We start from the raw sequence: 142,910 nt of genomic DNA, 5'->3' as shown, positions 1-142,910 counted from the left end.
AAATATCTATCAAAAATGCCATAATATGTCACTTTTCAGATAGTTTTTGTCAAAAATTAAAGCCGCCTCCGTGTTCAACCTCAACCTTTAAATAAGTTATGTATAGCACCAAAATACAACTTGCATTTAAATATTAAGAATGAACACGAATGCGGCCATTTTTATTTAAGACGAACACCGTCTAGAATTTAATGCAAATGCTAAGATTGTGAAGATGTCAGTAATTTAGCATGACTTAATGATGCTAGTACCTAATATATGTGCATTTTATTGTAATAACAGCCCATCTAATATATGTAGCAGAAGTATTATACTTTCCAATAAATGGCTTAAAGTTTACATTATAGCAATTTAAAAAAAAACTGATATATTTTGGGGCCAAAAAGAGGTCTAACTGGACCTACTTCTTTAAGGTTTTCTCCTATTAATTAGATCCTTAAAGCTGAAAGCGATTTATCAAATAACCATATCACCTGGCATTTTGTAAGATCTATAATTGGGATAGCTGAAGATGAAACTCATAGTTGATTTGAAAAAGTTATAGAAACTTTTAAACGATGAATATCTGAATTTAGTGAGAACTGAAAATTCTATTTTTTTTTTACCATTTTCCTAAATCCTTAAATTTGACAGCAGTTAACCGAAAAATCACATAACCCGACATTTTGTAAGATCAGTACGAATTGAGATAGCTGTAGAGTTTTATGAAATTCCAAGTTGATTATAGAAACTTTTAAAGGTGATTATCTGATTTTATTGAGAACGGACAATTCAAGTTTTTTTACTTATTTATAATTCCTTTCGTTTGTCAACAATAGACCAAACTACCTAACAACATGGCATTTTGTAAGATCAATATATATATATTTGAGATAGTTGTATAGTTTTATGAAAATCCAAAATAACATGAATTTAATGTGATTTCTGACTTGTCGAATTGAAAATTATTTGACCTATTATTATAAATCCTTAAATTTGACGCCAATATATAAACAAATCACCCTTGCATTGAACAATTTTTAGTATTAGAATACATTGTTTTCTTTGTTGCCCTTTTTGTTTTATTGGTATCAGGGATATAGCACAATGTTGATTGCTGAACCCCTATTGACATTTAACAAATTATGTTTGTTTGTTTTCATTTTGTTCATACATTGTTGTAAATATAATTGAATTGCAATTAGTTAAATAAAAGCTTCATAGATATGTATAAAAAAGACAAAATCTTCAGATCAATATGATGCTTGCAGTGGTAAAAAAATCATGAATTTTAAGTTTGAATAAAAGGTGTAAAAGATAACGTTAACACTATACATAACGATAATACCAAACAATATAAGGCCCTGTTTAAAGATGAAGTGCACTGTTGTCACTGTTTCCTCGATTTCACTGAATAAGAAAACTAAGCCAAAGCCAACTCTTATCAGTACCAAAGCATATTTTAAATCATACATTTTGACTTTGCATAAGATTAAACCTACACTAAATTAGCTTTCTACGAATCAATACAGATTTTCGTGATGCCATTTGACCAATAGCAATAATACATCAACTCGTAAACTTGTATTTATTTTGAACTTTAAATATACTTTATTTATTCATAATAATATAATACATAATGTGTAAATACAAAAACTATCGTGAATGTGCATTAGTTACTTTATTTTTTCTATTGAATTAATAAAGCGCAGTATCATTCCTAGACTAATCGTTTACATGTTTTTCGATAAAGAATAGATGATAGAAATCGTCACGTATGCTTTGCGTGTACGTTTCTCGCTGTCAAATCAACCTATATGTTCGTATCTCAAGACGGACGCGTGCTCCCCTTATAAAGACAAATTCAGATATACAAGAAACATGTTTTTGATAAATCTCACTCTAGTTCTTAAAAAATCTTGACCTCTCTTTATCACTTGGCATGTGCCGACTGAAGAAATCATATTGTTATTGCAAGGGATGTTTGTTCACATGTATTGTCAGTTTATAGAAATTTAAACGTCCACTTATATGACATTTGTCGCTTTCAAGCAACCATTAGTTGTTTTTTTGTAAAGGTCTTTTACAGACTTTAAAAATATGTATAGATAAAAAAGTGAACTACGGAATAAATGCACTTATTGGATCCGCATCCCATTGGTTAAAAATCCGTTTATTGTTGAATAATCATTATATCAAAGAAGTAGTTTTATATATTGCTTATCTCAATCTGTACAATTTTTGTCCTAACGGATTTAAAATTATCAAATCTACTACTGCTTACATTGTTATATCATATAGTTCCTTTCTGTGTGTGTTACATTTTAATGTTGTGTTTCTGTTGTGACGTAGTTCTCTTATATTTGATGCGTTTCCCTCAGTTTTAGTTTCGTATTTGTTTTTTTTCTCTATAGATTTATGAATTTCGAACAGCGATATACTACTGTTGCCTTCACAGATTGGTTTCCAGACATATTCTAACATATTTATTAAAATGTGATTGATAGTATAGCAATACTAACGATATTTCCCATTTTGACACTAACTGCTTTAAACGAGAGTATTGTAGTGCAAAAAACTCACTAAAAGGCCAGGCTTATAATTTTGCAGATCAGACGAGTTTTATTAAAACAAAAATATCATTCATTCTCACAATTCCAAACAGCAAATATGTTCTGCAACGCCCATAACACGAACAACTAAATACAACAAGTTGTTATCAAACATCGAAATGATGCATGACAACAAGAAATATATACGCAAATATGTAAAAAGTTAATTTCCTTAATAAAAGCACTAAGATCATCATAATTTTATAAAAAAGATATACAAGCATGAAATGTCGTAAACAAGTGCAAAATCGTCATAGTTTGTGACTAACAATTGCTTCCTAATTTTGTCATAAAAAATTGTCATAGGTTGAGTAAGACCATATTCCCTAGTTTGTATCTGTTTATATTGTTTTCCATCAGGTGAAATCACTAGGATACTTTTAGACAAAAAATCAACGACAAAAACATTTCCTTTATCGTCTACAGTAATTCCTCCTGAGGACTTTAACATCTTTTCATTAATGAATTCCCAAACTACTTTTCCAGTTTTTAAACAATATACTACTACCTTATGTGTTTCGGGTACGGAGCAAAAAATATTGCCATCATGGGTAGTAATGTACGAGTTGGGAGGCATGCACGTGCTCGGAATATTGGTACAGCTAAAGTCTGTACAAGATATTATATGGATACAATTTCTGTTAGAACGGCAAATTAATGATTTTCCATCAAAAGTAATGCCATAGGGTGAATCAGATAATTCAATAAACCTTTTTATTTTTCTGGTCGTCAAATCAATAATCAAAATACCAGTATTTCGAAATAAATATCCAGTGGTAACAGCTACTGTGTTGTCGTCTATACATGTTAAATCGTATGCACCATGATGATGATTAAGTTTGAGGATATATTCAGTCTCACCATATAAGTCTTGTGCTACAAGTTTCTGTCCATATTCATTGTCGTCAGTTAAAAGATATCTATCTTTTGTAGTAGAACATCCATTGGTCGAAACACAAGAAGTTTGTAGTTCCCGCTTAAAATTGAATTGTATATTGTAAACAGATTCTGGTTCCTGAGTTTGTTGGTCTTTCCTGCTCACTAACTTTATGCTATCAAATGGACAGCTTTGCACTTTAATGGAACCGAACTTTCCATCATTAGTCATAAAATCCACTTTGTTAAGTTCGGTCATGACATTGTCTAGCAACCTATCGAGTTACCCTGATATTGATTCCTTAAATCGACTTACAACTTCGAAGATTTGTGTCTTTTTCACCTTGATAATTTTCAAATTGGACTCCCTGTTACTTCGGATTCGGCTGATATTAACCATTAAATCGTTTACACTTTGTTCCATTTCTCGGAACACTTCGGATGATTTCATGTTTCGTGCAAGATCCTCTAGAAGTGTCAATCCACCGCAGTTGCCATGTTCTTTAATACATTTGTAACAAATAGGAACTTCGTGCTTTACACAGTATTGTGTGTATTTCTCATTATGATAAGTACAAAATAGGTCGATTTTTGCGATGAACGGAGGTAAACTATTGTATTTTGATATAGGGATGACGTGGTGACCCCGTGACGCTTTCGACAAAATGTGATGTTCTTTACAGTCAACGCAAAGTGCTTCCTCATATTCTGGACACCAGTGCGTAGACGATGTGGTAAGATGTCGGAGATCACATATCGCACATAATGATGTATTTGAAGCCATTGGTCCCTGTAAAAAAATGAAAAAAATAATATGCTTATTTTTTGTTATTTGTTTCCTGTTATTATTCGAAAGTCTTAAATATCAAGCGATGATTTTTCGGCTAACATATACATAAAAAGGCTTTAAAATGATTTGCTGACCACACAGAAATTTGATAAGGCGAAAATTTCATTCGGTGTTTGAAATATTAAAATATTTTATTATTATTTTTCTTAAACATTGTATGCATATAAATTGTATTTGATATAATTGATTAATATGAAAATGAACATTGCAAATAACCTATTTATCAACACATTGTTTTTTTCGTTCTTGATATCAGATTGTTCGATTTCAACTCCTTCAGGCAAAGTATAGTTTGATAGATTGACAATTATTTTAAGGTCGATTTTGGCTATATAGCTTTTCACAAATACGGTTCTTATACATATGATCCGCTTTGAGCGTTGCTGATGACATTAAGTCAAGGAAACGCTTCGGACGCATGATATATATAAAGTGTCATGTTTATTTTATAGACGAATATTTGCTAGCATGTAACTTAAACGAGACCTGAATTAACCATAAAAATGTTGATTGAGACAAAAAACAACAATACGTTAAGCAAGAGACATAACGAGTATTCTGTTTCATAAAAATAAACAGACAAAACAATAATTAGGATTGATACAAACTATGGGAAACATATACAATTTATCAAAGAATGACCATTGTTGAAGATTCACATTCATCCAGTTGAGCAACATATGCCTCTAACTTTCTATTGCAATTGATCATGATTGTGTACTGTTTATAGAGTGTAATGTCCCAAAGTTGCAAAAGCACATTACTGCCTTTTGTTCTGCATGTTCTGTGTGCATTTCAAGTGGCATATAATTGTGTTTGGTTTGGTTTGTTGACGTTAATGTCTTTAAAATAGGGGACACTATTCTAAATTAGAGGCTCCTAGAAATCTCAGTTTTTCGAAATATTTTGCCAAAAAAATGCCAAAACAATTTGTCAATTAATCATTTTATAACAGTAAAACTACTTAATGTATCATCTGATTGCTTCTGTAGTAATAACATTTTTCTAGCTATTAATTGTGCTGTTTACACTTACTATATATCTATTAGACCATTGGGTTACTAGTACAAATGTACCAAAAATCGTCATTGATAAGTAAAAAATTATTTAAGGTGTCACTTGAAAGTAGGAAGATCTTGCCATTCCGAGAATTTTTTGCCACAAAATCTTTTCTCTGTCTATTATGAATCCAATCGGTTTAAACTGTAGATCAAATCTTGGTCACGTGATCTGTATTCAAATTAGATTGTTATGGTTTTCATTGCACCTAACCTCTCGTTTTTTTGCTTGCTTTTTTTTATAGAAAATCATACTTTATTGATATTTGTGACACTTGTTAGTGGATACATCAAATTCCGGTACTTGTTAGTTTATTTTATATGTAATATATACATTTAGAAAATATAATATACCCAAATTATACATAATCAATGGAGGACAAATAAAAATAAGATGTGTTTTTTTATACTGAAAACGATAAAAGCATAAAATTTGCAGTATAAATCATCAGCTGAAAGTGTAATACTGCATAATACCTTACCAAATGTTTTGCAAATAATTTGAAGCAGGTGATTGTTCTTGACATTTCATACTTCAGCCTTTCTATTATAGTGTTTTGGTTTGCAAAATAGTTCAATTAATTTTGCTCTTCAGATTACAAAGAAATGTGGTAGGGATAGTGACACATGTACAATTCTTGTTTTTGTCATTCATTTTGTGTGTCTAGAATAGCCTATACCAAGTCTTGAAACCTTACAATAAATGTGTGGTTAGCTTCTGTCGACTGATAACTACGCAATTGTGATGTTTTCTACTGTACTGTCCAACTTGGTAAGTCCTTTTATCCTTCTTCGGTATTACTTTTCATAATGTATCTGTATGATTGACTTCTGTTTCCTTAACATTCATTGACAAACATTCCATGCCGATTCAGGACATTTGACAATGTAAAGTAAATCTATAAATAAATGACAAAGTACTCAAATACTGACAACACACAGAAAACAATAGTATATCGTATCAAAAAAAGTACCATCAGTGACAGAAAGTTATCCCAAAGCAGAAAACTGTGAGACTGCTGACATTTTGCATGACACGTGATATTTATATTTCTTATATGGAAAAAAGGGTAATTAAGTTAGAAATCAGAAATACAAGGATTTGACTTTGTGTTTTATGACCTATTTGAACTTGGTCTGATTGAAAACACCAATAATAATCAAAAAGTTTGTTTCATTAATCTCATAAAAGATGTGAAATGTAAATAAAAAAGAAACAAACCTCCTACATGCAACACGGAAGTATGTTGTTATTGAAGCGTTGTTTACATAATGATGTCCGAAAATCAAATTGATTTATCGCTCTTTTTCTGTGCTATTTTGATTGGTAGTATTCTTTTTTTTTATAGAAGTAGTTTATTTTAGCTAAAGTTTATCTAACTGAGACATTATTCAGATTTGACATAATTCTTTTGTATTTATAGTTTCAATGGTTTTTTTTTCCATTTGAAAATTTGATTTAACATATAACCCTGATTTAATTATACAAGATGATCACACCCTGATTTAATTATACAAGATGAAATAGATTTTCTTCCTTTATACAATTCATATCCTTTGGATAAAAATATTATGTTGCGTAAAAACAGAGACAAAAAGCTTGATTGTAGAGGGAAAGATTTATGTGAATTTTGTATTTTTCATCAGCTCAGAATTTTAAATGGGCGTACACTTGGTGATTTAAAAGGTAATTATACCTGTTATACTTCCAATGGAGCAAGTGTTGTAGACTATTCTATTGTGTTGGAGAGTGCCCTTGATTGTATTTTGTATTTTAGAGTTGCTGAATTTGTACCTACATTATCTGATTGTCATTGTAAAATTGAATGGGAAATGTCAGCCCAATTTAGTGCTAATTTAAGAGATGATTGTGTTGATCATGATTTGCATACTATGCCTTCTCGATACATGTGGTCAGAGAACTCAGCTACAGTGTTTCGGGAGGCTTTAACTTCTCCATCTGTAATTGCAAAAATATCAGATTTCATGCTTAAGGGCATACGATACAGTTTTGATCCCGTATTTACAAGTTGATGAAAATTTGCATATAGGCTATTTTTTACCTGATTAAATCAAATATGTAATAAAAAACATACCTTCATGTGCTACTTTTTGAGTTAAATGAGGTCGAAATTTTGTATATTTGCTCAAAATTCGGATTTGTGGCCGTATTTTCCCTTTCGAAAGAAAACCATAACTTTTATGTTTTAAAAGATAAACACAAATTAGTTTTTGTTAAATAATTTGTAATTTCTGTATTTTATAAGAATTCTAAAAATTTATGCATTTTTGTTCAGAAATAACTCATATATTAGCAAATGGTCATGAATTGAGAAAAAAAAACGTCATTTTTTACTGTATATTAAACAAAATTAAAAAAAAATGCACTATTTACAGTTTTATAAAATTTGGTCCATATAATCTCCCTGCAAAATGAAACAAAATGTCGTTTTTAAAAATGGGGGTCCATGCACTCATTTTCAAATTAAATCAGTTTGAATGATAAAAATCAGTCGAAAAATGCATCTTTTCCCGATATGTCACAGTTTGACGTCTCGAAAATAACATTTTACGTTAGCAACGTCATTACCTCCCCTGTAACTGTATCGTATGCCCTTAAGGGGCATTTTACTTCCAAAATAGACATAAATGAAGCCTCAGTTAAACTAACTAACATTTTCATTGAGGCTGCTGAACAATCTTTGAAAAAAAACCTAAATATAAGAAAAAGAAAAAGAAACACAAAATTTTCTTTGACTCTGATTTGCACTCAATGAGAAAGAATCTTATAAATTATGGAAAAATTTACTCTTCTAACCCAAAAGATCCAATGGTTATAAATCATTATTACAAATTATATAGGGAATATAACAAATGCAGAAAAACCAAAAAGAAAGTTTTTAAGGCAGATATTTTAGAACAACTAGAAACTCTTCATGAGGACAATCCCAAACTAAACTGGGGGTTGATTAATAAGTTACAGGACAAAAATCATGATTCCTCAGTTAACAATATATCACCATCTGACTGGCTTCATCACTTTTAAGATTTAAATAAGGTTAATGATAATTTTTTAGATAGGGTTAAACATCTTGAGGAGAGTTTAGAATCTGAGGAGATATCCCCGAAATGTTTTAATGAATTAGATTTTATAATAACTGATAATGAAATTATCACTGCCATCTCAAAATTAAAGTGGAATAAATCCCCTGGGTTGGACAATATTACAAATAATATAATTAAATGCAGCCAAAGTATTTTAGTTGGTTGCTTCAAAAAAATATTCAACTCTTGTTTTAGTAATGGCATTTATCCTGAAAAATGGGCAGAAGGATATATTGCACCCTTACATTAGGCTAATGATATTCTTGATCCTAATAACTATCGTGGTTTGACCATAACTAGTTCAATAGGAAAATTGTTTAATTATATTTTAAATTCCCGACTTGACAAATTTCTAGTCGAACACAAAATAATTGATGGCTGCCAAATTGGCTTCACAAAGAAAGCTAGGACCTCTGACCACATGTTTGTAATCAAGACAATTATTGATAAATATTGTAATAACCCTGGTGGTAGACTATATGCCTGCTTTGTTGACTTTAAAAAGGCCTTTGATACTGTTATTCACACTGGAATCAAATTGAAACTACTAGATATTGGGGTGGGATCTTCTTTTTACACCATCATCATTAAAAGCATGTATGAAATAAGTATATCATGTGTAAAAGTAAATGAAAACTTAACAAATTCCTTTTCAACGCAACTGGGGGTGAAACAAGGAGACAATCTTAGTCCAAACCTCTTCAAGACCTTTATTAATAATTTGACAAACTATTTAAAACACTCTGAAGACCCAGTTTCAATAAATGATCAAGATTTACACTGCCTTATGTATGCTGACGATATTGTTTTACCGTCAACATCTCCGAATGGTTTGCAAAAAAAATTGGACATTTTGCAAAATAACTGCAATGACTGGTGCTTAAGTGTGAATACAAACAAAACAAAGGTTCTTATATTCAACAAGGCAGGTAGATTGATTAACAAATATGATTTTATGCTAAATGGTATAAAGCTAGAGTGTGTTAATTCATATAAATATTTGGGTATACATTTTTGTGAATCTGGCTCCTTTACAGTAGCCCAGGATGAATTATATAAAAAGGCACTAAAAGCCTATTTTAAGTAATCTAAAGATTTTTTATCCTTGCATCCTTCAGTCAAAACAAGCATATATGTTTTTGACCATACCATCAAACCCATCCTATTATACAGCTGTGAGGTATGGGGTGCCTTTAATCCAATGTCATCTAAATATAGAAATGGAATTTTTTCATTTGACCATATTTACTCTAAATTACCTGCTGAAAAACTTCATACTAAATTCTGTAAATTTATTCTTGGAGCTCCAAAAAAATAGCACCAATTTTGCAGTATTAACTGAGTTGGGAAGACTACCAATATATTTTAACATGATTAAAGCAATGACTAAATACTATTACAGACTAGAAAAATCAGACACTAACCTTCCATTGTTATATAATGCATTTATAGAATCAAAAAAATTGTATGAGTCAAAGAAACCGTCGTGGTATATGTCATCTGAAAAACTTCTTTCACTGATTAATAATTATCAAATATCTTCAGACACGGCTCAACCAATTGACAACAGAAAACTAAGAAATGCCATGTTGAAAGATTGGGGAAAAAAATCTCAAAACTCACTCAGAAGGAAAACTATGCACATATGTTACCTTTAAATCAAATTTTGGTTGTGAAAAATATCTTAATATTGTTAAAAAATTTGAAGATAGACGGAGTCTAACCAGATTTCGCATATCTGCTCACCATTTACTTATAGAGAGAGATAGATATAGTAATACTCCCCGACACAATAGAATATGTAAGAGATGTTGTAGTAATGAGGTCGAAGATGAAACACATTTTCTTTTCAACTGTGATAGTTTATCGGACCAAAGGAAAGACATGATAACAATGATAAATAATTGCTGCAAGAATTTTAAAAATCTTGACCCTAACCAAAAACTGATATGGTTAATGAATAATGAAGATGAGAATTTATTATCAGATTTATGCATGTTCATTAAGAAATATGAAAAGTTTTAATGGGATTTATCTCCCTCTACTACTTGTAATTTGAAATTTATATTTTCTTTATATTGAGTTCTAGAGCACCGTTCCTTGATAGAATCACTATTGGAGTAATCTCATGTATCTGTAGCTAGTTCTGAAGGATCTCCCCTTGATGACCTTTGCATTGTTGTGATGTAAAAGTCCCTCACTGCTGTGCACTGGTCATGAGGAGAACTACTGCAGAATGTGATACTATATTCCTGGTTCTATTTTTACTTTTTGTTTCCGTATTAATAAACTTTATATCATATTCTTTTAATATTAAATCGACCTCATTGCACTCAATGCCTCTTACCTTAATTATATCCTACATTGCTCATATTATCAATTTATTATTTGTGTATTACTTATAATATTGTGTATTTCACTAATGTTTATATAATCATTGTATGATGTTTTTGTATCTTGCCCGACAAGGGCCCATGATTGGTTTAATAAAAAAAAAATAGAACCTAGACATTTCATAGTTCCGTAGCGACTTTATAAACCTTTTTTATATTTAAATATTCATATCTAAAAAAATAATCCGTATACTATGGTTCAAAGTTCAAAGAATGTTTGAAACAAAATCTCTAACATAAGATTCCTGTTTAAAAAGGTTATTTGTTTTGTACAAATATCATATGAAATAAATTAAGATCATCTCAACTGCAGTCAATGTTAATTAAACCAAGTTTAATCCACCGTTTTCTACATAAGACAATGTCTGTACAACAGTTGTTATCCATTTGTTTGATGTGTACAGCTTTTGATTTTGCCATCACACTAGGGACTTTCGTTTTTGAATTTTCCTCGGAGTTCAGTATTTTTGTGATTTAACTTTTGACTATCAAGAATTTTAATTCTAATCCTTATATCTAGCAGTATATGTTAATCAATTAAAGATAAAGTATTACAAGGAGTTTAGATATTCTTGTTACCAATAATGGCGTCTAATTAGTAATAGCCTTGCATATTTATGACAAGTGCGAATAAAAATTCATGTTGTGTTTCCTTAACAATTTTAGGAAATTGACAATTAAGGAAAAATTAAATAGTGTTGTCAAACTATACCACGTATATATTTACAAATTTGACTATGTGGAAATATATGGAGGATATAATAATATAAGATATTTTCCTCCAAAATTAACATTACGATACTGTCGTACTATAACGCGAGTCTAACGTTTCAATTTTAAGTGTTTGCTTTATTTTCGTGTGTTTAGTTTTGATATTTTTATTGGGGACGGCTAATTAACCAAAATAAAACTACAACCAAAATAACCCAATGTATTGTCTGCCCTACCAAAGCATGCAATTAGTCCATTATTTCTCGCTGTTTATCTCTTAAAAAAATCCACCTTTTTACAGCTTATGGTTAAGCAACTGCTTCCCTGCAATAAAACCTTGAACACATATTTGGAAATCATAGACAACTAAATGAGAAGTTTAACTGAAACTGTACTTACAATAATGATCCACGTTTGTCTAGGCTATGGTCTAGTTTGGTGTTGGCACTGCAATAATGTTTGTTGTTCACTTCACTTCCGGTAATTACAATTCAAATTTTAATGTATGTTGTTCACTTCACTTTACTTGTAGATCATGTTTATGAAAATTAATCATATCACTTATTTGATATCATTGTTGACGCATTTAAACCAGTCAGTTGTTTCTATTGAACATACCCTTCTGACTTTCAAACATAAAGTATATTGGCCAGTATCCCAAATGCGCCTCAAATTAAAGATATCGAAAAACAGTACGTAAACAGACAATATCCATCAAGTGATATTGGACATGCATCAATATATAACAAATGACTGGGCTTAACTATTTGTGCTGACTAACAGGGATGTGGACCATAGAATAAAAGTGTAAAAACTATGGAGTTATTTAAAGAATACAAAAGATTAAATTTTCAAGGAATTTAACGTGTGAAAAATAGGATTTGTATACCTCGCAAATCAATGCCATAAAAACCTTTTAGGGGTATGTATGCTTTATTTAGAAAATAAATCTAACTTCATACTACAAAACTTAAGCGGCACATGATGTGAAAATGTCTCAGCTTCTATACGAGCAATCCATTTTTACGATATTGGTAGTGGAATTGAGGAGAAAATAACAAATACCGCCAGTCTTAATGAATTGCGCATCCATACATATCCATATGTTCAACACATTTTCAATAAATCTTTTCACTGAGATGAAATTGTACAAATGTCAAATCACACCGTTCTTCTGATCTCCTCATTTTCTTGTTAATCGAATTTTAAGTTTTCAAATTTACTCATCTGTGAAAGCTTACCAATCTGCTTAAAATCCTATATATATATTAAACGTAAGTTAGCAAATATTGTAAACAAACCAGAATACTATTCGAGAAAGATATCGTTTCCGAATCGTAGCTTCGACTAAAATCGAATGAAATCGATTGTCTAATTTATTGAGTGATGATTTGATAAATGAATAATAACACTGATAAAAGTAGAGAGGTCTCATACATTGATATATACTGTACCAAATCACAGATTTAGTGATACATGTAAAAGTACATACTAAATAAGGAATATATGATGAAAATGTAAAGATGTTTTAATTGAATCAACATTTAACCCATATAAAAATATAAAGGCCAATCATGCCCATGGATCAGGCAATTGTTCTCAGTGGTGTTAAAACATGATTTTCCCAACACTTTTTCTTCATACTAAATCAGTTCATGATGTTGCTTAGACTTTAGAGGGGTATCAAAAATCGATGGTCTATAATAGAAATGATGCAATTGTTAAATAAACATACGTAATTCCTTTGGAGTATCTTATAGTCATTTGCTTTTTCGGAACACTAGTCATATGAAACTAAACTTAACTATATAAAATGTCATAAAGATAAGCAAAATTGTTTCTGTTTGCGACTAACATTTGCTTCTTTATTTTGTCGTAAAATATTGCAGTCGGGTTGGTGAGATCATAGTCATTGATTTGTATCTGTTTATATTGATTTCCATCGGGAGAAATCACAACAACATTTTTGGACTCTATCCCGACAACGAAAACATTCCCTATATCGTCTACTGTTATTCCTCCTGGTTTCCTTAAAACACTCTTATTCGTGAACTCCCAAACTAATTCTCTATTATGTAAACATAATATCTGATCTTTCTCGGGCACAGTATAGACAACATTGGCACCTTGAGTTGTAACGTACGAAAATGACGACGTTAACGTACTCGGAAGAATAGTCCAGCTAAAGTCTGTACATGATACCAAATGCATGCCTAATCCGTTACAACAGCAAATCAATGATCCCCCAATAAAAGTTATGCCAAAAGGAGGACTTGGTAATTCAATGAGCCTTTTTACTTGTCGGGTTGGCAAATCAATAATCATAATACCAGTGGTTCCACAGGAATATCCAGTACTAACAGCTACTGTGTTGTCGTCTATAGATACTAAATCGAAGGCACTATATGACCCTGCAAGCTTGATAGCATATTCCGTTTCACCATATGAGTTCAATCCTACCAGTTTCTCTTGATGGTTATCGTAATCCGTAAAAAGATATCCAGATGTTTCTGTCACACAACACCCCCTCGTTTCAACACACGAAGTTTCTAGTTTCTGCTTAAAATTTAATTTTATATTGTTGACAGATAGTGTTTCGTCTGTTACCAATATTTGAGCTTGTCTGTCTTTCTTTCTGACTAATTTGATGGTTTCAGACGAGCATCTTTCAACTGTAATTGAACCGAATTTCTTGACATTAGTTATAAAATCCTGTATCTTTGCATCAATAGAACAATTCAGAACGACTTCTTCTACATTTTTATTTTGAACCATGGATTGAATACATTGCTCGTTTTCGATAATATTCTTCTGGGTCTCTCTGATACCAAGGAATGCTTGTATATCGGAAGCAAACGTCTTCATGTTTTCAATATCTACGTTAAAGTGAACTATCTGTTTGTCTTGGTCGTTGAGAGAGGACACGATTAATTTCATCTTTTCACAGCATTCCGCTTCTACTTTATCAAGTTCTTTCATGAAATCCTCTTGCATCTTATCAAGGTGTAGGTTTATCTCCTTTTTTAATCGACGAACATCTTCTATGATTTGCTTCTTTGTTTCCTTAACAGTTTTAATATTCGACTCCCTGTTCTCTCGGATTCGACTGATATTTACCATTATATCCTTTAAGGTTTGCTCCATATCTCGGAACGCCTCAGATGATTTAACATCGCTAGCCAGATCCTCTAGAAGCGTCAGTCCTCCGCAGTTGCCGTGTTCTTTTATACACTTATAACAAATAGGAACCTCATGCTTTACACAGTATTGCAGGAATTTCTCATTATGATACGTGCAAAATAATTCAATATTGGCGATAAACGGAGGTAAATCATTGTAGTCTGATATAGGGATGATGTGGTGACCCCGGGAAGCTTTCGACAGAATGTGATGTTCTTTACAGTCAACGCAAAGTGCTTCTTCACATTCTGGACACCAGTGGTAAGACGATGCGGTGAGATGTCGTAGATCACATATCGAACACAGTGATGTTTTTGTAGCCATTGCAATTGGTCACTGGTTAAAATAAAAAAAAAATATTATGTTTTAATTTTTGCTGTCTGATTTTCTGTTTTAATTCGAAAGTATTAAACATAAAGAGACCATTTTCAGGCTTACATATACTTACAATTGTCTTTCAAGCGTATCGCTAATCACACAGAATTTCTGTTACTTTTCAAAAGCGGATTTTTTTTTTGCCTTCACGTTTGAAGTATTTTCAGTATTTCTTTCTATTTTGTGCGTATGTATAGGACAAAGTTGCTTCATATATATTTGGTTACCTTAGATACTTTATTCTGTTCATACAATTTCGGTTCTTATACATCACTGAGTCATCGTTGGCTTTCAAATTATCGGTATTGAACGTTCTTGATAAAACAATCTTCGAATTGAGTAATTATCGGTATTGAACGTTCTTGATAAAACAATCTTCGAATTGAGTACAGTTCGGTCCTGTCGATTTTTGTTTATTTTGTAATATAATAATTTGAAGAATCATCAATTTCGTCCTGTAAATGCCATATCCTTATTACTATAACTGTAAACGTAAAACAGGTAGCGCTGCGCACGCATGAGATGCAGCAGGTTTTATTTTCATTTTTTTTAGCATGTGACTTCATCTAGACCTACAGTCATAGCAAAAAGCAGGACTTTCATCCAGAGTTACACCGAGTTCTCAATAAATTTCGGTTTAACGGAAGTAAAACAACAGAAAATACATAAGCAATAAAATAGCTTGGTTGATACATAAAATGAGTAACGAAAGAAATAAACGAGTGTGACCTTTATGGAAGATGATGCACAAAGATCCAGTTGAGCGACATTGACGCCTCTGTGGAGACTCTAACTTATTGTGTACAGCTTAAAAGTGGTTTTTTTTCTGCGTGCATTTAAAGTGGCTGGACATTTTTTACGGCTTACTCTAATAAAGTAAATGAACACTTTAAAAAACTAGAAGCTCCTAGTTACCTGAAATAATAGCTCAGTTTTTCGAATTAGTTTTCAACTGAAAAAGCCAAAATATTATTTTTCAAAAAATGTCATTATATGACCATAACTCCTTACACATTTTTTTTTCTCTCGGTCATTTTATCATGTTTGTATCTGGTAACTTTTCTTTTTACAATTACTACCTATCTTAAAGTGTGTATTTTATTATTGTCGAGTTTTATTATGCTTGTTTTGACTATGTATTAGCAATGACCAAAATTGTTTTTGTTTGTTTCGCAAATAAAGATTATTATAATTTCTGGTGATTAATATTATTAACTCCTGTTAATTAAAAAAAAGTAAGGAAAACTTGAAACTGATTCCTAGCATTGTTCGGTGTGGTAAATGTCCCTCTTACAACATGATCCGTAGTAGTGCTTTCAGTGGCGGATCCAGAAATTGTCATAAGTGGGTACCCGCTCCGGTCATGCTTCAGTGATTCCCTTTATAAGGGACTTATCATTATTTATCTGGGAAGGGGGGGGGCTGGTCAAAATACAGGGGGGGTCAAGTTTTTTTCTGTGTGTGGAAAAGGGGGTTCAAATTTTCTTATAAATTTAAAGTGGGGGATAAACATCCTTACATATGGAAATAAGTATTTCATATACTTTAAGAATCAACATGTCAAGAATAACATTGGAACAATCAAATCGAAACATATTTTTAGAACCAATCATAGACAATAAAGTAAGATAAGACATCACAAGAATTTGGTGATTTAGGAAACTGCATAGGTGCTTCATAATCCAAATAATTCAGTCTTTATACATAAAATTGAGAAAGGAAATGGTGAATATGTCAAAGCGACAACCACCCGACCATAGAGCAAACAACAGCCGAAGGCAACCAATGGGTCTTCAATGTAGCGAGAATTCCCGCACCCGTAGGTGTCCTTCAGCTGGCCCCTAAAATATGCATAATAGTACAGTGATAATGGACGTCATACTAAACTCCGAATTATACACAAGAAACTAAAAATTAAAATCATACAAGACTAACAAAGGCCAGAGGCTCCTGACTTGGGACAGGCGCAAAATTGCGGCGGGGTTAAACATGTTTATGAGATCTCAACCCTCCCCCTATACCTCTAGCCAATGTAGAAAAGTAAAAGAATAACAATACGCACATTAAAATTCAGTTCAAGAGAAGTCCGAGTCTGATGTCAAAAGATGTAACAAAAGAAAATAAATAAAATGACAATAATACATAAATAACAACAGACTACTAGCAGTTAACTGACATGCCAGCTCCAGACCTCAATTAAACTGATTGAAAGATTATGTCTTCATCATATGAATATCAGGTACAATCCCTCCCGTTAGGGGTTTAGTATCATACTATCATAAAATATATGAGAAGAACATAACCCGTGTCATGCCAACAACTGTTTTTTTAGAAATAAATGTGTTTAGTTCCGATGCAAAGACCCTATCAGTGAATCAATGTTAAAGCCAAAATATGCAATCTTTAATGACCTGACAACAGTATCGTAACTATATCCCCTTTTAATAAGTCTATTTAAAGGTTTTGTTAGTTTCTGAGGAGAATACTGACATTTTTGTGCTTTATAAAGAATATTTCCATAAAATTTTGGATGTGAAATACCTGAACGTATAAGATGTCTGCATGTTGAGTTATATTTACGAATTATTTCCTTATACCGGTGATAAAATTTAGTAAATGTTTTGACCAGTTTGTGATATCGAAAACCCTGGTGTAATAATTTTTCAGTAATACATAAATTTCTCTCGCTAAAATCTAATACATTGTTACATACACGAGCGAATCGTACAAGTTGAGATATATAAACACCATAAGATGGTGACAAGGGAACGTCACCATCTAAAAATGGATAATTAACAATAGGAAATGAAAAATCATCTCTTTTATCATAAATTTTTGTATTAAGCTTCCCGTTTATGATATAGATATCAAGATCGAGGAAAGGGCAGTGGTCATTGTTATCATTAGCTTTATTTAAAGTAAGTTCTACAGGATAAATTTCTTTAGTATACATACTGAAGTCGTCATTATTTAGAGCCAATATATCATCCAAATATCTAAAAGTATTGTTAAATTTTTGTATCAAATGTTGTTTTGATGGGTCTTTGCTAATTTTAGTCATAAATTGTAACTCATAACAATACAAAAACAGGTCCGCAATAAGTGGTGCACAGTTAGTCGTCCCCATTGGAATTCCAATAACTTGACGATATACGGAATCTCCAAAGCGAACAAAAATGTTATCAAGTAAAAATTCAAGTGCATAAATAGTATCAAAGCATGTCCAATTGACATAGTTCTTTTGTTTATTGCTACTAAAAAATGATCTAAAAGAGTTTGAACATATGTATTTCACTCACTTTGATCACAAAAATAACAAGTATTACAAGTTTTTTTTTCATCGGCTTAATAGTTTGAGAGAAATCAAGTATAAATTAAAGCGAAATTTGTGCAATTTTTTTTCCCAAAATACAAAGTATGCTGCATCATGAAAGAATATAGTGTAGAGTAATAAATTCTCCAATAAATGATTAAATTAATCTTAGAATCTGCATGCAAACAGTTGAATATTGAATACAAATTGATTCAGAGATGATGAACACAACTAATATACGTAGCTTTTTGTTTTCATTACAAGATCCCTTCGGGTTTATTTATACCTCTTACTCCTGCAAAATTTGTACTTTTAGGCTAATAAATCAAAATTTTGAGGCTAGTATCACACATGAAATGTGCTAATAAATGATTAACTTAATTATTCAAGCTGAAAGCATGAATATGAAAGTTTAGCGACTCGATTGACATTTCAATAAGGCTTTAAGTAACACTTAAGTTTAAGCAGTGTTCAAGAGAAGGACATATAATAGATCCCTGTTTGTAAATTATGTCTTGTTACTGTTAAAAAAAAGTTATTTTTGAGAGTTACTATGGAACAAGTTTTCTTTAATAGCACAATACAGGAAATTAAAAAAAAGTCAGAAAAAAAAATTTACTCAAAGCACTGGCTTGTGCTACATACTTATATTCATGGAAGAGCCCTATTTTAAGACAATTATCCCTCAAATATGTTTTTTGACTCAATCCACTGAGAATATTTCATTTTCAATATTTCGTGAAAATAAGTGTTTTGCATATTTTCTAAAATTTTGGCATTTTTAATAGAGGGGGGATCATTTTTTTTAAATGTTTTTACTAGGGGGATCAAATAAAAATAGTGAAATATTATAGGGTGATCAAGAAATTTTGTATGTTTGATTTCAAAATGACCAGCCCCCTCTCCCAGGTAAAAAATGACAAGTCCCTAAGCAACCATTATTTACCCAGAAAAGGGGGCCATCTGCCCCCTCCCCTAAATCCGCCTCCTCTGGCTTTCATTTAAACGGTACAAAACATACTATATCACATATATATCCAAAGGCACTATTAAGGTTCATCATAACCTTTTGGCTAAAATGGCCGAATTTACACAACAAATTTTACTCTAAGCATAGACAAACCTATTCACCTGCAAACGTTTTAAGGGATGGCAGGAACTAGATATATAAATTGTAACTGCATTTGATGTTTTAGAAAATTATAAACTTTACTAGATATATAAATTGTAACTGCATTTGATGTTTTAGAAAATTATAAACTTTACTAGATTTTGCTTTCTAGTTTTTTTCGTTCCTGCAGAAGGTGCAAAAATGAACTAAGTCGGATAAGAGGTTTGAGAATCTCCCCTTATATAACACATGTTGTGAGTAGTATTGATTTAAATGGACAATAGATGGACAATTGACATCTGCATACACCAGGTGATTTAAACTGTGTAAATGAGTGGACCGTATCAAACGAAACTCGGGTGTTTGTTTATTTTGCTATCTTCTGCAGACTGGAAAAAAACTGGACATCAAAATCAAGGTAAATTTTTAATTTTCTGAAACCTATACTTGATATAACTTGTATGTATCTAGTTCCTGCCATGCATTAAAACTTTCCTAGATGTACCAGTTTCTCTGTACTCGTAGTAAATTTTGATGGGTAAACACGGCCATATTTTTAAATTCCTTATGATGAACCATAAAACTACTGACATCTTGCACGATCATGACACGTGATATTTATGTGATAGATCAGAGGTAAATACGGGGTCGTTTTACTGTATTTCTATGACCTACATGGCATTTTCATGATTGAAATCACCAATAATTATCAAAGGTCTATATATTTATGTCATTAAAAGGTATAAAGGTCAAATAAACAAGAAAACAAACCTTACATGCAACAAGGAAGTACGCTGTGGTGACAGCCGCAGTTGCACGGCAAACCATTTAATGGCTTCTAAGTTCAAGACATTGGTCACGTGATAAAAGGTAAGAGTTTATGATTTTTTGGTAAACGTGCATATGCATGCCTCGTGGTTTTGGACTCTTATCGTCTTATTTGTACACGTACATTAATAAAAACCAAAGTGTTCAATTCTAGATTGAATAAGCTTTCTTATTTTATATAATTATAATAAAAAAGTATTGTTAAAATGTTATAAATTCACGAGTGAAGTGAAACTTTTTTTTTGAAAATTTGCGTAGGTCCACGGAAAATCCTTTATAAATCCTTAAATAGGTTTGGTAATGTGTTGAGGGGTATAAAATATGAAGTAAAACCATTCTTTGCTCCTTATATTACAATATCAGATCACAAAAATCCCGGATACGTAATTGTGTCAGTTTATTCGTGGCGAAGCGGAGATCAAAGGGAGATAACTCGGTACGCGCATCGTAGGATATTGCAAGTTCACAACAGTAAATTTGAGTAAAATTAATGATTACAGATCTTTGAATACCTTTCAATATTCCATGTTCCTCTACTACGTTGTTTACTTTATAGATAAACAATTTGAGTTATCGCTCTTCTCCTTTGCTAAATCCGGAAAAATATGAAATTGATTTAAAACTTCTCTTTCCGACCCGTCTGCCTCCATATTATAAAGATAGATTTTTCTTTAATTCACGATTGGTTTTTTTTTATACTGTCATTTCCTTTTTACAATTTCCGTTGTATCTTTACGTCTTGTTCTTTCCAAATACCAGGCTCCAGTCTTCTGGTAAAATTTGGTATTTCAAAGAGTACAGAAAACTCTAAAATGTAAGCTTTGCATTAGTTAGCAATGGTTGGGTTGGTATGTTAACAGAATAATAAAACAAGCCTGCGTTTAGTAAGCTCTACATGAGTAGTGATTTTAGCCTGCATTATTGGGGCTTCTGCACTGTCAAAAAATAAATAACATTTTTGTAATGTATATTGTTATAAGAATCCAAATCTTATATAAATGGTAAAGACAGAAAATTTGTTTTAGTTTAACATTGGCGTTTTTTTTATGTTATCTTTTCATTGTTACAACTTCCAATGATTTCCCAATATATCTTTAAATCTTATCCTTTCCAGAAACAGGTCTTCTGGTAAAATATGGTTATAAATAGGGTACGGAAAACATTCTAGCATGTTTATGGCATTAATTCAGCAATCGTTTGGATGGTATGTTAACTGAATAGTAAAACAATATAAAAAAGAAGATGTAGTATGATTGCCAATGAGACAACTATCCACAAAAGAAATGACACAAACATTAACAACTATAGGTCACCGTACGGCCTTCAACAATGAGCAAAGCCCATACCGCATAGTCAGCTATAAAAGGCCCCGATAGGACAATGTAAAACAATTCAAACGAGAAAACTAACGAAAAATAAATATTTAACACATAAACAAACGACAACCATGCACTGAATTACAGGCTCAAGTCTGCTTTCTGTTGACTGTAAGTTATACATGCGTAGTGAGTTTAGTCTCCATTTGGGGGCTTGTTTGCTGTCTAAAAAATAAACAACGTTTCTTGAGATGAAAGTTTTATTTTAATCTTTTTTAAACAGAATAATTACAACATAAAATATTGCAACATACGATATGATAAAAGCATGAGATTCTTGTGTTTTAAAAGATAGGGACATCACATATATATTTGATAAAAAAAAAATATGAAAATGTAAATCCCAGTTTTTACTAGCTGGAGGCAACACTAAAACACCTCTGACTGTCAGACTTGAGTATTAAACGTTTACTTCGAGAGAGAAAGATTCTGTCCTTGATCATTGTGTTGACGTTTCCATGCAAATAACATGCTATCATAAAGTTCTTTAATCAGTTTCTAAGTTTCCTTCGAACCCATGCTGGACAACCTGAAAAAATTAAAGATATAAAATTAATTTATGAGGAAAGGGTACTATTAATTAGGACTGCCAAACTAGAGGACAGAAAAATTCCTAGCATATTTATAAGTTGATATGTGTTGATACCACAGGCACTTGTCTCAGAATGTTTTCTCCCTATATACCTGTATATAACACATAGAAATAAAAATTCTGAGAAAAGTGCCTGTTGTTGGTACCTTTCACTTGTACTTTGACCGATAATGGTTAAATTTTATAAATTGTGACTTGGATGGAGAGTTGTCTCATTGGCACTAGTACCACATCTTATATCTTTACAGTGCTTTCCGTCCTTTAATCAAATTCCCAAATATTGTCCTCGTCTTAAATAAGTACTACTGTAATATTAGCTACTGCATTTTAAACAACAAACAATAACACATATTTCGTCTTACAATGATAAAAACTGGTTTTAGTAAAAATTATGTCCCTTCATTGATGATGGCGGTCAAAAAATAAATAAAAAACGGATACCCCACTCGCACTATCATATCAGTGGACCGTGAAATTGGGGTCATAACTCTAATTTGGCATTAATATTAGAAACATCATATCAAAGGGAACGTGTGTACTAAGTTCAAGTTGATTGGACTAAAACTTGGTCAAAAACTACCTTGACCTGACCAAAAGGTTTCAACCTGAGGCAGGACAGACGGACGCACAGACCAGAAAAACATAATGCCCCTCTACTATTGTACACATAATACACAACTCTGAAGAGCAGACATAACGGGAAATGTTCAGGCGTATTAGCAAAACTAAGACAAGGAATCAGGGATATGCATGAGGGAGACATATTCCTAAAGTGTCAATATTTGTAACAGTCAGGCAATTTAAAAATTATATTAAAAACATTACACTTTCATCACTCTCACCACGTAAAACCCTTTACTTAAAAGCTTCACTGTTAGTAGCAACCCTTTATCAAGACAATCATCATAGGAAACATATTTGTAAGCTCTAGAAAATCATAACAAATGGAAGATATCTGCTCTATATGTTGGCACTGCTGGGAAATCACACATAAGAATGGAAATTTCAAAATTCTAAAGCAGATATCATCCTTTTTTCGTATATTTTTATTCAAAATTTAAACCGATCCTGATAAGGACAAGGAGCATTTTTTTTAAATTGTCATAAAAAACGATTCTGATAGTCTGATTATTACTGTTTACCTTTTGCTTCTCTAAATGACTTGATTCCTTTATTTTGATCTTCTTCATCTTTTTCTAAATGAAAAAAAATATTCGTAAACATTACATTTCTTATGTTCCTTGTGAGAGGATGCGAATGGGTTTTTTTTCAGAATCGAGAATAATGGGATAAAAATATAGTGAATAGATTGAGAAAAATACATAATAAAAATATGAGAAGGAGAATAATGAGGTTTTAAAAGAAAAAAAGAATAATGACCAATAGCATAAAGAATATAGAAAAATGGCCTGATATATATACTATTGTTTTTTAGAAAACAGAAATGAAGGGTCGACCCCCAATCTAGACCCTCGTGTCATAAGTTTTTTTTCACAATTGGTCATTTCCAGGCACATGGGTTGGACTTCAGTCAATGATTGATTTATGGTGGTTTCCGCCCTGCAGCACAAACAGGCTATATCATCACGATAGAAAAACATACCACGTGGATCAAAATATATCAGTGCGATATACATACTTTACTATACTAAACAACCTAAATAACGCACCACATCTTACCATATATCACCGTATATCATCAGTATACAGCGGATATAGGTACTAACCAAGCCGGCGGGATTGATATTGACCTCACACGGTAACGAAAATCTTTGCTTTGTTGAAATCAAATCAATGCGTACCTCAATCTAAATATAACTGTTGTTTAAAGAAATTATTTGGTCGTAAATTGGTGATTAGAGATGATTCATTATTTTCCCAAAACAAGAACGATTACCAAAAACATGTTCAAGTACTTGTCAAAGAAGTTGGCACTCGTCTCATCCGATATAATTCTATAGTCATTGCTCCTTTTTTCTGATAGAATGCCACTGTGCGTGTGTAATAAGTATAGTTGTATCAATAATTGGCATTGACATCTTTCGTGCATATGTACATGTTTTTTCAATATTTTATTCCGAAAAGACGCGTTGTGTATACGGTGTTTAGCTGACCACATAAATCTTTCTGTACGGTGCATATAGTTAAGTTGCAGTACACCGTACACAAAAACAAAATTTTCAAACTCGTTTATTATCCCAAAAAGTTTCAAGGAATGAGTAATTACAGGTACTAGGTTTATGATTGGTAACTATTACTTTTGCCCTGTATTAGCTTTCTTTCAGGTAAAATATGTAAATGTCACAATTGTATCGGCATTCAAAGTCGGTGTTGACATTCACAACTATTAGCGCATTCAAAATTCAAGTGTTCTTATTAGAATATAAAATATGTCTTATAAATAGGAAAAAATCGATGCGAAAAATATTTTGGAGCAGGAATTTCAGATGTTGAGAAATGTACACTGAATGTTTATCAGACAAAACACAGATTTTCGTTACCGTGTCAGTTCAAAATCGATCATGCCCGCTTGCAATTGGTTAGTACCTATAACCGCTGTACGATGATACACGGGTGTATATGGTTGTTTTACCATTTCCCGTTTTTCTATTTGATTTTGGAATTATAGTACGTTTTCAATGTTTGTATAACCTTGAAATCAATGTTCACAGAGAAATATATATAATATGAGGGTGGTAAAGGGGGGTATTGAACACGGGAACACGTGAAATAAAAATCGCAAAAACGTTGCACGAAAAAAAAAAAATTGGGGAAAACGAAGCACGAGAAATAAAGTGGTAAATATTAAGGGAAAAGTTATTACTCAGCCGTTCTTGGAGATCATACCGTGGCAGCCTTATTAATGAACATGGAGACTTTGCAGTCAACTTTTAGCGTCCGCTACTTGCATCTTATTTGAAAAAAAACCCCATTATTCACAGTAATTTGATTGACTTAAATGATACCATACATATTGCAAAAGTAGAATAGTAACAACATACATCAATTACTATTACATTTCACAAATTTCAGAAGGTATGCAGTATAACAAATTGACTTTTTAATCAAATGCGGGACATGCACGAGAAATAAAGAGCACAGACACGAAACACGGAAAATAAACAAGGTGAAACACGAAGCACGCAAATCGAGCCAAACACGAGAAAACGAGAAATAAAATGTCAAAACACGAAAATACGGGAAATAAAAAGGCTGAAAACGTTGCACGAAAATAACTCTTTACCACCCTCTAATATGTTCCTGATTAAACATATTAGTATAATCTTAAGTATGTTGTTATTTGCTCTCTTATTTTATTTGTATCGTACGCAAATAGACAAGACAAGACAAATACTTTATCAAAGATACTTTTTCTTTTTGAAATCACCCAAACTTTAAAGTTATATGATGGAATCTTCTAGAATTGACAATACTACACTAACAGGTTAACAGAAGACTTGGGAGTATTTTAAATTAATTTTGTTTTATTTAAACATATCTCATTGTTCAAAACAAATTTTAATTTTAAATTGCATTTAAATTTAAAAAAAAATGACAAACACACACATTAAAGACAAGCCCATTCAGACTTAACGGGACTAACCTGTACGGACCATCTTCGCTAGCCAAGGGTTACGATCCACTCCCGCTCTCTTCACCCTTGGCGGATTAAGCCAACATTTGTGATTTCAATGTTGCGCCATCTACCGGAAGATTAAAGTCACGTCCATTCCGAATACATTATTCTTGACCAATGGTAGTTCTTGAACTCTTCAAGTTGGAGGTAAAAACACGGTAGCGTCTAGATTCTACACACTTGGAAAAGCCGGAAACGAAAATATACATCAACATTCATGCATTTGTGCAAGAAATATACAAAGGAACTTCTATAAGTCGATTAAGAATATTAAAATTTTCACTGAATGTGGTCGTATGTTTAGGGATGTAAAGATTTGTTGCACAATAAACACGTGGCAATTGTTTACAAACGCTTTCTACATTTACACGTGATCATGTTATAGGCGCTTTTTGATTGGATGGATGCAGCGATTTTCGACTGCAACCAATAACAAACTGTACCTTGTGTCTCCGAAATGTTAACTTAATCCGCCAAGGGTGAAGAGAGCGGGAGTGGATCGTAACCCTTAGCTAGCGAAGATGGTACGGACTAGCTTGTTGTCATGATTTATATTGTATTTTAGTAGTTCTATTTCAATCATTTCGTCATGCACATGTATTCTTTCAATAACATATTATACAAGTATCGATCTTGTTGTGTAATTGCCCTGTAGTTCTAGGGGGTTTCCTCTGTCTGGTGTGATCTACTGGTAAAGAGCAGAAAGACCCGAATGGTGACGTGCATGGCCTGGTAGAAGACTGGAGAGCCCCGAATGGAGACATGACACAAGGGTCACGCTTGACCGGATACAGCCTCTTCCTGACCTTGATGATCACGATAAACCTATCTACGAGGATCCTAGATTAATCCCTGTAGGAAACCAAGCCTGAAGGTAAATATCTACACATATTTACACCTGTTATACACATAATCCTAGGGGTATACGTAGAGCCCAGCTAGACAGGCCAAGTAACACTTTACTGGTAGTTGGGGATGGTTAAAATTTTGGTCCTGCAGAGGATTTGGTCGCCATCTTGACATCTCCAAAATTTGGAGTGCAGACAGTCAACCCTGAGAATTGTAGTTTTATCTTGGGGGGTATTGTTAGGTCCTATATTTAACTTTTTGGGATAAAGGCTAGATAGTTACATCGTTTTTGAGTACTTTCTGGGCCGAGAAAAACTTTTTGAAAAGAAGTTTCTAAGTTCATAGCGAGGTCACGCGAGGTGTTTTGCCGCGAGATTTGGACGCCATCTTGTACCAAACGGATGTAAACAAACGGATGTAAACAAACGGAAGAGCGAGTGATTTTACATTGTTCCGTTGTGTATTCCATTGCTGACTTGACTTTTTATTGAATAAAAACTATTATTGTTTTGAATATATATATTTGTTGCTGATTGATATTGAAATAAAATCAAATAAATTTATTAAACTGTGTAAATAACCATAAGTCATTATGCAGAGTCGTAAGGGGTATATGATCAACATTAACACCTGTCCTAGAGTTATACTTACCTGCATACCTGGCATAGGGGAGGCTATAGCAACAAGAATTATGGATAATAGGGAAAAGGGTATACATATAGATCAAGATGTTTTGTCCCAAATTCCATACATGAAAGTAACAGAGGGTACCCTAGGCCTTATTGATTTCTCACCGAGACCACAGCCAGAAGTTAGCGAGTTACATGGTGACAGACCAGGATCTGTGAGTATGTCCACTCAAAAGTCTGACCACGTTATTATTGATATGGACAGAGAAGAGTGTCAAGGTACAGATTTACAGGGTACAAATATTTCATGCATCCTACAGGATGAGGCACCACCTTATCGTCCTGCCCCTAGAGATACACGGACAGAAAACCAAAAACAGATAGCACATCTGCAAGATTTCAACGCTAACGTACAGCAATGGTTGGAAGAATGCGATACACAAGATGAAGATACATCATACTGTTCAGAGGAAGTAACCTGCCGTAGCATTGAACAATGTCAGTTACAACAACAATTACACCTTTCGACATATTCCACCTTGTCCGAGCAGTCGCTTTGTGAACCACCACAAGAAAGCTTATCTTCGGAAAGTTTAAACTCGGACAGAAATGTTTGTCGAAGCGAGTATCGTACTCCATCACCTAGAACCAACATGGTTGTTCGCCCTCAACCAGATAGTCAACATGACCGTGATGCTCAAAAACAACAAGATGGCAGAGTGTTCTCACCGCTAACCTTTGACGGGAATATTCCACACCCTGTAGTTGAGGATTGCAACCATCAACAAGAGGTGCAAGAGATGCCGCCGAGATATAGTCCTGAACCACTTATTAATTACAACCAACCACCAAGGTTTTTACATACGCCTACACCTGAACAGGTTCACTTTTCATCAAGTGTTCAACAGGAGCGCCACCTTCAACAAGATCACCGGGTAGCCAGCATTCTTCAACAGGCTTCACCGGAATATCAGAGGTTGTCAACTGGTGAGAATATGATACATTATAGAAATATATACAGACCTGACACACCAACAGTTGAACGTTCCCAACCGTTTCAACCACCGGTTCAACAGAATACCATTAACCGTCAACAAGACTTCAACAGTCCTCTTGACCAATCATTCTTTGTTGACCGTCAACCAACAACATCACCACAATTTGCACAACTTCATCAACCGATATTTGACCACAGTCAACAAGACGTTAACCAATATCAACATGGCTACAACAGTCCACACCGACTAGAAGTCAACCAAGGTCAACAACCAGGCATTAAAAATCCAGATGATGTCTATGATCATCATACGTTAACATTTTTTCAGCAGCATGGGAGTTGTCCTACCAACCAACATCAAGGTGTCAACAGAGTACAACAATCTTTGTCACATGGTCAACATAGTGTGCAAATTCAACACCAAATGCAAGGCCTACAACAAAGGTTAGGTCACCTTCAACTTGGGGTACATAATTCTGTTCAACCTGAAAAACAACAACATTGTGCTGCAGCGCCGGTTTCTTTACCTCAACAGAAGCATCAACAACATCAGGTTAGTGCAATTGTCCATCAACAACAAAATTATGCAGAATCCAGGTTCCAAAAACCAAGTTCGGCACCGATCATTCAACAACCTAAGATGATTGGTCACCCAACATCAATGTTTCAACCTCCTAGACCTGGACCACCCCCACAGGTACCATCAAATTTTACGCCTTACAACCAACAATACAAACCTGGTGCTACCTATTCTGGTATAGGTCAGTCTAACCTTACAGGCTTTCAGCAACAACCATTACAGGCGCCTTACCAACAATTATCTATTCCTGGCGTGCAACAGCAACCCTTACGATCAGGAGAGCCTCAACCATATTACAACCAACCTTCGGCAAGACCTAAGGAGTATAACAGTGACTTTTATGGCAGACAACGAAGAAGTGATCCTGGGTATAGGTATACCGGTGATTCTGACACGTCAGATGTGTCAGCCTTCCGCCAGACCAGAAATAAGCGGAGGTCAGAGCCTGAGTATAACAGAGAAGATTTTTCACCTATAAGGAGTATAAGGAGTTCTCCTTTACACCGGACTCGTGCGAGTCCTAGACGGTTTACTGAGTCACCATCAGACTCAGACACAGATGGGCGACGTTCTAGATACAGCCGCAGTAGTAGGAAGAAGAAAGATAAAATAGAGAAAAGACAATTTTTGTCTTCGATCCCTAGAACATTACGGTACAACGGGAAAGGTAAGTGGAAAGCCTTTTATACAAAGTTTTCTGGCTATGCTAAAGTTGCAGAGTGGACAGATGATCAAAAACGTGAACAGCTCTGCTGGTGCTTAGAAGATGCGGCTAGTGAGTACTACACCTTACTTCTAGAAAATAACAAAACAGCCAGTTTTTCCGACATCATTTCGAACATGAACAAAAGATTTGGTCATCAAGAGCTGCCAGAAACCTCACAAGTCCAATTTCAGACCAGTGCTCAAGGTGAAAAAGAGACCTTGGAGGAGTGGGCAGAAAGAGTCCTGTCTCTCGCAACAAGAGCCTATAGCAGGTATAGTGAACAATTAATGACAGAACAGGCAATAATGAGATTCTGCCAGGGGTGTAATGATACTGTTGCAGGAACTGAAGCCTGCATTTCAAAACCAAAATCTATGGATGCAGCCTTGGACATGATACGATGGTGTCAACATATATATATATACAAGAAAGGCAGTCAGTGCAATTCAGAAGCCTGGTAAGCCTGAGTTTACTTCAGAAAAATCAAGTATTTCACCAGTAGTCCTTGGTGTAGGAAGAACTAAGTCCAGTATGGATAATCGTCTCTCTCGTATGGAAGAATATATGGAGAAAATGATGTCGACAGTAACAAGCTTGGTACAGGAAAAATCTGCCAGGCAAGAACTTAGTCCAACTTCTAGGTCACCAAACCAAGACAGATCTTCCGATTATTCACCTAGACGTAATTATGGCCGAGGACGTGGGCGTGGAAATAACTCCAAGGACAGACGACAAAATAGAAGGGGCTATGCTACTGGGGAATGCTTTTACTGCCATAAGCAAGGCCATTACAAAAGGAATTGTCCAGAGCTTAGGCGGAATAACAATTGTCAACAGACAAAACAATTGACACCTAATAAGAACATTCAAGATGAAAGGAGAGTCGAGTTTGATGACGACAACCTAGTGCATGATGAGCAGGAAAAGACATCGACTGGAGGTACATCTGTAGGTACTTTAGGTTCTGCACACTTGTTCCGATGTGTAGTTAGAATTCAATACAAGGAAGTTAATGCCTTGATTGATACTGGATCAGAAGTAACCATCTTAAAGGACAGTGTTTTCGACGCCTTGACCCAGAAACCTTATATTATAAGAGAAACAACCATGCATGGTGCAGGAAGAGACATGCGGATGACATGTAGAATAACTAACCCTACTGAATTTTCAATTGAACTCCTATCATTCAAAGAAACATTACACGTAGCACCGATAGATTGTGACATGCTGATAGGAGCAGATTTCTTAATCAAACATGGAGCTATTCTGGATGTACCTGCTAAAAAGATGAATTTAAGAAATACACAAGTTCAATTAAAATTAGGAGGAGAAACCACTACAACTAATTCTCCAATAGTAAACAGAGTTACAGTTCAACATACTGTCATAATACCACCAAATACAGCTCTTCGTATTGACCTAGAGTCAGCCGACATGGCCACAGATTACCTTATTGAACCTAAAGGCAATACAACTCTACTGGTTCCTAGAACAGTATGTGCAAAGGGTCAAAAACCAAGTTTATGTTTCCTCAACATTACAGATAACCCTGTTAGAATTCCAAAGGGTGATGAGGTAGGATATACACAAGAGGTCAGTGTCATAAAATCAATGGACGAGGATCCTGTGCCAAGTGTTGGTACTTGCACTACCCCTAGTACCGTGGAAAAAGGCAGTCCGAAGTCTGGAATACCAAGTCATCTAAAAGATTTGTACGAAGACTCTTGTTCGATATTGTCAACTTCACAAAAAACACAACTTAGACAATTGCTTATAAAATATAAGGATGTTTTCGCCAAAGAAGATTTTGATCTTGGGAGCTTCAGCGCCATTGAACATACCATTGATACAGGGGAGGCTAAGCCTATTCAACATCGAATGAGGAGAACCCCTGCTTGTTTCGTGGATGAGGAAGAAGCTCATTTACAAAAAATGTTAGATGCTGGAGTCATACAACCTTCCATGTCGGAATGGGCCTCAGCTCCAGTGTTAATAAGGAAGAAGGACGGGGGAGTGCGCTGGTGCATAGACTATAGGAAATTAAACTCAGTTACGTCTCGTGATTTATTTCCTTTGCCTCTTATTGATGAGTGCCTGGACACCTTGTCTGGAAACATTTGGTACTCTAAACTGGACGCAAACAGCGCGTATTGGCAAATCAACATCAAGCCAGAAGACAGGAAGAAAACAGCCTTTGTTACGAAGTATGGCTTGTTTGAATGTGTTAAAATGGCGTTTGGCTTATGTAATGCACCAGGGACCTATGCCCGAGTGATGAACCTAGTCCTTAGGGGACTAACATGGAAAACAGTCCTTGCCTTTTTGGATGACATCTTAGTCTTAGTAGCTTCCTTTGCAGAACATCTTCAAAACCTAGAAGACGTATTTAAAAGATTCAGGGACTATGGCCTGAAACTTAAACCAAAGAAATGTGCCTTGTTTAAAACCTCCGTTGAATTTTTGGGACGGAGTGTCAGTACCAAAGGACTTAAAATAGGACAGCAACATTTACAACCCGTTAGCGGCTGGGCTGTGCCTACCTGTACTAAAGATGTTGAACGGTTCCTTGGATTTGTGAATTATCACCGTTCGTTTATCAAGGACTATGCAAAGATTTCAGCACCCTTGTATGAAGTTACAGGCAAAAAAACATTTTTTTTTACTCATCAGAGACAATTAGCTTTTGACACCTTAAAGCATAAATTAACTGTAGCCCCGGTGTTGGCTTTACCCAACAACACAGATAGATTCATTTTGGATACAGATGCCTCCCAGAATGCTATAGGAGCTGAGTTAATACAAGTCCAAAATGGAAGGGAGAGAACCATAGCCTATGGTAGTTTTATCATGACTCCTGAGCAGAAAAATTACTGCACTACACGAAAGGAATTACTGGCTGTAATAAGATTCACCCGTCAGTTTCGACACTATTTGTTAGGCAAAGAATTTACCGTGAGAACTGACCACAGCAGTCTCACATGGCTTATAAATTTCAAAGAGCCACAAGGACAATTGGCCAGATGGCTAGAAGAACTGAGTCAATATGATATGATTATAAAACATAGACCAGGGCGTTTCCATGAAAACGCGGATGCTCTGTCTCGACCATCAGACACCTTAAAGGAGTGTTTACATTACAAACCAAATGTCAGCCTTAAGCAATTACCTTGTGGAGGGTGTGAGTATTGTCAACGTGCTCATAGGAAATGGGCCAGATTCTTGACCGATGTAGACGAAGTCTAACCATTGGTAAAACCCAGAAATAGACAGAAACAGTTCAAAAATGTGTCTAGTGCCATGTTACAATTGTTTGGAACAACAAGTGAGACCTTGGCTATACCACAAGCTATTGAAACAACTGAATCTCCGACAGTCCTTGATTCTCCTAATGTGGACTGCAACCTCGACCTTACGGTCTCAGCACCTATTCCTGATCAACGGAAAGAAGACGATACATGGTTCTCGACTCATATTGATTTAATATGTCTACCAACAGCTGCACATATCGTTATCTATGATGATACAGCTTGCCATGTGGCATCCATATCACAATCTGAGGGGATAAGTTTTAAAGGTTTCACAAACGAAGAAATTAAGACTAAACAGTCAGAAGATCCTGATCTGCTAGTGTTACTAAATTGGCTAAAAGATCAAGTAGAGCCAAGTCAGAACACCTTGTTTTCAGCCTCACCAGCAGTCAAGAGCTATTGGATAAATAAAGAGAAATTCTTTTTGGACGATACTGGCATCCTAAAGAGTTATCCAAAAGATGAAGGAGCAAGCGTCCATATAGTAAATCCGTCCAGCCTCAAGGACACTGTGATGGAGCTCTGTCATGAGCTACCTAGCGCAGGGCATCAAGGTATGATTAGGACAATGGCTAAGGTTAAAACAAGATACCAATGGTATAAAATGACATCTGATATCAAAGCCTTTGTCGCAACATGTTCAGTTTGTAACAAGAACAAGAAACCCAACAGGTATGGGAGATGTCCTATGATCAATTATCATGCTGGTTCACCCATGGAGAGAGTACATTTAGATTTTATGGGTCCACTACCTAAGACCAAAAATGGACATGAGAATATACTAATGTTAGTTGACCAATTTACAAAATGGACAGAGTGCATTCCTTTGCATTCGCATACAGCTGAAGTTACAGCACAGGCGGCTATCAACGAGTTTTTCTCGAGATTTGGATACCCGTTTGAAATTTTTTCAGATCAAGGTCGGAATTTTGAGAGTTCCCTGTTTAAGGCAGTCTGTGACCTCCTACAGATACATAAAGCCAGGACTACACCATACAGACCTTCAGCTAATGGCCAGGTAGAACGCCAGAACAGAAGTTTAATGGATGCTGTAAGATGCTTTGTGGACCAACAGCAAGATACCTGGGATGAACACTTAGCTCAGTTAGCAGGGGCTTTAAGGGCTAGTGTAAACAGGAGTACTGGATACACTCCTAACAAATTAATGCTAGGGAGGGAGACTAATCAGCCTGCTGAATTAATGTTTGGTACTACTGAAGATCGCAAGTACACTGGGACTGAAGAGTACATAATAGGCCTTGAAAAGGCTATGAAGACATCACATGAAATAGCTAGGAAAACATTAAAGACTACTCAGGCTAGGATGAAGAAAGATTATGACCTTCGCGTGTTAGAACGGCAATACGCGCCCGGTGACCTCGTGTATGTTTTAGATACTGCCCAAATTAAGGGGAAAAGTAAAAAATTAAGCTCACCTTGGAAGGGGCCCGGCCTAATTATTGGTAAAATTACTCCCTTTGTATACAAGGTAAAACTACAGAGGGTGGTCTTCAACACAAATCATGACCGGTTGAAGCTCTGCAAAGACAGAAATAATCCTGCTTGGCTAAAAACCTGCCAAGAACAGTTCAATCTAGGCATAGATGTTCTTGCCCCAAAAACAAAGACAAACATTAAGCAGTATTGTATATGTAGGGGCCCTGACACGGGTGAAACCATGATCCAATGTGACCAATGTAAGGAATGGTTCCATCTCACCTGCGTAGGCATTTCCGTCAGTGAAGTGGAAGAGATAAACATTTACACTTGCCCGAACTGTTCTTTAATTAATAGACAGTTACCCCCTGTAACAACAGGGACGTAACTTATTATATGTGAATGCTAATGTTTTTTATCTTTGTCTTTCCAGAATGTCGTACAAGGGAAGCAAAGTAAAGGAAGATCCCAAGTTGGGAGGTACGTCTGACACTAATAACAATTTAACCATAGCCACTAAACCCAGAGGCAGAGGAACCACCATGGAGGGTATTGGTGGTACCTATGAACTAGTGTCTGGTGTTGGCCTAGTGCTAGTGGAGGAGGCCTTCCGCTAACAGTAGTCTTAGAGTTCAGGGAGAACAGGCAACCTTGCCTCCACTGGAACAGGCAGTCTTGCCTCCACCACAACAGGCAACCTTGCCTCCAGCCAAAGAGACAGCCTTGTCAACGTCAAGAGAGGATTTTTATGATTACAAGTGCCCTAGAAGCGGCAAGATGGAAAGATCATACCTGATCAGTCAACGGGACCAGAGATGCCCGGTGCGTGGGTGTCCAGTGATGACCAGGAGTGTCAAGAGCCATGTCTTGGGGGAGCACCTTTCCTTTATGTTTGCCCCCACTCAGGAGTTTCACTATATGAGGGATCCTTCCTTTCACCGTTACAGGGGTCACATGGTCATGGTCTTGGCCCAGTGGCTAACTGGTATCAACTCTGCCACTTATGATGACTTGGTGCAGTTCATCAGAAGAAACGCTAGAGTCCCGATTGATTATCCCCAGGCGGGAGAAGAAATGCCTGTGTTCCGCACAGTTTGCCGGGAGATGGGGTGGCCTACCCAGGCCTGGTTTAAGATAGCACCTGTGTGCAAGATTAGCAGCCCTGTGTGCATCCTCCACTATCGAGTCATGTCTAGTGTGTTGCATTTCCTAACTCCAACACATCAAGACATGATGTTCACGGAGAGGTATATCCAGAGGGAGAACAACCTCAGCCTTGAGGTGTTGCAGCAAATGAACAAGCTGTTCATGGCCTCACCTGTTGTGAGTGATTTGGTTCCTGCTGGAGCTGAGTCCAGTAGCCCTGCACCTGTGGACAAGACAAACACCATCCCAGATGTCCCTGAGGTTGGACAGCTCTGTGCTGCTGTGGCAGTAGCCACTATTCAAGAAGCCAAGGAGGTAGAGAAATTACCTCAGGATAAATCACTGGAGGCAGATAATATACCTCAGGATAAAGCCATAGAGGCCGCCATATCCTCTAAGGTAGAGACATCAGATGTCCAGGTATCGCCTAAGGAAAGTGAGCAGAATCCTGAGGACAGGTGTATTGTGTTCTTGGTATGGGAACAGATCAGGAGAATGGTGCCAGTCCACTCACTTGACAATCTGCGGACTCTAGCAGAGGTACGGTTTCCAGGGAATGGGGCTGCAACCCTGTTCTTCCAGGACACGTTAATTGACCCCTTGATCACCCTGAGAGACATCATGGAGATGGAGTCGCCTAGACCGTCCATAGAGGTCCGCTTCCTAGACTCTACAAAATTGTAAAGTCCAATCTAGGACAGCTCAACAGCTCAACAGCTGGCCCTTGATGGGCGTTACTATGTGTAACAGCTACGGGATGTGAGGTAGAATTAACCTAATGCATTATAGGACCATAACAAAAATGAGGAACATTTCTGTGTTAGTATCGGACATTTATTTTATATGCGACATTATTTTTATATATCTTCATGTGAAGGAACAGTTAATTATGTATATGGAAGTATGGATTTATAGAAGATAACACCTTGATTGAACCGTGTGTAATATTTGGACAATTATATTCAGTGAAGAGACTGTTGGACATATAGTTATAATATTGGAAATTTTAAATGTTCGCCTCACATCCCATGTACAGTGTACAATTCGTTGGAAGTTGATCAACCGACAGGACTTGGTATTACCAGCATGACCAATGTAAATATTAGTATAAGTAGTGTAGGAGTTAATTTGGTGATGGTAGGATTTGGACCATAGGTCAACTTTTAATGGTCATGTGTTGTTATCCCAATTTGGGAGTTTTTGCCTTCTTTGTACATTTTGTCTTTCCTTGTCGGGTTGATGTCTTTATAAGGGAAATAATCTATGTAGTAGTAGTTAATTGGAAATTTAGGGCGGTATTAATGAATTTGTCTTGAGGACAGTAGTTGATTAAACAATTTTGTGTTTTTTAAACTGGTAGTATTTAGTATTTATTTTGGCTAAGTAAGTCAGAGTAGGATAATTTTTTTTCATTTAAGCTGTTAAGCTGTAGGTTTACCCATTGTTCCCATATTGTGGAAAGGTTACTAATCTATTAAGTTTTGCTGTCTAGTTCCTTCATTTTTAGGGATTTAAATGATTTTTGAATCCATATCCTAGATTCAGGGGGTGGTTATTTTTTAAAAGATATCTTGTGTCATGCTTGAGTTAGTAAAAGACGTTGCCAGTCTTGTCCAGGGGAGTTAAAAGTTCTCTAGTGTCCCTTGTCGGAACTAAAGTTCCTCCTTTTTAAGATGGAGGGGGGTGTTGTGTAATTGCCCTGTAGTTCTAGGGGGTTTCCTCTGTCTGGTGTGATCTACTGGTAAAGAGCAGAGAGACCCGAATGGTGACGTGCATGGCCTGGTAGAAGACTGGAGAGCCCCGAATGGAGACATGACACAAGGGTCACGCTTGACCGGATACAGCCTCTTCCTGACCTTGATGATCACGATAAACCTATCTACGAGAATCCTAGATTAATCCCTGTAGGAAACCAAGCCTGAAGGTAAATATCTACACATATTTACACCTGTTATACACATAATCCTAGGGGTATACGTAGAGCCCAGCTAGACAGGCCAAGTAACACTTTAATCTTTTACGTTAAAAAATGAAGGCTACCACAATCTAGAAATAGCGAACAAAATTGATAAAACATTACCTTTGTGTGGCACGTGAAATAGTGGATTATCGATATATACTCTTTCGTGTGTCTTTGGATTGTATCGAGGATAGAACACATGTTCTTTATCAATCAATAGGATCTTTCCTGTCGTTGGTTCTTCGGCCGACCATGGATGTTCTTCGTATGTCTTCATACTGCACGTACTCTTAGGTTCAATATCAGCGTATTTTATTTTTTCTCCCTCAAAATTATGCCAGTAAATACTCGCTACACACGTTGATCTGTTCTCAAACAAAGTATAGGAAACTTTGCCGCCTTGTACAGATTTGACAATTGGCCGGTCTGCCACTTTTTTTTCCATATTTTTACACAGTTATTGATGGAAACATATTTTACCAATGGCGGATACCTACGATCGACTGCAACCTATTTAATCACCCGTCATTTATTTGTACTATTGATTGATTTAAATCTCCATCGCTAATTAGTAATTTATACAAATACTGTGTATTTTAATATTTGTGAATGAATGATCTTTATTCTCATAAACCAAATACATAGTTACAGAGAAGATATGTATAATATATATTACATATATAAGATATAGCATGTGTGAAATACAAATTAACATGATATTTACACAAATAAACACATAGTTGTATTAACCAGGAGGATAGACTTTCACAGAAATAGATTTAATAAATCTACAAAGTTTCTCAAGTTCAACAATATTTTGGGTTGAACATACTTGTTTGAATTTGATAACATTTATATTTTTATTACAATAATGAGGTAAGTATTTGCATCTTTCATCTTTGAAATAATTACATGACATGATATAATGGTATTCATCACCAATATCGGCTGAGGCGCAAAGGTGACACAATCTTTCAAATCTTGGGATGTTGCGCCACCTTCCCGTCTCAATGGGCAAACGGTTATTCCCACATCTAAATTTACATAAGGTTATTAATAAATTAAATGGTAGTACTGATAAATAGTGTTCAAATTTAAAAACATTTTTGTACAATCTATAACACAACCCCTTGGGCGAATTGTTCATTTCTGTTGACCATTCTTGAATGAACTGATCTCTTAATCTTTGCTGAACACTCAATACAACCCAACGTTTCTCAAATAAGTTGTGACTTTGCCATATATTTGACATTCCACAGTCATCAAAAATGTTCTTTGTATATAATATCCATTTACTATCATAACCATAGTTATTGAGATTTACAAATAACAGCTTATATAATAAACATGATAGTTTGCTCTCTTTCCCTTCTTGTAAACGACACCAGAAATTAATCATACGTGACTTGACGGTAACTGAAATCGGGTATCTTCCCAATTCCCAATAGACCATAAAATTGGGGGTTGAATTTTTTAACCTCAATATATGTTTTCAAAAACGCAAATGAACTCTCTCAAGAATATCTAAATTTTCAAATCCCCATATCTCACACCCATAAGTTAGTATAGGAACAATAGCCTTATCAAACGGCATATCGAGTTGGCACTTGATCGACAAGTTATTTTATCTGGATTTTTTTATTACAGCATACATTGCTTTAAACGCCTGGTCACGTAGATATTTTCTGGTGGAAAGAAATGAGCCACTTCTAGAAAAAATAATACCAAGATATTTATAGCTACTGACTATCTCAATTTATTTCAATCTATATTAAAAAACAAATTTCTAGGTATTCTACCTTTTGAAAATATCATAATTTTCGTTTTATTCATATTTATTTTCAATTTCCATTGTTTACAATATTCTGAAAATTTGTCCAACATACATTGTAAATCATGGCTAGATTCAGCAAGTAGTATTGTATCATCAGCATTCAATAACAGAAAAAAATTAAAATATACAAAAAGTTCATTTTCAATGTCTTTTGTTACAGACTGAATTCCTTCAATATTAGAATTTTCTAAAAATTCTTGTAAATCATTTAGATACAAGGAGAAAAGTAAAGGGGAAAGGCAAAGACATCAGAAACTTCTGAATTATGAACAATTCTAGATTTGACATCATCATACATATTTTTAATAATTCTTAGAAATTTTCCGTTCACATGGTTTAGTATCTGTTTGAAAAATAATGAGTTTCGATGAATAAAATCAAAAGCTTTTTCGAAGTCGACAAATACACAAAATAGTTTCTTCTTTTTCACCCGTAATAATTCAAATAAAGTATATAACCTTGCCGGTTTTCATTTAACATGTTATAATTTTCAACAAAATCCCCAAGTCTGTCGTTAAGAATTGACGTGAAATCTTTCCCTAGACATGACAAAAGTGTAATCGGCCTATAATTTTTTGCGTCTAATTTACTCCCCTTGTTTTTGAAAATAGGTATTACATTTCCAATAATTAAGCCAAGCCTCAGGCAGGATTCCCGTATCAAATACAATATTAAATAAATGTACATGAATATCAACCATACAATCAAGAGAAGAAGCAATATATTCATTAATAACTTGGTCTTCACCCGGAGATTTATTATTTTTTAGGTTTTTTTTGTTGATGTACAGGTAGTTAATTTTTACCTTATAGCGGATAAATATAATTTAAAGAGAAATTGGTTAACATGTGATTAGAGGACAACCATTTGATATTCTGGTGGTAGTGGTAGTGGTAGTGGGTGGTACAGGATCGAGGATTTGTTTTTGATCGGTTATTTATTTTTGAAAACAAGGAGGACTGATTATTTATTTTCTGCACTGTTGAAGCAAGATTTTTTATTTTCATTCTAGAACAAGGGACTTTCTATTTTCACAAACATATTTAAAGTATTTTCAAATTCATTTTTTTATTCTTAAATAAAATAAAATAAAATAATATAAAAAAGAAGATTGGGTATTATTGCCAATGAGACAACCACAAAAGACCAAAATGACAAACATTAACAACTATAGGTCACCGTACGGCATTCAACAATGAGCAAAGCCCATACCGCTTAGTCAGCTATAAAAGGCTCCGATAAGACAATGTAAAACAATTACATGTATAGGCAATCCATTCTGTACCATTTAATCAGAATTAAAATTGAGAAAGGTCTATATTATTTATGATTTATGTCATTAAAATGTATAAAAAGCAAAAAAATAACAAGAAAACAAACCTTACATGCAACGAGGAAGTACGTTGTGATGACAGCCGTTGTTTACTTTACAGATAAACAATTTGAGTTATCGCTCTTTTCCTTTGCTAAATCCGGTAAAATATGGATTTGATTAAAAAGTATATTTTTTAAGACTTCTCTTTCCGGTTTCAAGAGCGCAATTATTCGTAATGCATTTTCCATAGGGTACCACTAGTGTTCCGTATTTTTTTTTCTCGAAGACTACACAAACTAGGGGAAAACTGGTGGCAGTTCCTGTTACAAGAAATGCTAGTGTTGCATTACAACTAAAAAAGAATATAGGGTCATGCGGCTCAAATTGACTTAAACATGTTAAAATGCAGTTGAAAAAAATCGTCTACTTTTTTCGCTTAATGAAAAAGGCATACTTTTAATAGCTCCGACGTGCAGAAATTGAAGATATTTTCTATACTTCGTAAAATGTGAATATGATTTTCGGCAATTTTAAAACCTAATTGGATAAGCTTTCGATTCAAATGTAATTCCAATCATGTATCAACCAATCAGAAGCCGTATAGGATTCTAATCTGAGTAGGGGTAAAATGAAAACAAATAATTGCGCTCTTGTAACATATAGACCTCTGCCTCCATATTTTAAAGATATATTTTTTCTTTAATTCACGATTGGTGTTTTTTTATACTGTCGTTTCTGAATTCCTTTTTACAATGGGCCATTCCAGTTGATTTCTGACAGGTGGGGATGGATGGGGAGAATTTTGTTTATACGTATCAGAAAAAAACATCATGAAAAACTACCCATCAGATCTAAAAATTAAGACCTATCAGAAGTAGAGTTTCTGTTCATATTGGGTGGATGGCCTTTCATGGGAAAAAATGACCTATCAGAATTTTTTACTGCAAGGATTGTACCCATCAGAATTTTAAATACAATACCAGATAATGCATGATACGTAACTGTCTACATTCAAAAGCACCCCTAAGATCTGACATAGGAATTTTTGTAACCCCTAAGATGTAATTATTTTAAATTATTTACTGCTGCAAGACACTCAGAAGTTTTTTGCGTATAAGTGTACGTGTCAGATGAAAAAAACAAAATTTTCACCCCTAAGATGTATAAATTTTACACCCCTCAGAGAGGACCATCCAACCCCCTTTAGCAGATTTTAACTGGAATGGCCCAATTTCCGTTGTATCTTTACATCTTGTTCTTTTCAAATACCAGGCTCCAGTCTTCTGGTGAAATTTGGTATTTAAAAGAGTACAGAAAACTCTAAAATGTAAGCTTTGCATTTATTTAGTTAGCAATGGTTGGGGTGGTATGTTAACAGAATAATAAAACAAGCCTGCGTTCAGTAAGCTCTACATGAGTAGTGATTTTAGCCTGCATTATTGGGGCTTCTACACTGTCAAAAAATCATGAAATAACATTTTTGTAATGTATATTGATATAATAATCCAAATCTTCTATAAATGGTAAAGACAGAAAATTTGTGGCGGTTTTTTGTGTTATCCTTTCATTGTTACAACTTCCAATGATTTCTCAATATAAAAATTATCTTCAAATCTTATCCTTTCCAGAAACAGGTCTTCTGGTAAAATATATGGTTATAAATAGGGTACAGATAAGCGAACACATTCTAACATGTTTATAGCATTAATTCAGCAATCGTTGGGATGGTTTGTTAGGCTGAATAGTAAAACAAGTCTGCTTTCCGTTGACTGTAAGTTGTACATGCGTAGTGATTTTAGTTTCCATTTGGGGGCTTTTTTACTGTCTAAAAATAAACAACGTTTCATGAGATGAAAGTTTTATTGTAATTTTTTTTAAAACAGAATAATAACAACATAAAATATTGCAACATACGATATGATAAAAGCATGAGATTCTTGTGTTTTAAAAGATAGGGACATCACATATATATTTGATAAAAAAAAATATGAAAATGCTAATCTCAGTTTTCACTAGCTGGAGGCAACACTAAAACACCTCTGACTGTCAGACTTGAGTATTAAACGTTTACTTCGAGCGAGAGAAAGATTCTGTCCTTGACCATTGTGTTGACGTTTCCATGCAAATAACATGCTAGCATCAAGTTCTTTAATCAGTTTCTAAGTTTCCTTCGAACCCATGCTGGACAACCTGAAAAAAATAAAGATATTAAATTAATTTATGCGGAAAGGGCACTATTAATTAGGAATGCCAAACTAGAGAAAAGGAAAATGCCCAGCATATTTATAAGTTGATATGTGTTGGTACCACAGGCACTTGTCTCAGAAAAAAATTCCTTTATACATATAGGATTTTATTTTCTGAGACGAGTGCCGGTGGTTGGTACCTATCACTTGTACTTTGACCGATAATGGTTACATTTTATAAATTGTGACTTAGATGGAGAGTTGTCTCATTGGCACTAGTACCACATCTTATATCTTTACAGTGCTTTCCATCCTTTAATCAAATTCCCAAATATTGTACTCGTCTTTAATAAGTATGACTGTTAAATTAGCTACTGCATTTTAAACAACAAACAATAACACATATTTTCCGTTACAATGATAAAAACTGTTTTTTGTCAAACTTATGTCCCTTCATTGATGATGGCGGTCAAAAAATAAATAAAACATGGATACTCCACTCGCACTATCATATCAGTGGACCATGAAATTGGGGTCATAACTCTAATTTAGCATTAAAATTAGAAACATCATATCAAAGGGAACATGTGTACTAAGTTCAAGTTGATTAGACTAAAACTTGATAAAAAACTACCTTGACCTGACCAAAAACTTTCAACCTGAGGCAGGACAGACGGACGGACGAACGAACGAACGGACTAAAGAACGGACGCACAGACCAGAAAACATAATGTCCCTCTACTATCGTACACATAATACACAACTCTGAAGAGCAGACATAACGGGAAATGGTCATGCGTATTGCCAAAACTAAGACAAGGAATCAGGGCTATGCATGAGGGAGACATATCCCTAAAGTTTCAATATTTATAAGAATCAGGCAATTTAAAAATTAAAAAAAAAACATGGTGACTTTGACTTTCATCACTCTCACCACGTAAAACACTTTGCTTAAAAGCTTTATTGTTAGAAGCAACCCTTATCAAGACAATTATCATAGGAAACATATAACTAAGCTCTAAAAAATCATAACAAAGGGGAGATGTATGTTCTATATGTATAGGCGCTGCTGGGAAGTTGCTCAGAGAAATGGAAAGTTCACAATTCTAAAGCAGATATCATCCTTTTTTCGTATATTTTATTCAAAATTTAAACCGATCCTGATAAGGATAAGGAGCATATCAAAAAATTGTCATAAAAACGATTCTGATATTCTGATTATTACTTTTTACCTTTTGCTTCTCCAAAAGACTCGATTCCTTTATTGTGATCTTCTGTATCGTCTATATCTTTTTCTAAATGAAAATAAAATATTCGTAGACATTACATTTCTTATGTTTCTTGTGAGAGGGTGTGAATATGGTTTTACACAATCGAGAATAATGGGATAAAAATATAATGAATAGATTGAGAAAAATGCATAATGAAAATATGAAAAGGAGAAAAATGAGGTGTTAAAAGAAAATAAAGAATAATGACCAATAGCATAAAGAATAGAGAAAAATGGCCTATATATTATATATATGTAGAACTCGGAACCACGATGGTCACGCTGTAGTTCGATAGTCCACACTGAAGTGCGTTGGTTCACACGCTGAAGTGCGATGGTGACATTGTGACGCTATCGTGTTGATAACTACGCTGAAGTGCGATGGTCTGTCTGCCTATGACATAGAGTAAAAGGCAAAATTATTTGCATGAGCAGTTTAAATAAAATAAAATCATTAAGATTTGACAAAAGTAGCTGCTATCCTCGCATTTGTAAGATCTTTTAATTTCTGTTGAAAACAAACCAAAGACTAAATAAAATTTTGATTTTTTTCATTGTAATTTTTAATTTGCCAATTCTCCGATTAGCACGTAGTAGTGTAAAGTCAGAATATAGGGTGTTCAAGAGGCGAAATAAATAAAAAAGATTTAGCGTGTATGTCCATATAATAGTACTAATCAGGTTATATCTCACTTTATAAGAAATTGTTTACAACAAATATTCATCCATGTATACATACCTAGCCTGGTGGTTATATAACTTTACGATTACGATTATCATACTCAGCATTTAACCAATAAAAGTGCTGGATTATGTGTTTTTATTTGCATAAATCTTGTACTCAGAGTTCTGAATATTTTTTTATAACCAACGGCCCCAGTGGCGGATCCAGGGGGAGGGTTCCGGGGATTGAAACCCCCCTTTTATTGGACGATCAATGCATTTGAATGGGGACATATAGTTGGAACACCCCCCTTTTTGTCCTGGGTTGGGAACCGGTCCCCCTTTTTAAAATGGCTGGATCCGCCCCTGGCCTGATGACGGAACAGTGTCCACGAAGTAAAAAAATGGAAATTACAGTTATGCTTGACTAATAGCGAGCCTTGTAAATTATTCCTCGAAAAAACCTGATGGTGATAAATTGGGAAATACACATAGGGACCAGTCAGATTAATTCCGGACTAAAATGTTGCAAACAATTAACACTGTAACCGCAAGCGAATAGGACTAGAGCGACGGTGTTCTTACAAAACAGGATTTGATTTCTCTCTGGGAAAAAAAACTGGATATAGCAAAAGCACTGCTAATACTAGTAATTATTTTTTCCTCATTACAATCACGTGACGCTTACTTAAAGATAAATCACAACTGATATTTAGATCAGTACACTTTATTCATCATGGAAAAAGTTGGCGGCATAATTTCAAACACTGGATAGCACACTTGCTAACCAAGTTCATCTTCCAGCCGCGTGGATCCCCCTAATTTACTGCCTGACATGGTTGAAAAAAGAATATATAACTTCCATATGTAATGCTCAAAACTGTTCGGGTTTCTTTCTTTTCTCCTTCATTTCCTTTGTGAGCACGAAAATTTCATCTACAAAACCTTATCCTCCTGCTTGCAAATCGATGTTGTATTTAAATGGCGTTATATTTGAAAACGTCACAATATTCAAACGTCATGTCAATCCATCGCACTTCAGCGTGCAGGGCCGTAACTACCTATGAGGCAGGAGAGGCAGCTGCCTCCCCTGAATTTTCTACACCAAAATTTGTTTTTGAAGTAATAAAATGATATATTGACAATATGTACACGAAGAACTTGAATTTATATTATATACAACAAAAGTTTACAGTTTTACCATAGTTTTAACAGTGATATCATGATATGTGATATATGTCATTTTCCGGACTTTTGATCGACAGTGAAACGTTTCAGTATTATTATTTTTTTTCGTGTGGCCGTCCGTCATGTTATTCGTTATTCGTATGAGAACACATATGAAACTTTACTTTAGACAATTTTGAATAAAACTTAACTGTTCACATTTATTTAGGAGCTAAATTAAGCAGAGGAAGTAAGTTCCCTTTGTATTGTGAATCTTTTATGATATCGAAATTCGTTACCGGCTGAATTTAACGTCTCCCGATCGTACGAGAACAACAATGACATTATGGTCAATGCCTTAGTAGTTTAACACTCCCATTCGTTGTAGCAGGGACTTTCTATACTAAGTATATACTAGTATAGAAATATTATCTGGTTGTAGTTATATACATGTCTGTTCAGCTTTCAACAATATTAAAATTTAAGGTCCTCGATAAAAAGAATATCTTGCGTTCTATGATCTTGCTTTATATATTTTTTTAACTTACCAGTTTGATTTCTAACAAAATAATCTTTAAATACAGATAATAATTGTTTGCATAAAAATTGCTTCCAGGATCCAGCAATACTGATGGAAATCGAAGGAAAACAGGTCATTTTTAGCCACTGATTTTATTGAGAGAAAACCAAAAAAATCCGCGGTCACGATGTATTTAATGTTAATAATTATAGGCCAAAGTACGGCCTTCAGGACGGAGCCTTCGCTCACCCCGAACAGCAACCTCAGCTTGTTTTTGCATAAACATTGCTTCAAGTTGTAAACAATACTGATGTTTCCTAAAGTAATGAAAAAAGGTCATTTTTAGCCATTTTACTGAGAGAGAAAAATCGGTGGGGGGCTGCGCCCCCAACCCCCTAATCTTAAGGGCCTCAATCGGCGGCCTCCAAACCCCTGCCTCCCATGAATTCAAACCCTAGTTACGGCCCTGGCGTGACCATCGCACTTCCGCTCCCCCATCGCACCTCCGAGTCCTACATATATATATATATAAGTACGTCTGAGTCAGTGATAACTCTACAACAGATGTATCCATCGGATCACCAGCAATGATGGTGATACATGGCTGTGTACATAATGTATATACAACTCGTCTAAACATCAACCCAACAATGTTAGATCTGTAGATTTGCTTTCGCAAATTTTTTGTTCTTCCCTCGCGGGATTCGAACCCATGCTACTGAGATATCGTGACACCAAATCGCCTGCACTGCAGCGTTTAGACGAGTTGTATATACATGATGTACACAGCCATGTATCACCATCATTGCTGGTGATCCGATGAATACATCTGTTGTAGAGTTGTCACTGACTCAGACGTACTTATAAATATAATTATTTTCTGTGACTGTATCTTGCATTAATTTGTAGGATCCTTTACTATAGATAATTGAGCTGATCTGTAACAATATCATCTCCATGCCTTATATCTCATGTACTGTAGTACGCCGCTAGATTAAAACTGACGAGGAAAGGTAACACACGGCCAGCGAAAGCTCTTTTTTGAGAGCCCAGGTGGTCGTGTGGTCTAGCGGGACGGCTGCAGTGCAGGCGATTTGGTGTCACGATATCACAGTAGCATGGGTTCGAATCCCGGCGAGGGAAGAACCAAAAATTTGCGAAAGCAAATTTACAGATCTAACATTGTTGGGTTGATGTTTAGACGAGTTATATATAAGTATGTCTGAGTCAGTGACAACCCTACAACAGATGTATCCATCGGATCGCCATCAATGATGGTGATACATGGCTGTGTACATAATGTATATACAACTCGTCTAAACATCAACCCAACAATGTTAGATCTGTAAATTTGCTTTCGCAAATTTTTGGTTCTTCCCTCGCCGGGATTCGAACCCATGCTACTGTGATATCGTGACACCAAATCGCCTGCACTGCAGCCGTCCCGCTAGACCACACGACCACCTGGGCTCTCAAAAAAGAAGCTTTCGCTGGCCATGTGTTACCTTTCCACGTCAGTTTTAATCTAGCGGCGTACTACAGTACATGATATATAAGGCATGAAGATGTTATTGTTACAGATCAGCTAAATTATCTATAGTAAAGGATCCTACAAATTAATGTAAGATACAGTCACAGAAAATAATTATATTCATAAGTACGTCTGAGTCAGTGACAACCCTACAACAGATGTATCCATCGGATCGCCATCAATGATGGTGATACATTGCTGTGTACATAATGTATATACAACTCGTCTAAACATCAACCCAACAATGTTAGATCTGTAAATTTGCTTTCGCAAATTTTTGGTTCTTCCCTCGCCGGGATTCGAACCCATGCTACTGTGATATCGTGACACCAAATCGCCTGCACTGCAGCCGTCCCGCTAGACCACACGACCACCTGGGCTCTAAAAAAAAGAAGCTTTCGCTGGCCATGTGTTACCTTTCCACGTCAGTTTTAATCTAGCGGCGTACTACAGTACATGATATATAAGGCATGAAGATGTTATTGTTACAGATCAGCTAAATTATCTATAGTAAATATAGTATATATATATATTTTTTTTTTAGAAAACAGAAATGAAGGACACCCAATTTAGACCCTCGTGTCATATGTTTTTTTCTCATTTAGTCACATGGGTTGGCCTTCAGTCAATGATTGATTGATAGTGGTTTCCGCCCAGCAGCACAGAAAGGCTTTGATCAACGAGATTGAGAAAACATTTCACATTGATCAAAATATACTAGCGCGATACATACTTTACTATACTAAACAACCTAAATAACCCAACACATCTTACCATATATGGTAGTTTTACAATTTCCCCGTCTTTCTACCAATTTGATTTTGGAAATATAGTACGTTTTTAATGTTTGTAGAACCTTGAAATCAATGCAGACGTCACAGAGAAATTTTGGTTTTATTGGCGACAATGGAGATTTAAACCAAAAGTAAAAAAAATATCAGAAGTCAGCGATAAGGCAATTTCAAATTGATCATTATACGAATTTAATTAAGAAAATAGAATGTTTTGCTAAGCGTTAAAAATGTGTTGTTTTTTTTAGATAACAATAATTAAATTTTAATAAGAAATCTAATGTTCACAGAATTTAGTGTCTATGACATCAAAAACATAGTGCATTCAACATAATCATTTTATTTGATTTAAAGTTATTTGCAAAATATTTTATTCTCAAAAGAAATAGACTTAGTAGAGATCGTGCGTTTCTTTTGTTTATCTATATTATAATATGTTTTATTATAAGTATGCGTGATTTTTCGACAGCTTTGCTTTGTCTTACGATCCGTCTGATTTAATTCTCATTTCTAAATTACAAAAAGAAGCATTCAATTCTGAAGGGCTAACTTCTAAATAGTCATAGTACATGTGTATATATAGCATATATCATTTTCTTTTCTTTGTTTACTATTAAAAGATTATACCTGGGAACAGTATATCTATGTCAATATATATAATATGTTCCTGATTAAACATATTAGTATAATCTTAAGTACTATGATGGAAATTGCTCTCTTATTTTAATTGTATCGTACGCAATACTTTTTCTCTTTGAAAACACCCAAACTTTAAAGTTATATGATCGGATCTTCTAGAATTGACGATACTACTCAAACAGGTTAACAAAAGCTAGAGTATTTATTGTTTAATTACATTTAAATTTAAAAAAAAAAAATGACGAACACGCACATTAAAGACAAGCCCATTCAAACTTAAGGGACTAACCTGTACGGACTACCTGTTGACATGACTTATATTGAATTTTGGTAGTTCTATTTCAATCATTTCGTCATGTATCTGTATTCCTTCAATAGCATATTATACATGTATCGATCTTTTACGCTAAAAAAAATGACGGCTACCACAGTCTAGAAATTGCGAACAAAATTGATAAAACTTTACCTTTGTCAGTTATGTTTGTCACGTCTGTTGGATTATCGATATATACTCTTTCGTGTGTCGTTGGATTGTGTCGAGGATAGAACACTGGATTTTTATCAATCGGAAGAATCTTTCCTGTCGTTGGGTCTTGGGCCGACCATGGATGTTCTTCGTATGTCTTCATACTGTGCGTTCCGTTCGGTTCAATATCAGCGTATTTTATTTTTTGTCCTTCAAAATTATGCCAGTAAATACTCGCTACACACGTTGATCTGTTTTCAAATAAGGTATAGGAAACTTTGCCTCCTTGTAGAGATTTGACAATTGGCCGGTCTGCGTCTATTTTTTCCATTTTGTTTTATACAGTTATTGATGTAAACATATTTTACCACAATGGCGTATACCTACGGTCGACTACAAACTAGTGATTGATTTTTTTAAATCTCCATCGCTAATAAGTAATTATACAAATACATGTACTGTGTATTTTAATATGTGTTGATGTACAGGTAGTTTAAATGTTTACCTTATAGCGGATAAATTAAAGAGAAATTGGTTAATAGGTGATTATAAGGGACGACCATTTTGATATTCGGGGGGGGGGGGGGGGGGGGGGGGGGATTACAGGATGATTTGTTTTTAATCGGGTATTTGGTTATTTATTTTTGAAAGCTAAGAGGACTGATTATTTATTTATTTTTTGCACTGTTGAAGCAAGATTTTTCATTTTCATTCTAGAACAAGGGACTGACTTTCTATTTTCACAATCATATTTATAGCATTTTTAAATTCATTTTTTTTTTCTTAAATTAAATAAAATAATACATGTATAGGCAATCCATTATGTACCATTTAATCAGAAATAATCATCCTCCTCTGCGGAAATGAATCTTCTTAATTCCAAATTGCATATACCATGAGTATGTATACATCAGTGGCGGATCCAGGGGGAGGGTCCCCCTTTTTTTGGGCGATCAATGCATTTGAATGGGGACATATAGTTGGAAACCCCCTTTTTGTCCTGGGTTTGGAACCCCCCTTTTTAAAATGAATGGATCCGCCCCTGTACATATATGCATACATGCACGGTATTACAGTTGGGCTGTAATTAGCCTCTTTAAAAAGTATTAACAAACATTTGTATCCTGAGCAGATCGTTAAAAAAGTTAACGAAGGATTTGGGAGCCTCAGAAGGGCCCAAGAGGCTTTAGAACAAATGACGCAAAAGCATGCTTTCTATTGGCTATCCTTAGATCATTTCTTAATCTGAAAACGCATATTCTGTTTTAACAATTTTTTGGTCTCAAAGCAAAATGTATAGATCCAGTGAAACACTTTCAGTATTTATAGGGACAACATCAAAAGACAAATATGTAGGATAAAGCAAAAGTGTAATCCACATAGTCAAGTATGTGGCTGCTGTTTTTGTTTTGTTTTTTGGTGAAACACATGCAAAATTTTAATCTTTTATACCTGTAAATTATGCCGGGTTTTTTTTCTTCAAGTTAAGTTAAGAGGGGACTGATTATCAGTGATATGTGAAGAAAGTTTATATAACAGATTTCAATTACAACTTGATGTAGCTCCTAACTGGGATACAATTTAAATTAGTTAAAAATTATGAAAAAATAGCTAAAAAGTCTAAAATAAAATAAAACTCATAATCAAAATTACTAAATATCAAAAGGAATGAAACGAAAAATCAGGAGACACTCGCCGTGAAAACATTTTGATATTAAGACAAGCTTTTGGTTTTGAAATTCCCTACATGAGGCAATTGCCCTATAATGTAGTTACAGCACTGTAATAAAAGTTAGGTAAGTGTTCCTGAGACAATATACCTCAAGTTAAATGAAACCCATTTTCAGACATTTCAAGTATATTTAAATGATATTCATACTTTTATAATTAAAAGATTTGGGAAGTGTCTCCCGATTCTTTTTCTGATAAAAAAATATGAACTTAATGAAGAATCTGGTGTCATCTCATACTGTCGAATAGTATTTATAAAATGGTTAAAAAAGCCCGCCGAGTTATTTATTTTCAATACGTTGTAAGTCAAAATTATTTATTTTCAAATTACCACAAAACAAACCGTTTATTTTTGGGATTAACAATACTGAGTAATTTATTTTCAAAATCCTACTCCCATGGAAATTAACTTTTCCCATCGGAAGATTTTCCCACATGAGAATAATTTTCGTCCCAAAGAAACAATGTTTCTTCCCATGGGAACAATTTGTTCTTCCTATGGGAACATATAATATTACAATGGGAACATTATTTTCCATTTAATTTTCGTCCCCAGAAAAATTACAATTTGTAAAGTTGTAAATACTGGATTTATGTTAAATTATTAAAGTCAGCAGGTTCTCTGCAAGAATTCTATATGGTTTTGTATAGAATGAACTCATTCAGAACATGTATGAAATATTTGCCATAAAACAACATTCAATTGAATTCTATTGAAAATTGCACATTTCATGAAACTCATTATCCAGTAGAATATGAAGCAATGAGAAGAAAGTTAAAGGGACATCTGAAGGACACCTCCGTGTGCGGGAGTTTCTCGCTGCATTGAAAACCTATTGGTGACCTTCTGCTGTTGACTGTTCTATGGTCGCATTGTTGTCTCTTTGACAAATTCTCCATTTCCATTCTCAATTTGATTGAAACAGCTGCGACAATATTTTTCTTCTTTTTTTTTCCAACTTTCTGTTGATAAAGAAAGGAAATCAAAACGAAATACTTCTACCTAGCAAAATTTATTACATAAATACACGGGAAATATACTTTTAATCAGCTGCAGTGACAGTTTGGGACACATGGGATTTTTTTGATTTTTTAATAATCTATTGGTGGACAATTTTTTTGGATATCTTGTCAACCGACAAAGTTAAATTTACCAGTTATGGAATGACAAATCTGCCCCGGACCGTGTTTAATGACAACAGCTGAACATCAGATTCCGTACTTAGGAATGATGCAAATTGACAAGTAATTTTTTTTCAGGAACGTAAACTACACATATTTGATACCTTTTATGCATCTATGTCCAGTCATGCCTTAGATAGTTAATATAAAAAAGAAGATGTGGTATGATTGCCAATGAGACAACTCCCCAAGAGACCGAATTCCACAGAAATTAACAACTATAGGTCAAAAATTTCAACAATAAGCAAAGCTCATACCGCATAATTAACTTTAAAAGGTCCCGAAATGACAAATGTAAAACAATTCATACGAGAAAACTAACGGCCTTTTATGTAAACAAAAAATTAAGGAAAAACGAATATGTCACACACCAACAAACAACCACCACTGAAATATAGGCTCCCGACAGGGGACAGTTACATACATTCAGCATGTGGCGGGATTAAACATGTAAGCGTGATCACGCCCCTCCTCCAACTTAGGACTGTGGTGTAACAGTACAATATAAGAAAGAACTATTGAAATCAGGTGAAAGTACGTAACTCATCAGGTGGATACAACTTGAAATCCATCTAACAAAAACAGAGTGGACGTGGCCAGGTACTTGTATATCCCAACAACAAAAAGACATTAAGTACATATCTAAGTGTACTCGTAGTTACTGACAGCTAGTTCAAAGCCACTAACAACTAATAAAAAAAGCATGCATGCAAGACTTAAGGTGGTACCCAACACCTTAGTAAATGTAATTTGGCTCGCTTGATTTTCAGAAAATTTTGGCAAAGTATTTACTTTGACCCTTTGACAAAAATATAAAAATTTCGAGAAATTTAAACCAAGCATTCTATTAGAAAAATTACACTGGTTACTAGTATGTAGCAGTTTGACAAACACTATTTTTGATCATTCAGAAGCTTAATATTCCATTTACAGCGCAACGTAATTAAAACGTTCAGCTGATTTTACAGAGTTATCTGCCTGTAATGTTAGGTACCACCTTAAACTTTGCTAGATGCATCGGTTTGTCTTGTCTCGAGTAGTCTTTGTTGTTCAAATGTTGGCAAAATTTAGAGTAAAAATCGATTAGATGCATCTTACTGAGGCCCCTCCCATCTTACTTTTAGATGGTAATTAAGTTTGTATAGTTTGCACAAGTTATCATTTGAACAAATATAATTTGCATTTTTGATTTTGTACAAATTGCAACTTGCCTTTACATATTACAATTTGTACAAAAATTTGACTAAAATTAACTTATGACTTGTACTTAAAAATATCAAGAGTAGAGAATTATGGGTTTAAAATTGCAGAATGGTTTTAGTTTAAACATGTTTTATTTGCTTAAATGTGCAAAAGGGATGAGACACAAGTTAATCAAACATTAATTTATAATTACATTAGATGTATGTTTCATTATAATACTTTATTCTGATTAGCTAACAGCACATCACGTGTTATTCCGTAAGCAATTGTATCACTCAATAATACTTTTCATTCATGATAGCACGTGGTCCCACAATAAAGTGCACAGGTGAATTAAATAAAAACAATATAAAATTCGTTTTTTCTTGATCATAGCTAAAAAAAATGTAATTATAAGTATTGAATACTTCTTTTTGTAACTTCATAGGGTTGTAAAAGCGTTGACCGTGCGCACATTTTTAGAATAAAGCGCTTCCGCGCTTCATACAAAATGTACTTCGGTCAACGCTTTTACACCCCAATGAATTTACAAAAAGAAGCATTCAATTCTTAAATAGTCTTCTCCGATAACAATTTATAACAATAGAACATTTACAAAGCATGCATACAAACAATACATTATATATATATAAATTATTATTTTATTTATAAAGAATATTTGAACTGTGAATTAAGAGATGGCGTGTGATGATATGAATGGTTATATACAATATGCATGTATTTGCACTTTATAATGTGCTATATTACACAATTAGAAACCTCTTAGACTCTTTAATAAATTCATATACATTCTTTACAATTCTCTCATTTTCAACATTAGTTATAAATACGTATCGCCGGAGGTTAAGATGTTCGAATTTAGTAGAGAGTTATCTGGTAACCAATGTAGATAATTTGGTTCTTATATTCGAATAATTAGGACAATAAAAAAAGACGTGACGTGAATCTTCGCACTTAGCACCACAACTACAAGACGGATCTGAAATAATGTTGACTCTGTTAAGATCATAATTCAAAAAAGAAGCTGAGCACCTAAGTTGTGTCAAAATAATATTGAGTTTACGATTGCCAAAGTCATAATGTTTTAGTACTTGGGCTTTTGAAATCAATTCAAGATTTTTTAGTTCGAATTTATCTAAAGAGTCAATGTTGCGTGTCCCCACATTAATGTTATTCCACAGTCGTATTGTTGAAGTTATGAAAGATTCTTGGGTTAATGAAAGTCTACAAAAAGGGTATATTATATCATTCCCATTACGTAATGCATAAACAGCTGTACTTTGGATTGTTGCTGGAATTGAATTGCAAAGATAGGTTGGTGCATTATTATGTTGAATATTAAAGAATAATTGTAACTTCCTTCTTTCTCTTCGTTCAGCTAGAGTTTCCAAACCAATCTCATCATAAACAATTCTATTACTTGTAGAAATAGGAAGACCTGTTACAATTATGGCTGCCTCGAAGGTTTTTCTTCAAGAGAAAAAGATTTCCCTTAGGGAATTTGCTGCATAAATATTTCCTTTGAGGAAAATCTATTTCCTTTGAGGAAATTATTTTTCCTTTGAGGAAACTTGCGGCTTCAAATTTTCCTTTGAGGAAATACTTTTTCCTGTGAGGAAATTTGTTGCTTCAAATTTTCCTTTGAGGAAATACTTTTTCCTGTGAGGAAATTTTTGACAAACACTTTTCCTTGAGGGAAAATTCAAGACAACAAAACCTAGTGACTAGGTCAGATGACACCTGTCAGTTGAACATGTACAACTTATAGATATATATTAGACCTATTGCTTATATTATCTGAGATTTGGACTTGACCACCAAAACTTAACCTTGTTCACTGATCCATGAAATGAGGGCGATATCAAGTGGAAACTGTCTGACGGGCACGAGGACCTTGCACGGTGCGCACATACCAAATATAGTTATCATATTACTTATTATAAGAGAGAATTTAACATTACAAAGAAATTTAACTTTTTTTTCAAGTAGTCACTGAACCATGAAAATGAGGTCAAGGACATGTGACTGACGGAAACTTCGTAACATGAGGTAACTGTATATATACAAAGTATGAAGCATCCAGATCTTCCACCTTCTAAAATATAAAGCTTTTAAGAAGTTAGCTAACGCCGCCGGATCACTATATACCGATGTTGAGCTTTCTGCAACAAAAGTCGCAGGCTCGACAAAAAACACAGTCAACTTTTGGAAAATAGAACGTTTTCTTTTTCTGCTACATTTATTCTCTCTTTTTTGCCAATCCGTTCCAGAAACGATATAAAGGGAGTTCAGCATGCATAAGTGTCACAAACTTTTACCTTGTAATCTAATTAATATAAAAATAGAGGAGTTCTAACGGGGAAATGTACATCAACCACTAGCATCCTTTTATGGTGGATAATAAATCAAAAACTTGAACTTCCGTATAAATGTTTTATTCATTTTTAGTCAACAAGTAACAAATGTTGCATACATGAAAATTATACGTTTTTAAAGCCTATTTTACAAGTGAAGTTTACATTCTGGACACTACCTTCTTTCATTGTGTTATTTGTGGAAATTCAGCATCATAAATTTGTAAAGTAGAAAATACAAACGTTCGATAAATATTGAGTCTTGTAGTTCCATTTTTATACTGCACTTGAAACACTTACTGTTGTTTTTATCTATCAAACGGTTAGTGCAATTTCGATTTCATGTCAAGTCACGGTTTTTTTTCACAATCTGGAGTTCGTTTAGTGATAGAAAATAAGGGTTATTTGTATACATAATAATTATTGAAAAACTTGACATCACTCAAAACAGATAACCCATGCCCCACTGGTTATTAACAGTTATATATATAGTTATAGCCTTTTCTCGTCCGTTTTTTTCTGTTTAAGACCGATGGAATTTATCACTGAAGAATAAAGAATGTTATTTGGCATAATGTCATCCAATAAGAGAAGCGTATTCTTAACCGATATATATAAATTTCATAAATATAATTGTAACAATTTAATAGATGCAATATCAAATCAGTATGGAGATCTAGGGGAAGTTAAGACGGAAACCAATCGGCAATCCTCGTGTGACTCCGCTAATCTCCTTAGATGAGGTACGGAATCGGCCGAGTTGTGACGAATGGACGGAAACATTTCAATTTACTTCTCTTGTTTCTCAGCTTCATACAAAAGTAAATTTATTTTAACATTGGCCTTATTTCATTTTATATATATATGCATGTGACACTAGTGCATTGCAAAATACAAAGTAGAAAAAATGCAAGAAAAGGCGTCATATATCCTGTCAGGAAACAAACTTGCACGTGAATAAACAAATATCATGATGCATGCATGGTCAGATGGCGGTCATTGTGAAATTGTTTAAGGTCATTTCGGACACTCAAATGTCAATGTTCAAATATGCATTATATAGACATCCTTTCATTTCGCTAGTTTCTTCCGGACCCATATTGGACATGCTGAAAAAGAAAATGCTCAAAAATTATACACAACAGCAAATGCAAATGACTTCTTTTGCAATTGTAAAAATTATGTATGTATGTTTCAGTTTCAATTTGTACTCCTTGTTGAATACTGCATGTGTGGTGATCTATATTTTCCTTCATCTACGTCTCTGGATGGTTGATACATGTAGCCGTGTCATTCATTGTCAATAATATTAAATCTCTTTATTTGAATAACGTGAGGGTATTCAAATTGCACATATTTTGATCGTTTCTCACCTACTCTCATTATCAGAAACATACTGTGTTTATTTTATCTAGGTATAAAATTATCCCTTTTTATTTCCAATTTATGGGCATTATGTTTTCTGGTCTGTCCGTCCGTCTATCCCGCTTCAGGTTAAAGTTTTGGTCGAGGTAGTTTTTTATGAAGTTGAAGTCCAATCAACTTGAAACTTAGTAAACATGTTTCGTATGATATGATCTTTTTCATTTTAATGCCAAATTAGAGATTTTACCCCATTTTCGGTCCTTTAAACATAGAAAATGATAGTGCCGATGGGGCATCTGTGTACTTTTGACACATTCTTGTTAACATATACATGTAGTTCCAAAACAAAACTTTGAATCCGTACTGAATCATAAAAGAAATGGATAAGAACCGACTTCCAAACGACGCAAAATTCTGTTACGATGAGTTCGTGGTATTTTCCTTCAAATTCATTAAAATCGAAAACGGATATTTTGTTTTATTTCTCCAAATTTTATAGAACAATTTGACATTAGTCTATTTTTGTAAACTGCATTTCTGAAAGACCTGCATAGATATATGAAAGTTAAAAACTGTTAAATTCTCCAAAAAAAAAAAATCAGATTTCAGTCACCTTTTTTGCAAAATGGTATGTGCGCAATATTGGAACTCGATGCAATTTGACCAATTTTGATGTTAATATCTTAAAAAAAATTACAATTATAACTCGATTTACCTTTTGCTTCTACAAATGACTGCAAACCCTTACTGCTTCCCGGATCTGTCAAAAAAAAAAATAAGAGTTATGAAAAATTGCTTATGGATTTATAAACGAGGATCTAAAAAGAATCAACATGAAAATTAAGATGTTTTAAACACAAATATATAGAAACATATCCAGTCTACATCTATAAGTCTAACAACGTTCTTTGAGATACAGAATTTATGCATTGCAGACTAGAATGAATGCATGTACAAACATTTAGCTACAAGTCATCATTAATACAATACATCGAATGGTTAACTCATCTTTTATTAATATTTGGGGTCCGCTGGTCACGGCGATCATGAGAAACGCTGGTCTTTTTTTGCAGTTTCAAAAACTTGCGTATAAACAAAGTGTGTGGCAGATTCATCTTGGAAGAATACAGAAGTGTGAGGGTAGGGTTTCTTAGTCCTTGTTTTCCCGAGAAAAAAAATGATTAACACTCTTTATCGAATCCCCAACAAATCATCATTAATTCCCGGATCCTGATAAGTATAAATCCCGAATTCTAGCGAAAATTAAAGCCGAATCTCAAATTCTAACAAAAATAAAGGTTTAAGGAGGTAGACCTTGGTTAAGGGAAATAACTCTTAAATCATCAGTACGTTTGTGTCAACCATTTTCAAAAATATATTCTAAACTACTAGGTTACATAGATTATTTTCAATCTGTTTCAGGTAAATGCTTAAAATACATTGATGAACTTGACTTTTACAAACGCTTAACTGATTTAAAGAGTTATCTCCCTGAACCAATGTCTACTCCCTTAAACCAGACATCTAGAAAAAAGGCCCTTCCGTCCAATAGAAATTGTCCGACCCGATTACAGTCAACACAATATATGTCCATGTACAGCTTTTCAATATATTAATAAATCAAAATTAAAGAAATTATTTACCCATTATTATTATCTGGTTGTTATCATTTGGTGCTTGTTTTCGATTTTTAAAATTGAGAAAGGAAATGGGGAATGTGTCAAAGCGACAACAACCCGACCATAGAGCAGACAACAGCCGAAGGCCCCCAATGGGTCTTCAATGTAGCGAGAAACTCCCGCACTCGAAGGCGTCCTTCAGCTTACCCCTTAAAAAATATATATACTAGTACAGTGATAATGGACGTCATACTAAACTCCGAATTATACACAAGAAACTAAAATTAAAAAGCATTCAAGACTAACAAAGGCCAAAGGCTCCTAACTTGGGACAGGAGCAAAATTGCGGCAGGGTTAAACATGTTTATGATATCTCAACCCTCCCCCTATACCTCCTAATGTAGAAAAGTAAACGCATAACAATACGCACAATTCAGTTCAAGAGAAGTCCGAGTCCGATGTCCGAAGAGTTAAAAAAAGAAAATAAATAAAATGACAATAATACAGAAATAACCGGCAACAGACTACTAGCAATTAACCATGTTAACTGACATGTCATCTCCAGACCTCAATCAACTGATTGCATGAAAGATTATGTCTTCATCATATGAATATCAGGCACAATCCCTCCCGTTAAGGGTTTAGTATCCTACTATCATAAAATATATATGAGAAGAACATAACCCGTGCCATGCCAACAACTGTTTTTTTTTTAAAGAAATGTGTTTAGTTCCGCCAAAATATGCAATCTTCAATGACCTGACAACAGTATCGTAACTATATCCCTTCTTAATAAGTATGTTTAAAGGTTTTGTAAGCTTTTGAGGTGAATACTGACATGTTTGTGCTTTGTAAAGAATATTACCATAAAAGATTGGATGTGAAATACCTGAACGTATAAGATGTTTGCATGTTATATTAACGAATTATTTCATTATATATACCGATGATAATTTAGTAAATGTTTTGACTAGATTGTGATATCGAAAACCCTGGTGTAATAATTTTTCAGTAATACATAAATTTCTCCATATAATAAATGGGAAAAAATTAACACATCAGTAGGCCTATATTATGTTATAGATAATGCATATTTTAAGGGTTTTCTTGTCGTAGAACACACCGAGGGGTGTCAGGATTGATCAAATGAGAGCCCGACAGCTAGTGTACAGATATTGAGAGTAAACATTAATTGCACATTGACATTAATGAAATACATGTAATTTGCTTTCAAAGTCCCTGTGATTCTGAAACTTTATTATGATTATACATGAATAATTTTTATATTAGGTCACATATCAATAATGTATAAGCTAGAGCGGATCCAGTTGTTCTTAAAAGGGGGTTCGCAACCCAGGACTAAAGGAGGGGTTTCAACTACATGTATATGTCCAAACTTCTTTGCGATGATCGTTCCAAAATACGGTAGTTTCAACCGGGTCCCGGAACCCCCTCTAGATCCGCCGCTGATGAATTACTGGTATTGAAAGGAATAAGATCTAAATAACAGGGCCGTTACTAGCCCCTTTTAATACTGAGGCAAAATATATGCGCCGAGCGTAGCGAGGCGAAAAATTTTTGGCGAGGGGTCTGCGTTAATAACGCAAAATCGTGCATTCTGAGAGTTTCCCGGACTCTTTCTTACATAGAAACGCAAATTATTTTTAGCTATTTTTTCGACAATATTCTGGTCTCAAAGCAAAAACATAGATTCATTGTTATTCAAGACTTTAAAGTTTTAGGGAAATTCAAAACATTAAAAGACCGATATGTAGGATAAATCAAAAATCGTAATTCTCATAATCATTAATACCGGATATGTCTGTCTGTTCTTGTCTTGTATTGTGCTGATTTGAGATTTTTTATGACTAGATTTAAATATAGTGACAGTCATTAGTGCAGTAATATACGTTAAATACTAGTATTGCTCAAGTCGACACTAGGAACCATATTGACCTTGTTTTACGGTATTTATGGTTCTTTCATTATTGAAGAACCTCCAGCAACTATCAAGATGAAGAACAGGAATAAAAACTTTGACCATTGATCATTTGTATGTTTTTCTATACATTGAAATTGTGTGCGATTAGCTTCCGTGTACGTGTACTTCATATTCCTTTATTTTCTGTTAATGGTCTTACTTTAATTTAAACCATGTCAGCTATCTAGTTTTATCCACAGGCGCTTGGGTATATGATAGTTTTTTTTTGTTTTTTTTTTTTTTTGTTGTTGATTACGATAATTATTCAATTTTCTATATTTATAATACATATCTATCACTTCTGTGCATATCTCACCTACAGAAAATACATAATTTTGCAATCCATACTAAGAAAAATTGGATATGATTTTATATACAAGAAAGGCAGTTTCGTATTCTTTGATATCAACTTCAATTCTCCATGCAGAAACGACCACTTTTTTCTGGGTCCAGTAGCATCGTATATTCTTAAAATATTTCTCGCATAATGCCTGGACATCGGCGGACGTGCAGCATTACACAGTGTGACACGTTAACAAATGAAAATCAACACTCAGACTAGTCACTTAGTAGGACAATAAATGAACAAAAGACAAACCCGGCACACAGAAGTACAAACAATAGACCATCAACTCTGAAAACCAAAAGTAAAATAGAAACATGGATTACGAAAAATATGCAGGGGCGATATCAGAGAGTGAAGAGAACTTAACAGCTTCCATTTGCAATTGATTATTTCCAAATGATCAAATTCTGGGTCTGGCAAGATAAGAAAGAGACAATTTCTAACTAGCAACTATAAGAACGTTCTGATAAAGTCAAACTATGTATTTCAAAAACAATCATCTTATCAGAATTATGTTAAGAACAACATCCCAAAAGAGACCAGCTTAGATGCTACAGACATATAAGAATTTTGTTTAGAAAGCCATTGATACAAGATACTACTAACTTATCAGAATTCTGTTAAGACGGCTATTGCTTTGAGATGCGACTGTCTTATCAGAATTCTATTAAGAAGGCTATTGCTGTTATCAGATGTAAGTCTTATCAGAATTCTGTTACGGGTTTCATTGGTACTATATTCGATTCTTATCAGAATTCTGTTAAGAAGGCTATTGTAATGAGATGCGAATGTCTTATCAGAATTCTATTAAGAAGGCTATTGTTATCAGATGTAAGTCTTATCAGAATTCCGTTAAGGATTTCATTGGTTCTATATATTCGAGTCTTATCAGAATTCTGTTAAGAAGGCTATTGTAATGAGATGCGACTGTCTTATCAGAATTCTGTTAAGGGTTTCATTGGTTCTATATATTCGATTCTTATCAGAATTCTGTTAAGAAGGCTATTGTTATCAGATGTAAGTCTTATCAGAATTACGTTAAGGGATTCATTGGTTCTATATATTCGATTCTTATCAGAATTCTGTTTAGAAGGCTATTGTTATCAGATGTGAGTCTTATCAGAATTCTGTTAAGAAGGCTATTGTTATGAGATGCGACTGTCTTATCAGAATTCTGTTAAGGGTTTCATTGGTTCTATATATTCGATTCGTATCAGAATTCTGTTAAGAAGGCTATTGTAATGAGATGCGACTGTCTTATCAGAATTCTGTTAAGGGTTTCATTGGTTCTATATATTCGATTCTTATCAGAATTCTGTTAAGAAGGCTATTGTTATCAGATGCATGTCTTATCAGAATTCTGTTAAGGGTTTCATTGGTACTATATTCGATGATTCTTGTCAGAATTATGTTAAGAAGGTTATTGTTATGAGATGCAACTGTCTTATCAGAATTCTGTTAAGAAGGCTATTGTTGTCAGATGTAAGTCTTATCAGAATTTTGTTAAGGTTTCATTGCTACTATATTAGATTTTTATCAGAATTTAGAAGGACATGAATAATATTGACATGTATGTCTATCAGAATTCTGACCAAAAACACAATATAGTGTTATTAGAATTATGGTAAGGGCATTATTGTTAACAAGGTAAAACGAAACATAGACATGTATATATCGTTGAAAGAAAATACATCTACTTTAAAAGCAATATTATAATAATAAATGAATTCAGTTAATCGTACTTGGTGGCCTTGCAGTGAGGTGAGAGTTGTTGCTTTGTGATAAAGTCTTCGTAGAATAACAAATTGACAAATGATTGGTAAACACTAAATCCTTTCCTTTTCATTACAATAACATACAATTTTGATAAACATTAATAAACTCCCTTAAGCACATCAAATAAATTTTAAATTTCAGGCTACTGTCTGCTTAAAATACACACATACAACAGCAACATGTTTGTCAAGTGTCCAATTAAAATTAGGAATGATTACTGAAATATACAAATGGAATTGAATTTGACCTAAAACGTCTGTAAAAATTATAGGTGGAAACTTTGGTACACTTCTTTAAAAATAGTAAGTAAGATATTCTGCATATTATAAGTGTTAGAGTTCCACACATACATGTAGAAGCACTGTATACATGATATATAACAGTTTTTTCAATGTTGTAGAGCATTTAGTTTCCTTTCCGACGTCAACTTGTATTTCCCAACCAACAAGAGAACAAATGAGTGGTGTTGTCATAATTGTTTATCGCAACATGTACACACAATATTGGTGTTTCAGTTTTTCTCTAAACCAGGAAATGTTGCCTGAAAAAGAAAGAAAATAAAACTTCAAAACCCTATTTTAAAGTTTCTTTGATACATTAAGTATGAATAAAAGGAGGAGTGAAGTATAATCAACCTAACCACATCCTGCATGTCAAAACACCTGTTCAACAAAAGAATGTATAGTTAATATCGTTCGAATTGATTTCTGAGCAAATGAGTTCAGAATATATAAACTTCCAAATATTTGCACTTAACACCAAAATCTACACACAATAAAAATCAATAGAAATTACAGGAAACACTGACGAGGTTATCGGTTTTAAGCAGGAATATAAACTCGGGTCGGTAGAAAACAAAATTTCACGTCACCCACCATTTAAATCAAGATACAGGACTCTTTAGTTCATAACAAGAAACATAAGCGATCTTATTATAAAGTCAACCTTCTTGAGATTATGTAATGCGTCACATACACCGGTACTTTGACAGCCACTGATTTGAAGATACATAAGGTCATCATAAACACGAGATCTTGACAGTCAAATATTTTAAGATACATAAAAGCAACCCAAGCACCGATGTATAGACTGATACTCGTCTTGAGGTAATGTAATACACCACATCAACAAAATCCTGAAAGACACTGATATTGAGATACAGTAATGCACCATAAGCACCAAGTGATCTTGACAATCACTCATCTCGAGATACAGTAATGAATCACAAGCACTGAGATATTACAGTCAATCATCATGAAAACAATAAAGCAACATAATCATCGATATCTCACAGTCACTCATTTTGAGATACAGTAATGCACCACAAGCAAGTACAAATATTATCTATCACTCATCTTGAGATACAATAATGACTCACAAGTACCTAAATTTCTCAGTCATTGATCAAGAGAAATGATAAAGCAACACAAGCACTAAGATCTTGACAGTCACTCATCTAAATCTACAGTTAAGCAACACTAGCACTGAGATCATGTCAGTCACTCAGCTACAGATACAATAATGAATCAATGCACCGATATCTCACAGTCACTCATCAAGAGATACAGTAAAGTAAAACAACACCGAAATATTGACAGTCATTCATCTTCGGATACAGAAAAGAATTACAAGCACCGAGATCTCGCAGTCACTGAACTTGAGAAACAGTAAAGCAACACAAAAACAGAGATCTTTTAATAGTCACTCAGCAGGATTTGCATTACAACAAAACAAGCAATGAGATCTCACAGTCACTTATTATGGTAAACAATAAAAAATGATGAAGCAGCACAAACACTGCAATCTCTACAGTCACTCATCTTGAGAAACAGTAAAATAACAGAAGCACCAAGATATTTACAGTCACTTGTCTGGAGAAACAGTAAAACAACAGAAGCACCAAGATCTTGACAGTCACGCATCTTAAGAAACAGTAAAACAACAGGAGCACCAAGATCTTGACAATCACTCGTCTGGAGAAACAATAAAACAACAGGAGCACCAAGATCTTGACAATCACTCGTCTGGAGAAACAGTCAAACAACAGAAGCATCAAGATTTTGGCAGTCACTCGTCTGGAGAAACAGTAAAACAACAGAAGCAACAAGATCTTGACAGTCACTCGTCTGGAGAAACAGTCAAACAACAGAAGCACCAAGATCTTGACAGCCACTCGTTTGGAGAAACAGTTAAACAACAGAAGCAGCACAATCTTAACAGTCATATGTCTAGAGAAACAGTAAAACAACAGAAGCATCGATAACTTAACAGTCACTTGTCTGGAGAAACAGTAAAACAACAGAAGCATCGAGAACTTAACAGTCACTTGTCTGGAGAAAGAGTAAAATAACAGAAGCACCGAGAACTTAACAGTCACTTGTCTGGAGAAAGAGTAAAATAAAAGAAGCACCGAGAACTTAACAGTCACTTATATTGAGACGTGTTCTTACACCACAAGCACCGATACCTTGACAGTCACTCAACATAAAGATGTTCATACACCACAATCATCGAGAACTTGACGGTAACTTACTTGAGATATATTCATACACCACAAGCATCCCGATCTTGACAGACACATATCCTGAGATATTGGCAAACACCCTCCACAAGCAATGAGATCAAGACGGTCATTCACCTTAAGATACAGTAATGAACCACAAGCACCTTTGTCTGTATAGAAATATATTCTTTGATTAAAACACCTTACTAGTGTCTCTGCAAAGATACTAGACGAGTAAAGCAGAATGTTTGTGCACACGCAACACTAGTTTACAAAATGTACTGCCGGTAGCAAAGCCGTCTATCTAGACTAATAGTATGTGTTATGTTCTGCTTTTTGTCTGTGTACATGTATTTCTCGTAGGGGTCGGGTCTTCGTTGTTGTGGTCTGATGTACGATGATCAGTTTTGTAAACATATATAGTATCTGACTGTTATGTTTTTAGAAAACAGAAGATATGAACAAAAGAGTTACTATTTAAAGAAAATAATATTTAAGAGCTGCCAGGTAAATAAAAAACAAACAAGAAAAAAAGGCCTCAAAATATAGATATACAAATATTCAACAAATATAGTTGCACCATGATTGTAGTTACTAATGTTGTAATGTTTTCTGTTTGTTTTCCTTTTGAAAATGAGTAATAAGGATTACCTATATTTTGAGTTCGTATAGATTGGTCATCTGGTCAGTCTTCTCATCCACATCATCTTGGTAACCTGAAATACAATATATCAATTTAAAAAAAACTACATGCAATGTATGGAACATATTTTTACATCGCGATGACCATGAGAGCATTCCGATGTATTGCTATTGCCTAGATTTCCATTACATTACTTTCGTTATGGGTTTGTAACCGATCTATAAACATGATAAATACGCTCACATAAACGAGTGCAAAAAAACATTCCTTGTAATGTAAAGTAAAAAATGTAAAGTAAAAAAGCATTGATAATATCTATGCTAAAAGCATGCGGAAGAATATCTTAAGAACATTTTGCCACAATCCCGGCAATGACCGGTTACTCTGCATGGAAGATTGTTTTTGCGGGAAGATATGAATGCCAACTCGTATCCAATCTTATAGAAAAATCGATTTTTACAGAAGAGTGTCCACCATACACTTGCACTGCACTATTTTTAGAATAGTAGAATATAATAATATACAAATGGATGAAAATTATATATACATGTAACTGTTATATTAATATAAGATATAACAACAAACCAGTGTATACTTATTTGTATCACTACAATATAATAGTTATTACGGTGATGTTGAATTTCCTGTCATTTATTCATCATCCACGCACGAACTTGTCTCAGAAAAAAAATATATCTGTACATTAACCTCAGTATCAGGTATAGAGATGTGATTTTTTTCTGTGACAGGTGCTTTTGACCATCCACGAGAACTTGCAGTCATCCGATGTTAAGTACTTCAGTACTTTGATTATACGAGTCACAGAGACAAATAACTTATATAGGATGCAAATAAACTACAATAAACATCTCTTTATTTTCATATTAATTCATGTTTCAGGATACACATTTTGCGTGAAAAAAACATAATAAATGCAAGCGCCATGCAAGTATTCGTTGTGCATTTTTAAGAGCCATATAAAGATTATGATGTTTCAACAAAATCAAGCTCTAATCGCTAATGTGACACCGTGCATCAATTTTTGGTAGCATACTTTACTGTCAAACCAATATTCTGATATCCTAGTTAAAAAAAATGATTCTCAAAATTATTTATTCTTAAATTGATATCTTTTATACAAAAAGATGTTTATCAGAAGAAAAAATAATTTAAGTTTTTACTGCAAATTTCCCAACTTTTATTAACAATTAATTTTAGTTTTGTTTCCTGGAATCAATCGGTATATATACATTGTTGTTAATAATCATGAAATTAATGTTTAAAATTCTACTTTTCAATGCAAAAGGACAATGCTGACTGCCAAACAAAACATTTTTTTTCAGTAAAATACGTAAAAGTAAAGGTAAATACTTTATATATACATGTATAAACCAGCATTTTGGGGAAGCTAATCCTTCAATCACCTGTTGATACCATTTGCCCAGCTTTTAATCTCTGACCACTTGGTCGTATCTTATAAAGTCGCAATCAAAATTAATTTATACAACTATGCAGGTCAGAGGCGGATTTAGAGGGGGCAAGGTGCCCGGAACCCCCCTTTGTATTTTTTGTTGTTGATATAGGGAATCACTGAGGCCTAACTGGAGCGGGTCTCCTTTCCTTTGCGTCAGTCAGTTCCCCCCTCCCCCCCAAAAGAAAAATCCCTTTCATGAAAATTTCTGGACGAACCGCCACTGCAGGTAAATAAAGAAAATATTAGAGAAAAAAACTGTAGAGGAAAAAATCTAAAGTGAAAACATATATTTATTGATAAATATTAAGTGTGAGAATAGCTTTAAAAGTCTCTGACAAATGTTCTTTCGAAGGCAAGCTGACAGCGAAATTCACAACCCTAATTATTCTAGACAAATCACCTTGATTTAACTTATTTAATACGAAATTTCCGTTTTATTTTTGGAGAGGACAATAGGTAGCATGAAAATATCTTGTTTCCTTCTACATGTACATTAATTTTGTTTGAAGTGTCTGTGTCCTTGATTATTTCACAGTACAACATGTTTCTTTTTAAGGTAGCACAAGACAAAGATTTTTTCACCCCCACAATACAAAGATTTTTTCACCCCCAATCAGACAACTTTAAACTGATGTAATTTCTTTAACCCAGTTTTCAATTTTATAAATAAAGTACCAAAAGAATGGGAAAAAATAATCTTTCAGATGGTGACAATTACAATTATATGACATTATTTTACATAATTAGTTATTATGTAATTAGTTGCTATATTGGGAGGTTCACACTGGAATGAAATAAGCTTCTTTGTTAGTCAGACCAAACCAAAATATAGATTCTTGTACAACACAGTTTGACCGCCAAAAGAAAGTCTCAGACTTTTTCTATTGTATTTCATTCTCTCATTAACCTTCAACCAAGTTTGCAACCCCCAATTCATAAGAGATCTCTAAATTTAATTAGGTATACAATTTGTTCCATTGATGTTTTTGGAAAACTGAGACAATCTTTTGAAGATAACTGGCCAAGGAACAACATGTGTGCAAATCAGGATTATAGGGGACTCATCTAGGAGCTAATTTCATTTAAAACTTCATTTTCATGATAACAATGAATGTGTCACAATTGATTAAATAAGGATTTTCCTACTTGTACCCCATTAACTTCAATATAATTCACACATGTACCATGGGGATACTTCAGGATTGGCCTTTTAATAATCATATATCAATTAGGTTTGGACCAGTAAGAAAGCATTCCATTTCAGCAATTCTAAATATATTAGGGAAATGCACACCCTATGCATCAAAAATCAAAACTGGCGGGAGATGTTATATCATTATTGACCTTGCTGTAAGTCAGTTGCTACTGATGGCCAAAACTCCGCCCACCAGGATAAACCTACTATTAATGATCTCAAAAGTGTCAGTGGTTATAAAGCTATCAAATGATTATATTGATTAACCACAATGTACTGCCCACGTGTTCTTATCTTGCATCAGTCAGACACGTGTATTTGTTAATAAAACTAATTATCATCAAAACTCATTATAAGTGCAAGATATGTAAATATTTTTTTTCTTCTGTGGATATTTAGAAATACCAAGAAGTAACAAAAACAGCTGAAAATGAAATTTAGATCAAATGTAGTTGCCATGGTTGCCTTTGTACTGTGATACATGTGCCTTAAATGTTAATACGAATGATAATTATTATTTCATATTGAGAATGATGTTAAATATTAATTGCATGCAGTTGGTCACTTAAACTCGACCCCTGTTGTGTTCACGTATTGTGTAGTTCTATTGATAAGACTACCATGATAAGATAAATGTATGAGGATGCGTTTGGGGTGTTCCCAGAGGAATATTTATAAATATTTTGCATTTATCTTTAGTTTTTCAGTAAGTTAACAAAAGTAACATGAGTGAACAAAAAATAAAAATAGAACCTTCATGGGTACCCCCAAAGGTTTGGCTTTGCTTTATGTAGTAAAAGTAAGCATTTTCAGTAACAGCGTGTTCCAGTTATTGGATGTGTTTTAAAAGGAATTTATTTGTCTCGAAAAAGATGAAAGGTGCACATTATGAAGTTTGGCATCCAGCAATTAAATCAATATTTCAAAAATCTGAGACACGTGGTTTTATTGCTTGTGTTTGGTCAATATTAAAGAGTTGAAAACAAATGTGTACTTCCATTTGACGCTATTTCAATCAAGTTGGGGAGCAACTTTTTGGCAAATATATAAATATTAAATGAGCTGTATATTTTCTTAACAGATCATACCAAAAAATAGATTTGCTGTAGATTGAGTAAATGTATAATATGGCAGCTTGTAGAAACAGTGAATAACCGGTAAATGAAAAAAAGATAATTTCGAAATTTGCTTCAGATATTGACTCTTAATTATACAATAGTATCTGTCCAAGCTTCATAACATTCTAAGAAGGTTTGAAAAATCATTGATGTGAGAAAAAAAAATTAACCAAATTATTTCCCTAAATGTTTACTTCCAATGATTTTAGTCCATGATTATTGAAAGGGGAAAATGTCTTAAAAATTTTGCTCTGGATACTGTCTTTTAAATATAAGCAAACTTCTGTCAAAGTTCGGTCATAAATTTCTATGATGGTTTGACAAAGTTATATGTGCATAAACCTTTTAACCCTAAAATAAGTCGTTTCAATTTGAAAAAAAAATACCAAATGAAACCAAGATAAAAAAAAAACACAATTTTTTTTACTGCAACCCTGTTGTGACTATCGAAGTCTTCCATCAAAAACTCGGTCAAAGAAAACTATGAACACTTTGAAAAAGAAAATTTGAACAAGAAAACTTGGTCAAAGTCAGCTGTTGTCACTATCAAAATACATATGGCTCTAATAAACTTTTCACTGTGTATTATCATTTCGTGAATTAATAATCGTAAATTAGTAATGCAAAAGGGAGGTAGAAACAGGCTCCTAAGATCTAGAAGAAGGAATAGTAGTACCGAACAGAATCCTTTAAAAACTTCATAGTGAAGATCTCCGAGGTCGAATTAAAAGGAATTATTTTGAAATTGACAAAGCGACATTCAATCTGCATGAACATGATGAATTTCGACAGATCGAACCATTGATAAAAATAAATTCAACAAATTCATATTCATAATATTATATCGATTTATTTCACCACATTAATTTCTTTTTACTCTAACTGGAACTCATTCTGCATTTCCGATAAATTTGCGATGTACTTTTGTTTTGTGAACAAAATATTGATCATTTCTGAACAACACTAGGATGGGCTTATTCCCGTCAAAATACAACAAAGTTTCAAGAAAATTCGAATGAGATTCTATTCCATTAAAGTCCGTGAAAGTTTTTGTCCAAAGAATTTTTACAGTTGTCATTAGAACAAATCATTCAAAAACTTTGACCAAGTATTCTTAGAGAAAGAAAAATTGATAGTGACTACGTGCCTTTAGTAATGATTATGGGATGAACGTATTTAAACATATTTCGTTTAAACATCCACTAATGAAACTTTGAAAAATAACAATTCCAGTTAGCTTAAATAATACTTCCATGATACATATCATTGTCAGAACCTTACATCACCAAAAATATTTCAGTAAAATAGGTAAAAATTAAAACATGTCAGAGTAAAAAAAAATGAATTTTGCTCTATCTTTTTATCACATACAAACATTAGTGCAATGTCGAAAAGTTTCATGTCGATTTCGAAGACGCTTTTTTTTAAACGATAGACTCAATCTATGTTTACGTCATCGAAGATATCAAGGACGAAAACGACAACTGATGGATCGTAGTCGTGTCTTGCTTCCGCAACACTTGTTGCAAGCTCGAACGCAAATTCGGCATCGCGAAACAGTTTAACCTATCGAGTTCAATATAGTGATAATGATGTGCAATAAAACGTTCAAGTAACTACTCCGTAGAAAAATTGATTTAGAAGTTTTAGTCCGGAACCTGTTGTTCAGTGTTTCTCGATTTTTATATAGATAAGACCGTCGGTTTTCCTGTTTCATATTTTGGGGTCCTTTATAGCTTCCTGTTTGGTGTGGGCCAATGCTCCGTCTTGAAGGCCGTACTTTGACCTCTAATAGTTTACTTTTTCACAAATTGTGACTTGGATGGAGAGCTGTCTCATTTGCACTCATACCACATCTTCTTATATCTATATAAGTTCCTCACACACGGATTTTCCGGGTTTATAAATGTATTGAAATTGGTTATAAGATTTGAATGTATATTCAATTGAAGATGTCTTACTGTTGTGCAATATACTTGCTGTTTGCAATACTTAGTAATCAGTTTTAAGACTATATAAAAAGAATAAGCAAAATAAATTGTGACCCCCGGTTTTATTTTTTTGGGGGGAAAAGGGGGTGGGAATCAATAATTGCTTAAATTTCCGGAGGGAAAAATTTGACCCCCTACCCCCAAAATAAAAATATTTTTGTACCCTTTGTCTTCGGACGACGACGTGATAGGAATATATACGAACGTATTTTTTTTTGCGGTCGTATGAATGCGATAAAAAAATTCTTCATAGAACATCAGTGCAGCAGTCCATTTTAAGAGCTCAAGTCCATATCATTTTTTTCCAGTATGCCGGAGGATTTCTTGGCTAATTATTATAATTTGAATGCAAACAAAATGATAAGGATTGGTAAATCAGACAAGCAAAAATTCTCAAGAGATTGACCTTATCAATAATCAAATAGTGTACATGTCAAGTATTTGTTTCAATACTATAAAAAATTATAATAACAACTTAATGCTATTATAGTTTATCATTTATGCTATGTGCTGTGATATATATTCAATACATAATTCTTGAGCCCTCATATTCTTGATAACATGCAAATACTAGTTTCGTTTATCATTGACGCTAGTATTACAACTAAATAGTGTGTACATTAAATACGACACTCTATTTTTTCTGACATAACGAAAAAACAAAAGATACATATAATAATCTCGTGATTCATGAAAAATATTAAATTTGCTATATTCACAAGTGCCTTAATAAGTGTAGATTGCTTAGACATAGCAGCAGCAAAATTATATAGCAGCCCCTGTCAACAATCGACAAACGTATCTGGCAAATTGCAGACACAATGCGTTTTGGAGTTTGTCTTCTAGTCTTTGCTCGCTGTCTTTTTGCCATACACCAGATAAGTTTTGTATTTATAATTTCAAAAAAGCATGGGGCATATGAATTATGTAGACATAAATAACACTTCTTATAAAAAAAAAAACCTTATCAAATTGGATTTTACACGAGTACATTGATCTTTGGTGAGATAACCCAATCTGTTAGGTTTTTCAGAAAGATAAGTGATGCACAAGAATCACTAGTTGAAAAAACAGTACTTTAAACTGAAAACATCTGTCGAAATGTTTTAGTGAAAGTTCCTTCCGCTACAACATGACACTAGTCCAAATAATTATGACGTCTGGCAAGGCTATTTTGAATTTTTTTTCTGGGACGCCGTCCTTGTACCTGCATGAAAAAAATAGCCTTGCCAGACCGGGGCAGACGTCATAATTATTTGGACTAACATGACACCATCTCTGGGAAGGCTGGTTACGACCATTCTCAATTATACAAAATAGTTGTACACGTACGTCTAACAAAGTTACGTTTCTGACTATTAACCTTTTCTTCTATTACAAGAAAAATATGTATACAATATTTGTACTCACCTTTATCAATTTTCTTTGAAACGTCTTCGTAATATACATTCTCAATATTGCCTTCCATGACCTGGAATCGAATTTGAATTTTGAACCAATGAGTATGCGGCGCTTATTTTCAAAATTTTCAAACTTACTCTACTTCCGTTCTACTTTAAATGTTTGAAATACGTTTGGAAATATAGTAACAGAATATAAAAATGTTAACACGCCATATGATAATCTTAAAACATTTATATATCATGCATACTGAATATTTGTTTCGTATCAACAAATTACAAATTTAAAATAATGGATACTTGTGAAACCGTGTTAGTTAATTATACACAATTTTTGGAATATACTGTGTTGTGGAATTAAAAAACCCAACAACAACAACAATGCAAATATCTATCAACCAGTGTGGTGACATCTTTACAAGCAAGTCTTACATCTTTTTGTGATACTTTGGGAAGACTTTACATAATTATGACAGAAGTTCAATTATGGAGATGGAACTAGTCAAAACGGTAAGTGTTTCTTTTATTCACAATGTGTCTTTATAAAAATAAATGTTTAATTCTCAAAATATCTTAACTATAATACAATAATTAAACCAGTTAATCATCATTTCGACTTCGCCCTTTCTAAATTATGTAAACATGGGGGGATTTTCGAAGGGGGTTCCAACCCAGGAAAAAGGGGCAAGGGTTCCAAATAAAAGTTCCCATATAAATGCATGGATCGTCCTAAACCAGGGGTTCCGAACCCCTATCCCCCCCTTTTGGACCCTGAACTGGTGTAACAAATCCAATATAAATGACACATCTTTTAACTGATAAAAGGTTCGCATTTCATTTTGAATTTCCTTAATTCTTGACTTTATCATACAGAAAGTAATATCTTAGTTTTCGTTGACATAATACGAAACTGTCAACTATGTTTAGTAATTTTAGTCCAAAAAGACATTTTAAAGAGAAGCGAAAGATTCCAAATGGACATTCAAACTCGTAGGTTGACAAATACACTGACAATGACATGGCTATAAAGAAAAACAGACAAACAACAGAACACAACCAGAAAGACTGAGCAACACGAACCTCCCACCAGTTAATTTTTTAACTTATATATAATTATATATATTTGATTATTTTTGTTTATATGAATAAAACTTTTGGCCATGAAAAAAAAAATATATATATATATATATATATTAATAAAAAAAAGGAAGAACATTAATAAATGTCTGCTCTAAGGCAGAAACGGAAGAATCAAAATAATCAGTTGATCATATAATTTGATACTTCCGTTATATAAGTATGAAGTTATGCACTGCATGTACATGTATGCTATAAAACTAAAATACTTTCAGCATGTTTTTATTCACACCATAATCATCATCGTCTATTTTATTATTATTATCAGAAATTGTATTATCATGATCATGATGATAATACATGTTATATTAGTATTTTTGTTGTTCTTGACAAGACACACGGATATAAAATTATTTTTACTTATTCATTTATTCAATTAATCTCAATTAATACTTATTGAAGTTTTAAAAAATATCTATGAGAATATTTAAGGGTTAACAAAAAAATATTAAAATGCTATCTTCATGAATTTGAATGTTGAAAATAGTATATACGTACCTTCATTAAGTATTCCAAGAGTAAACTAGCTGTGTAAAGGTTTCACAAACAAACCGTGTGCTGTATTTTGGCGGGAGACACACGCTATAAATTACAAACACCGTTTAGACAGCTAGAAAACCATATGGTTGACCTTGACCGTTCATACACATGGATTGAGAGATATAACAATTATAATAAATAGTCTTCGAGATATGAGGCTTCCAACTGTGAAGTAATACAACGACATTTCTTATCGGATGAAATTCTTGTTAAGAAAGATGCAATAATAGCTCTCAAAATTAGGGGAGGCAGGAAAAACTGCACCCCCCTTTTTTTGCCAATTTTTTTTTTTTTTATTTTTTTAAACAAATGAAAGATGACACTGAATTGATTATAGAAACTGTTTTTTTTTTGTATTTTTGCTTGTCGCTTTCAGAAACTCATTGAATAAATACGTTCATACCGGTAGCTCCGAGACCGGTAGAGGACATTCTAGCAAATGTAATTTACGTTACGCACGCTGTTCCTACAACCCATAGAATTTAAAAGAGAATCTTCGAAATTTCCTCCGCTAAAACAAAGAAAAAATATTAGCAAACACAATCTAACCACTATAAAAACAAATTCAGTATATGCGTTCAATTACGTTCTATAGCTCTTAGTCATATGCATAGTAATATCTGGTAAATGTAAGGATTGGAACAACAAAGCTAAGTGAAAAAAAACGGATGTCCAACGTTACATTTTTGAACCACTTTTTTAACTGTTATTATGGTTATGTTGTGTACATCTGTATGTAGCGAGATTCTATTTCTTCATATCTGATCTTCCTGAAATTTGGCGGGAACAATGACATGTGTCGAACCATTCAACTTCTTTGTGTCATTAAAGTCGTTATTTTGTCAATTTTCATTTGGCTCGGCGGCTGCATATTAAGCTGGAATAAGAAAAATGTCCATCGATGTTTTTTGCTAACCCAACGACTGAAAGTGAGATATATCAAAAAAATGTCAATAAAGTGAAATAAAAAAATAACTTTTTATAAAAGTACGTAATGACATAATTTGCCTCATTGTTCGTGATACAGTCGTTTTTTTAAGCGGTTGTCATTTGGTCCAAGTTAAAATATTTCGTCATTTGTTATAGCAATTAATGTGGGTTTTTTACCTGATAAAAAAAACGCTTTTTTCCGACGTTACGATTAAATGTTCTTGATATTTAAACAAATAGTGTGGTGAAATTTGCAAAAAGATATCAAAGGCTGTCGAAAGTAAGAATGGTGCATGATGACAGACTCGGAACATAGATTCGACACAGATTGTTGACAGACTCAGAAGAAAGATTTGACACAGATTATTGACAGACTCGGAACATGGATTCGACACAGATTGTTGACAGACTCGGAACATAGATTCGACACAGATTGTTGACAGACTCGGAACATAGATTAGACACAGATTGTTGACAGACTCGGAACATAGATTCGACACAGATTGTTGACAGACTCGGAACATAGATTCGATACAGATTGTTGACAGACTCGGAACATAGATTTGATACAGATTGTTGACAGACTCGGAGCATAGATTTGAAGCAGATTATTGACAGACTCGGAACATAGATTCGACACAGATTGTTGACAGACTCGGAACATAGATTCGATACAGATTGTTGACAGACTCGGAACATAGATTTGATACAGATTGTTGACAGACTCGGAGCATAGATTTGACGCAGATTATTGACAGACTCGGAACATAGATTCGACACAGATTGTTGACAGACTCAGAAGAAATATTTGACACAGATTATTGACAGACTCGGAACATAGATTCGACACAGATTGTTGACAGACTCGGAACATAGATTCGATACAGATTGTTGACAGACTCGGAACATAGATTTGATACAGATTGTTGACAGACTCGGAGCATAGATTTGACGCAGATTATTGACAGACTCGGAACATAGATTTGACACAGATTGTTGACAGACTCGGAACATAGATTCGACACAGATTGTTGACAGACTCGGAAAATAGATTAGACACAGATTGTTGACAGACTCGGAACATAGATTAGACACAGATTGTTGACAGACTCGGAACATAGATTCGACACAGATTGTTGACAGACTCGGAAGATAGATTTGACACAGATTGCTGACAGACTCGGAACATATATTTGACGCAGATTGTTTACAGTCTCGAAACATAGATTTGACACAGATTGTTGACAGATACGGAACATAGATTTGACACAGATTATTGACAGACTCGGAACATAGATTCGATACAGATTAACTATTGCTATTTTTATAATCAATTATAGCTTTAATCGATTTATTGTTGCTAGAGGCAAACTAATGCCAATGAAATGTTTTATTTTTGCAAAAACAATTTTGAGACACCAATACAGTCCTCTATGTAAAAGGCGAAATTTTCGTTACATTGCGGAAGTACCAAGAAATAGATATACTAGTAGATCTTTTTAATATATTTCTGGGAAACCGTATTCTTTTATCACATTTTTCATTCCTACATTACTTACGACAATACAGCATTTTAAGGTGAATTAAGGGTAAACGTTTTAAATAGATTTCCGCAACTTGAGGTAATTCATGGTACAAATATATCACAAAAATTTATAAATTTAACTAATCGATGTCAAAATTTCAGAAAAAAATACTCTTTGATGTCCCATTTTTGGTGTAACGTCGTGTTGTATGAACATCGTGCACAACGCCTTAGCGCATTAATATCCTTTATTTGCGAAATATATGAGTGAGGTACGTATGGGGTGTGAAAATGAAAATGAGACAGCAACCTAATGACACGAACAGCGAAAAAACACGTTGATACTGACATACAAATGTACGATTAACAGGACAATCAGTCATAATAAAAACCAAAACTACACATTGAAATGTACAAATGACAAAAGACAACAAGTTGCAAGCTTTTGAACAGTTGACAGGATTGAACTAGTTATAAGTTAATTGCAAGCTTTTGAACAGTTGACAGGATTGAACTAGTTTTTTTTTAACAACTAAGCAACACTAATATAATGTCGAACAATGGACAAACAAATGTAGAAATATACAACATTCGGTCACTGCATGTCAGAAACATATCAACTTGTATGCATGAGGCTTGAAAACTGTCGAAGGGCGATGTTTACCGAACTGTTCAACTGTTTCGTGTCGAATACAAATAAGTTGATATCTAACGAACCCAAAATTTTGAAGAAAAATGACGTTGTCACGTTGTTTATATCCGCCGGACAGTTTATTCCAGATATGAAACAATTATGATATACATGAACCAACGAAAACCACTGAATTACAGGCTCCTTCCTGGCTTGGGACAGGCACATACAGAATATGCGGGGTTAAACTAGTTTGAAGGCGCAAACCTTTCACAAACCTGGAACAGTGATGTAAGACATGACAGAGCAACATTAGAAAACAAGAATGTGTCCATAGTACACGGATGCCCCATCCGCCATATCATTTTCTATGTTCAATGGACCGTGAAAATGGGGGAAAATCTCTAATTTGGCATTAAAATTGGAAAGATCATATCATATAAGGAACATGTGTACTAAGTTTCAAGGTGATTGGACTTCAACTTCATCAAAAACTACCTCGACCAAAAACTTTAACATGAAGCGGGACAGACGGACGAACGAACGCACAGACCAGAAAACATATTGCCCATAAATGGAGCATACACATATGAAAAAATAAGTTGAAAAGGGCTAGCTCATAAGATTGATACAAAACAGAAATGCATTTAACAAAAACAGAGTTGCAGGGTACTTATTCATCCCCAGAACAACAAAATACACCTTAGTATACAACCCAGGGACAACTCGCAGTTACTGAAAGCCAAGTCAGAGTCAATAATATCAAATAATAGAAAAATATGTGAAAGTATTTTAGAAACATTACAAACGACTTCTGCTTCTAAATTCTTATGTATTGCATAGTTTTAAAAGTTAACGAACAACTGACGCCAACGACGGCCGATAACATAAGATGGACGTTAGTGATGGGGAAAGTTCACCTGCATTGGCATTCGAAATGAATAATTCAACAGTTCAGTTGTCTGAAAAAATTTAATTATTATAAGAAATTCTTTAGAACATGTATGCCATATTTACATACCTAACTTTCTTTAGTATGGAACAGATTTTTTTTTATACTTGACCTTTAATTGATCGTTCATCAAGATGGAGAGCGTCAATCAAAGCATTTTTCTTTTGATAAATATAAACAATGCATTTCCATCCAACAAACGTCCAGTAGCAGATTCGAGGGAGGGGGTTTGTTGAGGGTGAACCCCTAACTGTTAAAAAAATACAACCCCTATCTTGGACCCTCAATACGCCCCTAATGTGGATATTCAACTACATGTATATCTAAACCAATTAAAGCTTTATTTACTGCTGGTGATTTCATAGGAGTACACGTACATTTTTAATTCGGAGTATTGCCAAAAAATATTCTGCTTAGACTACCATGACTACATAAGAAAGCAATAATTTCGTTTGTTTAAAAAAAAGAATATAAATGTGTCCATATGTTGAAACACAAATTTTACAATAAATAAGAATAAAAGAAAAACATTACCCGGTCCCCTTAAAGTTAAATGGTTGTTGCCCTCAAACAATCGCCTTGTAAAAAAGATCCACTCACTCTCTCTCTCTCTCCGCACCTTAAAGAACGTTTATTTTCCTTTCGAATAGGAATGAAATATTCGCCACTGTACGTTAAGAAAACTATACCAATTAAATCAATTTCCTTGGCAAAAAGGTTAAAAAAATGCCAAACGATTTGACTAATCGTTACGGTATTTCGTATAACAAAATATAAAAAAAATCACACAAATTGTTTTATTGTGATAGCACTGTCATGACTGTGACTTAGAAGACATATTTGGCACAATTTTTATCTCTTTCCACAAAATAGCATAATGAGAGATATACATTTTGTAGGTGTGCTAAACTATTCGTATGCAGTTTCATATTTCAGTATAATATGTAAAATCCCTGGAACCTTCATACCTATTTGCACAAATATATATATATGCATTAGCATGACTAGGATACGCAGTTTCATATGTTCATTGTTTCTGCCCAAATTTTCGTAGTTCAACGACTGCTTCAACCCTGCATATAATTTTGTCATATAAAATGATAAATATGAGAAATAGGGAAACTATATTTGGTAAGTCGGATCTAGATCAGTGAGCAAGGTTAAGTTTTCGCAGTCATTTTTTTATATATATGTATACAATATATAAATGCTATATGCAATAGATTTAATATATTTGATGTACAACATGATTTTAAGGTGTATACTGTCTGGTAGGGTTATATATGCACCCTTGGCCGTAGGTATATGTACAGACTACAGTAATGTTGTTTTTCTTGGACAAAGAACAGGCCTAGGGAAATAGGTCAAGAGTACCCATATCTGATGGTGATGATATACAGTGATGGTTTACTTTTAGTATATAAAAAAGAAGATGTGGTATGATTGCCAATGAGACAAGTCTCAACAAGAGACCAAATGACACAGAAATTAACAGCTACAACCATGAAAACTGTACCCCTAACATGGGAGTAAAACATAAGACCTATATATATATTTACATATCAGATGGTGATGATTCACAGTTATTATTAGTCTCAATATCTAAATGCCTGTTTTATTCGCCATACGCTAACATTTTAAAAGATACATTCAATTCAGAATAGAAGACCGTTTTATCGGATAAAACATAGACTCTAAACCATTAAACAATCATTGACAATAGACCATTCACATTTTATCAAAATTCTTGTAGTATCATAATAGTAATTTAATGACAAAATGTATACAATATTTTATTATTTTTATTGACAATGAATTTGTCTGAGTAAAGAAACCGATCGGGGACACCACACTCCTAAATCCGCCGCCGAGCTCTAGTGACAGATCAAATAATTGTGAATTCTGTTGTATTCATTTACATTTAAAATTACACCGTAATTTGGGTGTTATTATTCAATTTTAGGATTTTATTGAGGTTTCAAAGTTTACAATTTTGAAAGATAATGTTTGATTTGATTTGGTTTTTTTTGTTTGTTTTTGTTTGGGTTTTTTTTTGGAAAAGGGGGGGGGGGGCAATGTATTTGAAATGGCATTTTCCTTTGTTAGTCAATGAAATTAAAGAATAAAAAAGAGGGAGGTGAATGAGCTCAATTCTAAGAGATATTTTTCTTGCACTGACGAGTCTGTGTTTAGCAAAATAATTTTGTAGAGTTGTCTCCTTCCCCTTTTTAGCTCACCTGGCCTAAAAGGCCTTTTGTGAGTTTATCTTATCACTTGGCGTCCGTCAAACGTCGTCCGTCGTTGTCGTTCATTAACTTTCACAATAATCTTCTCCTCAAAAACTCCTGGGTAAAATTTAATAAAACTTGACCACAATCATCATAAGGGTATCTAGTTTAAGATATGTGTCCGACATCCTGACCCGCCAACAAAGATGGCTGCTATGGCTAAAAATAGAACATAATATTGAATTGTAGATTTTGGCCTATATCTCCGAATCCATTTGCATTTAGAGCAAAGCTGACATTGGGTTAAATTGTTTATGTGGTCAAGTCAATCTGGCCTGAAATTTTTAGAAAAATCAGCCAAAATTTTGTTGGGTTTCTGATTTTGAATTAGTAATCTTAAAGTAATTTGAGTATTTGCTTATTATCTTAAATATTATTATAGATGGAGATAAACTGTATTATGTTCAGCAAAGTAAGACCTATAAATAAGTCAAAATTGTAAATTTTAAGGAGTTATTGCCTTTTAAAGTCAATTTTTAACATTTTTTTAATGTAATTATTTACAAAAATCTTCTCCTATGAAACAATTGAGACATATTTAACCAAACTTTTCACAATCATCATTAGGGTATTTAGTTTTAAAAAGTGTCCGATGAACCCGCCTGAAAACCTACATTGCGAACATGGCTAAAAATAGAACATAGGGGTTAATGCAGATTTTTGCTTATATCTCTGAAACTAAAGCCAGAGAATAATAGTTGCATTATTTTATGCATCGATTGTAAACAAATATATCAGGTGAGCGACACATCCTCTAGTGAGTTTTTACATCGTACGTCTCGAAATTCCTGTAAAGGGGGTCTCATTTGGGGGTTCTGATCCCGGATCCCGCTTATTCTTTTGTCAGATTCTCGTATCCCGCTCTAGTAAAACGTTTATGTAAAACTCCATTCTGTGTAGGACTTGCATGCATACACAAATCCAGTTTGCAATATTGGCAAAATAGATATTGGGTTTTACAATGGTATATGGAATTGTAAACACTTTACATGTACGTACGACGGATGCCGACGGACACTAAGTTATCGCAAACGTTTAATGTTTGCTAGACCTTTAAGGATCCATATTAGCTAAAAAGAAAATATATAATAAATGTAAAAGATGAATTTATTATGACTCGACCTTGTCCAAAGTTTTAAGAGCATGAAGAGTAACATATGGTGTTGTAGGGATCACAGTGACCACGTTGACCTGATTAATCAGAAGGATGTTAACTCACAAATATTTCTCTGCGGTCAGTAAAAGCAGCTGGAGTTAAAGTGCATATAAACATTTATTATTCCATGTAACCCCGCTCCCCTTCTTGAAATCTTCCTGACTTAATTTATTAAATACATTTAATACCTTCGATTATTTAGCCTGAATTTTATAAAGATCGTGTATTACTGCTTTATAACCAGGCGATCATCTTGTATTTCTATACGTGAAAAAATAAATAATCAAAAAATAATTTTATATGGGTAAAAATAAGAAAATAAAATAAATTCTAGAGTATTAGCCAGGGCTTGCAATTAAATTGAGGCGTGAGTAGGTATATGAAATAAGTATGAATCCTAATATAAGCCGGGGTTGTTCACTAATTTACCCCAAAAAAAATTGTTCTTAAATTTTATATCAAATAAAACTTAGTTCAACACGTTGAAGTAAAACAATTATTTAATTTAAACCAGCACTACAAATTAAATTAAAATTCTTCATTCATTTATGTTTAGTATACACATGAAACGCTCATTCAATATGATATTTATGAAAGTCATATGGAAATTATTTTTCTTTTTCTAATAATTAAACACTTCACTGTCATGACTTTGGATGTAGGCTCCAAAGTTGTCTTACTGACTCAGTTTATCTTGTAATCGGAAAAGGGACACCATAAAACACGTCTTCACATTCATTAGTATAGAAGCATATTTGCATATTTTTTTAGACTCCTGATGGTATCACAGAAGACAGAGAATGGCTCCAGTTCATCGTTTGAGAGGCGACGATTCAAGCGCAGTGGTCTACATATGTACGTATGTTTGTTCGGGAAGTATTCGATGACCTCGGGTACAGAAAGCACCACAATGTCGTCGTCTTTAAAAAAAAAAACATCGCGACAACTCTCATAGGTGTCCGTAAATGCCCTGTTGCAATGATTTATTTCTGATGCTATCAAACAATCCTCTTTGAGTAGAGACGAGGCACACACAAATGCCTCCAGAGTTTGACTTTTAATTATAGCAAGAAAAAGTTAAAAAAAAATAGATGAACAATAGCGATTTATTTTATTTATAATAAAGAAGATGTGGTATGATTGACAATGGGACAACTCTACAAAAGAGACCAAACGGCACAGAAATTAGAATATTCAAAAATATAAAATAAAAAAGAGGTTGATCTTTTGCTCTTTTAAAGCTAATTATATGGTATGGGTTTTCTCATTATTGAATGACTTACATATCTTACATTAAAATGGTTGACATCCTTGTCGTGGTTGTTGAGATATTTGTTGGAGAGTTGTCTCATTGGCATTCATACCGCGTCTTCTTGTTTTTATATTAGTATCGATACTTACTTTCTGCGGAAGAGCAGATATTTTCACCGTATTCAATTATTGACAAAACACTAAAACTGAGAATAGAAATGGGGAATTTTTTAAAGAGACGACAACCCGACCAAATAGCAGACAACAGCTGAAGGCTGCCAATGGGTCTTCAATGCAGCGAAAAACTCCCACAGATCCGAAAACTGTGCACATGCTACAAATATTTCGTCATTCTTTTATCAAGTTTCTGAGAATAAGATTACGGAAATATTTGTTTGAATGACAAGGAGATTGCAATATTTCTCCCAAGAGTTAGGTATAATGAAATCTTGAGTTTGGTTACTTTGTGTTTTTGAATCTCTTGTCTTATTAAAACGGATATATATAATACTGGATATGGATCACTGATAATGTAGTGGCAACAAACAGATTCAAGTCAATTAAACGGCATCTGAAATCTAGCATAAACATGTTAAACTAATGAAATATTCTTCAAAGTTTACAAATGATAAGCAATGTACATTCGTAATTGTAATTGACATGCATGTGATAAAAAAAATAAATTAGTAAAATGATTAAAGATGGGAAATTTTATCAAATATTGTATTTTATTTGAAGGTTTATAACTACCCGGTATAGAAAGGAGCAACTAGAAGTTGGAATCCACAAGATCAGAAGGCGATACACCATTTGAAAGACAATTCTATAGTTAGCGTGTCAAAAAAAAGAAGATTTGAAAAGTTGTTAAACCTGAGCGGGTATATAACGCTGGATTATACAACATGCAAATAAATATGATTAAACAGCGAAAAAATTGCACAGAGGAGTTCACTGCAACAAACTTGTCCTGGGATATGTCCATAGCATTTGTTACTTATGTTACATATTACTCGACTTACTTTATAAATGAATGAGTTGATGTAATGTCTAGAGCGGTTTTCAGATCGACAAGGCAGTTGTTTTTCTTTGATAATTTTCTAAATTATTTATTCCCGTTGAATATGTAATGTGTAATCATTCATTTATACGTCTTTTATTCACTGAAATGATTTTATTTTTGGTACGAGGCTTCTAATTTTTCAAGTATACGAGGCAAGCATTTTTTTACATGACATGCTATGATATGATTATGCTTTTTTAATATTCTTCTTTTTACTTAGTGTTTGATCTAGTTAACCATATACTACTATATTTATATAAGAAAAATACAATAAAAACTGTGATGTTATGAATATTTTGAAGTATATAATAAAGCATTGCCTGTTATTTAAACGAATTACCTTAATGCTATGGTAATGCAATGTTTTAAGAGGAATAAAATATATCAGATTTATTTAGCATGCACGGTAAATGTATTTCAGAGCACACTGAGCTATATATGTGCTAACGCCTTTTAATTTTTGAAAGATGCTATTCGCAATGATGAAATGTGCCTTTCAAACAAAAGGTACTTTTAACAGAATTCTGATAAGTCTGTCGCATCTAATAGCATTTTAGTCATGATATAGCTTTACAGAATTCTCATCAGTATATATAGCATCTAATAACAATGTAATTCTTAACAAAATTCTGATAAGACTTTATAGCATCTAATAGTATACTAATCATGCTAATGTAATTCTTAACAGAATTCTGATAAGACTATAGCATCTAATACCAATATAATTCTTAACAGAATTCTGATAAGACTATAGCATCTTATACCAATGTAATTCTTAACAGAATTCTGATAAGACTATATAGCATCTAATACTAATGTAATTCTTAACAGAATTCTGATAAGACTATATCATCTAATACCCATGTAATTCTTAACAGAATTCTGATAAGACTATAGCATCTAATACTAAAGTAATTCTTAGCCGAATTCTGATAAGACTCTAATACCAATGTAATTCTTAACAGAATTCTGATAAGACCCTTATACCAATGTAATTCTTAACATAATTCTGATAAGACGGTCGCATCAAATACTATATGTAATTCTTAACAGAATTCTGATAAGACTATATCGTCTAATACCAATGTAATTCTTAACAAAATTCTGATAAGACTATAGCACCTAATACTAATGTAATTCTTAACAGAATTCTGATAAGACTATATATATATCATCTAATACCAATGTAATTCTTAACAGAATTCTGATAAGACTATATCATCTAATACTAATGTAATTCTTAACAGAATTCTGATAAGACTATATATATATCATCTAATACCAATGTAATTCTTAACCGAATTCTGATAAGACTATATCATCTAATACTAATGTAATTCTTAACAGAATTCTGATAAGACTATATATATATCATCTAATACCAATGTAATTCTTAACCGAATTCTGATAAGACTATATCATCTAATACCCATGTAATTCTTAACAGAATTCTGATAAGACTATATAGCATCTAATACTAATGTAATTCTTAACAGAATTCTGATAAGACTATAGCATCTTATAACAATTCAATTCTAATCAGAAATCTGACAAGACTATTGCATCCAGTTCCATGCAATGCAAATCTTAACAGAATTCTGATAAGACGGTCGCATCAAATACGAAATTGAATGTAATTTTAACAGAATTCTGATAAGACTACAACATACAAAACCAATGTAGTTCGAACAAGGCGGTCGCATCAAATACCAAATTGAATGTAATTCTTAACAAAATTCTGATCGACTATAGCATCCAATACCAGTATAATTCTGTAAAGAATTCTAATAAGATTCATAAGTCTTTTATGATAAAGCTTCGATAGTTTAATTTAATTCATAAATCAAGGGGTCTTAACAAAATTAAAAAAAAAAATGCAGCTTATCAGAAGTGTTGAACATGCTAAACTGATATTTTGTTTGTGCAATAGATCTGAGGAGTACAGTGAACTGTTTGATAACAGCAATATGCAATGTGTCTTTGAATATCAAAGTTCCTGTAGTGACTAGTTAGAAAATGTCTCTTTTTTAACTTAGGCCACTTTTTTTTTATTAGTTGGTTTACGGGATTCTTCTTAAAAAAGGAAGGGTAGGAGGTCGAAAAAAAAATAAAAATAAAAATTGGAATTAATGCTGTTTTTTTTTACCAAAAATGGAGAGAAACAACAAACAATGACATAACTCTATATAATAGTGTAGTATACTAACAATGTATGCAGATCGTTTCATAATTTGGTATTAATTCTTGCTGTTTTATTTTAAATTAAATGTGTTACAAGGAGTCAAATGCCAATGTAGATTGATGAAAGAAGATATATATATTAAATGTCCATGATGAAAGGGAAGTGTCTTTTCCAATTGCATTTCTCTTTGTTCTGTGTATTTATTTATCAAATTTAGATCAGGGAGTGACAAAATTCCTCATAACACAATACAATTTTATTGAGGAAATACCATATGCGCTCTGCAGGTCATATGCCTTCATATGTGGTACATGAAAACATGTCCTTTTTAGGCTTTTTATGCTATTTTACACTGCTATATACTGGAATATGACAGTTGTTATCCATTCGTTTGATGTGTTTGGACTCTTGATTTTGCCTTTTGATTTTTGATTTTCCTTTTTGAATTTTCCTCGGAGTTCAGTGTTTTTGTGTTTTTACTTTTTTCTATAAGTATTAGCTTATATCTCGAAGTGTCCTGTGATTGTCCCTTTTTATAAATGTTGAAGTGATTTTAATTGTCCTGCATTCTATGACAGTAATACATGTTCTGATTTTGTGTTGGGATATTGTTCACCATACCCCATCTTAATTTGTTCCATTAAATCTTTAATAATGGGTACCGTGGGAAGGTATTTATATAATAAGGCCAATTAATGACACCCATCCCTGGCAGCAAGTTAGAAGATCCTTCCCTTTAGTGACGTCTGGCAAGGCTATTTAAAAACAAATCTGGGATGCCAGGAAGCCTTGTCAGACGTCATAATTATTTGGACTAGTACCTGTAATGGAACTAAAACAGCCCCTTTCAACGGGTCTCAGACTTTCTGATGAACACTTGAACCAAAGTTGACCCGCCGTCAACCTCACTGACTGTCTGAAACAGGGATTCAAACACGGGCACTTGTTTCTATCCATAGGAAGGTCGACTATCCATATAAATAGAACTTCTAGAAACAAGTGCCTGTGGGTTCAAACTAGCGATGGTCTGACCTTTTAAACCAAAATACCCAAACGATCTCAAAAATAATTTTCATTTTTATTATTCATGACTGCGATGTTCAATTTGTTCAACCGCTAGATTTACACCGAAAATCTCCAACAATTAATGGGTAAATCTAAGTACGTAGTCTTTAGTCTTTACAAGTACGTATTGTAAAATCGTATCTGGTCCTCCATTTTCAACTGGTTCCTTTTCACCGCATTAGATCATGATGAAACGTTGACTGAACAGGGAACCGCCTTTCAACTGGTTCCTTTTCACCACATTAGATCATGATGAAACGTTGACTGAACAGGGAACCGCACGGGATTTTCGAATCCACTCCGAGGGTATTCCGACTGGAAGAAGAAAGACCGATCTTTTTTTTATCATGTTTTTATTTTTATTTTTACTTCTTCAAACAGAAAAGGGTCGGCGGAATTAAAAAAAATCTTCAAAATCGTTTTTATTTTTATTTCAATATCGTGAAAAACAGGGTCGGCGGATCCGTAAACCAACTAATAAAAAAAAAGTGGCCTTACCAGAACCAGAATTTGATCATTTGGAAATAATCAAATACAAATGGATGCTGTTTCTTGCTTCTTGCAAGACACTTTCAGTGAAAACTATTTGATATGAAGACAATCATATGAAGACAATCTTGTTTTATTTTTTTTTTTTTTTTTTAAATTTAAAACATGAGGCATTTGCCTCATTTGCCTCAATGTAGTTACGGCCCTGAATAACTAACCTAATTCAATGTTGCATTACAATACAACTTATCAAAAACTGATAGTTTATAAACAGTTATTCGTGACTAATAAGCATTATTATACCTCTGTTTTTAGTAACATCATCTATGTAAACCGTCGCGTGCTTATTTGGATTTGAATACGGATAGAACACAGGCTTATAGTCGATTCGCAAGCTTACTCCAGTGTCAGAATCTTCAGCCGACCATGGATGGCCCACGAATGTTTTGACTTTATATTTGCTATATGTTCCACTACTCTGAAGTTGACAGAATTTTATCTTTCTCCCATCAAAATCATGCCAAAACACACTGGCCACAGTTGAGGATCTGTTTTCAAACACAATATATGAAACGTCTTTGCTCTTTCGTGACTTTATCAAACTTTCGGCATTTTCCATGTCACTGGTTACCAGTGTAAACAGTTTAAAAGTACGACAGGCTATAAGTGTTATAAATATGATTTCAGCACTATAAATGTGTGATTTAAATTTATTTTGTGTAGTTATTTATATTAAATATCAAGGATCGATGATTACTAGGGATTAGTAGCTGGACGAATGTCAACGTATATTTCTTCCGCCTAACGCTCGTTATAAATTAGCAATGCAATGCCATAATAGTAATTATGTAATATCTGTTCTCGTTGGAACATAAACAGTCTATTTTTCAGTCAGTAATACAAACTGTAATCTGCCATGTAATAATTTCTTCCGGTACCGTGGGAAATACATATATTTTTTTTAGAACAATTCATATATGAAGGAACTTCTGTTTTATGCGGGTCTGGAGGTGGGTAATCAGTCATATCAGTCTGTTTTCCTTGATTTTCAGGTCGTTTTTCTCCATTCTTTATATCTATAATCAATTGTTCTTTTTCTCTATATTTTGTATTTTTGCATCCCATTATTGAGGATCGTAATAGGGTTATTTCAAAGAAGAATAAATTTTTAAAAAATCATGCCAAATGACGTTAACGGTAAATTTTGGTGCATAACGATAACATGTATGTTTTCTGATTTATGACGATAACAAGTAATACTTTATCTGATAGTGACACAACTTGAAAAACAATAATATATATCACAACACCATATATAAATTACACTCCTCTGTATACACTACATAAGCATACAATGAAAGTCTGCATTGGCCATGTTGGCATAGGTAGGGTTTCTGAATAGATCTAAAACCCAGATAATTAGGAGCAGACATAGAAAATAATGGACAAAAACTAAAGTATAGTTAAAAATGACCCCCCCCCCCCCCAATTAAAAAAAGAAAAAGAGTCTGAAACTGCAGTGGACATGTTGAACAAAAAGTAGTGGCTATTTTGCCGGTTCCCGCAATGTAGCATCTAAGGTACTATTTAACCGGCTGCGACAAAAATAGCATCCTTAGGACTGTTTTTCCCGCTCGGGTTAAATAGTGATTTATATTAGAGTTTTGCTATTTTGCCGGTTTTCAAGTAAGATTTTTAGTATATAATTTAAGAATAGAAAAAAATGCAGTTTCAAAGAAAAAAACTATTAAAAAAAAATATGCCAATCATTTTTTCCAAGGACCATTAGAGACTGGAACCAACTGCCAACATCCGCAACATCAGCTGACACAGTTGATGGATTCAGAGCTGTCCTGAAGGCATGCTCTGCTAACATTTAGACAGTAACATCCTGTACATAGTTTTAATTGTATATATATAGACAGTGGCGGATCCAGAACTTTTCCTAAGGGGGGCCCGCTGACTGACCTAAGGGGGGCCCCACTCCAGTCATGCTTCAATGATTCCCTATATAATCAACCAAATTTTTCCCACAAAAGGGGGGGGGGCCGGGCCCCCAGCCCCCCTGGTTCCGCCTATGATAGAGAACGTTTTATCCTGTAAATAGCCAAGAGAAAACTTTCTGTGTTGTCCGACATTGCTTTAGTTTTCGCGGGACCTCATACATTCAAGATTTGAATTCGGTTCCTTACCTGGAAGAAGAAGAAGAAGATGCCTTTCATTGAAAAGTTTTACCTAAGGAAAGCCTGCATGCATATTTTTTTTACAATTAAGTCTCTAACAAATCATGTCTTCTTTTAAAAAAAATTAATACACGTTAAGCAAACCATGCATATTAAAATCGACATTTTTGCTATAGGCCTACGTACATTTCAATCAAAATATCCTATAAGTTTTTAAATCAAAAGTAACATCCAACCACCTTCAAATACTTTACAAGTGTTACAAACCAGTGCTTTTCTTTTTGTGTTTTTGTTTTGTCTTGCAAAATAATTTAATATTTATAGAGGAATGGAGTTACAAAATATCAACCTGTAAACACTGAACACAAAGAAAAGATAATTTACTAAAAAACATCACTAGGTTTACCACTCGGCCTAGGTTTGTCTAAACATGAATTTGCAACCATTTAATGGTTTCTACGTGTTCCTCCTTAATTTAACACCAGACTGTATCAACATGTCATCTGACTTTAGTTGCAATCAAAATTTGAGTTCTGACTTCATATCATGAGTCTGAAGAAAAATCTGAAATACTTGAAGATCCTTGAAGGCTGGCAAAAAAACATGTCTATATAAATCACTTATTTGCGGGAGCAGTGATATAGCAGAAAGGAGTATATTTTTTAGCGATTCACAAGACGATTATGTTATTTAGTTAATTGATCAGTGAAATTGTGTTGATCATGGTACGAAAGGTTGTAGGATAGAAGGTACGAAATGACCATCGTCTTGCTCCGCATTTGTTTCCAATTTTAGTCAAATACAACTTCCGGTTAAAAAAATTGCGGGTTGTTTGATTTTTACCAAAATTTAAGAAACATTGATCAGCAATATGCAAAGATCAGGAAGAATGAAAAAGGAACTAGAAATGTTATCTAAATCTCCACCATATGGAATATCCTGTTGGTCCAAGGATGAACGGATAGATCTGTTACAAGCGCGTAATTCACAATTTTCAAATAATTCATGTATGCAAACTGTGGAAAAAAGGGTATCTTATGGTTAAAATCTGCAAATGTTTCAACTGATTTTTATGTTTTATTCTGATGTTATGTATGTCACTGTCAGTATGTTTGTGATAAGTTGTAAAGTTTAACAGTCAGGGGTGGTACTTTAACAAGCATACATGTATAAGCATGATAAGGCACAAAATGTGCACCATAATTAATAACAGAATAACACTTGTAATGACCGAATACCACTTGAAATTTTAATATTATCACATATTGATGACTTTTAAACATTGATTATTAAATAATTGTATACCATCGCTGTATTTTATCATTTTATAGCTATAAAATGATTTACAGGAGTAGTAAAGTAAAGTAATCTTTATTTAAAATCGGGTTGCATATATACATAATAACAAAGAACATGAGCTCTTAAGAGCTCTTTAACCGACTGATATTAATAAACAAAACATACATGTAATAACATCAGATACACATACAACACAAACATACAGACATCACAAACATACAGACATCACATATATATACATATTAATACATAGATAGCACATGCAGAATAAAAGCTAAGCAAGATATATTAAAACAAATGTCTAATATCAGCACATATATAGTAGCACATAGTATTTATATAAGAGTAGCACATGCAAACTTAAACACTTTAAGCACAAACAAAAAAACAGGATGAGTTCATACAGAACTTTTACAATTTAGTGGTGACCACGGAAAACACAATGGCCGCCATGTTGGATGTACACACTATATTTTAAACGATCTTTATAAATTCAATTTCTTTCTTGAAATCATTTTTAAGTTATAAAATACATCGATAATGTATTATAATTTAATAATCAATGTTTGAAAGTCACCAATATCTGCTTATATTTAAATTTCAAGTGTTATCAGTCAGGGGACTTACTTACATGTAAACAAGTCCCCCATAAAAATCAAATGGTAGCTCCCTTACTTGTCCAAATGAAATTATTACTTGTCCAATTTTTTTATTTAAAAATAACCTTTTTACACCTTAAGTTGAATAAAGGGACAAAACGACAATAAACAATAGAATAGCATTTGATGTATTTCTTTTGAAATACTTTGCAAAACTATGAGTCAAGTACAACTGAATCTAGTCATGTCACAGGACTTAGGTTCTACTTTTTATCAATGCAAGTCTCATCAGACTCTGCACATGAGGCACAATCTGATAGGCCTGTGCACTCATTGAATTTGTATCCTGTTTTTTTTAAGTTGAAAAAAATTTATTCAAACATGTTAAATGCCATCAATAAAAAGAAGATAAGGTCTGATTGCCAATGAGAAAACTCTCTGCAAGAGACCAAATGACACAGAAATTTACAACTATAGGTCACTATATTGAACGTATTGTTTTTTCTACTTATGATCAAATATGATTTTTTGAATTTTATGGTGAAAAAAAATACGGGTATGGTATGTATTATAAGGAACAGAATAAGGTAGCCAAATGAGGTACTGATTTGTCTTGGTTTCGAAATGTCTCCTGTCTTTGCCAAACTGTCTATCAATCATGTCCTACGGAGCCAAACTGTCTACTAAACTTGGAGCTAACGTAAAACCTGTCGAGGTGACAAACTGCCCTGTAAAGTTACCTTATCTACAAAGCACATCATTGATTCGGATCAGTAAGACTGGTTTCAAAGAATAGTATACCATTTACCTTTGAAAATATACCTGACAAAGAACCAGTTAAAAATTATTGATTGCAAGTTAGAAAACATGTTGAAGAAAATGGTTTTGCATTTGAATAAACACAATACAGAAACATGTCAAATTATTATTTGTTTTCTTGTTTTTTGTTAATAAAAATTTTACTTTGTTCATCAAAGTTGGATTATTAAAATTTATTTTCTGCAGAATAATTGAACTTGTCCCGACGGACAAGCTTGGTACAGCTTTTACTTGTCCAACCTTTTTTTCCCTCTGGTACCGGACAATCGGACAAGCGTTATTGTCGAGGCCTGGAAAGGCTATTATATTTTTTTTCTTTGACGCCTTACGTCTATGGCATGTACATTGTATGTAAGGTGTCAAAGCAAAAAAATATAATAGCCTTTCAAGACGAATAATTATTTTGACTAGATTTTGGCTGTGAAATATTTAATATTTTCACAGACTTTTCAAAATCACTGAAACTAAGTAATTTGAGAAGTTAAAATTTCATTTATAAAAATTCCATCACTTCTAATCAGCTTTCCAATTGTGAACTTTCCATTTCTAAGTAGCAACATTCCAGCAGCACCTGCATACGGGGTACAATGTATATATCTCCCAATTGATACGATACTCCCGTGCTTGCATTTCCTATCATGATTTTCTTGATAGAGGGTTACTGCTCACATGGAAGCTATTAAACCAAGAGTTCCAAATAGTGAAGTTGAAGTCATCCCTTCGTAAATTTTACGGACGCCATCACGAGTTGGTTGACCGTTATGAAATAACCGTTTCACAAATGATATCGGATATGTTCCTTGCGTCGTAACTACAATCCCCTTCCCTTTCATGAATGTGACCTACCGAATTAGACTTTTTACCGGATTTGTAATCACATAAGCAACTCGACGGGTGCCACATGTGGAGCAGGATCTGCTTACCCTTCTGGAGCACCTGAGATCACCCCTAGTTTTTGGTGGGGTTCGTGTTGTTTATTCTTTAGTTTTCTATGTTGTGTCATGTGTACTATTGTTTTTTTGTTTGTCTTTTTCATTTTTAGCCATGGCGTTGTCAGTTTGTTTTAGATTTATGAGTTTGACTGTCCCTTTGGTATCTTTCGTCCCTCTTCTAAGTGTTTATAACATTTTTGGGATATTTTTCCTACACGCTTGTTTTTTTTTATTGCTAAAAAGACCAGAATTCCATTGAAAAACAATTATGACATGTACATTCAGAAATTGTCATAATTTGCTTGATAAGCCTGCCAGTTTTTACAGTTTATTTGAAAATGCAAAAACTGGAATAATTTGTACAATGTTGTAGATTAGGACATAACCTTCATGACCTTACAATTCTAAAGAAAACCAATCAGGTCACCTCATACATGTATTGTTGACCTTTGTCTGATAGTTAGAGTTGTTAATGAATATTTAATTACAGAACAATTCCCAAGGGTACATTTTGTACTTTTAAAAGCTTTAGTGCACCAACTTACTGCCCAAGCAAGAAAATATGGAAAATCAATGAAATTAGCATTTGAAGATCAAAGAAAACACCAAAATCACTTACATGACTTAATTTAAATAGGTGATAACTGAAATTTATAAAAAATCACTAAAATAATGAAATCACTTGTTTAAGTAGCACCCCTGACTGTTAATTAACACCATCGTCACAGTGACAAGTTATGAAGCATAGAAATTTAGAGTTTTGGTGTTGAGACAAATCTGCCACCATGGCCACAGAGAAAATAATTTGGTATCATCATGATCAAGACAAATTGGCACATATAGTAAAGCTACATGTACCGTGTACTGTGTAAATGTACACCCACATGTAACTATTCTCCTACATTGTATTTGGTATGAGGTTTGTTTGGGCCCAATACACTTTCACACTCTACACGTTCTCACCTTACATGTTCTCACCCTAGGCCTGTTTGCAAATTGCACCCTACACGTTCGAGCCCAACATGCCCAATATTTATTCAAACTCCAGTTGAATTATTTTTTTTTTTATGTACGTCAATATAAATTATATTTTCCTGAATAAAAACAATGCACTTACCAAAATACAATCAAGAGTTATTTAACACAAAAAAACGTCAGATTGTCACTTTATTTTTGAAACAATGAAACTATATCTACAGCAATACACTTACCAAAACACGATTAAGATGTATTTAACAAAAAATTACAAAAAATAATTAGTCAGAATCTTACTTTATTTTGAAACAATGAAAACAGAAGTACATGTACATGTACACTGTATAAGCTACAATGTAGCAATACGTTCTCTTACCAAAACATGTTGAAGATTTATTTGAAACTCGTTGACAAAATTATTTAACACAAAACCTCTAACTATCCAAATCCTTGACAAAATCAATAAAAAGGATGTGAACGTGAAGGGTGCACACTGCAAAAAGACTTTGGGTGTGAACATGTAGGGTGCGAAAGTGAAAGGGGTTGAACAAGAATGGGCGTGAACATGTTTTCAGGCGAGCAGACCCTGATTCATTGTTTAGCATGTTTAGATTGTATTTCAAACCAGATGCATAGAGTTATACATGTTATAATTTAGATTAACCTAGGAAAATATAATACTAATAGTAATGTAACCAGGTAACTTATATACATGATATAAGTTATATTTAACCCTCTTGCTGGAAAGTTGCTAGGGGATGGACACATGTGTCCACAACGGCCCCGGCGTGCCAGAGGGACACAGTTGTCCATGTTATAATTAATGCAAGCTTCTCATCATTGCTGTATCTCTTTTAATAAAGAAAAAATGCAAGATTAAACTGTAATATTCCCTTCAATGGGTCCCAAATGTAAGGTTATTATATATAGTGTGAATAGTGATGTCACTGAAGTAGAGCTGTCATATTTATGGCACACAAAATGCAACCTTGAAAAACTACCAGCAGCAAGAGAGTTAAAATGATGTTGCTCACTCTTAACTTTTGTCTTTTCCAATTTTAGAAATTCTTGGTGGAGAGGGTACTCCTTACCATAATGGTATTTTTACACTGGAGATCCAGATTCCTGAAAGGTTAGATCTTGTGATGTGATATTGTAAATTCAGAATCGATTGCAATGTTTTTATATATATATTTTTATGTACATGATGAATAATTGAAAAAAATGAGTATCACAAAAATTTAAAGCCTGCATTCATGATTTACTTAAGGTATAATTGATAATTAATTAAATTAGCTTAGTAAATTAAGCATTGTTTAATTTCTGAATTTAAAATACATGCAGTACACTGCAAGGAAAGATAAATATTGTTAAAAATTAAAATGAATATAAAGTTAAGAATGGAAATGGGAGATATGTCAAAAAGACAACAAGCAGACCATAGAGCAGATAACAGCTGAACCCCACCAATGGGTCTTCAACGCAGTGAGAAAATCCCACAACCAGAGGCTGATGAAAATGTGTACTATACCGGATAGCGGGTTATTTTCGCTGATAGAACAATATCGCCAAAATAAATTCAGCCAATTGAAAAGTGCACATGCAAATGTATAGATAAAAACATTGAATCCGTCAAAATATTTTGTATACCTTATTCAATGAAAATCAAGAAATTTTACACCCGCGAAAATAACCCACTATACAGTATGTAGTTCAGTGCAAATGGACATCATACATGTCATACTTTACTCCAAAACATAGAAATGAACTTGAATTAAAAAAAAAACATACAAGACTGACAAAGGCAAAGACTCCTGACTATTGACAGACCCAAAATTGTGCAATTGAAATGATTGACATAAATGTAAAAAAAAAACCATGTACAATGTACACACAAATGTATGTTATGTATTCATGGTTTTTGATGTTTTTCTATAAAAATTACAAAATAAAGAGAAAATATGAAGATATCTAGGTGGTAATAATTATACATTTGTATAATCTATTTTAATGATAAATGTAGAGGGGAAAAACTGATGGCACTGATGGTAATGAAACATAAAAAAAAATTAAAATCTTCAGGGTAATTTAAATTGTGCAATACAAATTTTAAAAACACCATCTAAAGCTTAAAATGAACTCATGCTCTGAAAGGGTCAACAGATATTGCTGCACAAGCAAATATATATAAAAAGTAAAATTGAGAATGAAAATGGGGAATGTGTCAAAGAGACAACAACCCTACCAAATAACCCAAAAAAATTGAAGAATATAATTTTACATATATTGTAATTGTTTTCATTAATCTGTCTTGTTTTTCAAAACAAATCATTTTCAGTTAATTACAAGAAAATGGAAAAAACAGAGATTAATCTAAATCATTTCCTTTTACTTAATACAGTTGTGCATCAATATACGTATTCTTTTATCACATTGTTGCAAAGTTTTACTCAGGTATGTATGGGAAGTTTTATAAATAAAATGTACTTATAATTAGAAAAATGGAATTTCCCACAAATGATTTAAAATTTAAAATAACTGTTTTGTATTCTAAGCTTGGCCTTCCTAAAATGAAGATTTTACAAAAGCCAAACAGTTATCTCTATTCTTATTAACATGATTAAAATAAAGTTCATTTAAAAAATATTTTGGCTTAAAAATGATATAAATTAAAATCTAAACAATGTGACGCCAAAATATGTATAATTTCCATGTCAAAAATAAACACCAGACATATTAATATTTTTCATAAGCTTCAAAATGGTTTAGTTTCCAGATTGACACGCATGACAAAAAGATGTTTTTGAGGTGCCAAATGTGACTTCCTTGTTCATTTGTTGTTTCATTTTGGTGAAATGACATAAAAAAAATAATCAAAAAAACAAAATTCAAAATAGTCACTTTCTTGGTCATACCCGTGGCCAGGGGGGGTTCATCGGGGGGGTTCAGATGAACCCCCCTTGAAATCAAATAAGCACTGTTAAAGTCAACCTTTTTTTCAAATTGTGACTGTAAAAGTCGAGTTCATGAGTCCAACGAAAATTCCTGGCTACAGGCCTGTTGGTTACAAACAGGAAGAACCCTTCAAAATGTTTGTCAATGTCCAATGAAATTATAGTTACAATCAGATTACATTAGAATGGACACAATTATGTCAGAGATATATACTACATGTACATATATGTTCATGCTAGATGTAAGGTTTTGTGCAGATATATCTGCACAAAACCTTACATCTAGCATGAACATATATGTATATAGAAAAAAATAGTTCATTTTATTTTTGTACTTTGTTAATTAGACAGCAAAAGATTATAAATAATGATTATTGTTGTGACAAAACAAAACTTTTATTCTTTATTTCTTTATTTCAGGTATCCCTTTGAACCACCGAAAGTTCGGTTTGTGACCCCTATCTACCATCCAAATATAGATACAGGAGGAAGAATTTGTCTAGATACATTGAAAATGCCTCCAAAGGTATGTGTAATAGGCATTTATGTTACACACAAAGTGTTGTTGTCAATTTAGTGGTAATAAATTATTTTTTTAACCTGACAACCCTATCTACCATCAGATATCCACTTAAGGGAGAACTACCAGCACAAAACATAGGAGGCATTGGTTCAGCAGCTCTTAATTTTCTTTAGTGAAACAAAGTTAAAAAGTACTTTTACTCCTAGGTAAAAAATGTTCAAAATGTATTCTATATACATGACATATGTGGTTGATGGACTATTAAACCTCCTTCCGAAATTAAACATGAAATTATTACTTGCCAATTCTATCAGTTTTCAAGTGTCGATTATGGCACTGCCTCAATAGTCTTGTGGAAGCGTGTTGGCCTCAAGTGCAGGAGGTCATGTGTACAAATCCCAGATAGGTCAAACCAAAGCCTTAAAATGGGTTTCTGCTGCTTCTCTGTTTAAGCATGCTGCACTAAGATGCCATAAGCAATTGAAATACTGATTTTATTGGAACTTGAAATTTAGTTTGGAACATATTTTAATGAAGAATTAAAGCCACACTCAGTGGCGGATCCAGGGGGAGGGGCCCGGGGATTGGAACCCCCCCTCCTTTTTTTTGGACGATCTATGCATTTGAATTGGGACATATAGTTGGAACCCCCCCCACTTTGTTCTGGGTTGGGAACCCCCCTTGATATTTGATATTAAGTGACTTCCCACTTGTGTGACAATAGACAGGAAAGCTACCATATCAGAGTAACTTCTGTCAGGGCGGCTATCATTGAAAGGGATAATAGTATGATGATAACTATGTTATTAAAAGAATGATACTGTTATTGTTACAGGGGGCATGGAAGCAATGTTTAAACATCAGTTCAGTGTTGACCAGCATATTTTTTGTTCTTATAGGGGGCATGTGAGATATGTTTAATAATCAGTACAGTGTTGACCATACGACTGTGCGAGGGCTGTTTAGCCAGTCAATGTTGTTAAAAACTCCTATCATCACTAGCATATTTTTATTGTTATAATTTATGGGGGGCATGGAAGCCAAGTTTAAACATCAGTACAGTGTTGACCAAATGACTGTGTGAGGGCTGTTTAGCCAGTCAAGGTTGTTTAAAACACCGGCATATTTTTGCTGTTAATGGGGGCATGGAAGGCATGTTTAAACATCAGTACAGTGTTAACTTTGAATATTTTTATTGTTGTAAGGGGCATGGAAGCCATGTTTAAACATCAGTTCAGGCCCAAGACCACAATTAATGACCCTGCTTTTCGTTGTCCACGAATATAGTTCCTTTTAATTAGAGTGTTTTTTTCCTTAATTTTTTTTTCTTTCCCTTCCTCACTCATTTCTTAATTTTTTTTGGTGGAAATGAAAGAAGAAAGGTGAAATAAATTTTTGGATGTTGTATTTTAACTTATTTTGATTTGGAATGAGTGATTAGGCCAAGTGCAAAAAGGTAATATTTACAGTTTTCGGAACATCTCTTGACTAGGGGTATGGATGTGTATTGGCTAAATTTGTAAAAGTGATTGTTACAATCTTTCTGAATTTTGGATATATATTTGGACTAGGACTATACATTACACACACACAAAATTGGACAAAAGTGCATGGTGCAATTGTTTTAATGATGCAAAAGGTAATAAAGAACTGATAGAGGAATTAATTGTGGTCTGTGGCCTTCAGTGTTGACCTGCATATTTTTATTGTTATAGGGGGCATGGAAGCCATGTTTAAACATCAGTACAGTGTTAACCAGTATACAGTTATTAATGGCAGAACCAAATCCTGAAGATCCCCTGATGGCTGATATTGTAAGCACAATAACTTTATATTGTATCTAAAGCAGGTTATTTTCAAGGGGTGTAAATTTTCGCTTATTTTCGCAGATAGAACAAAATCTCCAAAAAATATTCCACCAATTAAAAAGTGCACATGCAAAGGTATTGATAAAAGTTTTGAATCCACCAAATTAATTAATATTTTGTATATCTTATTCAATGAAAATCATTAAATTTTACACCCGCTTTACAGTTCTTGACCGTTACATGTAATCCTTGTGACAGATAATGTATCATTTCAATAAATATTTCCCAAATTGTCTCTTATGCTGCGTTCACACATAATTCAAATCAATTCACTTTAAATAATTTGCATACGAAACGTTTTACGTCCAAATGTAAATTTTAATTCGAATTGCAATGCACGCGTCATGTTTACATTACTGTCCAAACGACGTAAACTTTCAATTTGTATCAGCAAAAACGGATTTCTAATGCGAATTGGTTAATGCCAATTAGCCAATTCAAATTATAAAGGAATAGTGTGTGAACGCGATTAGCGAATTCGATTCGCATCCGAATTAAATGTACGTGTGAATTAGGCATACAATGAAATATAGAGAGTTTTAAAAACAAGGAGATGTACCCCAATTTTTTGTTGTATTTCATGAAAGCTTAGAATATTGACCATACTATATATTGGAAAGATAGAATAGAATATTTTTTTTTGGTACAACTTTATTAGAAATATTTACTGTTATTCTCTGTCATTATTTGTGTAAAGGGATGGAGAACTTGGAAGATATTAAAAATTGTTTTTGTTATATGCATAAATGAATAATGTGATCCTGGTGCTGAACATGATGAAAGAAAAAGAGACTAAAAATGTTTCATTTGAAGGTGCTTTCAAGATATTTTAAAACATAATTTTTATTAACATGATAAAAGGGGAAACAAATGAAAACTTGTATCAGTGTGCGATATATCATGTATATGTTAGAAATAGGAGTGATTTATTTCTTATGATCTAATTTTTTTTTTAAATTGTCCTTTTCAGTCATTTCCCATTTTTACACCTTTTTTTTTATTGCAGTCTAATGAATATAAATATAACAAGACCTTGTACATAGAAAATGCCAAGCAGTGGACTAAACAACATGCTGTAGAGAAAAATGTAAGTAATATAGGACTCAAGTACACATAGTACATGTATGTCATATTGCAGTAGACATGGTAGAAGAGAGGGGAAAGATACCAAACTCAAAAGTCCAAAGCAAATTGAAGATTTCATGGCAAAAAACGTAAAAAACGACCAAGAGACAAAAGAAAAAACAATCATCAGAACACTTAAAACAAGTAAGAAAACCTGTGGTGCTACTCCTATAGAATAATATCCTGCTCCACATGTGACGCCTGTGGTGCTACTCCTATAAATTAATATCCTGCTCCACTTGTGACGCCTGTGGTGCTACTCCTATAGAATAATATCCTGCTCCATATGTGACGCCTGTGGTGCTACTCCTATAAAATAAGATCCTGCTCCACATGTGACGCCTGTGGTGCTACTCCCATAGAATAATATCCTGCTCCACATGTGACGCCTGTGGTGCTACTATAGAATAATATCCTGCTCCACATGTGACACCTGTTGTGCTACTCCTATAAAATAATATCCTGCTCCACATGTGACGCCTGTTGTGCTACTCCTATAAAATAAGATCCTGCTCCACATGTGACGCCTGTTGTGCTACTCCTATAAAATATGATCTGCATCAGATAAAAATGGTCCTTTAATGCAAGTGCAAGTATACAGGTACATTTTTAAGACTTGGATTGATTTGGAACATTGAAATATGAAATAAAAAAAGAATTTAGCAGTGGCGGATCCAGCCATTTTAAAAAGAAGGGGTTCCCAACCCAGAGTAAAGGGGGGTTCCAACTATATGCTCCCATTCAAATGCATTGATCGGCCAAACAAAAGTGGGGGTTCCAACCCCTGGAACCCCCCCTGGATCCGCCACTGATTTAGGTCTGTTTTATAGGGTTCTGATAACTCAATTTTCAAACAGTTACAGTCTTTCCATAGAGATTTTTGCAACCCCAAATAAGTTGACAGATATATTGATATTCATTTGTATCAGGTTTATATCAAACCGAAGCAGCTCGTATGTTGATACAGTTTATATCAAAAAAGTTAACATTAATTTTTGGTGTCAAATATACGAATTGCTGTACAAATTCTTTTGTCATATTACTAGAATTTTAGCAAAGAAAAAAGGAATGGCAAAAGAAACTCAGTATATCATGCCACATAATGTTGATACAGACAAATGTTGCCAATTTTTATGCCCCACCTACGATAGTAGAGGGGCATTATGTTTTCTGGTCTGTGCGTCCGTTCGTTCGTTCGTCCGTCTGTTCGTTCGTTCGTCCGTTCGTTCGTCCGTCTGTCCCGCTTCAGGTTAAAGTTTTTGGTCAAGGTAGTTTTTGATGAAGTTGAAGTCCAATCAACTTGAAACTTAGTACACATGTTCCTTATGATATGATCTTTCTAATTTTAAAGCCAAATTAAACTTTTGACCCCAATTTCACGGTCCACTGAACATAGAAAATGAAAGTGCATGTTTCAGGTTAAAGTTTTTCAGGTTAAAGTTTTTGGTCAAGGTAGTTTTTGATGAAGTTGAAGTCCAATCAACTTGAAACTTAGTACACATGTTCCTTATGATATGATCTTTCTAATTTTAAAGCCAAATTAAACTTTTGACCCCAATTTCACGGTCCACTGAACATAGAAAATGAAAGTGCATGTTTCAGGTTAAAGTTTTTCAGGTTAAAGTTTTTGGTCAAGGTAGTTTTTGATGAAGTTGAAGTCCAATCTTTTGGTCAAGGTAGTTTTTGATGAAGTTGAAGTCCAATCAACTTGAAACTTAGTACACATGTTCCTTATGATATGATCTTTCTAATTTTAAAGCCAAATTAAACTTTTGACCCCAATTTTACGGTCCACTGAACATAGAAAATGAAAGTGCATGTTTCAGGTTAAAGTTTTTGGTCAAGGTAGTTTTTGATGAAGTTGAAGTCCAATCAACTTGAAACTTAGTACACATGTTCCTTATGATATGATCTTTCTAATTTTAAGCCAAATTAAACTTTTGACCCCAATTTCACGGTCCACTGAACATAGAAAATGAAAGTGCATGTTTCAGGTTAAAGTTTTTGGTCAAGGTAGTTTTTGATGAAGTTGAAGTCCAATCAACTTGAAACTTAGTACACATGTTCCCTATGATATTATCTTTCTAATTTTAATGCCTAATTATATTTTTTATCCAATTTCATGGTCCATTGAACATGGAAAATGATAGTGTGAGTGGGGCATCCGTGTACTTTGGACACATTCTTGTTCTATATAGCTTTGCCAATTTCTGTTAAGTGGGAGTTTTTGTAAGGGGTTTATTTTGGTAAATTTTGTGATTACGATGAAATTGCTAAAAAAAAAAAAAAATCCCCTTGTCACATTGCTAGTCTTAATTTGTTTTTTGAGAAAGATAAGAATCACGGAAAGTCAAAACACGAAAAAATTTACTTTCAGAATTTTTTTTGCACCACAAATCACAAGATTTATTTTGCATGTTGAAAGCTGTACTGTTACCCAATGTTGCAATATCATTGTCATTGGGTCACTTGTGGAATAATTGTCTCATTGGCAATCATACCACATCTTTTCATTATAGGCCGGCACTAAGCCGGTCCATTATATGATATGGGTTTGAGATTGTTACATGAGTTTCTGTGGATCTACATTATTATTTTCTGCGGTATATATGAAAATAAAAGATTTTAGGTAATTGAAATAAATACATTTTTTTATTAATTTTTATATGAGAAGAAGATGCCAAATATTTATAACAATGAATGTTCATTGTTTTGTTATCATGATTATGCACAGAATGCGTGACCTGTATTTGGGGATTTCCCAAATCAGGTTATTTTTAGAAATGTAAACAAGGTACCATGTTCTTACAACAACTCGTCATCGGAACATGGGAAATGATTTACAGTTTGCGTTATTTTCTCATTTTATATTCTATTTTGATTATAGTATATACAGATTTCATCATTTAGAAAAATAATTATAATAAAGATATCTTTACTTTCAACGTAAACGATCTTGGGAGTTTTTATGTTATAGGTAACTGAAAGTGATTTTCAAACCTCTCAAATATCCACTTGGTGTTTGTTAATACTTTGCAATTTTAATGCAACCAAACACTGAAATGAAAACATTTTGTCAAGGATTTGTCAGTTGTTACAAAAAGAATAATTTACTATACTGTCTGAAGCTTTCTGATTTTGAGTTGTAGTATGAAGCAGTTTTTTAGTCTGTCGTATACCCAATGAAAATATGAAGGGGATATGGAGTAAATGTACATGAGACAATATTAATATCAATACAAGGTAAAAACCCAAATATGGAACGTTTTTATTGTTGTACTTCATCTTCAAGTCACCATCAGGCATTCAACAATGATAAATATTTCTCATAACTGGTAGTTAGTTCAAGTTGACCCTTCACATTGATTTGAGCAGAATTCATGGTTAAATATCATACAAAGCTACATTCCTATTTTTATGACTGTTTGTTGATACTTTTAAATTTAAGTAAAAGCGAATAGAAATGAAAACATTATGTCTAGGATTTCTCAACCTTTACTGAGAGGTATAATTTGATATTTGTTTGCTCTAAGATTTTTATATCTTTTGTCTAACATTTGTCTAACAAAGTTGGGGAAGGGATTTAGTGTTTCATCTGTCCATCATAAAGTTAAAGTCCATCTATCTAGTTTAAACATATATTTATTTATAGTGGATTGGGAAACAAGTTATTAATCCCTTTCCACTTTGGGCATGTTGAGGGTGCGAGTGCTGCCTTTTAGCGGAATTAGCCTTTTCTTTTTCAAAATCTACATGGTTGTCTTTTACGTTCAAGAGATAGGGCTCTTTCTTAACAAGGGTTAGCCATTTATTGTCCTCTTCTGAGGGACTATCATCGTTTCATAAGACCACACTGGCAAATGGTGTCAAGGGAGAGATGGAACGAGGATCGAACCAGGAACCTTTCAGTGTTCTCCCCAGGCCGTTTTAGCGTCGCGGTACCGCGACGCTATATTTTTTCACCGTGATGCTATAATAATTCCCGCGACGCTATAATTATTTTGAAGATGCTATTTTACTTGTCCTCAATTTTAAACTTTCATCTATTATCGATTATAATCATAAAAATTATATCACCTTTAATTGTAATCCCTTTAAGTCGGACACTAAAGGCAATTAAGAGATTAAATAGCAGATGTTAATTGCCCTCAGGGTGATAACTGTTTGGATGCGAATATCCCAAATGACACTTGTGATTAATACCACGTGTCTGCAATCACCAATTTCGACATGGAAAAATGCAATCACAAAACAATTCGAAATCTATGTTTTGTATTAAGAAATTTCAAAGATTGAAACGATGTTTTTTATTTTTTTAAAGATCGTTTATTTGTGCAACTCTCCAAAAAATTATACTTTTTTTCTCTTCCGGTAATACGAGAGCGAGAATTTTGGTTTAGAGCTAAAATAAGTTTAATACTTCTTTAAAAAGTTATCATAATTAGCTTAAGTTTATGTTTAATCCATTTAATGCATTAAAAGCTTCTTATTCATTCACAATCTCTTGTCAAACAATGTTTATTCTCGGACTCATTTTCGTAAATTTTTCAACGGCCGCCATTGCACATTTTTGTGTAAACTACGGATAGGAACCGGACCAGATATGACAAAAATCCGCATTTTCACGATAATGACAACAGATGGACAGTAGACAGAAAAAATATATCAAGAGAGAAAACTATGCATTAACAGACTATTTGTTAGATAACTTTGATAAAAATACATATTATTTTTATGTAAAGATAAGAAACAACTGAGACTTATTCATTGAGTGCCATGAAACAATGAATTTCATAAACATGATAAAAAAAGTTTTTAAATTGATTTTTTTTTGGTACTTTATCTTTACTTAATATAATATAAAAAATAGTTAGTTTTGTGTACTAGATATTGAGTTTTGTATATATACAGGTTGCACTATAATGAACCATTCATTCATTTGACTTATTGTTGGGTAACTGAAACCACATATTTATTTTTGTTTGGCTCAAAAGGAAAAAATAATTCTGTAACTATAAATGAATAAAGAAAACATAAACTGAAACAACTGTTTTTGTGGTTATAGTTTAATTGTATTCTCAGTTATGAATTGAACAATATAAACTAAAACATATAAAGGAAAAAGAGCATCAACGCGACGCGACAAATGACATTAAAATAAATATACATATATACAGTTATTTTTTTTTAACGCAAAATGTGATGCTATCCAAAATTTCTGGGGAGAACACTGCCTTTGTGTTAGTAGTCATTTTCATTAACCACTACACCTCAACTCCCCATCTATCTGTGTTATAGTTATAGTTCATGAGATTTTGTTCATGAGATTTTGTTCATAGATGCGTCTTGAATAACCAAGGGGTGGGTCCTGATAAAAATAAGGTTATCTTGACTTACATTTCACATATGAGTGACTGATTAAAGTTTGTGTTAGAGTCCATATCTGGGTAAATAATATATTGTCAGTAGATGCGTCTGTAATAGTCAGAATCGGGGGTCCTAAAAAATATGTCATCTTGACATAAAATTCATTGATGAGAAAATAAGGTGAAAGGCTGCGTTTAAGTCCATATCTGATATGAGGAATACAAATATTTTGTCAGTAGATGCAACTGTGATCAGTCAGGGATATAACTCTATAGGGTTATTACAGAAAAATAACATACATTTGTTATTGTGGACTAAAAAATCAAAGAACTGTGATAACATATGTATGTTACATGATTCATAGGGACAATATACATCCTTAGTTTAGTTAAAATGTATTCAAGTTCTATTGATATTACTATTGTCTTTATGTATACTTAACTATAGAAAGATATAACAGTTCATAGTTTGCCAATTATGCAAACTACAGTTAACTACACCTATATTTTATTACAGAAAAAATATGCCTGTAATAACTAAAAGGTGTTATCACAACTTCTCTACATCACTCCAAAGCATTTACTCAGACATACATCATGCTTAATTACAATGTATTTTAATGTATTGTAAAAAATAATGACCAGAGCATGTAATGAGGTTCTGCGCAAGCTTCCCAGTAATTCCCAAGTGTCTCATATAATAAGTTACATTCCTTTTATAACTAAGCCTCGTTATTACAGCTAAGTTTATCCCTTAAAAGCCTCATCTCATTGATATACCATGGTTAATCAAAAAGGTATTAATTTAATTTAAACTTTAGTTATCAAGGCTATGTATTTAGTTTCTGCGCAAAGTCTCAAGAGTTCCCTAGTGCCCACTATAGATTAAAATATTTTTGATTTATTTTACAACTAACAAACAAATATGTTATTACAGATTTAGAAAATTTAAGGAATAAAGAGTAGACAACTCATGAAAGTATCTGTAATAACACATGCAAGTTATTTTTCTGTAATAACCCTATAGAGTTATATCCCTGACTATTGAGTCACAAGTTTCAAGTCTTGAAAATGAATTAGATGATATTCCATTTCATCAACTGCACTTAAAAGATATTCAATTTCATCAACTGTACAATTAAGTTATATATCTTATAGCATTATCATAACTAACATGACTAATTGGACTGGACCAGTTCTGTCAACTCAATTTAAAGATTGTTTATATAATATTTTGCACTTTTTTTACACCAAAAACCTCCATATTTCTGGCCCAAAAATTTGGTGCATGCACCAATTAACTCTCTTGTTTTGAACTGATATATGAAATAAAGAACTGCACCATGAGCACAAGATGCATCCGTCGCTTTTTCAACAAATAAAGGTCGATAACTCCTAAATGTCACTTAAAAAATGTATTAAAAACTAAATGGAGCTTATCTTAATAGATATAAACCAAAGTTTCATGAAAACTGCTTAAAGCATTTTTGAGTGATTGTCCTAAATACGGAAAATCCCCCCTTTTTTATGAATGAAGTCCCAATACCCCGAAATATAAAATCTGAAATATACAAAAATCGAAAGGGAACTTATGTCAACACAATTCACTAAAGCTTCATGAAAATTGTTTAAAGCATTTTTGAGTTATAGTCAGAAAAAATCTAAAATTTATAAATATCGAAAGAGAGCTTATGTCAATAGATAAAAACAATTCACCAACGTTTCATGAAAAATTGACAAAGCATTTTTGAGATATTTTCCGACATGTTGATAACGAATGGACAGACGGACAAGGGTATACCATAATACATCCCATACACAGGCGTATAAAAATGGTACTTTTAACTATATATAATGCCTGTACAGCTCACAAACCATTAGAAGTTACATCAAATCTTATCTACATCAGGTTTAAAAATACCATTTGAAGTTTATTATGTTTGATTGATTGATTGATTTTTGGTGTTTTAACGCCACTTTTAAATGCCACATTTGGGCTTTTCGTGGCGGTCAGTTTTTATAGGTGGAGGAAGCCAGAGTTCATGGAGAAAACAACCGACCTTCGATAGGAAACCTGACAATTCTAGTCAATTAAGATTGAAGTCGAGTGCACCCGCACAAGCGGGGGTTCCCACTCACAACCTCAGTGTTGACCGGCTAGTGATTACAGTAGTACAACTACTTAGACCATTTGGCCACCGAGGCCCCTATTATGTTTGAAAGCAGTTTGATAAATGAATGTTTTATTTAGATAAACTACAATAGTATATGTCAGTTATCAAAAAAAGAATTGGAATCTTAATTTAGTCTTACAGTCAGGAACCCCGCTCCTGCGGGTGCACTCGACTTCAATCTTAATTGGCTAGAATTGTCAGTTTTCCTATTGAAGGTCTGGTTTTCTCTGGGCACTCCGGCTTCCTCCACCAATAAAAACTGTCCGCCACGAAATAGCCCAAAAGTGGCGCTTAAAAGTGGCATTAAAACACCAACAATCAAATCAAATCTTACAGTCGGAACCATTAGTTAAAAAGTACAACCTCACTCACATAATGATTTTTCAATGCAGTATATTTTTCTTTTTTATTTACCTACAGATCAGTGAAGAATATCCGGTGAAAGCTAAGTCAATGACAGACACAGGAGTAAAGCGTACTCAACCTATGTGTGATGTTACCAACAAAAAAGTCAGAGATTCTTGACAATGCTGTTGGATGTTGACTTCAATTTTATAATTGCCATCTACTGTGATGTGATCACTGGTGATCAGAACTGTGTTGGTCATAAGACACTGAAAAAAGTCTTGCATCTATATAGCTATAATAGATAATTGATAATTGTATATGTCATTGAAATAAGGCATATACAATTATCTTTTGAAATTTGAAGAATGAACTTTAATAATTCATAAATATCAAGTCTAACTTTTGTGGCTGTCCCTTATACATTCTTGAAATAAATTATTTAAAAAATGATTCCAAGAAAAGCTATCAATAGAATTTTGTTCAAGACTATACATGTATTAGTGCTGTAATTATTTTTTGATTATTTTTGTTGTTGGGTTACTTTCTCTTAAACATTATTCATGTTATCATATACCCTATATCTCATGTTCATCTTTGAAAACTGTATACTTTTGTTGTATTGAACTATTTTTAATCCTGTATAAGGAGAGAATGTTATGTACAAAGGGAGACGACTCTATTTTTGTATAATACTAAATTCAAATGAATATTGTGCCAAATTAAACAATGAAAACGAAATTATAAGTTTTTTCTTATTATGGATCCAGATAAAGGCTTTTGTCTCGCCTGTTACAGTATGCGAGACATAGGGATTACTATCTTGCGGCAGTGGCGGCAAAAACTATTTGTATAAAGACCTGGATGTTTCATACCTTGTATGTAGATAACTTATGTTTCAAAGTTTCTGTCTGTCATATGTCCATTGCCCTTATAAAAAAAGAAGATGTGGTATGATTGCCAATGAGACCACTCTCCACAAGAGACCAAAATGACACAGAAATTAACAACTTTAGGTCACCAGGGATCTCCATGGATGAAAATTGAACCATGGAGGAACTTTCACCATTACAAACCTTGTCTACGCTGTACAGTGTAGCGCGATCGGAAGTATTTTATCCCTCCATACAAGGAATGGTGAACATGCTAATTCATTGCTTATTTAAATTATATTTATTTGAATTTTCATTATAGAATTAGAAGTATCAATATTTTCATTTATTGCCGTTTTTATACGACCGCAAATTTTGAAAAAATTTTCGTCGTATATTGCTATCACGTTGGCGTCAGCGTCGTCGTCGTCGTCGTCGTCGTCGTCCGGCGTCCGAATACTTTTAGTTTTCGCACTCTAACTTTAGTAAAAGTGAATGGAAATCTATGAAATTTTAACAAAAGGTTTATGACCACAAAAGGAAGGTTGGTATTGATTTTGGGAGTTTTGGTCCCAACATTTTAGGAATTAGGGGCCAAAAAAGGGCCCAAATAAGCATTTTCTTGGTTTTCGCACTATAACTTTAGTTTAAGTTAATAGAAATCTATGAAATTTTGACACAAGGTTTATGACCACAAAAGAACGGTTGGGATTGATTTTGGGAGTTTTGTTCTCAACAGTTTAGGAATTAGGGGCCAAAAAGGGGCCCAAATAAGCATTATTCTTGGTTTTCGCACAATAACATTAGTTTAAGTAAATAGAAATCAATGAAATTTAAACACAATGTTAATGACTACAAAAGGAAGGTTGGTATTGATTTTGGGAGTTTAGGTCCCAACAGTTTAGGAATTAGGGGCCAAAAAGGGACCCAAATAAGCATTTTTCTTGGTTTTCGCACCATAACGTTAGTATAAGTAAATAGAAATCTATGAAATTTAAACACAAGGTTTATGACCATAAAAGAAAGGTTGGGTTTGATTTTGGGAGTTTTGGTCCCAACATAATAAGGAGCCCAAAGGGTCCAAAATTAAACTTTTGTTTGATTTCATCAAAATTGAATAATTGGGGTTCTTTGATATGCTGAATCTAACTGTCATGACTGTGTATGTAGATTCTTAACTTTTGGTCCCGTTTTCAAATTGGTCTACATTAAGGTCCAAAGGGTCCAAAATTAAACTTAGTTTGATTTTGACAAAAAATGAATCAGTTAGGTTCTTTGATATGCTGAATCTAAAAATGTACTTAGATTCTTGATTATTGGCCCAGTTTTCAAGTTGGTCCAAATCGGGGTCCAAAATTAAACTTTGTTTGATTTCATCAAAAATTGAATAAATGGGGTTCTTTGATATACCAAATCTAACTGTGTATGTAGATTCTTCATTTTTGGTCCTGTTTTCAAATTGGTCTACACTAAAGTCCAAAGGGTCCAAAATTAAACTTAGTCTGATTTTAACAAAAATTGAAATCTTGAAGTTCTTTGATATGCTGAATCCAAAAATGTACTTAGATCATTTATTATGGGCCCAGTTTTCAAGTTGGTCCAAATCAGGATCTAAAATTATTATATTAAGTATTGTGCAATAGCAAGTCTTTTCAATTGCACAGTATTGCGCAATGGCAAGAAATATCAATTTTTTTTTTAATTAGAGTTATCTTTCTTTGTCCAGAATAGTAAGCAAGAAATATCTAATTGCAAAATATTGTGCAATAGCAAGATTTTTTTTTAATTGGAGTTATCTTTCTTTGTCCAGAATCAACTTAAATCTTTGTTATATACAATATACAATGTATATTCACTTTTTACTACCAACTGATAAATTAAAATAATCTTAACCATTCAGTGATAACAAGCAGTTTTTTTACATCTTAATATTTTATGATGTATTTAAATGAGTAGTTATTGTTGCAAACTCCATTAGAAATTTTAATTGAGATTAGTTTTGGAATAAGGGAAAGGGGGATGTGATTAAAAAAATTGGGTTCAATTTTTCTCATTTGAAATTTCATAAATAAAAAAGAAAATTTCTTCAAACATTTTTTTGAGAGGATTAATATTCAACAGCATAGTGAATTGCTCTAAGAGAAACAAAAATTTTAAGTTCATTAGAACACATTCATTCTGTGTCAGAAACCTATGCTGTGTCAACTATTTAATCACAATCCAAATTTAGAGCTGAATCCAGCTTGAATGTTGTGTCCATATTTGCCCTAACCGTTCAGGGTTCAACCTCTGCGGTCGTATAAAGCTACGCCCTGCGGAGCATCTGGTTAACCATTCAAATGCCAAGTCTTCATGGTCCCCCCTTAGTCGAGAATGACCAAAAGCTGTCATGAAGGTCCCCATGCAGATTTCTTTTATTTTTGGTAATTGTTATGGGGGTTAAAAATCATCTGATGTGGAGCTTATTTTTCGTGGACACTGTCAAATTCAGAGCCCATTACCGGTATGGCTGATTTGCAGCAACAACAAAACAATTCGTACGGGTTATGTAAAAGGTTAATTGAGATTTGTAAAGCAAACGTTGACAAATGAAAAGGTTTTTAATGACTTTATCTGGAAAAATTGATGCTGTGCAACATGCATCTTTCGAGTCTAAATAGAAACGCGGATGTATCAATTTGATTGTAATATACGAAATGAATTCGGAATTTAGATACGATATTTCTTTACAGGAAATATTTAAGTTTTTACTTTTAAACTTTTAAAGTAATTCTAAATTATCGTTACAGCAGTACTCGAGTTATTTGCGATGAAATAATATTTACTGTTTTGCGTCTTATTTTGTACTTCTTAAAAAAGGGGGATGCTGATTGCGTAAGTCAAAATAAAGCACATGTTCGACTTGTTAAACTGTTTTCTTTGTAACTGGATTAATTAATTAATTTATTTATTTAATCTAAATGATCATAATCATTTGCTGAAACTTAGTTGATTACTTCGACAAATGGATCGTCTATCCTCAGATAGTATTCTCCTGTCTGGTTTGTTGATCTACCTGTACAAGCTCAGGTACAAGTAAGGGAGCTACCATTTGATTTTTATGGGGGGGGGGGGGGGGGGGGGGCTAGGATGAAATTTGAAAAAAAAGCAGGACAGGAGTTTTGAGTAAAAAAAAAAGGCAGGATGAGCAATTTGGTAAAAAAAAAAAGGCAGGATGACAATTTGTGTAAAAAAAGTCAGGATAAACTAGTAAAAAAAAGGCAGGACCGAATAGAGTAAGAAATAAAAAGGCAGGACAGAGATTACAACTAAAAAAAAAAGCAGGACAAAATTTTTCATCCTAGCCCCCCCATAAAAATCAAATGGTATCTCCCTAATTAGCGATCTTAATCCGGATATCCCTCAGGCGTTAGAACTGTATTGGATTATAACACAAAAAGCCTAAGGGTTATGCAATTACATGCATTTGATTATAATTGATAAAAAATGGCGTCGGGCTACAAAAAACGATGAAGTTTTGAACGATGGCGGAAGACAATTTAACGATGGCGCAAGACAATTTAACGATGGCGCGAGTCATTTGACGATGGCGCAAGACATTTGAACGATGGCGGGGCTCCATCGTTAAACAGGCCATGGAGATCCCTGGTCACCATACAGCCTTCAACAATGAGCAAAGCCCATACCGCATAGTCAGCTATAAAAGGCCCCAAAATGACAATGTAAAACAATTCAAACCAGAAAACTAATGGCCTAATTTATTTACAAAAAATGAATGAAAAACAAAATATGTAACACATAAACAAACAACAACCACTGAATTACAGGCTCCTGACTTGGGACAGGCACATACATACAGAATGTTGCGGGGTTAATCATGTAAGCGGGAACCCACCCCTCCCCCTAACCTGGGACAGTGGTATAACAGTACAATATAAGAACGAACTATAAAAATCAGTTGAAAAAGGCTTAACTCATCAGATGGATAAAAATACAAGTGGACGTGGACATTTCATGGTTCAGCCACTGCTTGAAAGAAAAATATAGTTTTTTTGTATTGTGAATTTCTCACGCATTATGTTATGAGTAATAGGATAACTTTTTGGTATATGGGTTCCTTGCAATGTGAAAATGTCCTTCAGACAGGTTTCACCTGACCTCAACCTCGTTTCATAGATTAGTAAAATTATTTTATAAGTGACTATAAAAACAATATCAACATTGTTGATATAATATTAAAATATATTTTACGACAACTACCAGAAGTGGGATATATTGCCGATTTTTTGCAGCCCGAGAAAAAATGGCAGAAAGAATGGTAAAGAGAAATTTGAAAGAAGAGGATGAGAAAAGTAATCGTGAGGACAATGTCCGCAGTCTAATAGATGCAGAGTTGGACATTTCTCTTAGTAAGAAAAAGGGTAAAAGGAGTTGTTTAATATTGAAGCCAACTCGCAGTAATAGTAAAAATGCTGATGCCACGTATGGTAGCTCATGAAAAAAGCATTTCTGGTGTTGACAGTAATATATTTATGGATATGTTGAAATCCATATATAGTCAAGATAACCAGAAAAAGCAAGACAATAAATTAGATTCTTTTAATCAATAAATTGTATGAGAATGAATATAACGAATATGATGATTTAGACTTTAGATTAAAAGCTAGATCAGATGAAAATAATAATGATGTGCAATGTACAATGTACAACAAAAGATTCAGAACAGTCAGTGATTGTAAAGGGTACATGTCAGTCTGGTAGGTTTCATCTGACCTTGAAGTCATTTTCATGGTTCATTGGTCAATGTAACGTTTTAGTGTCTGAATTTCAAATACTATTACTTCAAGTAATATGTCAACTATATTTGATGTATGGAATGATTGTTAGATGTTCATGTGGGTCTAGCATTGTATACTCTGACCTTGACCTCGTTTTCATGGTTCATTGGTCAATGTTAAGTTTTTTGTGTTTTGGTCTGATTTTCAAACACTAATAACAATAGGTGTGCTATATTTGGTGTATGGAGTAATTGTCATGGATTTTTAAAAACGATAAGTTTTTCAATGGTCAGTAAACAGACGAGACATTTCAGCACGTGCACTCTTGTTCAATTTCCATAAACACTAGGTCAACTATATTTTTTTTATGAATAATTGTGTGTCTAACAGGATCTATATCTGATTTTAACCTCATTTTCATGGATCTTCAAAAATGTAAAGTTTATGTGATACTTATAGTAACACCTTAATCATTAAGACTTTCAACATAAAATCAATAGTCAGTACTGCAGGTGAGACATTTCAGTGTGCACTCTTGTTTAATTTGTTGGTTTTCGGAAGCACTGACCTAATTTTTCAGAAAATATTTTTTAACATGAGTCAAAAACTGATGCGAGCGTCACTGGTGAGTCTAAGATTACGAAACGCGATTCTCATTATTAGCCTTGTATGTTTTGTCTTTTTAGGTCACCTGGTCCAAAGGGTCAAGTGAGCTTTTCTCATCACTTTGCGTCCGTCGTTGTTAATTTTTACAAAAATCGTTTCTCTGATACTATTTGGCCTCAGTTAACCAAACTTGGCCACAATCATCATTGGGGTATCTAGTTTATAATATGTGTCCGATGACCCCGCCTGCCAACCAAGATGGCCGACATGGCTAAAAATAGAACATAGGGGTAAAATGCAGCTTTTGGCTTATATATCTGAAACCAAAGCATTTAGAGCAAATCTGACCTGGGGGTTAAAATGTTCATCAGGTTAAGATCTATCTGCGCTATAATTTTCAGACGAATCAGACAACCCGTTGTTGGGTTGCTGCCCCTGAATTGGTAATTTTAAGGAAATCTTGCAGTTTTTGGTTACTATCTTGGATATTATTATAGATAGAGATAAACTGTAATAGCAATGATGTTCAGCAAAGTGAGATCTACAAATAAGTCAAATGACCAAAATTGTGAATTGATCCCTTAAGGAGTTATTGCCCTTTAAAGTCAATTTTTTTTTTAAATTTCGTAAATTTTTGTAATCTTTTACAAAAATCTTCTCCTCTGAAACTACTGAAAAATGTGTCCGATGACCCCGCCTGCCAACCAACATGGCCGACATGGCTAAAAATAGAACATAAGGGTAAAATGCAGTTTTTGGCTTATATCTCTGAAACTAAAGCAAAAGTATAACGGTTGCATTATTTCATTCATCAATTGTAAACAAAAATATCACGTGAGCGACACAGGCTCCTTGGAGCCTCTAATTTAATCACACGGGATCGTTCATTTAATAGATTAAAGAGGTTTTTATTGAAAGCTAATCTTATACAGAATGCTACAGTGAAAATGGTAAATTACATCGCATCTATCCCATCGAATTGGAGATAAAGGATACCACAGATACAGTTAAGTCGGCTTTATATCTTGACTTACGTCTAGAAATTGACAATGAGGGTCGGTTGAAGACAAAACTTTACGACAAAAGAGATGATTTCGGCTTTCCAATTGTGAACTTTCCATTTCTAAGTAGCAACATTCCAGCAGCACCTGCATACGGGGTATATATCTCCCAATTGATACGATATTCCCGTGCTTGCATTTCCTATCATGATTTTCTTGATAGAGGGTTACTGCTCACAAGGAAGCTATTAAACCAAGAGTTCCAAATGGTGAAGTTGAAATCATCCCTTCGTAAATTTTTACGGACGCCATCACGAGTTGGTTGATGGAATAACCGTTTCACAAATGATATCGGATATGTTCCTTACGTCGTAACTATAATCCCCTTCCCTTTCATGAATTTGACCTACCGAATTAGACTATTTACCGGATTTGTAATCACATAAGCAACACGACGGGTGCCGCATGTGGAGCAGGATCTGCTTACCCTTCCGGAGCATCTGAGATCACCCCTAGTTTTTGGTGAGGTTCGTGTTGTTTATTCTTTAGTTTTCTATGTTGTGTCATGTGGTCTATTGTTTTTCTGTTTGTCTTTTTCATTTTTAGCCATGGCGTTGTCAGTTTGTTTTAGATTTACGAGTTTGACTGTCCCTTTGGTATCTTTCGTCCCTCTTTTACAAACTTAATTCAAATTCAAGGATATTTTCAAAAGAGAGACTTATCTAAATGTTTGGCAGAATTTCGAAACTAGAAAGCACCCCACACAAATGAGAATTAGTGTTCTTAAATTAAATTAGCCATTGAGCAGGTCGTTATAGAAAGATTGACAAAGATAAAATAATTTGAAATTTTGTTCTTTATATTCAATTGAAGATGGAATTCATTTTCTGATAGAATGTCTAGCATTCCAACAACAAGGGCAAGTTATTTTAGATTCCGCTTTAAAAATTGTAATAATTTATATAGTGGTAGATATTATGGACATAATTGTGCAAATCGTGATTCAAGCATGAAATTTGGTATAAAGGTTTATAAAAAATTCGCTGCTGGCCACAAAAAAAAAATAAATTTTTCAAGATGGCCACCACACATTTTGGAAATGGCGTCATTACAAATTGGCAATAATCCGTTAATCCTTTGAAAGGTGTGTTATATGTAAAATCCAATGTTAGATTTGAAAAAAAGTAAATTACAGTTCCTAAATTACGACTAGACAATACATTAATGAAACTAAAGGTGACTTCCGGGTTCAAAATGCCGGCAAAAAAGTAAAAAATTTCATTTTTTATACTTTCAAGCAATTTCACAAGGGATGTAAATCCTTGAAAGATGTGTTATAGGTATAATCCAATGTAAGTTATGATAAAACGTTAAAAACAGTTCCTAAGTACGACAAAACAACACATAGATGAAGAAAAATAGTGATTTCCGGTTCCAAAATGGAGGCAAATACGTAAAAAATATTTTTATAATTTCCATCATCTTAACAAGTGATAACACTCTTTGTTAAGTTTAAATGCCTAGTTTGGTCAGAAAGACAGGTTGCTTATCTTATAATTATCATCTGACAGTTGCCTATACAACAACTCGTACAAGGAAGGCCAGAACGGTATCATTTACAGTTACCAACACAGCTGGATTTTTGCCTCCGCATTTCAAAATTTCCTGACACGAGGTTGCAATGGCAGTCACAGATGTCCATTTCGGTTTCCAACTGTCATTGATTCTTTCTTTCATCCAACCCCAGTGTTCATGACTTGGTACATGAACCTGTCGAATACATGAATCAGACTGCGCCCAAACAACTCCTCCTTGATTTACTTCTCTTTTAATGTGCTCTGGAAAAGAACCTCTTGTAGGCGGAATTGCATCACAATACCACTGCTTCCTGGCAAACAATTCACATCGTGCCTCGCTTCACACTTAAGCCAAAAAAATCATCCTTTACATCGGAAAACCTTCCATTGTAAGCCAAGCTGACCTCTCCCCTTTCCCACGACAATTCGACAAAGTGTCACATCCACTGAATGCATGGACGAAAGGAAGATCAGCTACACAAGGACTAAACGCATTTGATATGTCACATACAGGAAGCCATCAAAAGTCTTTATTCCTTCCATAACCTATCCACAATGTGTTCTACCTAGTTTTTTGATTGCTGTAATTCTTGATACTATTACATCTGTGTCAGTACTACCTAAAATTACATTTTACAACACTTTTCATAATCATGCCGAACATGGACAAACATTCGTGTATCTGCTTCTTAATGATTACAAGGGGTAGATAGGAAGTATCCTTATTGAAATTGCAAAGAATATTTTCACCATGAGTAACATACACATTTTTATTAGTCTCTCTAGAAGCACTTTTGTCAGCAAGAAACTTGAACAATTTCGTTTCGTTGTCATCTTCCAGAGAAAAATGCTCCAAACCCTTAGTGTTCTACCAGAACCAACACCTTTCCCTTTGGCACAAAAACCTTGCCTTTGTCTTGTTACAGCCTTTAAATTATTCATTTAGTAAACATCAAATACAATGTCTACTCTTGAAAACTTATCGATGTAAGATTTTGTGTAAGGCAGTATGACATCATTTGAATAATCATCAAATATTTTTGCCCAACTTTGTGACCTGGAATTAACCATTGCTGCCCCACCAATGATAAATGCGTCCGAATTTGGATCAGAAAATCGCAGAATGTTTCAAGTAAACCCATTTGCAGCGATTTAATACCACTATTTCAAGAAATATCCTGAGATAAAGACGGAAGAGGGTTTGGTTTTTATGGATAAAGAAATATTCCAAGTAAAACTACCTACTGTGATAAGAAATGAAAAGTCTAGAAAAGATATCGCAATCACTTTTAAGGTTCTCTAGCTTTGTTTTTGACAAAGACGTTTCCAGTTTCATTTTGCGGCCTAAATAAGAAGTTGTTATTTTTTATTTGATTATAAAAAGCAGGTTCTCCTTCGTTTTGCATTTGCTTCAAAAGATCTTCGTATTGTTTGGACCAATATCTTGGAGTTTATTTACATATCTTACCTGTTCAACAATTTCCTAAATGGAGTATTTTTTTACAAATCTGACGACTCTTCTAGAAATAAATTTCCAAACTCGTTCATCACTTTACAAAGTCTTTAAAGCTGTTTAAAGACATCTTTTTGTGTTTTCGTAGAGTCTTCATTAGGTCGTTCAACTGTTATCGAATGACCCAAAACCACAAGATCTTTCAAATTCATCTTCTAGGATACTGACTCCTGGTCTAGCTACCATCTATTTGTCTAAATAGAATCTTCGGTTAATCCTATGGCACCAACATCGCCCTTCACAATTGCATTATTCTGTTTTTGTGCCTGATCAATTGTGTTATAAGATAGAAATTTGCTGGTCTTACGTACAGTGAAATTATCATTTTTAAATTCCATTGCCACCTGTCGGTGATGTTCGGGAAGGGAAGTGATATCTTGGAGATGGGTCGGTAATGATCGAGCATAATTTACACGATCAAGACCTAAAACAATACGCTATTATGCTTTATATGGACTGTTTGTAAAGTACGAAATCTCACTCGAGAAATGAGCATAATACCAAAATCAGAAGAAGTTCTTTATTTATAATTGAACGCCAGGAATGAAACTGTGGTCGATATGACTCTATACACCAGTCTTTTAAATCATTGAACGTCACAGAGTCATGACATAATTATACATTCTGAGTTTAGCTTTCATAATCCGAAATTAACAGTTACATGCAGTTGTCTGATGCGCCTGTCTAGTCCTATGTACATTTGAACAAAAATAAAAATAATCTGCCATTCTTGGTGTTGCAATATTGGCTTCAGTAAGACAACAGTTCCATCCCCTATCACGCAATATATCACACAGAGTTTTATAACAAGTCATTTCAATGTGCAATCTACCAAACATGACGATACACTTATCTTTTCCGTAAAAATCAGGCCATTCCCAGTGAATTTGCTTAGGCATTTCCAAAAGTGGCTGATGTGCAGTTACAATAGATGTTTCTTCGGGATTCACCACATTTTCGCCTTATCCATCGAATACCTGAGAATTGCCTGGTAGTGCATACAAATCGCTCTTGATGTCTATATTGAGTTTGCACATGCACAAAAGTGTTAAACACATGTGTATCATAACCTTAAAAATGTTATTAAACCAATTCATACTATCATTAGAAATCCAAAACACTAAATATATAGTAAATAGTTCAAATGTTTTTGAACGAATTTTGTAACATTTTCGCGCATGCGCAAATACTGGATATGTCAAATATTCATTTTTAATAAATATGTGATGTAATGAAGGTAGCCGCCAAACCTGATAATTGGTTTTTACTAAAAGAAGTACAAAGAAAAGTTTTCCATAAAAATCAGTATTTTCAAACTGAAGAAAACAGCCATTTTAGAAAATGGCCGTGGCCATCTTGAATTTTTTTTTTAATGGCCAGCAGTTATTTCTTAAAACGTATATAACAATGATGCTTTGTGGTGATTTTCATGCTTGTATCATCATTTGCACAATTCCCTCGATTTTGCTTGCTAATATCTTCCACTAATAGAATCTAGAGACAGAATACAGATTTGCTTGACTTCTTTCATGTGAACATGAAGAAAAATGCAGCATTGCGGCTTTGATTTGTTTTAAATGTTTTACCCTAAGAAAATAACTGCTATAGTTAAATTCGTATTATCACAACCTTATCATTATTGTATCCTTACTTATGTCCCTTTGTTATATTAACATATGCCCTTTCTGCGCGATGATTGGTTTAATAAAGTATAAGTAATATTCGTATTACGTAGAAAAAAGGTGTCAGATGTCCAATATGAAAATGAAAATTATGACCCATTGACATCAGTATCGCCCAACTGTTATATTCCCTGAATGGATTTCTCTCTATATTGATATATTTGACATAATAATGACACAATAAGCTGCATGCAAGTGTATAAGATTCTGTATTAGTTGAACAATTAAACAATTTAGCATTTTAAAGGCTACAGTTCCAGATTGATTGCTTACTTTTAAATCTTTAGTTTTACAGGATTTGATGCCTTTAATGTCAAAATTGGTGAACCAGCCAAATTATTTTACATACTTTGACAAATAAAACTTATGTCGGCCCAAGTGAAAAGAAATCGATTGGGAATTAAGTCAGTGGTAAACATGAAATGTGATACTACGTTTTGATTTTTCCTAAACTTTAATATTGATATGAATAGATCTTTTCAAAGCACTGATAGGGGCAATACAGAATATTCAACCACGTGACTATCGCCAGAAGAGTAAACATTTTACATTCAGTGGTATAATAAATTCGACAACGGCTTGCCATACCTAACAGTTGTCGGTCAATACTTATATGTTTTGTCTCTAATTAGTTATCAAAAGTACCAGGATTATAATTTTATACGCAAGACGCGCGTTTCGTCTACATAAGACTCATCAGTGACGCTCAGATCAAAATAGTTAAAAAAGCCAAATAAATACAAAGTTGAAGAGCATCGTAGGATTGAGTCCATTCACATGGATCAAATTTGTAATTTGAAATTATTTTATCAAAATCAGCAACATTTTAAAGATATTGTTTAATTCAAAATTTAATATTTAATGGTTTATAATCATTAAATAGTTTAAAAGTTCTTTTAATACTTGTCTGGGTCGATATAAGATGGTCAGAGTTGACTTAAAATAGTCGGTCCAAAATTTTCCGGACCGACTTGTCAAATAATCATCATTAGAACGTTTAGCAGATCATGATTGGTTTGCCTCATCTTAAACGCTTAGGTAACATTGATGTTGATTTTTTAATTTAAAAAAATGATTTTTAATATTAAAATTAGCATATTATTTAATATTGAAAAATCATTTATTAATATTAAAAAATCTTAATGAATATTTAATATTAAACAAATATTTTTTTAATATTAATAGATGATTTTTTTTAATATTAAAAATTCATTTATAATATTAAAAAAACAGGATTTTTTAATATTAAAAAATCAATTTATCAGTATTAAAAATGATTTTATTATATTTAAACATCATTTTTTAAATTAATAAATGATTTTTTAGTATTAATGAATAAGGAATAAATTTCACAACAGCTTGCCATAATCAGCTTCTTAAACGATGGATTTTAAATATTCCAGTGCGTTTCTTTACATGTTCAGTATATTTAAAATACAGGTGTGTGATCGATATCACCATGATCACAGGTAAACTTTGAAGGTTTGTGATGTCAATTTCTATCACTGTTTATGTTATTATCTTCTTTTATAATGATAAGAGCGAATACGCATCATGAGTTTATGATATACATGTTGGTTTGTTTATTTCATTGAACGTTTCAGAACACTCGAGAATAAACAATTGTACATTTCAGCCTTGAAACAGAAAATGTCGCCTACTGATTATAAATACTAGTATACATTTGACCTGGTTTATTAAATTTTCAAAGCTGATCTAAATGATAACATAGAAAAATAAGGACTGAGCAAAACGAACCGGCAAAAACCGGTGGTGATCTCAAATGCCCAGGAACGGTAAACCGGTTTAATTCACGTGTTGATTAGGCGTGTTGGTAATATTAGTACTAATCCTGTACAAAGTCTAATACGGAATGTCGAGGGAAAGAGGACAGGGTTGTAGTTACGATAATGTAAAATTGTTATTTCTTGATGATGGTTATGAAATATCTGTTTTGCAGATGATAACGGATACGTTCCTAATATCGTAACTACAATATTGTCCCCTTTTCACGGGTTTGACCTACCGAATTATACTTGTTACTAACTGATTGTAATAACATGATTGACACGACGGATACCACATGTGGAGTAGGATCTGTCTACACTCCTGGAGCACTTGAGATCAGCTAGTGCTTATATTTATTTATTTATTGTTTTTATGCTTTTAGTCTGTAATATTTTATGGTCTTCAAGTAGAGGCACTTGCCACATGAACTTTGACTCTGGAGGCTCACAAATCAAATAGTTGCTTTCATTATATTGCATGTTTTTTTTCAGTTTTGCTTGGTAGTATTTGCATGATGCTGCAAGATTTTTTTATGCGATAGTCGGTTAAAGAGTTCACCAGAGCTCATGTTTTCTCTGTTATTATGTATATATATGCCGACTCTAAATAAAATTTTCTTACTTACTTACTTACCCAGTTTTTTTGTAGGGTACGTTTTGCTTAGTCTGTAGTGTTCTATCTTTTGTTTAGTTAAATATTGTTTAACTTTCCTTTTTTCAGCTATGTCGTTGTCAGTTTTCTTTCAATCTATGAGTTTGAATGTCCCTCTGCTATCGTTATAACCACAATTGTTAAATCTAGTAGTCTTTAAACTTGGCGTTATTTGGAATTGAATATTTTATTTTAGATCTCTTTTTGTCATATATCTTTGTACTAGAGTAATTAGTGTTAATAATTTGTAAGAACTTTTAATTTTACATTCAGCGTTTCCAATGTAGATAAATTCAGACAAACACACCGGAATCACCGAATTTATTAAATGTTATTTTCAGTTACTAGCTATATATATATAGTATTGAGCTTTCTAGAAGTTGACTGCATAATATTATCAGTCACCATTTTTTAAGTGTACATTAATACAGATTTTGACGTGTTACATAATTACATAATGCATATAGTTTAGGGTTTAAGCGTTTCCGGTGCAAGTAGATTTAGAAAAACGGGTCTGACGCACACAACTTATGAAGTGCTATAACCATAGAACAATCAATTAAAAAATTGTAAAAAAATGTATAAATCTTATTAATAAAGTTTACATATGACACAAATACAAATTTATAACATAGTTTTGAACTTATTTTGATAGGACCATCGTCAATGGCTTCTTGTACATCAGTGTGTGCAGTATGCGATCTTCGACATCAAACTTCGACGTCCACTCACTGGTGTATTCAGTGTGAGGAACCATTATGTTCTAGCTGTAGAGAACATCATAATGTTTCAAAGGCAACAGGGAATCACCAAACTATTTCTATTTCTGATTACCAACTATTACCAGCTGTTGTAACCGACATCAGGCAGGATTGTGTTTATCACAATGAGATGTTTCAACTTTACTGTATTAAGCACGAGACTCCAATATGCAACAAATGTGCAAAGGAGCATGGTGCATGTGGGAAAATAGCGTCACTTGATGATAGGGTAAGAGACATCAAAACTTCAGAGTCCTTTATTGACCTGGAGCAGAACCTTGAAGACCTATTAACCTATATCAATCTTATCCGTAAAGACAGAGAATCTAATATGGAAAGTATAACAGATCAAAAGACGAAAATAGCTGCACAAGTTTGTCACTTAAAACAACAGGTAATCCAGCATGTTAATAAACTTGAAGAAGAGTTCATAAATGAACTTAACCAAATTGAATTTGATTGCTGTGAAACCGTTCGGTCGATTGTGTCTTCACTTCAAGATGAAGCAAGGAGGATAAATCAGATGAAATCAGAAATCAAAAACACGAAGAAAAACGCATCAACTTTGCAAGCCTTCCTATGTATGAGGGAAATTCAGTCGAAGACCACGGAATATGAAAAGCATCTGCAGTCCAGTATTGAAAAGAAGAATCACAATAAGATCAACATAAAAAGTGCAATCAATAATAAGATACAGGATATTCTGATGATTGAAACATTTTGTTCCATTGTAGTCAAGGAAAGTAATTCTACTGAAATAAACTTAAATAGAAGGAAAGAAAGACAAGCCCAATTGTTGATTCCAAAAGAAGTAGTATCAATCAATAATATCAAACTCGTTTTCAAACGAAAAGTTGACCAAACCTGTATGTACCCTACTGGATGCTGCGTTACGAAAAAGGGTGAATTTCTGTTTACAGATTTCAAAGATACAAATGGAAGAGTTAAGGTGGTTAATGCCGACAGTGGAGTTGAATATGCAATCCAACTTAAAGAACCATACCGCGCGTTTAGTCTAGTGTCCTTAGATGATACTACAGTAGCTGTATCTTCTAGACATTCAAGTAAAAAGCCAGGTATCAGTATTGTTGATCTGATCAAGAAAAAAGTGACAAAGTTCATTGATTTACCAGGTGATCCTTACGGTATTACTTACGATGGTAAATCTGTAATCTGTTGTATGGCAGATAAGGACCTTCATGTTGTATCTTGTTCAGACTACAATATCACTACAATCTCTAATACAGTCTCATCGCAGTTATCATACGTGTCAACGCATGCTGACAACATTTTCTTCACATATCCAGATAAACAAAAAGTAATGTGCTGCTCATACAGTGGAGCACAAGTTTGGGAGTTCGAAGAGACAAGAGTTTTAGATGGTCCCGAAGGAATAACCATAGACAACAAAGGGAATGTTTTTGTTGTTGGAAGGAACACGTGTAATGTGGTGGTCATATCTCCTGATGGAAAACAATGCAAACAGATACTGACCAAAGAAGATGGTCTTAATAGACCAACAACTCTTTTCTTTGACGAAGCACGGAAACAGCTGTTAGTAGCAAATGGAACCAACTTTTCAAATGTTTATGACATTTCTTACGGCTAAATTAAATATCATCGTCTAAGGAGACTTTTGTCGTATCATTGTTATTATAGCTGTCATAGACTTTCTATTGAATATACAAATGCCATTTACACAAATCGTGAGATATTGTTTCAATTGAAGTTAAACACACGTTTTGCAATGTGATATACAGATGCTTAAAGAAAACTTTAAAAAAATAGTTGTATATTATGGTATGGTATAAACACAAGAGAAAGAATATATTATCTATATATGATTGCGGATTTAGGTATTGCGTGTTTGTGATGTATTTCTGTCTCAATTTCTTGTCATTTCAGCCATATTTTTAACAGTGTCATAAAGAAGGGGGTTAGTTACCCGTTAAACCAGGTTCAACTCAAATTTTCTTAAAATGTTCCATACCAAGTCAAGAATAAGGCAATTGTTATCAAATATTTCGTTTCTATGTATGTTAGTACTTCAGTGATCCTGTTGTTTCTTAGCTTCCCTCTTATAGTTGTTGTGTTTCCATCGGTTTAAGTTTGTAAACTGGATCTGTTTTCTTTCAATCGATTTATGACTTTCGAACACCGATAGCCTACTGTTTACTTATTTACAACAACAGAAAGAAAATATAATCTAAATATGATTTCCTATTTAGGTAATAGTGTATTCAATAAAAGTTATATTTTATTTGTTTTATCAACTATGAAAATAATAAGATACAAAGGAAAAACGTCAAACGAATACCAAAAGAACTTGTTGTTGAATTAAAGCACAACATGAAGGTGGCGTCAGTTATACGTTAAAAATATAGAAAATAGCAAAAGGTTCAATTAATTTCTATCAGTAACATATAAAACTTCCATATGTCAAAAACTCTACAATATTCCTTGATAGGTTCATGCGTTCATTGCTTGTTTTGGCTAAGCATTTATTTGAATTACAAAAAAGAGAAGATAACGAGACAAAAATGCAAACTTTTACGTAAAAAAGCAAAACAAAACAAAACAAATCAGCATGGGAAAATGAAAGCAAAGACGAAAAAAGAAACAATAGCAGATCTTTACACAGAAGTCCGAAGATTGCGCAACTCAAACCATGATAAAAACAGAAAAATGAAATTCTTTTATTACCCTCATTGCTAACTTTCATATTTTATTCTAGAGATAAGGTAGATTACATTTTATTCTTGATGAAGTTAACAAAGTTAACAATCTTTAAATAATTAAGTGAAATAACGTCATCGAGGTTTCTTTGTTTGTATTTATCAGTAAACTTGTATACATATTTGTTTAGGGACCAGCTCGAGCACACCGCTGGTTGTAGCATTTTATTGCTGTTTTGAAGATCCATTAGTAGACTTTGTCAATTGTCTGCTCAATGGTCGAGTTGTTGTCCCATTTACATTCTCAATTTTATTGGAAAGTGAAATCAATTGACAGCGGGCACATTTTTTCTGAATTTTTAAATGAAGATTAAGATCTCTATTTAGTATCTTATAATATTTCATTTTGTATGAGAATTTCTATTAGATGATATTTCTGGTTAACGTCATTATTTGTTTCTATCCTTTTACTACTTTTCCTATTTCTTTCTATAATTCCTTTTTATCATCTGTTGTAATATTTGAATCAGAATCAAGAATATAGAATATAAGTTTGAATACAACTCTGTCATCTGTTAATGCATCTCTTATTTCCTGGTAAGAATTAAGAAGTTTAAAAACTGTATTCTTGTGTTTCATGAAACGATTTGCCTGACAAATATGTTAAACGGCTAATAACAGACACTTCACCTTAATTAGGAACTGTGAAGGCTGATTAGAATGTATAAAGCTGTTCATGACATAAAATACAACTTATGTATTTATGTTTCTGTTAATACTGATATGTGCCATACACAAGATGACGATATTCATAACGTTTTACAATAAGCATTTAACCGTTATGTCTAAAACTATATGAACATGTAACTTCTCCTTTTTTCTTTTTATCAAATCAAATAATATTAAAGATGGTTAAAAAGACGCATTTGTGAGGAAATTTGGTGTTTAAAGTATCAATATTTCCAAAAAATTCAATTGCATGTGGTCGCTAACAGTCTTATTTAGGTAATATGAAAATATTAAATGTTTAAAATTTAATTGAAATCGGCTAGCAAGAATTTTACTGCTAATGACCCTTTAAGGGCAGTTTTAAGTTATATATATTATTTTATATTCTCCAATTATTTCTCTTCTTTTTCAGCCATATTTTTAACAGTGTCATAAAGAAGGGGGTTAGTTAGCCATTAAACCAGGTTTAGCTCATATTTTCTAGTAGCCTTTGTCCGTTGTCTGCTCAATGGTCGAGTTGTTGTCCCATTTACATTCTCAATTTTACTGGAAAGTGAAATCAATTGACAGCGGGCACATTTTTTCTGAATTTTTAAATGAAGATTAAGATCTCTATTTAGTATCTTATAATATTTCATTTTGTATGAGAATTTCTATTAGATGATATTTCTGGTTAACGTCATTATTTGTTTCTATCCTTTTACTACTTTTCCTATTTCTTTCTATAATTCCTTTTTATCATCTGTTGTAATATTTGAATCAGAATCAAGAATATAGAATATAAGTTTGAATACAACTCTGTCATCTGTCAATGCATCTCTTATTTCCTGGTAAGAATTAAGAAGTTTAAAAACTCTATTCTTGTGTTCCATGAAACGATTTGCCTGACAAATATGTTAAACGGCTAATAACAGACACTTCACCTTAATTAGGAATTATGAAGGCTGATTAGAATGTATAAAGCTGTTCATGACATAAAATACAACTTATGTATTTATTTTTTCTGTTAATGCTGATATGTGCCATACTCAAGATGACGATATTCATAACGTTTTACAATAAGCATTTAACCGTTATGTCTAAAACTATATGAACATTTAACTTCTCCTTATTTTTATCAAATTACATAATATTAAAGATGTTTAAAAAGACGCATTTGTGTGAGGGAATTTGGTGTTTAAAGTGTCAATATTTCCGAAAAAATCAATTGCATTTGGTCGCTAACAGTCTTATTTAGGTCAATGTTTATATCGGCTTATCTGACCGCCGGCAGTCTTTGGTGGTAAATAAGATGACATCTACACAAAATTGCACATGAAATAATGAGTTATATCATCGAGTCCATGTATGAATATTGTTTCTTATAATTTTATAACTTGCTTATACGTTTTCGTATGTTACAAATGAAAATAATGAATGTTTAAAATTTAATTGAAATCGGCTAACAAGAATTTTACTGCTAATGACCATTAAGGGCAGTTTTAAGTTATATATATTATTTTATATTCTCCAATTATTTCTCCTTTTTTTCGTTTTGGAATGGAAACATTATCAAAAAGACTTTAAAAAGTTAACACGCTATTTAGGAAATCTATTTTATAAGGTTTTGTTTCAAATATTTTTATCGTGTTGACATCGTGTTTCAAATTTTGTGTTCCGTTTAATTTAATAAAGTATGACACTTCCTTTATACAAGGGTATTTTGGGAAATCAGATATTTTTTTCATTCCTTATGATTAGATTTCAAATCTCTGATATCAAGTAAGCTTTTCAAAATCAACAGTCGAGTTCTTTTAATTCGAAACGTTTCCTTACCATCAATACATTACTTCATATTCTAAATAATTTGTCCAAATATTTCATACAAAAAACCTGATTTCCCATTTTAAATTATTGTTAAATGATGTTAGAATATTATTAATGTTTGAAAAGAAATTTCGATTCGCTAAGTCCCATTCATTTTAGAGACGTTAATATAGTACCTATAAACAGTTGACTTTTTTTTCTGTTTTTCAGTTTCATTTACTATTTGTATCGACCTGATGAGTTAATATAAAAAAAAGAAGATGTGGTATGATTGCCAATGAGACAACTATCCACAAAAGACCAAAATGACACAAACATTAACAATCATAGGTCACCGTACGGCCTTCAACAATGAGCAAAGCCCATACCGCATATAGTCAGCTATAAAAGGTCCCTATAAGACAATGTAAAACAATTCAAACGAGAAAACTAACGGCCTTATTTATGTAAAAAAATGAACGAAAAACAAATATGTAACACATAAACAAACGACAACCACTGAATTACAGGCTCCTGTGACTTTTTCGATTAGTTTTAATAGTTCGTTCTTATGTTGTGCTATTAGACCACTATTCCAGTTAGACGGAGGGTAAGGATAACTGTTTTTATAACTGTCTGATTCTTCTATATTACATGTATAAGAAGGACATTGCAACTCATAAATCGAAAATAAACTGACAACACCATTGCTTAAAACAATAAAACGGACAAATTATAGTACACAGAGAAAACTAAAGACCAAACAAAACGAATCTAGCACCATGTGATTTCAGGTGCAACGGAAGGGTAAACAGACCCTGCTCAACATGTGGCACCCTCGGTGTTGATCATGTTATAATAAGCTTGGTAAATATATAAAGGAATATGTGGTATGAGTGTCAATGAGACAATTCTTCATCCAGGTCACAATTTATAAGATAAAGCATGATATAGGTCAAGGTAATTAGTGTAGTTTGCAACCAACGAGAAATTTAATACAAATTGAAACGTCAACTTGAAGGTTAAAATGTTTGTCCGATCCTTTGTCTTTTCTTTATCCAGAAATCTTCTTTTCACTTTCCAATAGGATATATATCTCCAATTTGTGCACAATCTAGTATGAGGTTGTTAATTAAAGAGGCAAATCAACAACTCCAGCAATCTTCTGAGGAATAGGTATGTCAAAGTCCAGTGGTTGTTTTTGTTGATGTGGCTTACAAGTGTTACTCGTTTCTGGTTTTTAACTTATATCAGAACGATGGTTTTCCTTTTTGACACGTTGAGCCAAGTTTAAGACGTTACAACTTAACAGACGTGATTGGTCAGTTACTCTTTACCCGATATATTCAACGTTACATCACTGATAGATGAATCAACGACTTACTACTTGCGGTGGCAGAAACCAATCCATATGTACACTCAATACCCACGTCAACATACACTTAAAAAAACCATTATTGAAGGTAAAATGGTATTCAGACTAACGTCCCAGAGCCTGTATCCTAGGTGTTAGATAATTGACTTCCATTTCACTGCCTCACAGCTTTGGTACTGATAATGCTTCATGTCATTTCACAGCTGACCAACCTGGCGCAGAAGGCAGCCATTGTTAAAACAAAATTATCATACGAAAACCCTGATGGTGGCAGTCCTTTCCAACTTTTACTGCATTTTTGTCAACAAGATAGTTAGCTCTATAGTAAGTCAAACCGCTGTTGTATTCTTCTAATAATTAAAGAATATTTTATAGGAACTTTGTTACTTCCATACATTTGTCTATTTGTTATACTATTTCTTATTAATTCGAACATCGAATAAAAAGCTACCAGATGAAACAAGCCATGAAATGTCAGCGAAGCACTCACTGTTGCAAAAAAGTTCATTTGTATTCGGCTTTTAAAGAAAGAAATATTTTGAAACAATATGGCTCTTCAAAATAAATGTCTGTGTTTGAATATTGTTACACAATTGTTTTAAATTTTGACTCATTGACGAGCTTCTGTTGCTAAACATGAAAGATTTGGTGTGACTTGAACCAGGAATCGGGCGTTTCTCTATAATTTTGTTGAAAGCGCAAAAGTACAGTTTTATTGATAGTTCACAAAATTTCGTTCATTCTTGAAACGCCTTTTCCGTATTTTTATTTCTATATTAATTGCAATTGATACACTAGGAGACTCGCACTATTTACCAAATAGTGTAAAACAATACTGTTTTGCTGTGTCACGCATACTTGGTATCATGTAGTAGGCAAATGTGTTCCCCCTTTTTATATTTCAAATCAAAGCTCAAACCTGAGAGAGATTAAAACTGTGTAAGAAGACGTGACTGCTGTAATTATCAAATACATGATACATGTATATGAAATGTTTTTTTAACATTCATATATGCTTATAGATTTATTCGTTCCTGGTTTGAGATTGCGGCATTTTACAATGTCAAAAAATATATTATACTTTCTAAACTTTGCACTGAATCAATTGACGTGTTTTAAAGTCAAATTAATTTGCAAACATACTATAATTGAGTAGTAGGTAATGCAAGGAAACCTTTTTGTTAAATGATTTCCATGTGTTTTCAATCAGAGTTCATAAATATAAAGGAAACGTCTTGGGTGAATATTGTTACACCATACATATCAGATATCCAGAATAAAAAGTTTTTCATTTGATATCCACCATGTTTATCTGGAGAATTTTTTCCCCGTACTCTATAATATTGCACAGGTGTACACAAATGTATTAATACATTTCAAAATACATGTAGCTCCCTTTCTGCATACTGCAGTTGAACGAAAAGCACAATTGCGTTGTTGATAAGCAAGTTGTAGGATCACCAACAGGCTTAAAGAGGAACTGGAAACGACGTCTTCTTTCGAGTATACTTTTTTGGGCCAACTTTTACGATTAAGTCTTTTTATCTGGTTGGATTACAGAAACGGGACAGGACTATTTTGCTAGGTCCTTAATAGTGAAATATTCTGATCTTGATTCACTCATCATAGATACCTGCTTTTAGTACGTTCAATAACAAAAGCTTTTAAAAATATCCGAGAGACACTGAGTCTAAAATTGAAAGATGTTTGTCTCGTATTCAATTTTCATTGTTAAAAGTTTTGTGTTTATTAATGAGAAATATTTAGATAAACAACTGTTATCAAGTGAAAATACTGAAACTTTAAGCTTCTAAATTACTTGCAGGTATATAAGTCGTGACATCAAATCGCATTGTTGGCTACACATTTGAATGTGAAATATGTTTTATCTAGCTGTGTTTGTTTAGTAAGAGTCAAATATTTTGAATTATATAACGCATATCATCCAGTTTTTTTATCCAGTTTTTTTTTAAATGTTCATCTAAACTTTTTGTATAAATTTGCTGTCAACATATTACATAATTTACTTTTAACATACATTATCATGTACAAATAAATATGAACGTAAATGGGAAGGTTACATGCTTCTCTAAATATCTTTTAGGGCATTTTTTGGAAAATACTTTGACATCCCCCCATGTCAGGTTTTAGTTGTGTTGTAGACTATTGAGTGATAGAAACAAAAGAGGGCTAACAAATATCTGACTAAAAAAACAAACTATATAGTTTATCAGTGTGACCAAGCGGACAGTAAATACTACAATTTATGTGTTTAATCAATTATCGTCTTCTGCAGTGATTTAAATAAAGAGAAATAACAAATTATTCCACATAATCATGGTAATCAAATAATGCATATTTTTCCCTCACAGAACACCCTCTGTTATAATTTTGGTATATAAGATTCAAACCGTACCCAATTTTATTTTTCATTTTTTCTGTATTTTCCTTGTACATATTTGTTTGTCTCTATGCCGGTTATCGTACAACTTAATTGAGCTCGATCCCATACCCAAAGATCAAATCAAAATGGTAGAAATGAATAAACGATACGACATAAACGGTTTATTATGTTTACGGTTTGCTGTCTAATTGGTATTAATTTCGTAATTCTTTTTTATGAATAATGTATTAATATCACCAAAAACAAACACGTTTTAATGGATATTTCATAATAAAAATACATGCTATGTTGAGGTCAAATTGGATATAAAAGACGGTCATGTGTCACAGAAATCTAAACAACAGACAATGGGTCTTCCACATAGCAAGATAATTCCGTATCGGGGACGGGCTTCAGTTGACTCTTAATCAAACTAGTTCAGTAAATGTTACACTAAACTCCGAATGATTTAACTGAACCAAAATCTAAAAAAAAATCAAGACTAACAATGATAATTCTAGCGTGACATTGTACATATGAAGAAATAAGGCTGGGCATGTTTTGTTAGATACCAACATTTTTCCTATACCTCAAAGCAATATAAACACACACACACAGTAATAGTCACAGTAAAACTCAGTTTAAAAGAAGTCAGAGTCCGATATTATAAAACATAACGTTCAGTATCAAAATGCACTATTTATTTATATTTGTATTAATGCATGTATCTAATATGCAAACAACCCTTTTATCAACTACCAAACTGGATAGATAAAAACAAGTGAATATTGTCGCAGAGCCGTACAAGTAAATACATATCGCGGTCAAGTTATATATGCCTCTTGATAAGAACCGATTGACACGACCAACTTATTTATATATGCGAACATAAAAGAACATCCCTCTTCTGATAATTCCTTACTTTTTAAATCTTTCACGTTTAGTAAAGTTAAAGTTATAATTGCAAAATTGGGCGTTTTGGAAATATCGACCTGAAGCTGACAATAAAAAAGAATAACCTTAAACAAAACAAAAACATAACAGTTTCTAAGTAAGAGCAAAAAAAGGTAATGTATTTTAAACTGTTAAATGCTCCAGATGATAGAACACACAAGGACCCCCCCCCCCCCCAAAAAAAAACACATTGTACTGAGAAAGTTTCTACCTTTACTTTATAAGCATTGTTTAATTACATTTCTAAGGTGTACCGTGTTTATTATGCCAAAAAAAAAATGAGACGACAGATACCAATGAAACGTTCTGAAAATCGAAGGAGAGCAGATCACAACGTGGCAAAGAATAAGCATAGAATGACAAAAGGCAAAACCCGTCTACAAAACACAGAAATATAATCAAATTAGGGTTCTTATGTTTTCAGTTCACCATGAGTAAACAATTTAGCTATGACGGGAAGTCTGCCTGCCTTCCTTGAATCTGCTGAACTAAATATCTGTTTGAAAATCTTCTTATATCTTTTCAGTTATAGAATATGTGATGCGTAGTACTGACAAATTTTGATCTATATAATGCAGTCGTCTTGTACATTATGTAAGTAGAAATGTGATGATGTAACAAATATAATTTATTCTTTGCTTTGTGCGCCTGAAGCCTTTCTTTGTTAAACTTCATCGTGAGTTTCTGAACTTATTTATCAGTGTGAGCATCCACCAACTTTTGATTTAGTCACTTAGATTACTTTGACAATTACGGCTCTATTGTTCTCGACTCATCAAAAATCCGACTGTGCACATATATAACACAAGGTTCGATGATATACAATATAGAACCAACACATAAACTTGCCATATAAAAAGTATTTGGGTCGTAATTTGAAAGACTCCAATAAGGTAAACATAAACATGCAATTTCACCTTGACATATGTATATATACTCATATAGTAATATCAGATTATTACATGTCATTTTTTATATCGCATGTATTATCAGCCCTAGGTTCAATATCACTGGCCCAAGAGCCGCATGGCTCGAGGGCTGATATTGACCGAGGGCTGATAATACATGCGATATGAAAAATGACATGTTATGATCTTTTTATCATATGCTTCAACAGTAGAGAAAAATAACAGATTTATAATTTGATCCTTTTACGTGGTTCCCGAAAAGAAGTTGAAAGAGTAAAAAGTTCACGGATGTCGGACCCAAAATTAGATACATTCAATATGAAATCTTTCGATCATATGCCTCAACAAAGAAAAAAAAACACATTTTAATATGGACGAAAAAAATAATAATTCAACAATATACATAATGAACATTGTTTGGAAAAGTCAACTTTTTTAAAGAAACTTTCTAAATCAGAAAAACTTAAAAAATGCATTTATTTAATATATATTTTTTTTTAATTCAATTTTATTATTTTACACAATTTACTTTCCAGTATTCAAATAATTGTTTTGTACACTACTTTGTAATGTTTTTCAATGAAAACGTAGCATTGAGGTGTATTTTCCGGAATTTACCGAGTATCACCGGAATGCCATGTGATAACGTTACGGAAAGGCATGTGATAACAATCGAAGCATGTGATAAACTTTTCATATCAGCCCGCTAAGCACCAATTCGTAAAATATAAACTTTACGTTAATTTAATGTTATTATCATACAGTTAAAATCATATGTTATTTAGTCTAAGTATATGATAAGTTAACTTATCAATCATAAGACCAGTAGTAGAGTGTTATTTACATTCGTCATTTGATTATTAAAACAAACATTGATAACATGAAAATGATGAATACATGTGCACTCAATTATTCAAACTCAAGATTGTAATTTTTTTTGTCACGTTTGTTTTCATTTGTAGTGATATTATGGCAGTGTGTTCCTATTATTAGCAAGAACTGTTTAATTTAATATAAGACACAAAAACCTATCCTTATTTCACATTGGTATCATACTTTAACATTGTTTAACCTTGTTTAAATTTACTTCTGACCTTAACATGCTTAACTATTTATCCCCTAAAATCTTTATTAACTATAATATATGCATTCAAGTATCACATATCAAATTTATTCATTCATTGCGTGTTAATTTGCGTTTTTGATTGAGTTAAGCCTTCCGATTGACATTCATTGGTGTGTCTTTCTGCGTGTGCTGGTAAAATATTTTTTTTAGAACCGAAGCTTTGAAACCATTAAAATTTTTAATCTCGTTGCAAATGTTTGTACCTGACCTAAGTCAGTAATCTGATGTACAGTAGTTGTCGTCTGTTTATATAGTTCGTACGTGTTTCTGACTACTTTTTTATATAGATTAGACGGTTGTTTTTCCCGTTTGAATGGTTTTACACTTGTAATTTAAGGGGCCCTTCATAACTTGCTGTTCGGTGTGAGCCAAGGCTCAGTGTTGAAGGTCGTACCTTGACCTATGATCATTAATTTGATAAATTGTTAATTTGATGAGGAGTTACCGCATTTGCACTCATACCATATCTTCCTATATCTATATATGGTATGTCTTATACAACCACGAAATAAAAATACAACGCTTTACTCTAACCAAAAATAAAAATCTTTCATTGTTTGTTCAACACAATAGGTTTTGAACATTATCAATCTTTAAATTTATGCGAGACAGACGACCTTTCACGTGTGGAATGAAATGCATAATAACCACATTCCAAGACAACTTTTGACCAAGAGGTGTTCACTCACTTTTTTCACTATGTAGATTAAGCGACTCGTGATAATCAAACTTTTCAAATGTTCCCTGAAAATCATTTAGACAATAATTTTAAGTAATATAGCAACGAAGATACATTTTACTTTTGAAATAAAAATTATGCAAATGGGATTAGAGCAACACATTTGTGGTACCTACATTTACGGTTAGCATAAGATCTAAATTGACATACCTGCATTGCATTTTTATTATTTAAAATGTGTAGTACATATAAAAGAGATATATGTTTTCGCGTTTGAATTTAATTTAGTCATGTTTATTAGATTCTTATGTAAAATAAAAAATAAATTAAAAAAATAAGGTATTTATAACAGATTACAATTCAAATACCGATTGTTGTAATAAAAATCATTAACGCCTTGCAATTCTGATTTGAAAGTGTCCAGTTTTCAACATATCTTTCCAATAAGTATCGTTATGCAGTTTAAAAGGTACAAATTCAAGACAAGCCTCTGAAATGTACATAGTTAGTTCAAGTCTTTATATGGACGACCTTATACAAATGTACGTAAAAGTACAACATTACCTTGGCCAATACTCATATTAAGTTATCTTATCTATCTTATGACCAGTTACATATTTAACGTCATGTGATTGCATATAATATCTCACTGTTATCATAAATACACCACTACTTTACATTGAAGGTTTGTATTAATCATTTTATTCTTTTATACATTTTCGATTTTATCAAGATCTTGAAAAGACCTACTATATGTACTTAATTTTAGTAATAGTAAATGTTCAATGGTAAGGTAATATTGACCAAAATAGATATACAAACTCAGAGAGATGTTAAGATCAACGACCTCGGTGGGCGAGGAGATTTTAACAGCCTTTATATTAAAGAGGTCTTCCTTTGTCTTATCTGTGTTATTGATTTTTTATTAAAGATTTACAAACTGTCAACCTTCGAAAAGCGTACAGAAAACCCATAATAGATTGGTGTGGCTATATCGAATTCTGCTTAAATGATAAAGATTCGACTGATATATAGAAATAATTACTACTAAAATTTATCGAATACATAACAATTACATGAGTTCATGTTGAATTGTTTAACATTTTATGCTCTATTGAATAAATGAAATTATAGCTACCAAAAGTATTCAACCAGGTATAAGATTGCAGACTATATCATTTAAAAATTTACAAATGAAAAAGACAAAATTGGAAAGGAAAACCTGGAGTTGACGTTTAACTTGAAGAATAAATTATATGTCTGATAGATCTTCTTGTTTAACTATCTGATCAGGGCCCTATTTCTGAGGTCAGTTTAATGACTACTCTCGAACAAAATTTAACCCTTGCTGAAGCATCCATTTGCCAGCATATAAAAATAAGTAATGTTTGCTGGCAATTTAGACGTTACATTTGATTGCTTCCTTAATGTCCATTAAAAGAAATGGAAGAAATAAGAATAAGGATAAGTCTTGATCATTGTCATAAGGTAAGATTCCCCTCTTTTTTATTCCCTCTTTTCTACTACTTTCTTTTCCACTACGAATGCCTGCTTAAGGGGGTACAGAACACCTAAGAAAAGATAACTCTTTTTCATAGTCTGATTCATTGCTGCGTTTTAAAATTATGTGCAATATGCAAGCTTTTAAAAGATGATGATCAGAATGTTTACATTATTGCTAAGACCAGCTGTACACCCTTTGTTATTCATTTAATCCTAAAAAAATCATTTAAAGTTAATCATTTTCAATAAATGAACCTTCAATGAGACATAATAGGGAAATTTCAAAGTGAAATAAATTTACCAAAAGAAAACAAGGACGTTTGAAAAGGAGGGAAACAGAAAGAGAAGGGACCATAACTGTTTCGTTTTTTACTTGGCAATGCCTACATGTAGGTCTTAAATAAAATGAAATAAAGTGCAAAATGTCTAAGGATGCTACCATTTGATATTAGGGGGGGGGAGGGCTAGGATTTATAAAACTTTGTCCTGCATTTTTTTTTATAGTTGAACTCATCATTATATTGTCCTGCATTATTTTTCATTCTTTGCGGACCTGTAATTTTCATTAGTTTACTGAAATTGTTTCCATAAATTGTCATCCTGTTATGCTAAATTACTGACCCTGCGCTTGTTTGTTTCAAAGCCTGTCTTGCCTTTTTCAAATTTCATCCAAGCCCCCCTCCTCAAATGAGGGTGGATATGACCTTTATCGGGACTCCGGGATCGAGTGTTTCTAATGTTAAGATTTAGGGATTGACCCTTTCGAGATCCGAAATTCTATTTTCGGATGTCGGGATGTCAGGATTTAAATTTATCTAAATTCGGGACCTCGAGATTTCATGTTTTTAAGCAGAGATTTCGGGATCAGGACCCCTCCTACCCTTCTCTCAAATGGTAGCTCCCTCCGACAATAAAATTTTAACCAAATAAATAAGAATCCCTGGACAATTTCACAATGCTTAATATGTTCGTAGATCTTCTTATCGACTTGATTAAATCAAAACTGAATTGTCTTCTCATACTTTTTTTTGATAAACCAAACTAGTATTTTTAAATAAAATACACTATGGCCTTAGTAATACATGTAGTACAGTAATATAAAAAAGATTACGAATACTTCATGATTTTATAATTGCTGTCATATTATTTAAAGTGCAATTGAATATTTTATTGAATGATTTATATTCATGTAAAAAGTTTGAAGATACCCAGAGGGATACTAAACCACCAGTGCATCATTAAAATGTCACGGAACAAGGCAAAAAGAAGAAAAAAACATCTCATTCAGTCCAAAAAACACTACACATATTTTTGCTTTCTTAATTCATCTAAAAAAAAATGTATCTTTCCAGTATCTTTTTCCAACCTTTATCTTGACATGTGTAGAAAATTAACGGATGTCTTCTATTCCGTCCGCAATTTTATGGAAAGTAAAGTCTATATTTAGAATCATAGTTGAAAATGAAACTACACATGTATGATATAAATAGAACATGTTATTTTTGCTTTATCAAACTTCAATTTCGAAGGGATAGCAAAATTTGCTATTTTCTTTTGTTGTTCCATTGTCATGTTTGTGTATCTTTCCAATTTTTTTTTTATCAAATGCAATTTTGAAATAAATATAAAAAAGAAAGTGTGATGTTATTGCAAGTGACAAGTGAAAATGTTTATTTTCAAGTCTCAATTCAAGATTATTACCGAATAGAGTAATCATTCTCTATCATTATAAGGGGCCCAAAAATAATGTGAAACTTGTAACTGTCGTGCTTTTAATTAAAAATCCGTTGTATCTAATTGTCATATTTATAAACCTCTGCAGAAATACTAAAAAATGGTCTATGTTTTACGAACTTTATTTAACAGTATAAGGATTTTGCATAGTCAGCTCTGTTTCATCTCTCATAAGCCGTAATTCTTTGCACCAATGGTTTTGACGTTATGTTTTGAATCTGGCCAAACCACCAATAAATTGAAATCTTGATCATGTAAAGCATCTGCCAACTTTAAAGCTTTTGCCTATGTATCATGTGTACTTTTGGTGTGTCATGCTTTTAATTTCAACAGCTCGTATCTCAAATCAATTACATCATTTTGTTCCCCCTGCAACTGATTGTCGGTTTGGGGCGGGGGGGGGGATTTTTTTTTACTCCTGTCCGTCAGTCCCTTTATTGGTATATAGTTATTTGGCATAACTCCTCCTATTGTTTGATTCCTAGAAAGTTTTCACTTCGCTGTCTGTTGAGTATTTAAGTACGTACACTGCGCTTCAATAGAAACGATTCCCTTTTCAAACAATTCTATGTGACTACATGTCCATTATGAATTCCGTGTGCTTTGAATGGCTTGAAATGTCATAAAATGTGTCTTTATTGTTGTATGGTCGATTAAAGCTTTTGTTATATGATTTTTTTAAAATAAATATGAATTCATAACTACATGAAAGTCATGGCCTGTACAAGTGTTTCTTACCAAAAAAAACACATATATATCGTTCTTGAGGTCAAAGTTCCAGGTCATATGAAGGTCAAAATTTTAAGAAGGCACACCACCTCATGGTGATACATCCACATGCCAAAGATGTAAGGCCTAGGTCAAAAGGCAAAGAAGTTATGGCCTACATGGTTGTGTTTTCACGGAAAAACACCCATAAATTTGACCTTGAGGTCACATTTGAAGGTCACACAAAGGTCATCATGATGCCAGACACTTAACCCTGTGATGATACATCCACATGCCAAATAGCTAAGACCTAGTTCAAAAGACAAACAAAATTATGGCCATTATGTACTTTTTGAATAGATTTTGCTCTTATTTAATGAACCAATTTTGAGGGTGGGGCCTAATTTAAACTTAAATTCCAAAAATTCTAACGGTTAAATTTTTAAAAATTTTTGCAAGAACAACCGACTAGTATAGCACTCCAAATGCTTAGTTTTATGAAAAAATTAAACGACACATTTTTTTTCAAAAAAAAAATTCTTCTTCAAATACTAGAAGCACAGCCTTCACTTTTAGGGGCTAATTCTGATACGCCCTCTTAAAGTTCTGACAATTTTTTTTAACCAGAATAAAAAAACTAACAAGAAGGGGGTATCAGTGAACTAATATTCTCCTCAGCTATCATTATTAGCTATGCTATTGTCAATTAAGGATTAAGTATTTTTTATTTTACAAATTCAACCCTATACCCATATTTCAGAAACTTCCAATTTTGGCCGATACTAGTATGTAAAAGATGCCATATTTGAATTGCCAAATCTTTTAAACCTATGGTTCAAATCTTTTAAAATTTTTACAAGATGTTAAGGTTGGCCTAGTTTAT

The 142,910-nt window shown here is 33.4% G+C and overlaps 7 protein-coding genes and 1 long non-coding RNA gene across 9 annotated transcripts; 3 read left to right on the top strand and 5 right to left on the bottom strand.

The window, feature by feature from the left end:
- Positions 1–13,384: 13,384 nt before the first annotated feature.
- Positions 13,385–15,088, bottom strand: LOC139483379 (uncharacterized). Its single transcript, XM_071267398.1, has one exon. It carries the CDS (start codon positions 15,086–15,088, stop codon positions 13,385–13,387), a length of 1,704 nt encoding a protein of 567 aa, XP_071123499.1.
- A 6,925-nt stretch (positions 15,089–22,013) lies between these two features.
- LOC139482099 (von Hippel-Lindau disease tumor suppressor-like) lies at positions 22,014–38,160 on the bottom strand. Its single transcript, XM_071265763.1, has 3 exons — positions 37,729–38,160; positions 23,502–23,555; positions 22,014–22,296 (listed from the first exon to the last, which is right to left on the bottom strand). The coding sequence occupies exons 1-3, from the start codon at positions 38,051–38,053 to the stop codon at positions 22,259–22,261; spliced, it is 417 nt and encodes a 138-aa protein (XP_071121864.1). The 5' UTR covers positions 38,054–38,160; the 3' UTR covers positions 22,014–22,258.
- On the top strand, positions 26,759–37,663 carry LOC139482096 (uncharacterized). The gene is made up of 2 exons (XM_071265761.1): positions 26,759–26,870; positions 34,936–37,663. The coding sequence occupies exon 2, from the start codon at positions 35,280–35,282 to the stop codon at positions 36,330–36,332; it is 1,053 nt and encodes a 350-aa protein (XP_071121862.1). The 5' UTR covers positions 26,759–26,870; positions 34,936–35,279; the 3' UTR covers positions 36,333–37,663.
- A 4,443-nt stretch (positions 38,161–42,603) lies between the features above and the next one.
- LOC139482098 (von Hippel-Lindau disease tumor suppressor-like) lies at positions 42,604–50,436 on the bottom strand. Its single transcript, XM_071265762.1, has 3 exons — positions 49,991–50,436; positions 44,176–44,238; positions 42,604–42,947 (listed from the first exon to the last, which is right to left on the bottom strand). Exons 1-3 carry the CDS (start codon positions 50,319–50,321, stop codon positions 42,910–42,912), a joined length of 432 nt encoding a protein of 143 aa, XP_071121863.1. The 5' UTR covers positions 50,322–50,436; the 3' UTR covers positions 42,604–42,909.
- Positions 50,437–56,525: 6,089 nt separating this feature from the next.
- On the bottom strand, positions 56,526–89,740 carry LOC139482095 (uncharacterized). The gene is made up of 3 exons (XM_071265759.1): positions 89,381–89,740; positions 58,541–58,585; positions 56,526–57,569 (listed from the first exon to the last, which is right to left on the bottom strand). The coding sequence occupies exons 1-3, from the start codon at positions 89,694–89,696 to the stop codon at positions 57,532–57,534; spliced, it is 399 nt and encodes a 132-aa protein (XP_071121860.1). The 5' UTR covers positions 89,697–89,740; the 3' UTR covers positions 56,526–57,531.
- LOC139482094 (uncharacterized) lies at positions 63,422–75,801 on the bottom strand. The gene is made up of 4 exons (XR_011654769.1): positions 75,507–75,801; positions 73,882–73,942; positions 66,702–66,766; positions 63,422–64,088 (listed from the first exon to the last, which is right to left on the bottom strand). It is a non-coding gene; the product is annotated as an uncharacterized lncRNA (long non-coding RNA).
- A 2,324-nt stretch (positions 89,741–92,064) lies between the features above and the next one.
- On the top strand, positions 92,065–110,980 carry LOC139482116 (ubiquitin-conjugating enzyme E2 T-like). The gene is made up of 6 exons (XM_071265788.1): positions 92,065–92,240; positions 96,947–97,016; positions 99,259–99,364; positions 101,077–101,175; positions 102,236–102,316; positions 110,315–110,980. Exons 1-6 carry the CDS (start codon positions 92,132–92,134, stop codon positions 110,417–110,419), a joined length of 570 nt encoding a protein of 189 aa, XP_071121889.1. The 5' UTR covers positions 92,065–92,131; the 3' UTR covers positions 110,420–110,980.
- Positions 110,981–123,704: 12,724 nt separating this feature from the next.
- On the top strand, positions 123,705–127,427 carry LOC139482093 (uncharacterized). Of its 2 annotated transcripts, none has more exons than XM_071265758.1 (2): positions 123,705–123,750; positions 125,363–127,427. In XM_071265758.1, exon 2 carries the CDS (start codon positions 125,374–125,376, stop codon positions 127,075–127,077), a length of 1,704 nt encoding a protein of 567 aa, XP_071121859.1. In that variant the 5' UTR covers positions 123,705–123,750; positions 125,363–125,373; the 3' UTR covers positions 127,078–127,427. The 2 variants fall into 2 exon arrangements, with proteins under 2 accessions (XP_071121859.1, XP_071121858.1); XM_071265757.1 differs by having other exon boundaries at positions 123,711–123,737.
- Positions 127,428–142,910: the final 15,483 nt, after the last annotated feature.

This window comes from Mytilus edulis, chromosome 7 (assembly GCF_963676685.1).
Source record: "Mytilus edulis chromosome 7, xbMytEdul2.2, whole genome shotgun sequence".
NCBI classification, from domain to species: Eukaryota; Metazoa; Mollusca; class Bivalvia; order Mytilida; family Mytilidae; genus Mytilus; species Mytilus edulis.
Note: the sequence above shows the minus strand (reverse complement) of the source record. Positions and strands in the feature narration are given on the sequence as shown.

Excerpts from the sequence above, each read along its gene's own strand:
- LOC139482098 (XM_071265762.1), bottom strand. The coding sequence starts at position 50,321 with ATGGAAAAAATAGACGCAGACCGGCCAATTGTCAAATCTCTACAAGGA. Across the intron at positions 44,239-49,990 it reads GACAAACATAACTGACAAAG|AAAAAGATATAGACGATACA; the intron begins GTAAAGTTTTAT and ends ATTTTCATTTAG. Across the intron at positions 42,948-44,175 it reads GTCTTTTGGAGAAGCAAAAG|GTTGTCCAGCATGGGTTCGA; the intron begins GTAAAAAGTAAT and ends TATTTTTTTCAG.
- LOC139482095 (XM_071265759.1), bottom strand. The coding sequence starts at position 89,696 with ATGGAAAATGCCGAAAGTTTGATAAAGTCACGAAAGAGCAAAGACGTT. Across the intron at positions 58,586-89,380 it reads TGATGTTACTAAAAACAGAG|ATCCGGGAAGCAGTAAGGGT; the intron begins GTATAATAATGC and ends TTTTTTTGACAG. Across the intron at positions 57,570-58,540 it reads GTCATTTGTAGAAGCAAAAG|CATGTCCAATATGGGTCCGG; the intron begins GTAAATCGAGTT and ends TTTCTTTTTCAG.
- LOC139482099 (XM_071265763.1), bottom strand. The coding sequence starts at position 38,053 with ATGGAAAAAAAAGTGGCAGACCGGCCAATTGTCAAATCTGTACAAGGC. Across the intron at positions 23,556-37,728 it reads ATTTCACGTGCCACACAAAG|AAAAAGATGAAGAAGATCAA; the intron begins GTAATGTTTTAT and ends TTTTTCATTTAG. Across the intron at positions 22,297-23,501 it reads GTCATTTAGAGAAGCAAAAG|GTTGTCCAGCATGGGTTCGA; the intron begins GTAAACAGTAAT and ends TAATTTTTTCAG.
- LOC139482116 (XM_071265788.1), top strand. The coding sequence starts at position 92,132 with ATGCAAAGATCAGGAAGAATGAAAAAGGAACTAGAAATGTTATCTAAA. Across the intron at positions 92,241-96,946 it reads GATAGATCTGTTACAAGCGC|AAATTCTTGGTGGAGAGGGT; the intron begins GTAATTCACAAT and ends TTCCAATTTTAG. Across the intron at positions 97,017-99,258 it reads GAGATCCAGATTCCTGAAAG|GTATCCCTTTGAACCACCGA; the intron begins GTTAGATCTTGT and ends TCTTTATTTCAG.
- LOC139482096 (XM_071265761.1), top strand. The coding sequence starts at position 35,280 with ATGGAAAGATCATACCTGATCAGTCAACGGGACCAGAGATGCCCGGTG.
- LOC139483379 (XM_071267398.1), bottom strand. The coding sequence starts at position 15,088 with ATGGCTACAAAAACATCACTGTGTTCGATATGTGATCTACGACATCTC.